This window comes from Amblyomma mixtum, chromosome 2, assembly GCF_055824585.1.
Source record: "Amblyomma mixtum isolate Tamu chromosome 2, ASM5582458v1, whole genome shotgun sequence".
NCBI lineage: Eukaryota > Metazoa > Arthropoda > Arachnida > Ixodida > Ixodidae > Amblyomma > Amblyomma mixtum.
In genome coordinates this window covers 92,865,415-93,009,593 of record NC_143013.1, presented here as the reverse complement: position 1 = coordinate 93,009,593, position 144,179 = coordinate 92,865,415, and the positions used below count along the sequence as shown (strand labels likewise).

Below are 144,179 nucleotides of genomic sequence, written 5' to 3'. Positions count from 1 at the left end.
CTAGAAGGGCAACTATAAGCGAAAACTGAACGTGTAGGCCAGTGAAATTTGTGTAGGTCAGTGAAATTTTGCGAACAGTTCGATAGCTTTAGCATAGCGTACGCATACAAGCATACCGCACGCTAATATAACCTGATGCGCAGTGCTGACGTGCTGAGCTCTAACCGAGACCGCACTCTTGCGTACGTTGTGCTAGCGTAAGCCAAAATTCGAGTTTAACGTGTCTAGCTTTTACGTATGGTAGGAGATTGTCGTTGACAAGATGGCGGCTTCCAGGTCACCCCGTTCAGAGTGAATGAATATTAACTACGGCGTTTTTTGGTGCGCTCATACCTATAAATGGCGCACGGGGCTTTCGCTTTGCCTCATCTCACCTACACCAAGGAGAATTAGTGATGCTAACAAGATGCGTGGTTTTCATGTGAATCGCCTTGCCTTCGTTTCTTACCGCCTTGTGGTCGTTAACAAAAGTTGCACCTGCCTTGCCGTCTCGGTGGTTGCTGTGTAGTCGGTGTTTTCACGCAACTTGGGACATTTCGGGGTTTGCAAGATGGCTGCATCCGTGACAACAGCGTTGAGAAAGCCCGGTACATGACGGAAGTGTTGTATTTTAAGATGATTTAGCGCTCTTTCGGTTAGCAAACGCGCAAGCTCAACTAGGCTGCATTGGCTACCGGCCCGTACGGCATGGTTCTTCCTGGCTTAGATGCGAAAAAAAAAAACGTTTTCTGATTTTTACACCAGCCCTCTTTACTGCGCTTTGCGTTCGTGTTTCCCAACGTAAAATTAATAGCGCCGGTCTTGCACACAGTGTAACGTGCCGCCAAGAGCTGGCGTATAGCGTACGTAAGCGCTTTTTTTAAACCGATATTTATTGCCTCAGGGCATAAAAGCTTATGTAATGATGGATGACGAGGATGTTTAAATAAATGAACGAAGGTTTGCTGATCACAGGGACTGCTTCGGCTTCGCGAGCTAAAAAGCAAGCGATGCAGACATTGGGCCTGATTTCGACGCATTGCTCCTGAAACATGTGTGTGTTTAGCTTGTAAGCTATACCAAAACCATCAATTCTAAGTGCCACCCTTAACAATCAATAGCTGTTGGCAATATTTTGAGTGGACTTCCGTATATTTTTGATGAATATGTCCTTCCACAATCTTGATGGCACCATCTTCGACGAAGTGCCATCTCCATACGCTAGCGGCTGGCCTCTAAGCTGAAATCACCAGATCATTCTGCACTCAAGGTTCATACGGCGAATCAGGAAAGGCTACTTTGTCAACGTCCTCGCAGATGTGTTTGTCGTGAAGGCTAATGCCGTTGCCACAGAATTTCGCAAATTGTTCGATACATTCATCTGGTATTGAGTCCTTGGAGTCTTTGGTAACCCACAAAGTCCACTCTGAAAGAAAAAAGATATCAGAGGGATGCTAAGACCCAAACTGCAATACATTTTTTTGTCGGTCCAGGTGATTAAAATTTGCACACCAGCATAAAAATGGTTCAATTCGTGCGCACTGTTACAGGAAAGATGACCGCTTGCATTGATTTTTTTTTCTCATGATCTGTACAAGGTTTCAAATGTATTATATATCTCCTTACTTATAGGTCTTTAATCTGCGCGGCATGTTAAGTGAAACAGTCAGTTTTAGGCAATCTGTATTTTCTCGATGAGAACGAATAATAAGTCTTCTTCAAGTATATTTGTTCAGCGAGATTCTTTTGACACACAAGCCTCAAAGGGCCAGTTGGGTGCGTAAGTATACAATAGAACCAATCTTTTCTGTCCAGGGACGGTTAGATGTAATGCGCTAATTCAGCGCATCTTTGGATGTTCCTTACAACATAAGACACAGAAACATTTGGCTAGTCCCCTTTTCGCGCACAAATAACGGTTTTAATAGATTGGAACATCGCTTGCCAGTATTATTAAACACACTTCAAGACACAGACATGGACATACGAACATCGTCAAGACCCGCACTCGTTAAATATTTTAGGAATTTAACTGTGTGAAGCAATAGATTAAGGACTGGCATTTCCATGTTGTAATTAGAGAAACATTTCTGCATAAATACATTTGTCTGTGTTTCAGATTTCATTTTTGAAGTATGTACATGTTGTATAAATTTTTGTGCATAGAGTTTATATATATGTGTATATATGTGTATATGTATATATGTGTATATATATGTATATATATATGTGTATATATATATATATGTATATATATGATGTGTGTGTGTTGACTCGGTATAATGCTTTCTGGTGTACGCGCGTAAAATATTATTTGATCGTATTTTGTGCTGTAGTGCAAGAATTTCTGCAGAAACTAATCTAATCATTGTGTGTAATTTTTTGTGTGATTTTAAACCCCTGTACGCTGCCATCAAAGGGGGCAAGGGCCTTAGTCAAGCTGCTTAACTAGCAGCTTTTAGTCCTTGCCCTCACATTTTTTCTGTACCAGGATAAATGTGGAATAAATGAATGTGAAAGTATTCATATTACCGGGCTGTTGACTAAAGCACACCCAAGTAGGACGGATAGTGCTCTGGAAAAGATTACGTTTCCCTAGTCTTTCTCATGTATAGAAGAATGGCCTGAGGGGCGAGTTGATGCTTGATGAAATTAACGGCCGCGCAACAAGGACACTAACAAGAGAAGGGTGCGCATGTGGGAGTGTTCGTATGTGGTGTCCTCTCTCTTGTTAGTGTCCTTGTTACGCCGCCGTTCATTTCATCTTTTTCTTATGTATAGTCTAACTAATTTTCAAGAGGATCACTTAAGGCATTACATCCGCTGAATAAACTGCTCTAACACGTTTTTTTTTCCTCAAGAAAGCTGCAATGAATGCCTAGCTGATGAATTCAATTAAGCTCCATTGTCATGTTCGTTGCGCACAAAGTGACATGCATGATTGGAAATATTTCTTGCTCGGTTTCAGCCGGAACGACTATGATAGCATTAAAACCGTCCTATAGAGTTGAGATCTCAGCGGCGCTCTTATTAGGAGGATTGAGTCTATTGCAATGAAAATTGAAAAAATATGTTCCACTTCTCTGGTCTCTGCTCGAAGGATCTGAGACTGCACAGCGCTTGTGCTTTATTTGCCCGGTGTGTGAATTTTATTGTCAAACTTTCTGAGGCAGACGGACAGACAGAAAGACAGACAGAAGGATGGATGGATGGATGGATGGATGGATGGATGGATGGATGGATGGATGGATGGATGGATGGATGGATGGATGGATGGATGGATGGATGGATGGATGGATGGATGGATGGATGGATGGATGGATGGATGGATGGATGGATGGATGGATGGATGGATGGATGGACGGACGGACGGACGGACGGACGGACGGACGGACGGACGGGCGGACGGACGGATGGAAGGATGGACGGATGGACGGATGGACGGACGGACGGACGGACGGATGGATGGATGGATGGATGGATGGATGGATGGATGGATGGATGGATGGATGGATGGATGGATGGATGGATGGATGGATGGATGGATGGATGGATGGATGGATGGATGGATGGATGGATGGATGGATGGATGGATGGATGGATGGATGGATGGATGGATGGATGGATGGATGGATGGATGGATGGATGGATGGATGGATGGATGGATGGATGGATGGATGGATGGATGGATGGATGGATGGATGGATGGATGGATGGATGGATGGATGGATGGATGGATGGATGGATGGATGGATGGATGGATGGATTGGAGGGTTGGTCGGTGAGTGGGCGAGTGAAGGGATGGGTGGAAGGATGGATAGATAGATGCATGGATGAATTGATTGATTGATTGATTGATTGATATATTGATTGATATATTGATGGATTGATGTCCTCAAGCAATACGACGCGAAAAGCCACGTCCGGCTCTGACGACTGTCCTTGAATAAAAAGTAAGAGAGCCAGTGCTATAAAGATGAATGTGCTAGGCTGTCACAACAGAGGAAGTTCGCCAACCTGAATTTTTCTTTTACACGTACAGGAGAGGATTGGATCCAATCTGCCACTGAGATTTTCGGCTGTCGTTACATCCTACAGGCCAGCCATCGGCTCTTATATTGCACGGACCAATATAGGCCAGAAAAGCGCCTTTGACACAAATTAAATGCTTATTTTTAAAATGTCCAATCTTTAAAAAAGGTTTATCGAAAAAAAAAATAACGATGTCAAGATCGGCGGATGGCCGCTACTTGATCTCTAAAGCTTTAGAATAGCGGTCATGTCAGGATAGCACATCTGGCGTACATTTAAGTACTTAAGCTATTACTCCTGCAGAGATTCCACCGAAACAGTCCCCCATTTAGCGCTCGACTGGTCAAATTTTCAGCAATAAATAATGGCGCTCTACATATAAGAAACACGAAGTTCTGCACCAGTGTCTTACTTCCTTTGCATGCCAAGGAAAAGACGTTTCTGAATGGAGTGATGTCAACATATCTTACTGCACGAAGTTAACGGCATGAAAGTTAAGATCGCAGAGGATGTGGTTTCAAACAATAATGAATACTTCTTATGTGCCCGGTTTCTTTACTTACGGTCTCCAACGAGAGGAATTTCTAGTATCGTGCAGGTCTTGTGGTCAAAAAAGTATAAGCGGCCGAGAAAAAACCGGTCACGCTCTGCAATGAAAAAAAAAGAAGTGCACCACATTTTTCTTAGTTGCGAAGCATGCGACCATGGGTTCATATATTGTCTTCTGATTCTGAAGCGTTACCAGGAAGCCGGTATAGTTTCGTTTTGGTAAGTTGGATAGAATTCGAATGTACAGTTCATTGCCGCCACATCATGTTGTCGCGGTACAGAAAAAATAGTCCGCTTGAAAGGTTTTTTACCTCTATACCCCAAAAGAAGAAATGTTAGTCAAAAGAATTTGGCCCCTTCTGAAATGAAGTTTAATATGAAATGTTGCAACTGGTTTCCGGCGGTAATTTTTGGGCGTGGCTAATTCCTAATGGCTTGAAGTGCCATTTTTTTTAAATTGCGCACAAACACTAGCAGAACCACGACACCTTTCTAGAGAATTCGCCACTGTTTAAATTTCTTCCACTATCCTCTAAGGTGAACCTGACCTGCTTTCGGAGCTGGTTCCTGCCAGAGACACTGGATCTCATTTCCTTATATTGGTGCAGTCACTGAACTGCCACTAATTGGCATTAGAAGCGCGCCATCTGGATTCCGAGTGATTTTTTAGCGATAGCTACATTCCACCCGGTTTTTGCCTCTTCGCCCTCGCCGCACTTTGAGCAGTGGCCGCACTGTGACGTCACACCACGGCCCTCGATTCTCCAGCAACTAAGCTCGTCGCCGTTGCCGTGCGACCACCACTCCTGCCGTTGGGCGCTCGCCACGCCCTCTGTGTGACGTCACACCACGGGCCTCGATTCTCCGGAAACTCGGCTGGTCGCGGTCGACGCGCGGCCGCCGATTCTGCCGTTGGGCGCTCGCTGCAGCCTCTTTATGAAGACACACCATGCGCTCCGCAGCTGTGATAAGCGGGAGTATAGAAGTGGAGAGCTCGCGTTGCGGCAGCCATAGTTGAAGCCGCAGTATGGGTGGTGAGAAGTCGGCCAGCCTGAAGAAGGCCAGGGATCACCGTAGAATTGAAGTGAAGAGGAGACAGCGGGCTGAACAAACTCAAAAGGATCCAGCAAGAGGAGCGCAGCAGGGGGTATGTATCTATCGCTACTCGACTAGGTTTAGCCAGAGCAAAACCACCGCCAATTTTTTTGTAATGGACGACAAAGTTAAAGTTGCGGTTTTACCGGACTTGTGCTCTGGCTTCACATTAGGCATTATCTATTATTATAGCAAAATGTTTCTTTCCTTGCTGAAAATCAGGCTAGTTTGCAACAATTAGGTTGTGCTTTTGAGGAACACATGCATTCAATTTTTTGCTCACAAGCAGCGAACGCAGCTGGCAGATGCCAATTTATTATGATGTGCCGTGCTATTTAAATGCCAGAACATATACATTGACCCTGTGAGTTGAAACTAGCCATATCCTGTGCCCGAAGAGTGGCATCGTAGAAGAACGGTAGATTGGGCGAGTTGGTGTTCCATGGCGAAAGTACATATAAACAAATTCGGAGGAAATTGTGAACTTTCTCTTGAAAGAGAACCCGGCTTCGTGCTCTGGTTTTAGCATAGACGTGGTTGATTTATTTTATTCTCTTCCCCATAATCAACTTTTGCAATGTGTTCAGAATTGTATCTCAGAACAGAACGATGAGTGCGTATTTCAAAATGATTGTGGCATTTCCGTTGGGTCCTTCCTGGAACTTTTATCCTTTTATCTAGAGAATACCTATGTAACGTGGGAAGGTAAAGTTTTTAAGCAAAAATCGGGAGTGTGTATTGGAGCCAAAATTGCGCCAATTCTTAGCAGCATTTTTCTCAGTTATGTTGACAGAGCAGTAGAAAGTGACTCAAATGGAAAGTGCATTAGAATTTTTCGGTATGTGGATGACTTCCTGGTTCTAGTTAGGTCTTTGGGTACTGAGTGTGTGTCTGAGGTACTTGATGTTTTTTCACAGCATGGGTCCGGACTGCGGTTTACGCATGAGATCCCTCAAAGAAACGCCTTGCAGTTCCTAGATCTGAGCTTGTCATTCTTGCCGAACCATGTATGCTGGCGATATGCTCCCAGGAGTGAAAAGCCTCTTGTTAATTACGCGTCTTTCCATTCCAAGCTTGTGAAATTCGGTATTGTGACAGGATGTATTGGTATGGCCGTCAAAAAATCTTGTATGCATCAAATGTCTGCTAGTCTTGCAGTCCAAGCCCAGAGATGTAGGGAGGCTGGGTACCCTGATTCCGTACTAGTGGCTGGTGCAGATAAGGTTCTTAGAACACTGAAATGTTCGGGTCAGCCTAAAGAAAATGCTGAGGGGAAGAAAACAGTTGTCATGCCTTATGTGCACGCGATGTCACATCGTTTTAAAAGAGTAGGGGCCAAGTATGGCGTGAGGGTGGTTTTTTCTGCTCCTAATAAACTGGGTAGGTTAGGAGCAGCAGTTCAGAGAAAGCAGGAAGGTGCCAAACGTAAGTCTGTCTGCAAAGTTAACCATGTGAACAAGTTCGTTAATTGCAAGATGGGGGTAGTTTACCAGATTCCATTATCATGTGGTCGCACTTACATAGGCCAGACAGGCCGATGCATTAATGTTAGGCTTATGGAGCATGCTAATTCGTTGCAAAAAAAAGATACTAACTTGTCAAGTCATTGCAGTGTATGCAAATGCGTGCCGTTCTTTGACGATACAGAATTGTTATTTTTACATACTGACAAAATTACAAGAGAAGTCGCCGGAGCATTTCATATCACTAGAAAATCAAAAGGTTGCGTTAGCAATACTTCTTTAGCTTTGTCAAAGAAAGTAATGACATTGCTGCACAAAGGGTAGCTTGAAGGCAGGTACAACACGTGTGACCAACGTGGCTTGTTGATTGTATCTCCACTTTGATGTAGTGACTGTGCGCACGTGTGCGCGTTTTTGTATGTATATATTGAAAATTTTTCCTTCCATTAAATTCAGTTGTAAGTTCAGCGCCGTGTTTGTCTACTCCTCTTCTAGTCCTGTCGTTTAGCGCTGTTTATATGTACTTTCGCAGTGGCATCGTATCCTTGAGATTTTTAAATTTCACCTGCCCACCTGAAGTTCTGCCACACCTGTACTGTGTTTAACTTCTCTTGGAATTTCGCTGCTGCCTTTCTTACTCTTGCTAATGCGTTTTTTATGATTGGATGCCCTGCCCTTGTCCGTTTTATGTCCTCAGATTCATTTTAGGCTTAGAGAGTTCATGTTTTCTTCGAACGCAGTAAAGTCACTTACGAGCTCTCATTGTGTAATAATTTCTTTTTATTACGACAGCACTAGTAAGGCAATGAGGACGAAAACCGTGCGGCAACCTCGACGATTTTGTGAATATTGCACCTGCACGGCAGTGTTAGGCGGTCTTGCCTCTTCCCACCTGCCACCAATAAACCATCCAGCTCTCCCCGTGGCCGTCTTTTTCTCCCTCTCAACTTGTAGGAGAGAGGAGTAACAGGAAGGACGGAGAATGACTCGCAAAAAGCTAAAATGACTAAGAAGACCATAACTGACAGAACAGCAGGCCTACCTGCAAAATACACTGCTTCCAGAAGAACGATTTTTTCTGCATGCCCAAACCATGTGGAAGGTGTCGGCCACCTCCCCACAGAATGTGCAGCGGTCGTCAACAGAAGGATTAAAGTGCTTGAGAACCGCCGGGCGCAGCAGGGTGTTTGTAAAGAACCCGAGGAGAATTCGTTCGCCAGCTTTACCCAGTCCTTTCATAGGAACTGGGTATCGCCGGTGTTCGGCACGATAGTGCTCAGTAATGTCTTTAAAAGAAAAGAGAGGGCTGTGATCTGGGTTAAGCTGACGCCTGGGGCCCGGTGAGTGAGTGCGCGGGCTGCCTCATGGGCGGCTTCGTTACCTGGCATGCCTTGGTGGCCGGGGACCCATATGACTGAGCGATGAGTTGGATCGCCGTCGCGAGTACTGTGGTGTAAAATGTGGTGAGCGAGTGGAGTGATCCAACCGAACTCAAAGTTACGACAGGCTCCACGAGAGTCTGTGAGAATGAATTTAGAGTCGGGATGGGCGGGTGCGAGGGCGATCGCCACCTCCTCCGCATGCGTTGAGTTGGGCGCTCTGAACGAGAGGCCGTCCACCTGTTTTCCCTCGTGTCTCTCTTGAAAATTTTGCGGAGTACAATCTCCAAGTGATCTTCTTCATGTTTCCGTAAGCGGAGGTAAGGAGTCCAGTGCAGTACTCGACTAGTTACGAAGGCATGCGCGAGCCGCATCGCATCCTTACTTCGCAACCCTCCTCGCTTGTTGGAAACGCGGCGAACCATTTGGCCCACCTGGTCGCCGACTTTGCGGAGTTTGGCAAGAGTTGTGTCTGCCTTACGATGTTGATTAATGAAGAGACCGACTATTCGTAGCTCCTTCGCTTCACAGATGGGGCCGCTTGCGAGAGGAAGCTTAACGGAGATTTTGCATTTCGGAGAAGATCGAATATGCAGAAATTCAGACTTGGACGGGGAGCACTGGAGGCCGCAGTACGTGGCATAGTGGTCAACTATGCTCGCCGCTGCTTGCAGGCATTCCTCCAACTCTCCTATGTTTCCCTTAGTGGCCTAGATGGTGATGACGCCTTCCACATGGTTTGGGCATGCAGAAAAAATCCTTCTCTCCCCCCCCCATTGCCGCTTCCCCTACCCGAGAGGACTGGGAGGCGGCCCTGCTCAGCTGCCAGGAACTATCGGCCCAACAGGCCCTGGTTCGGCGTACTTGTGTAGCGGTCTCGACCAACGGGATCCCGGAATGAGGGTACGTTGTTGGGCTAGTCGGTCAATCATGGTGAATGCAAGGGGGGTACTGCGCACAAAAAGACAAGGACAAGAAGATAACACAACAAGCGCAGCACAGTTGAAACATGACAGTTTGAAGGAGAAACACAAAAGAAAGGGCCCACGGTAGAAGAAACATAGTTTAAGAGCGTACGTTGTTGGGCTAGTCGGTCAATCATGGTGAATACAAGGGGGGTACTGCGCACAAAAAGACAAGGACAAGAAGATAACACAACAAGCGCAGCACAGTTGAAACATGACAGTTTGAAGGAGAAACACAAAAGAAAGGGCCCACGGTAGAAGAAACATAGTTTAAGAGCGTACGTTGTTGGGCTAGTCGGTCAATCATGGTGAATACAAGGGGGGTACTGCGCACAAAAAGACAAGGACAAGAAGATAACACAACAAGCGCAGCACAGTTGAAACATGACAGTTTGAAGGAGAAACACAAAAGAAAGGGCCCACGGTAGAAGAAACATAGTTTAAGAGCGTACGTTGTTGGGCTAGTCGGTCAATCATGGTGAATACAAGGGGGGTACTGCGCACAAAAAGACAAGGACAAGAAGATAACACAACAAGCGCAGCACAGTTGAAACATGACAGTTTGAAGGAGAAACACAAAAGAAAGGGCCCACGGTAGAAGAAACATAGTTTAAGAGCGTACGTTGTTGGGCTAGTCGGTCAATCATGGTGAATACAAGGGGGGTACTGCGCACAAAAAGACAAGGACAAGAAGATAACACAACAAGCGCAGCACAGTTGAAACATGACAGTTTGAAGGAGAAACACAAAAGAAAGGGCCCACGGTAGAAGAAACATAGTTTAAGAGCGTACGTTGTTGGGCTAGTCGGTCAATCATGGTGAATACAAGGGGGGTACTGCGCACAAAAAGACAAGGACAAGAAGATAACACAACAAGCGCAGCACAGTTGAAACATGATAGTTTGAAGGAGAAACACAAAAGAAAGGGCCCACGGTAGAAGAAACATAGTTTAAGAGCGTACGTTGACCGACTAGCCCAACAACATGATTGACCGACTAGCCCAACAACGTACGCTCTTAAACTATGTTTCTTCTACCGTGGGCCCTTTCTTTTGTGTTTCTCCTTCAAACTGTCATGTTTCAACTGTGCTGCGCTTGTTGTGTTATCTTCTTGTCCTTGTCTTTTTGTGCGCAGTACCCCACTTGTATTCACCATGATTGACCGACTAGCCCAACAACGTACTCTCTTAAACTATGTTTCTTCTACCGTGGGCCCTTTCTTTTGTGTTTCTCCTTCAAACTGTCATGTTTCAACTGTGCTGCGCTTGTTGTGTTATCTTCTTGTCCTTGTCTTTTTGTGCGCAGTACCCCCCTTGTATTCACCATGATTGACCGACTAGCCCAACAACGTACGCTCTTAAACTATGTTTCTTCTACCGTGGGCCCTTTCTTTTGTGTTTCTCCTTCAAACTGTCATGTTTCAACTGTGCTGCGCTTGTTGTGTTATCTTCTTGTCCTTGTCTTTTTGTGCGCAGTACCCCCCTTGTATTCACCATGATTGACCGACTAGCCCAACAACGTACGCTCTTAAACTATGTTTCTTCTACCGTGGGCCCTTTCTTTTGTGTTTCTCCTTCAAACTGTCATGTTTCAACTGTGCTGCGCTTGTTGTGTTATCTTCTTGTCCTTGTCTTTTTGTGCGCAGTACCCCCCTTGTATTCACCATGATTGACCGACTAGCCCAACAACGTACGCTCTTAAACTATGTTTCTTCTACCGTGGGCCCTTTCTTTTGTGTTTCTCCTTCAAACTGTCATGTTTCAACTGTGCTGCGCTTGTTGTGTTATCTTCTTGTCCTTGTCTTTTTGTGCGCAGTACCCCCCTTGTATTCACCGGAATGAGGGGCTCCGCCTAGTATTGTAAGGGGTGAGACCCATTAGGGGCCTCTCCCCGAGCACCTCTCTGTAAAATACTAAATAAATACTTTTCACCACCACCACCAGAAGAACTATATGAGCCAAAATGACGCGTGTGGAAGCTTGTCTTTCTCGCGCTGTTCGGGAAGCGCAACCTGATTCTCACAAGCCCCACCCGTGGCTGTGTTTCAAACAGCTTCCTGCCAGTGCAGTGGCACATCGCGAAACCCCTGCGCCACTCCGCCAGTAGAGGTGTGAGGACTGGCTGTGGTGCAACAGAGTGACATATTTCGCCTACTTCCATAGTCGGAATGAGAATAGACTCAGAATTTGAGTATTTTGGGGTCTGAAATGGAATGCATTAAGAATCATACTATATAAAATGAGAACTGAAATAGATTGGCGAATGAAAGAAGCATGCGGTGGCATTTTGTTCGTATCAGTGAAATTGTTTGCCCTGAAAGTTTTAGTCCGGAAACATCAAAATTGAAATTGCCTTTCAAGAAATTAAATGGCGCAGTTTCTGTCTGATATCTCGGTGCACACCTGAACCTCGCCGTAAGGAAAGGAAAAAGGAAGCACTGAGAAAATAAAGGAAGGAAGGGGTGCAGTTGGAGGGCTCCACAATATTTTCGACTACATGGAGATCATTAACGCGAACTGATATCTCATGGCACACTTGAGCCTTTTGCTTTTCGCCTCCATCGAAATGCGGCTGCCGCGGCTTAGGTGGAACCCGGGCGCTCCAAGTTACTAGCCGAGCGTCCTAACTACTGAGCCACCGCGGCCCGTGAGTACTGCTCGCTTGCTATGTCGCAAGATGCGCCAACTGAAGTGAAGGCCTCTGAGACAGTCACAAAAGGAAAGGACCGGACTGGTTCCCTGGGTCACTGGACATATCAGTCTTGCTTTGAGCAACTTAGCGTTCGCGTTAACAACGTTGTAAACTCCGTTGATTTAGAGAACAAGAAAGGCGAATGCATATGACTGGCTCCCTGGGTCAGTCGACACATCAGTCGAGCATTCAGATACTTGGCGGTGATGTCCAGCTACAAAACACTTCCGCACAATATTATGTGCTCTGCGTTGCTAGGCCACTGGTCATTCTTTTCTATATGTCACGTCGTGGATGGAAAAGTATTATATGCATTCTACTGTTGTTTTTCAGTAGGCGTGTGGCGCGGTAGTCGGAGCGCTGTCCTACACGCTTTGCGTAGCAGGGCATCCGCTTGCTGTATTTCGCTTTTGTTGAGACAATGGTAGGATAGGACGTGATTCGGCTAACTACCAGGTTTCTGACTAGTTTTAGTGTGTCCTCTTCAAGCATGTCATGTCACCTGTTGGTGATGCGGGTGATCATGCCTGCGACTTTTAGCCTTGTCGCTTTGAGCAGGGTGAAAGTGTGAGTACAGCGCTGGTTGGATTGAACCCATATGCCTAAAGTTCTTGTTGTTGTATTTTCCGGTATGGGGGTCCCTTCCAGGTAGGCGTTGAGTTTCAGGTCCTCGTTGATTGAGACGGACCGGTTTTGATTGCCTCTACAGACTCGCAGCAGTTCCGATTTCTCAGTCGCGCATGCGAGTCCTCTTTCTCCGAGGTATTGCTCTAGACAGGAGGCCTATTCCTGTAGCCTTTCTTCCTTCTCTCCAAGGCAGCCCGTGTTTGTCCAGACTGTTATGTCGTCAGCATACATGGCGTGCCTGATGCCTTCGATCTTTAGTTTTCGAGCTAGGTTTATCACAGCTATGTTGAAGAGTATGGGTTAGATAAGTGACCCTTGGTGTGTTCCCTTGTATGGAGTGCGAATTTTGTCTGATCGAAGGTCTCCTATGCCGATGGTGGCAGTTCTATCGGACAGGAGGGCTTCGACGAAGTCGTGGATTCTACGTACGCAGTCCAGGTCGTCTAGGCCCGTAAGGATCGCTTCATGGCTGGTGTTATCGAATGCCCCCTTAATGTCCAGTGCTATTATCATATTTTCACCCGTTCGGGGTACATTTCGTAGCTCATCTTCTATTTGGAGAAGAACGTCCTGCGTTGAGCGTTTTGCTCTGAAGCCCAACATAGTATGGGGTAGACAGTCGCTATCTTCCATGTAATCTTGCAGTCTTAGAGTAACCACCCGTTCGTAAAGCTTGTCAGGGCACGACGTGTGCGATATGGGCCTGAGGGTTTCAGTTTGGAGCTTTTTACCAGGTTTGGGTATTATTATTTCTTCGCCATGTTTGCAATCTTTTGGAACTGTCTGCGCGTCCCAGTGTTTGTTAAGAAAGCTTATGAGGTCTTTTATGAGGTCGTAGCTCAGTTTTCGGATCAGGCCGTTGTCGATTCTGTCCTCTCCAGCTGCCGTGTTTCTGGTAGTGTACTTCATGGCCGCGTAAACCTCTTCCACAATTATGGGGCGGTCGAGTTTCTCGTTGTCGGCTCCCCGATACGTTCCTAGGTATCGCGGGGGGTTGTGATCGCCGAAATATTTTTCTCGTGCCTTCTACAGTAGGACGATGTCTGATTCCTCGGAGGGGTGGATGAAACTATGAATGCCTTTATTGTTTTCCGACTTTTGTCTGATCGATTAGTGCTCTTAAGAGTTTCCAGGTTCCGGCCGTGCCTAGCGTTCCCCTAAGCGAGTCGCTGAGTTGTTCCCAACTTTGTTTCACGAGTTGCGTCGCGTATTCTTCAGCCTTTGCCGTAGTGTCTGCTAATTTTACTTTTAGTTTCTTGTTGTGTTTTTGCTTCCGCCATGTTTTGGTGAGACGGCGTCTGGCTTCCCATAGTCTGAGGACGTGTGCGCCTGCTTCGGGCGTTGCTGTCATTCTCCTTATACTTTTTGTGATCGTTTTAGCGTTTCTCTGAGCATGCCGCTCCATTCCTCTAGTGATTGGATACCAAATTGTGAAGCAACCTTTACTGCACACTGCTGCGGTTGGTAATACAATTTCTCGTTCGATATTCTTTACGTGTATTGGTCAGGTTGGAGGCCAGTTTCACTCGGACCTTTCTGAATTCAGCGTTTGTGGAATCAGCGTTAGTTTTTTTTTCTGGATTGTGAGTTCTGCGTTTTATTGTGCGCCGTGGGTTTTGCAGAGTATTGTTTGTTATTCGCCGTGTAACTTTCTCGACATAAAGCTGCTCAAGTTTCCGTGCTCCTGCCATAAAATACAGGCAGTTACATTTACTACTTATCGAGGAGCGCCTGAGGCGACAGAGTTGATACACCGGGAAGCAACAATAAAAAAAAATGGCGAGGCAGGGTTAGATACCTGGTGTACTACTTGGCCCAAGAGCGCAGGGAAGAATGGGTAATTTAGTTTGCGGAGGTTTGTAAGCCAGGCGGATGAAGTAAACATATTCGGAGAGGGTACGGCCGGAAAAACGGTGTATAGTTAACTTGATTCTAGGCTCGTTGTTAATCCTTTCGACAGAGTGTCCAAGCGTTTGAAAGACAATTCCTGACAATCGCTTCAACACAGGACATTTTCGACGGGGGCGTGGTTCTGCGGCCCTTCAAATGTAAGAAAGTCCATTCGAAGAGAACGTCCACGGAACAGGGTTAGCAAAGAGTCAGATGGGCGGATGATATTAAAAATATTCTGGATAAATTTTTGCCTACCGCGGGCAAATGATTAAAATAAATGTTGGACTATGGGCGAGGCTTCTGTATTACAGTTGTGACAGTTGAAATAATAAATATGATGATGAGATTTCGCTCGAACCAGCAGCCGCCACCGCGCTTCTGGGAAGTCATGAGGCAGTGAACTGAAGCATTTTAATGGAGGTGAGTGTCTCCAATTGCCGCTTACACACAACTCTTGAAGAGATTCATCTACGATGGGGAGTCGCTGGCGCTGCTACGCACGCAGTGTTATGTTGTGATATGGTGAAAGTTTTGAGCGGCACTCGTCTTTGAGGTTGTTTAGTTTGGCCAGTTTTGTTTCAAACTCCATATTTTACGGGCTCCTCGTGGGTCTACATCGCCTCTGTCTCGTGAAGTGTTTAATGATCTGGAAGCCATACATTGATCCCTCTCCCACATTCCATCAGCATCAGGCAGAGAGTATTCCCTCACCCGTTTTATCGTTTACACGGACTGTCAAGAGGCCCTTACCCGGTTAGAAAAAATACTGTGTGCAGGCACGCTGTGTCATCGAATTGAAAGCCTCTGCGCAGAACACCTCACCACCAAGCAAGTCGAGGTACGAGAAGAGTAGCTATCGGACCCGCTGGTCGCTATTACAATGAGGCTACGCACGCGTGTGCGTAAGAGCACGACGACATCCGCTCTGACCCGGACGCCTCAGTCCCTTTAGCGTCATTGGATGCCGACCACATCGAACAAAAGGCTGCAGTCCGGCAGGCGGACCGACGCCGACTGCACGACTGTACCTCATTGAACTCATCACCGCTAACAGCTGGATTTCCTCGCGAAGCGCAAGTCCGCAGCCACAGGGCGCGCGCCAGAGCGGCCCACACTGCTGACATTCTTGCTAAGTGAAGAAAGCACACTGGCCAGACAGGGCGAATGCGTGTAGCGCGTCATTATGCCTCCAATTTACAAGTGTGCTTTCCTACGTCTGCCATGGGTTGAAGCCCGACCATATATCACCTTATATGAGAGTATGTCGGACTACAACGAACCCGCACCGAACACATTACCCAGGATTATTCCACGGATTATGCTCACGGAAATTTACTGGCACCGAAGGCACGCACTCATCCTTTCGGGCCTTTATGCGTGCTGCCGACGTCGACCGCCGATTGCGACCTCTTTCCAAACTCCCTCTCCTCATAACTAAGCCGCTGAGCCATTCTACTTGCAATAAAGTATTTTAATCAATGAACGTTCAGTACTTTCTGTGTTTTAAATGTTCCCCTCATTGACTGCAGCATTACAACGGCGCTGCACAAATATTCACAGCCCGAGTGCTTAGTTCCTTACGCGCTGTCAGCTATACCGTTTAGAAATACAAGAGCTAATGGTAAAAACTAAATAGAAGTGTGTAACAGCCCGAATGGGTTAGGACAGCATGAAACAACACTTCACTTTCGCGCAGTGATACTCTTCTTAAGTAAAACCAAGCAGCCGGCAAATCTTTTTGCAACTTACTCAGTTCTGGTTAAGATGGCAATGAGGGGTAAGACATGTGCTAAATATATATTGTTTCAAAATTTACTTACTTATGCTTGTGGCAAAATTGAAAGTGTCAAGTGTGTCCGCAGGAAAAACGTAAACTCGCAAGCGAAATCTGCGAAAGTAAAAAACGAAATATTTTCCTTTTCACCTGGCTTCTCATGCACTTCAAGTGAACCGAGCATTTTAACACATCCCATCGGTTATATTCTAGACATGTTGTCGTGACTCTACCCCCCCCCTCCTCCCCCACTCTCTGTGTGTTCCCGCCAGAGCCGTCTTTATTTAAGTCATTCCCAGAGGCAGTGCGATGTTCTGCTTATGTGGCGCTTCTCCCAGTACGCACTCCCATGCGTTCACCTGAAAAGAAAGGTGGAACTCGACGCGACGGACGGAGACACGGAGTCTAACGACTCCTTTCTTCAACGCACCTCCACTGCGGCGTCACTGCCACAACGCAGCAGTAATGGCCCTGAGACCATGTATGTACCACCGCCAGGGAGACATCACTCAACACCTGCCGCCAAGCAAGGAGACGAGCGGCTGTCAATCATCCGCGCTTCGCTCTTTTGTCGACGGCGCGAGTGGCGCCGCTGCAGGTGTTCGCCTTCGGGCGTTTCCTTGAACCAAGACAGGGGACCCTCCTGGCCGGCTTCCTGTAGGGTCATCAGCTCACCCTACAGGAAGCCGGCCAGGAGGGTCATCAGGTTAACTGCGCCTCCAATTGTGGGTGAGGAGGTGGGCTGAGGAAAGGCAACTGTCGGGAGGTTTATCCCACTGACCCAGCCGAGGAAGACGTTGGAGAGGGGAGCGCCGTTTATGATTACATGACTTTGGCAAGCTATTAAAGCCAGCCAATGAGCGTCGTTGGCTTCATCCAAAGGCGGTGCCCAAGACGTTGTCCCTGTGATTGGACGAAAAAGGCGGGAATACAACGGGAGAGGCTATTTAAAGCGCCCGGCATGTTCAGCGACCAGCGATTCCCTGACTCTTCTTAGCTGTTACTTTGCTTGTCTCTCTTTGTAACTTATGTTCTAAGTATGTGAATATAGTCCTTTCCTTTTCCTGCTCTCTGTATCCGGCCCACGTTCCTTCCTCCATCGGCACAGCGGCGGTGTTCCTGGACGTGATGCCTGGTGAAACACACTACTAGCACGGCGAAATATATCAATGTCTTATGAACATATGCGCGTTTTGTGTCTCGCCGCGCTTCGATTGAGGCGAAACGCGGCCGTGCGAAGCCAGTGCACGTTAAAGATCCTAAGATGGTCAAAATTTCTCTTCTTTTTCTTTCACTCCCACCCTCCTCTTAGCAGAGGGCCCCGGGAACTATTTTTACCTTTGGGGTTCTATAGAACGCATTTACATCGAAAAGTGTAGGCGCCATATGCATTTCGCCTGCATAAAAATTGCACCACCACTGCTGGGATAGCACCCGCGTTCTCGAGTACAGGAGCTGATGGTACTTACGAGATAGTGAAAACCATAGAGAAAATGTGTAGTTCTGGAGGTTTGGCCCTAATTTTCACCCCTTAAGATCTATAACGTACACTGCACTGAAAGAAAATACGAGCGTGTTTAGCATTTCGGCTCCATCGCAGCGAAGATGCCATGGCCGCAGATTCATCCGGCATCGTTATTGGCAGCAGGCGTAAGCTCGTGTGGAGCCGTAAAGCCAGATAGCTGTCTGGAACCATGAGCACAGCTACACTTATCCGACATATTTGACACCAGTAATCAATATTTAATACTTTAAGTAAGTGTCTTCACACCGTTGAAATGAAGAGCTGAAAATTCGCCTCTGTCTTAATCTCTCAAGATATGAGACTTCATCTGTTATTGGCTATAAAGCTCTTAATTGTAGCAGTTCCATCAGCAGTAAACTTTTATACTCTCCTCTTGCTTTACATGTTCACGACAAACATAACTCGTCTTAAATAAGCTATAGCTTACCACAACCAGAAGAAAGATTCACAATAAAAAAAATCTTTTACGAGTCGGAAACTGTGATTTGGAATGTTGTCCACCTTGAAATAAATCAACGCACATATATTTCAACCCTAAGAATGGCGTGTTCATAACAAGATGTAATGACTCCTTCCACTACGGAAACTGTTTTGCTTATCTTGCTTAAATGTTAATTGTATTGAATCACCACTGCGTGGACAGGTCTTAACAAGCCTGCTAGCTAGGGACCCAGATACCTTTTACAAGTGAGGGTTAGCTTGTTTCGGGCTGTCGGTCTGTATATGCGATATTTATTGAATTAATTCGCAAAAACGTTAAATACGGCGCAAAAATTACCAAAAAGAGCCTACTGCACACCAGACAATTGGGCATAGAAGTGCCCGGGACAAGAGAACGCGCAAAAGAAAATCACTGGCGGCGATATGTTCTTTCATCGGCGCGTTAATTCATGCGAGAGCGGCAGCAGGGTGAAAATTTGCCTCGATACGGCGAAGCAACGACTCTAGAGAAAAAGAGCTTCAGGGAAAACGCAAAAATAATTGCAGCTTCTTGAGCTTTCTCACACTGACGCCATACTTGAGGGCTCCTTCTCGCAACAAGCGCAAGGGAGGCAGTGCCGTCGCTTTCAGGGGAGCCCCACTTTGCGTTCAAAATGAATGCGCCATTATTGGACGGCTAGGTAAAGCTGGTGATGCAGTGATGTATTTGGGCCAGTGGCGGCGCGTCCTGGTCACATCTGTCCCCGATTTTTATGTTCATTGTAGCATCTAGGACCGTTCCCATGATGCTATCGGTTTTATTGAGGAAACGAAGCTCTACGCATTCTATGGAAAAGCCGTCGCGGTGGCTCAGTGGTTATGGTGCTCGGCTGCTGACCCGAAAGACGCGGGTTCGATCCCGGCCGCGGTGGTTGAATTTCTTTGGAAGAGAAAGTCTAGAGGCCCGTGTACTGTGCGATGTCAGTGCACGTTAAAGAACCTCAGGTGGTCGAAATTTCCGGAGCCCTCCACTACGGTGTATCTCATAGCCTTAGTCGCTTTGGGACGTTAAACCCCATAAACCAAACCAAACCATTCTATGGCAAATGTTGATTTTGGTGTCCTCCTTCCAGCAGCTCCATATGAAGAAACTTGTATGTTTTTCCCTAAAAAATGTACCCACAGCCGTCTTCAGTTTATTACTAGCACGACAGACATTTTAGGCATTTATGTCCTGATTACATGTTTTCGTCGTAAAATGGCATTTATGACCGCACGAAATGGACGTGTAGACACCCTGACCGGCGAGAGCCAGTGCTTCTTACTTTTTGCACAATTTATTAATCTTATCCTGCTCATTATCAGATAGTTACATATTTTAAACCAATAGAGTCTAAAAAAAGCTTCACGTTTTTTCCTTTATTCCTTCTGTTAGTCAACGCATCTCATCTTCTTGAATTGGACAATTTTGTTACAGCTTCCAATAGAAGTCGTGCATGCTCTCGAGCTTGTCGCTCAATAAAAAAAGAATTTCGCGCCTGACCACTGACAGCCTTATTGGCTGAGGCTGCGCATCGCACGGGGAAAGCGCTTGGTTAAGTGCAGAACTCACCGGTTCTATTCAATAAGCCTGTTCCTGATAGCTGCTGTTTTCTCGTCGACGGCAGAAATGCTTTCAGAGTGTGTCACATAGGCGGTCATCTAATGTCCCTCAGACCAAGTAATTGCTAATTCGGACTAATTGGCGGCATTTCTGCGCTCCTAATAAGTCGTATTACTATGATTTTAAACACTCAAGCCTTGCTATAGACCTTTTGCGAAATGCACTGCCATCTAGCGGTAGCCGCGCGTGATCCGCCATGTTGAAGGATAGCCGCCGGATTCACAGCACGTACTGGCACACGCTCGTCGCGCGCGCTCTCGTCTCACCGTCCTCAATATGCCCACATATTGCTTAGTGCCTTGCTGTACGCAGAAGGGCCACAAAGACGCCCAGGAGAAAAAAAGGCAAGAGCGCTTGATTTGCGAGACCCGGCATCCTCGGCACAAATATTGCAGAACCGTCGCTACATGTAGAGACATCGCGCAACACATTTCGTTATCACCATGTAGCAAATGAAATTTGAGGTAAGTTTTGTAGGCACAAAGAAAATATCACACAAAGGCTATTTTTCTCCTACGATTGCCCGTGCAGTGCTGCGATTATCGGCCTCGCAAGACAGTAATCGTGACCAGCTGTTCAGTGGTACGGGTCGCGCTTTGTGAGAACCATCGCTCCTAGCGTTAACCGCCGCAGCGGTCACACGCGTTAGTTTTTAGTGCGAATGCTTGCTTCGACGGAAACACTAGCAAGGGTCAAGTGCCCGCGGCACTGAACGTTTGCGCTCTGCAAGTCAGTCAATCGTTTCAGTTAGACCAGGTAAAGGTGCTTATTTTGTGGAGCGACGGCTTGTATGCATGCAGCGATTTCACTTAACCGGCCGATTTCCACGAAGCCGTGTGCTGTGTAAAAAAAAAAAGACCGTAAGGGAAGCTGCTCAAGCGGTACCATAGTTCAAACTAGTAGCGGGAATACATAACGCGTGTAAAATCCTCCCAAAATCTAAGGGCACAACTGCTTGCTCGTCGTGATAAAACCATAGACACCGCTGCATTCACGGGCTACCTGTTTTTAACGGCGATAGTCCAAGAATGGTAAACACTTGTGTAGTGGGGACGTGCGGGGACCTAGGTGTCTATGTTCCCGGTAATAATAATAGTGTTTTCTCTCTCTGTCTAGGGCACTAGGGCAAACTAGGGGCTCTAGGGCACTAGAGCGCTAGGGCAAACAAACAAATGCTGTATGACCTTTTCAAGGAAAATGGAAAGCGTAGCATGTTGAGAGGGAACTTTTTTCGACACTGCCAGCATGAGCGTAAGGTTTATCGTTTGCTTTCGGCGCCGACGCAACACACAGAAAACGCTACTACAACAACAGCGATTCAAGCGGCACGCCCGTTCGCAAAAAGTATCGCACCAAATAAAAACTGACTCAAACTAGACCGAAATGCGCACATTTTTAGCCGTAAAGAAAAATTACGCTTGGTTCGTACATTTCTTGCGGTTAAGCGTCGGCAAATTGACGTAGGACTCCGTGAAAAACCTGTAGCTCCGTACCCGGTGGCATTCGGAAAGTGTTTTGGACGCGTAGCAAGTGTCTACGAAGTCACTTGGCAACTTGGGCAGCAGAAACAGGTCGACTGACCATTCAGTCGTGTTTACAGGCTCAAGTGGCGGGAAATAAGATTTTCGAGACAGCACAGCAGTAAGGAAGCTAACGCAGTTCACGCCTAAATACAGAGAGCAGAGGCGGAACGAGCTTCTGTCATCTTCCAACATGGCGGCTTTCCATTGGTTCTTCTTTTCTCCGATAGGTGGCAGCAATTTTGCATAAGGTCTATAAAGCACAATAAACCCTATACCTGGCATTTAAATGACTCCTGTAGCTAGAATTGGTTAATGAAGAGTGCGCGTGGTCCATATAAGTTGTGGACACTGCAAGCAGGCGCCGTTAGTGAATGGACATCACCTGTGCACATTCGACGAGAATACTGCACGTTGGAAGCATATTTCCATATAGCTATAGAGAGTGCTCTGGCGTGGTGTACCTCAGCTTCTAAAGGGCAGAAGACTGCCGTAGTTTTTCCACAAGACAGGAGGGCGCCACTAAATTCTTTAGGTTCTATTCTGAAAACAGAGATTAGAGGGTACACTTAAGATCAGCCATAAGGATATGGCACACTAGCGGTAATGGGTTAATGCTCCTATATCTTGAGCTGGTCTTTCTCTACTTAACATTCAGAGAATCTTGGGGCAGGCCTCTTGTGTCTTATTGGCGCACGGCGTAAGCGGTGCGTCATTGCTCTTCAATGCCACGTGCTGCCGTCGATCTGGCTTGTGCGCCTAATTTTGCTTCCCGATGAACCTGTCGCAAACAATCTTTAATTTAACTGGTGCCTACTCCTTTGCGCAGTTTGCTCACAATGCGGGCTGGCAGGCTGTGACGACGCCGGAAGGTAACGTGCCTTGTTCACTCTCCTTTCCCTTTGATTACTTCTGTAGAGATTTTTAGTGGATTTTTTGCTCAATTTCAATGACGCCGACAAAGCCGGATTTTCTTCGACACGATCTCCTTAACGCTTTCCCGTTAAACCGTTTCAAAACCAAGCATGAAGCGTTTCCATGCCCGGAGCGTAAGAGATGCAGCCATTGCTTCACCTTTCGCCGCTGCTGCCGGCCACATTCCAAAGGAAAGTAGCGCTCCGTGCCTCTGGGTCGTACTGTACCCTTCTTGCCGTCAGGCAGTCCAGGATGCTGTCATTGTCAATGTCCATTAAGGCAATCCAGTCGTCGAACAGTGCTACTGCCTGCGCGGGAAAAGGCCAGATATGATACGATAAACGATCATACTCCTCAGGTGAAATAAAAAACTGGTATGGCGCAAGAAACGGGGACACAGAAGGCACACAAAACACAGGACTGACGCCAACTTGCAACTGTGGTTTATTGCACCAAGCCTGCCTTTTATACCACAACCAAGCCATATCAACGAAAGCGTAAATGTTGTACATATAAAACGGCAATTCATGCGACCACTGGCAATAAAGTAACGCTGATCATTACAGAATCTAATCTAAACAGAGCTTGGGAAGCCAACTTATTTTCTGGCCAGCAGAAACACATCAACCAAGGCAAAAAAGAAAAAAGAAAAAGAAACAAGGCACTGGGGCATGACAAGTCCACACTAACGAATTATGAAACGGGTGATGAAGGTGGCTCCTCAGGTGGCTCCTTTGCAATCTTAGTGAACCTGCAGCTTTTCATAGACGTCAATATATCTTCTACTTTAGAATATCAGGAGGTATATAGTGCGTGTTGAAAATTACGCATTCATAATTTTCAACAATAAAAGTGGACCATACTTATATAACCGTGCGTTTGACGCCATATGTAGTAGCCCTGCAATAAAAGAGTAATTACTCATTCGCATCCACTGAAGCGCATCGTACGGCTACAAAGGAAAGCTATATAGAGCTTCTATAGGACAGTGGGCCTGTACGAATTTTTATTTAACTACGAAGTTTCTACAGAAGCTGTATAGCTTTCATTTCTAGCCGTTTTGGTGCACCTGGGAGGATGCGTATGAGTAATTACTGCCTTATTGCAAACCTACTCCTGCTCGGGTAATTACTCTAAACATTTGATCAAATGGTAGCTCTATGTTTTCTACCACCGGCTAACAAACTAACGGCCACAAAACGCTTTCGTGCAGAGCTAATCGTTCCCATTGTTCAATGTTCTTAGCGTTTAATTTCAAACACACACATTTCAAACACAAATGTTAGCATTTCGTTTATCCTTATCATTTGAGCTAGAAACTTGCATTTGCCCTGTTTGGTTTAAATTCGATATTATTGAAAACACTTATAGCATAAATTTTTATGCTTCTGTAATGTAAAATTGGTCATTGCAGAAAAAAATGCGGAACTATATAGCAAGCATTTGCTGACAACGACAGTTTTGCTTTTCGCAAGGTATACCGGGTGGCCGTTTAAAAACTATGGCTGTAGCTGTTTACAAACTGTGAGAGATATAACGATACGGTGCGTGCATGTACAGGCAAACTGTACTTACAGTTACTTACTGTTTCGTACTTACAGGGAAACTGTAAGCGCGTGACCACCGCTCTTTGCGAAGAGGTGCTGCCGACAACCGGAGATAATGGGTGGTTGAGAAAAAAAATTTCCGTGATTGAGAAAGAAAATTTTGCAAATAATTTAAATTCTTTGTTTTTGATTTTAAAGGCAATATTACACTACGAATTTGTAGGCCCTTTACACTGGCGCCGAGACCAGGTTTTAACGTTCTTTATCTTCAATGTGTTTCGAAATATCGAACTTCGAGAATACAAATTTCAAATCCCGTCGACTTAGCTTTCCCGAGCTCCGCATTAATAAAATTATGTCGTTCTTAGGTATAATGCATCACACACAGTAGCCATGCCTGTATTTTATGACGCAGGAGCGCTGAACGTCATTTCTCGCACAATGCTACGCATATTGACATAAGTTTGTTGGTTTGCAAGGCTCGAAAGCCATCTAAACGTGCACTGCAATGCGCAATTCGACGTTCGGTATGTCGATACACATTGCGAAAAAACAAAATTTTCGAACTGCGTTAAAGCAAGAATATAACGCCTTCTTCAATTTGGCAATTTTTTTGTTTAGCCATAACGTAATAAAATGTTGGTTACTTTATTTCAGTTACTATTTGTCTAATTACTCAAGTCTATCACGTGCTATATCCACCTTACTGTACAAACAATCTGTGGTGGCCGCATCGCCGCTCCTTTGAGAGCTAAAGTAAAAACCTGTAAACGTTAAATAATTATCCTGCACACTTTTGCAAACGCCGAAGAAAGCAACAAAGAATGAATTCTTGTCCGAAGAAAAGGGCCATAATTTTAAGACATTGAGCGAGGTTATTCCGGTATCTTCAAAGCAATAGTTTCTGCAGACGGACGACTTTTATTAGTGAGTTGCTGTGGAGCCATTCGAATTTTTTTTTTGTTTCACAAGGCAGCTCTTATGCACTGCCCAATCTTTGAGATTTGTAAGTTATGCTGATGTGACAATTTTTGTAGGGTACTTTAATTTACCCCGGCGGACTTGGCTGTAGATTTTACGCCTTTTAACACTCCTTGAGAAACTTCACACTACAGCTCGTCTCCACCGGCGCATAACAGATTTTACTTTCTTCCTGGCAGGAAAAAAATTGATGAGGGGGGCTGACACGCTGTTGTCGAGCAACCATCTACGTCATACAAGATATTAACGCATTAGGTTAGTCGATGCGGTCGGGCAAAGAAAGTAGCCCTTCGTTCTCGGAGCTCGTAATTTTAGTGCCTTTCTTTGCAGAGGCTCTTCGTACGTTATGAATGTGCATCTGGGACCTACTAGCGCAACTGTATATCTGTACTCAGAAGCATGTTGAGCAGGTTTGATTATGAATGGTTTTGTTCCCCAATACGACTATTCAATCTCAGACTCTTTTTATATTAAACCGCAGGTTCCTTCGCTGCAAACTTAAAAAGAACGTTACTAACCTCTTTAAAGTCAGGTATTTCAATCTGCTGCTTGTCCGATGCGCTATCCGCACTTTCAGCAGTCATAGAGAAAAAATGCATGGCAAGGGCCACACCAAGAAATACAAAGACCCGCATCATCCTAACTTTAGAACGTACCTAGCGGCAAGCAACCTCATTCCAACGTCTTTTATACCTTAGCCAGTTATGCCAACCCCATATGGACACAGCGGATATTTCATCCTTTTTATTTCACATGCTCTCTCTTTTGAGAACTTGCACAACTGGCGGTGGTATGCTAACCAGTTATCTGTATGCAAAAAAAAGATAGAGACGCATTTAAACGCTTGTCAGGGGAAAAAGCGTTGTCTACCACGCACAGTACATTTTCGGCTCTTGATGTTCTGTAATCCAGAATTGAAGAAGAGAAACAAAAAAACTAAATGAAAGTTGAAGCTCAAACCTTCATGGCTTGCAGCGTTCAAGGGAGAACATACGTCCCTTCTCGACGCAAGATTTTGAAAACAGCTTTATCAGTTGGGACTCGACAGAGGTATCACATGAAAGAGCACTGTACAAAACTACCCCTGTCAGACAACTGTGGTATGCATTCCACACGCACAGTCCTCGTAAAAAGTATACAGAACAAAGGGTTTGCTTCTAAACTTTTTAGCGCGGCTCCATAGCACAGCTAGCAGTCCAAAGCTTGGCAGGATTGAGAACTCGAGGCCATTTATGGTTCGAGAGATTACGGTCGCTTAGGATGCATAGCTAGGCACGCTGCAGGCCTCGTAAGCAAACTCCTTGGGCTGTATACTTCTGACGGAAGCTGTACCTGTAAGAAGTCTCTGAAATGATCCACTCACGGAGGGCGAGCAGGTGGCTCATGACACACAGTTTAATTCAATTTCCAATCAGGATCCTCAAAAGACGAATATGCTGCGGGGAGGTCTGTTTATATAAAAAAATGTAAAATACGAAAATCATACAGAGGGATATTACGATATGCATGTTTTAGTCTTCATACGAAGACACATGACATCTATTGAAACCTGACACACGAGGGCGCGTGCTAGCAGAGAAAAGCAGGGTAGGAAGAAAATCAATTCTTAACATTCGAATCTCTAGCATAAATGTCAAAAAGTGAGTGCACAAGAAAAAGGTTAATAAAATTAACCTACGCTAGCGCCGCGTAGGTTGCGCATCGGCTGGATACCATAACCGCTATTTCAGCGCTGCAAATGATATTGTTTCATCGCTGTCCTGTGACTTCTCACAGCGCTTTTCAGCCAGTCTCATTTTTATTGTCCAGGATAGAAATTCACGCCCTAGGTGGAGGATTGGGCGAGAAGTGTACTGAAGGGCATTGCTGACAAACGAGAGAGGCGCCACTGGCGATTTGAACGTCGTTGCGCAGTGTTACATAAAGCGAAACTCTTTGGAATACCGTAAATTTCCGACATAGGTATCCATAAATATAATACGCAAAATATACAACATAATAATTCGAAGTACCACGAAGGAACATTTTTCCGCAGAATCATCTGGCCGTAAAAAATCCTGTCTACCAAGGCGATAGAGCCGGGTTGGCCGAGAAGCGTCACACACACGCATACATACACACACACACGCACACAAACACACACACGCACACAGACACGCGCACACGCACACACACACACGCACACGCATACGTACACGCGCACACGCACACACACGCGCACACGCACACACACACGCACACGCATACACACACACGCACTCACGCACACATGCGCGCACACGCATACACACACACACGCACACGCATACGCACACGCACACGCACGCGCACGCGCACACGCGCGCGCACACACACACACACATACACGCACGCACGCACGCACACATACACACACACACACGCACGCACGCACGCACGCACACACACACACACACGCACACGCACGCACGCACACACGCACGCACGCACAAACACACACACGCACACAAACGCGTGCACACGCACACACGCGCACACACACACGCACGCACGCACACATACACACACACGCACGCACGCGCACACACGCGTACATGCACGCGTACACGCACGCTCGCACACGCACACACACACACGCACACACATATGCAGAGGGTGTGCCACTAAAAGCTCAGAAATTTTTAAAAATAAGCATTATGATTTCAAGCACTACGTTTTAGTACGGCATTGTTTTTAATACAGCATAGCAGATTAATGCAATGTGCGAGATAGCAAGGTGGTTGGCTGGCACTGCATCATAGATTTTTACTGCTGCTGCTTAGCTTCATACTAATGCGTTAGCATGGCAAGGGCCTAGGTAGGTTGAAATGTCCACCTTCGTGATACGTGGCGTAAAGCGCCGCGCCTGATGCGGTACGCACTTTTTGATGCCATCACAAGCTGCCCACTCCACTGTAGAAGAGCACACCTTGCACATTGGTGGCTGTTATATTCGTGATTGGTATCAAGAGGCTCCTCGGGACGTGTTACTTGGATCTCATAAGCCCCAATAATGGATGTATTTGAAATCCCGTTGCCGGGCCAGTCGCAAATCAGTTGACAGCTGCACCACAGCGCTAGCAATTGAAAGTGGGCCCCCAGGGTAATATGATGTTCAAGTAGGGAATGACCATTTCCGCATATATCAGCAGTAAGCCGTTAAAGCTGTTACGTGATACACTTAAGGCGGAACTACAATAGAATCTACAGCGACACCAAATGATAACGCATTCAAATGATGTCAGAATGATTGCGGCTCGTCACTGCTGAGCCACAAGCAATTTCGGCGCCGCAGTTAACTCTAACCAAAACTGCATGACTAAAAGAGCGATAGCCACGCCGGCGACCACGCGCGATGCATTGTACAAGTCGGACGACACCTTAAAGCTCTCGAAACGATCCTGACGGAGGTCTTTGGACGCCCCCACTAAATGTAAGCATTGCACTCAGGAACGTTTGAGAAGTCGGGCAAAACAAACCAGGGAAAACTTCACCACATACACAGAGGATGTAATCTACCGTTGCAAACGAAATAACCCTTCCAAAAATGAGACTAACACGGTCCAAAATATTATGGAAAGCATTGACGATGATGCCTTCCACATATTCGTAGCCAAGAACCCACTGACTATTTCGGACGTCTTCAGCTCCTGCGAAAGCTTTCTCTAGCTGAGCAATCAACGTTTCTGCGCATGGCGGCCGGATTCCAGAGAGGCTACTCTTTCAGGCTTGACTCTTGAAGGAGATGGGGCTATGTACAAACCGACTTTGCTCCCAAGCATTACCAGGAAAACGCCGTAATCGCATTTTCTTTTTTTTTTTGTCGGGGAAGGAGGGAGGGAGGGCTCTATTTGCCGTCTCGGCGAACCGAATAAGGAATGGTCCTGTTTTCCTCTTCATTAGCTCAATATGACAAAGATGAGGCGTAATTGCATTAACTGTGCTCATAACCGCCCTCCTTCAAAGATGCCTTTGTTAGGAACGCGACAGTGCGGGCAGCTGTGGGTCATTGGGCGCCTCTTCGACGTTGACTACGGCGCCAGGGGGTCTCGGTGGCGGCGCGTCAAAAGACCCTCTCCAATGCCGCTCTGAACTGTGCTTGCGGAAGCTCTTCTTTACACTGGAAAGCCGCTTCCGCGCCGCCTTAGAATTTTACTTCTCTCGCCTTCAAGCCTCCGTACTTCTCCTGATGCTAGAAGGGACCCACTACGCGACACCAGAACAAAGGCGAATATGGCAGCCTTCATGTGTAGGTCAGCAAAATTTTGCGAACGATTAGACAGCGTTACCATGGCGTGCGCGTTCACACTAAAATAAGTACCGTACAATATAATAGCATGGTGCGCAGTGCTGACGCCCTAAACTCTAACCGAGACCGCACTCTTGCGTGCGTTGGGCAAGCGTGCGCTAAAATTCGGCTTTAACGTGTCTAGCTTTTACGTATGATAGGAGATTGGCGTTGACAAGATGGCGGCGTCCAGGTCGCCCCCTTCAGGTTGAATTCATCTTAGTTACTGCGTTTTTCGCGTTCTCATACCTATAAGTGGCGGATGCGGCTTTCGCTTTGCCTTATCTCACCTACAGCTCAGAGAATGAATGATGTATCTGCCATGTTTTTCATTTTGTTCGGAGTCTGTAGCGTTGCTTACCCTAAGAAGATACGTGGTTTTCATGTGGATCACCTTGCCTTCGATTCATACGACCGTCTCGTCGTGAAGAAACGTTGTATTCGTCTCGCCGTGTCGGTGTTTGCTGTGTAGTCGGTGTTTTCACGCAACTTTAGACAGTTCGGGCTTTGCAAAATGGCAGCCTCCGTCACAATAGCGCTGAGAAAGCCTGGCACATGTGTGAAGTTTTTGCTTTTGGATTATTTAGCGCCCTTTCGGGAAGCCACTGCGCAAGCACAACTAGGCTGCACTGGCTACTAGCCCGGTTCAACTTGGTTGTTCCTGGCTTAGATGCAAAAAAAAACATATTTTCTTACTTTAACACCAGTTCTCACTACTACGCTTTGCGTTAGCGTTTGCATGCGTTAAATAAGTAGCGCCACTCTAGCACACAGTGTAACGTCCCGCCAAGTGCTTGTGTATTATGTACGTAAGCGCTTTTTCTTCTTTAAATCGATGTTTATTGCCTCGGGGCATAAAAGGGTATGTAATGATGTATGACGAGGGTACTTAAATGAATGAAATAAGGTTGGCTGATTACAGAGACTGCTTGGCTTTGTTGAGCTAAAAGGCAAGCGATTCAGTCGCTGGCTCTTAGTAGACGCATTGCATTAAGAGATCGGAAGCGGGCGGAGCGGGCGAGGCAGCAAATGCTGATTAATGACATCCTAGTCGAAATCAAGGCGAAGAAATGGGCTTGGGCAGGGCATGTAATGCGAAGGCAAGATAACCGCTGGTTCTTAAGGGTGACGGTGCGGATTCCAAGTGGAGGGAAGCGTAGCAGGGAGCGGCAGACACTCAGGTGGGCGGATGAGATTAAGAAGTTTGCGGGGATACGGTGGCCGCATCTGACAAACAACAGGGTTAACTGTTGGGACATGGGAAAGGCCTCGACCCTGCAGAGGGCGTAGTCAGGCTGATGATGATGATGGCGAGACGCCTTGCTCCTGAAACAGGAGTGTGGTTCGCTTGCACGCTATACAAAAACAATCTATTCAAGGTGCCACCCCAAAAACTCAGTAGCAGTTGGCAATGTTTTGAGTATATTTTCGTTTATTCTTGAAAAATATATGCCGACAGAATTTTGACAGCACCATTCTCGACTAAGTGCCATCTCCATTCGCTAGCGGCTCACCTCGAAGCTGAGACCGAAGGATTATACTACGCTCAAGCGTCATCTGGCGAATCAGGAAACGCTGTTTTGTCAACGTCCTTGCAGATACTTTTGTCGTGAAGGCTAATGCCGTTGCCACAGAATTTCGCAAATTGTTCGATACATTCGTCTGGTATTGAGTCCTTGGATTCTTTGGTAACCCACACAATGCACTCTGAAACAAAAGGGACGAAATAGTTATGATAAGCCTCAATCTACCAAAACATTTTTGCCTGGCCAGGTAATTAAATTTTGCACATCGACAGAAAAATTGTTCAATGCGTTCGTATCGTTAATGTGGAACAGATACGTGGCTCCATAATTGTTTTTCGCCCGTTCGGTGCGAGGTTTCAAATGTGTTCTGTTTAATCTTATTTATAGGTGTTTAAGCTGTGCGACATATTAAGCGAAACCGCGAGTTTTTTAAGTAACCTCGCTATTTTCTGGATGAGGATGAATTATAAGTCTTCTTCAACCATATTGGTTCAGGAAGAGACTTTAGATACACAAGGCTCAAAGGGCCAGTTATGTGCAAAAATATTTGGTAGAACCGAAATATTTGCTGTTCACGGCTGGATGTAAAACGCTGCTTCAGTGGAAGTTTTCAAATTGCCGAGCTGTTGACTCAAGCTTCAAGCGCACGCAAGTAGAACGGATGGTGCGTTTCAATTTCAACGCGATCGCTTACTTTACCTCCTCCAAATAAACTGCTCTAACACTGGTTATTTAACTGAGAAAGCTGAAAAGAATAATTGAGCTTACTTATACTATGGTTTCATTAAAGCTGCACTGTCATGTTTGTTGCAGACAAAGTTACTTTCTTGATTGGAAATGATTTTTGCTCAGTTTCAGCGGGAACGACTGTTATAACATTCAGATCGCCATACACTGTACAGGGGTTTCAGCGGCGCTCTTATTAGGAGCTTCGTGTCTATCTCGATAAAAGCTGGCCAATTTGTGCCCTTTTTTCTGGTCTCTGCTACAGGGATTCGTGACTGCGTGGCGCCTGTGTACTAAGTGTACTAAAATTTTATCCTCAAACTTTCTGTGTTTTTCCCAGGCACGACAGCCAATGTTCCGGTCAGGCGCTTTCGATGCAGAAAATTTTGCGCCACCAGGACTTCTACACGAGGTTTCTGAAGTTCTCCAGAATAAGACGTCGTGCATCTGCACGTAGGTTGCTAATTGCCTGTCAATACTCCTGGCTGATTATGAACTTCAGAGCTTTACCTTACGTGACCCTTAGACATGAGGCGGTCCGCTGAGGCCTGCAATCAGTTCTGTGTTGGCTAAATGGCTGTAGCGGATGGTTGGCGACTTCAAGTTGTCGAGTTTGAGTCCCGGGTGCGGTGGCCGCATTTTCGTGCAGGCAAAATGCAAAACACACCCGTGTGGAGTGCAATTTCCGTCAACGCAATGAATTCCAGCTAGTCGAAATTTACCTGGAGCCCTTAATTTCAAGCAATAATGAATACTTCGTATGTAACTGATATGTTTACTTACGGTCTCCAATGTGAGGCATTTCGAGTACCGTGCAGGTCTTGTGGTCAAAGTAGTATGTGTGGCCGAGAAAAAACTCGCCAGGCTCTGCAATGAAAAAAAAGAAATTCACCCTATTTTGTCAGTTGCGAGTGTTCTCTGCCGCTTCTCAAGCGTCACGTGAATACCGATACACCTTCATTTTAGCAGTGGTTTGATTGAGCGGAAGTGTGCAGTTCATTAGCGGCATACAATATTGTCGCACTACAAAAAAAATTGTCCGCCTTGAAGGGTTTTCAGCCGGATAATCAAAAGATGAAGCGTTAATCCCAAAAATTTGCGGCCGCCGCCATCTGGAATTAAGTGGAATATGAAATGGTAGAATGGTTTCCCAGCAATGATTTCCTAGCTTACATTACTGATGGTTTCACATGTAATTTTTTGAAATTGTAAGCAAACGGTCTAGTAGAACCATGAGTTCTTCCTACAGAATCCGCCACTGTTTAACTTTCTTCCACCATCCTCTAACGCGAGCCTTTCAGGCTGTAGGAGTTGGTTACAGCTAGAGATAGTGGAGCTGATTTTCTCAGTTTGGTACCGTCACTGAGCTGACAGTACTCGCATTAGAAGCGTGTCATGCGGCTTCGGAGTAATGTTTTTAATACCCGACAACGTTAAACTCGCGGTTTTACCACAGTCACGCTCAGGCTTCACCATAGATATTATATATTAAGATAGCAAAAAGTTTACATTAGTAAAACCAGTCTATAAACTCCGCAGGCCAGCTTTTGATTTGCCAAAGCTCAGGCGACTTCGCAAGGATTAGGGGTTGCTTTTTGAGGAACACATGCATTTAATTTTTTTCTTCAGATTCGAGGTGCGTAGATGGTTGATGCGACTTTATTATTATCAGCCGTGCTACTTGCACGTAAGGACAAAGGCATCATCCTTTTAGCTGAAACTATACATATCCTGTGCGTGGATATGTCTAGTTCCTTGTGCCCGGAAAAGGCATAGTATCCCTGAGATTTATAACTGTCACCAGCCCACCTAAATTTCCGCCACCTCCGTCCTCTAACTGCATTTTCTTAGAATTTCGCTGCTACCCTTCCGATCATTGCGTATGGGCTTTTTGGATTGCATATGTCCTGCCCTTGTTGAATTTCTGTCCTCAATTTCATTTTCGGTATCAATAACTCAGGCTTTTGCCGCACCCACTAACGCCACTTCCTAGCCCTGATTGCATAATTGTTATTTTTTATACTGCCACATTACTAAGGCCATGAAGACGAAAATCGTGCTGCGGCCTCGACGTCTGTGAGAATCTTGCACCTGCAAGGTGCTGTTTAGGTAGTTTTGCCTCTTTCCACGTGCAACGAATAAACCCTCCTTCTCTCCCCTTGCCCATCTCCCCCTCCCTCTCTCAACTTCTAGGGGAAAGGAGGTACATGCGGGACGATGATTATGTAATGTTGATGTTGGAATAAAATGATAATCATGATGATGAGTGAGTGGGCAAAGCCAAAATGACAGACGAAAAGAACTCGGGCAAGATCAGGCCTACCTGCAAAATAAACAGGTTCCCGAAGAAGTATGCATCCTAAAATGACGGTTGTGGAAGGTGGTGGTTGTGGTGGTAGACTTTTATTAGCCTATATACAGAGAGGGGTTTGGGTCAGACCTTAAGCGTCTGACCCGCAACCCTTACAAACCCATACCCAGACCATTAGAAATTCATGAGGAGGGAGAGGTACATAGACCGGGACCCCCGTGGCTTCCGCGGCAGCCCGAGCTCGAGCTACCAGGGCTTGTTGGGCATGAAGATCGAAGCAACCGAGCAGGCAGCCTCCTAGTCTTCTCGGGTAGGGTGGGGCTGGGGTGGGAAGGAAGGATTGCTGGGGCAAGCGTGATAGTGAGAATTCTCCTGAGAATGCCGGGTTGAAATGCCTTAGTACTGGCGGGTTCATTTGAGTCGTGGTGTATAGACAGAGAAGGCAGTGATCCTATATCTTTTTGAGGACTTTGCAAGGGGTGGGGCAGTGGCCGTGTGAATTTTGGTACAGGAGGGAACTCTTCAAAAAGGTATTAGGAGCTGTGAGTTTCTCGTCCTGCGCTGGTTGTAGGTGAGGCGATCCCCGGTAAATGAGCACGTGGATGGTAGAATCAGCTGCCTCATTAACCTCAATGCCTACATGTGCTGGGGCCCATACAATAGTGCGGTGGGTTGGAAAAGCCTGGTACTCGCAAATTATTAGAGTTTTGAAGGCCCTGTACATGATGCGGCCTTGTTCAATATTCCGGCAGGCCCTGCGAGAGTCGGTGATTATGACTCCAGACTCTGGATACGCGGAATGCAACGCGTTTACAATTTTTCCGCCGCGATAGTAATGTTTGGGGCATGGAAGGTGAGGCCCTGAACAGGTTAGCCTAGTTGGACGAAGCCTGCAGTGTACTAGTCCCCGTGGTGCAGGCCAGCCGCGTCCACGTAGTGCACTCCGGGCTTAGTGCCGCATTCTTGTGAGATGGATTCCGCCAGTGCGAGACGGTGGCCCTCATGAGTGTCATTTGTCGTATTGCTGGGGAGGAAGCATACGTTCAAAGCAAAGCGCAAGGCTTCGGGGGATACGCACCCGCTCTTCGGTACCTGCTGTGTATGAGATATGTAGCAGGGCCAGGGAGGCGTCTGTCCGCGTCTGTTTTGCTGAGTCACAAGAAATGATTGTTAAGATGGGCCTGTCGTAGCTCTCCAAAGGTGTTGGTCATCCCCAAGTTGAGGAGGCGCTGGTCGGACGTGGCAAAGCGGGGATCGAGGGCTCCCATAAATTTTGCGGAGAATTAGCTCCAAGGCATTCTTATGACGTTTTTGTAAAATAACAGGTGCCAGCGTGATGTCCGAGCACCACAACTAGAAAGTAAACTCTGTCGATCCGCTATATATATTCCCGTCTGGCAGGCGTCAAAGTCGGGCCACTTAATCCCGACATTCGTGCAAAAGTTTTTGGCCAATCGTCTGACGCAGAATGTCCTGGCTGGTGTCATACGTATCAGCGTTTCGTGCAGCACAAACTTACTAGTCAGAGTCTAGCTCACGGCTGGGACTCGAACCGGTGACCTAAGTTAGGTGTGTTAACGCACGATATTCCATCGTGCTTCAGCGTCAGCTCATTTTTCAAATGCAGGAATGCATTTAGCAGCTGCATTTTCGAGTGTCACCCTCCGCCATGGTGCCGCCCACCAAGACTACAAGACATCCATAGGTGCCCTGTTGAGGGTCAGAGGAGTTTCAAGAATTTTGGTGTGTTTTGTTTATATTACTTCAAATATATTGTCAAGTGAAGCAGTAGTAACTGCGACCAGCTTTTTAATTACTGCCTAGCCTACAGTAACTACATTCTGAGGGCACAAGATTGTTAGTCTGAGAGAGTTTCTGGCTTGTGCGCCCCGGCACCAAGGATTGCCGCCGCCGCGCGGTACCCAGACATTCAAACAAGAATTCGGATAAATCCGATTTCTGGGGACCAATGAGCGAGTGTGCACTGGTTGCTCAAAAGTCTGTACTCGGCTAAAACGGTGGTCGTGCTTGAGCAACCATTTTTTTTTTGGTTATCTCACTCGTCCACTGCCAACTGAGTTGCTGAGACGTTGTGACTGCACATAATGGCGCCGTCATCGGTGAAATCTACCACGACTACTGCTGCCCATCGCCGAGCACGCGATAGCCTTCAAAGAAGGGAGTGACAGAAAGGAGGAAAGAGGTGCCATAGTGGAGGTCTCCACAATAATTTCGACCACCTGGGGATCTTTACCGTGCACTCACATTGCAGAGCATACGGGCGCCTTTTGCGTTTCGCCTCCGTGTAAATGCGACCGCTGCAGTGTTGTTCGAACTCGGGTACACCGTCTAAGATGGCAATCGTCTAATGAGCCGGTGTACCCCGGTTCCAACCAGACGGCAGCGGCCGTGTTTCAAGGAGGTGAAACTCAGGAGCCCGTGGTGGTGGTGGTGAAAAAGTTTTCATGCCCAGAAAGAGAGTTTGGGGGTCAAAACGACCCGCTACATGGTCAGTATCCTTAGTGCCGGACACCACCGACGAGTTCTTGCCTCGCGCCTGGTTTACCAGAGTGCTTCGGACTCCGGTGTGGAGGAGTTCACGAGGGCAGTCTCCCATGCCTCTCGGGTTGGGGTAGAGGAAGAGAGAAGGTGAGGATTCCCAGTACACGTCCACACCACGTGAAATGTATCGCAGGTCTCTCCACAGTACGGACAACGCCCCTCTTTGTTGGGATCAAAATGTTTGGCTAGGGCAGGGCAGAGAACAGTTCCTATCAACAGGCGCCGCAGAGTTCGCTCCTTCGCCTTATTCAGCCCCTAGTCAGGGGACGGGCAGAGGTGGTGGCTGTCGCAGTAATTAATAAAGGCTTCGCGGAACCGTAGAAGCAGTTGATGAGCTTCTGAGATAGGAGAGCTTGGATGAGGAGCCTGGTGTGTAAGCGCTCGGGCGGCCGTAACAGTGGCCTCATGGCTCGCAGAACCTGGTGGCCAGGACTCCAGATTTTGTTTCCCTGTATGCTGTGCGATGTCAGTGCACGTTAACGATCCCCAGATGATCGAAATTATTCTAGAGACCTCCACTACGGCCCCTCATTCTTCCTTTCGTCTTTAACTCCTACTTTTACCCCTTCACTTACGGAGCGGTTCGGGTGTCCACCGAGATATATGATGCGGTTACTCCGTCATTTCCTTTTCTCAAAAAGAAAACAATTTTCTTCTGGAACGACATGCAAGAACGCTGACCACGGAAGAGGACAGACGGCGCGATCGCCTAAGGAAGCGCCAGGCTCGATCTTTGAGGACAGAAGAGGAGCGAGGTCAACAAGGCCTTCGAAAACAAAACTGTACTTTGATTATGCCAACACAACATAGGTTACAGCGCAAGCACTCCTGCAGCGGAATAATCTAGGCGTAGAGGGATTCGGCCTCCAATTTTTCTGTAACTCGCATGGTATTCGGAAATTTTGTTTCAAACTTTTCGAGCAGTCATCCAGCTTTTCCAGCTAGGCGACTATTTCGCTCCATTTCTGTTTCGTTTTATATTCTGACCCTCACTGTATTGTACGCGAGAAAGCTGGAGGACGCGCCACAGTATGTGCAGAGATAAGCGCCGTCCGTGTCTCCTCGTCTGTGTACGTGTGTTTCCTGCACTGCCTTTTTTATAATAATGTACCAACATGCCCAATTTGCCACTTAATGCAGGGAATCCTCCCTCTATTTACTCTAGGACACTGATTCTAAACAAAACCTTGAGACCTGAAACGAAGCATACCTGCAAATCAACTTTGTATAGCCGCAGATTATCCGCTTGAAGGTTTTTATCAAGCCATATTGCGAGGGGGAGAGCAGGACTCTGCGTTTGTTCAATTTTGCATTATCGATCCACGGAAAGATGGGCTTTCAATTGCGGGCGAGATATACACCCAAAACCTCAAGCCCCAGTTGTCCTGACCTCTCGTACTCTAGGCGTAGTGCGCACGGGATCTTTTCAATGCCGACGACAGGTGCCACATCAATTGTATACCTTTCCAGACTTTAGTTCTTCACTTAAATTGCGGACGAGGTGTCCACCGATAGGTGAGACATTTACTGCGGCATTTCTATTCCTCAAAATCCAATTTACTTATTAAAATCGTGACGCAAACTTTCATGATTCACTGTCGCGGGTGGTGATATACGATTTTATGTTCCATATACCATACGTTACTTTGACATTTCGGAGACCAGCTCCGACAAGTATTCGTACATACTATATGTCTGCTTCACTCAGACCTTTGTAGAATCAGCGTTTGTGGAATGAACGTTCGGAGGCCTGTTTCGTTTGATTTCGCGGTGCTCAACATGCGGCGAAGTTGAATGCTTCCGATGACACACTAAGGCTTACAGTCTTCGCAGCATGTAAGCAGCCTTAAGTGTCCTCTGACTTTTTTTATCTGCTTCGTTCATTTTGGAGCAAAAAGCTTATATCATACTACATCTGCCTGTTCTATTTTGTTCTCTGCATCGTGTGGCTTTTCAAAATATTGTCTGTTTGTCACTGTGTACTTTTTTTCTTATTCCACCCTGTACGCAGCCGCAAAGTCTGGGCATAAAACAGCTCGAATTTCCGTGCTCCCACTTTCAAATACACGCAGTCGCGTTTACCGCATATCGAGATGCACCTGAGGTGTTTACTCTGGAGTGTGTCGGACTACAACAAATCCGCACACAGCACATAACCCAGGATATCTGCTCCCTACAGGACTCGATTAAGGTCCGTATCCCTGCTGGCGCCAAAGCCACGCTGCTATCTTTCCATGCCTTCGGGTGCGCAACCGGTGTCGGCCCCCGAATGTGACCTTCCTCCCAACTTCCTCTCCCAATAACTAGGCCACTGAGCCACGCTACTTAAAATGAAGGGTTTCAATCAATTAGTGATTGGTACTTCCTGCCTAAGTTTTAAATGTTCCTCTCTTCGACTATACCAATAGAACGGCGCTTCATAAATTTTCGCTGCTCGAGTGCTTAGTTACTTGTGCGTTGTCAGCTATACCGTTTTGAAATGCGCAAGTAAAAAAGAACTCAGTAGACCGGTGCAACGGTGCGAAAAGGTGAGGACGTCGTGAAGAAACCCACACGACACTTAGAAGCGCTTCTAAGTGTCGTGTGTGTTCAACATGTCCTGACGTTTTAGCACAGTTACACCCTTCGTCAGCATAAACCACCTAGACCGGCAAATTTTATTTCAACTTACTATAACTCAGTGCTGGTGCCGACGGCACTGAGTGAATGAGGGGTAAGAAACCTACCGAATGCAAATTATGGTAAAATTTACTTACTTAGGCTCGTGGTAATATTAAACGTGCCAGGTGTGTCAGCGGGAAAAAGGTGAACTGGAAAATGAAATCTGAAAAAGTTAAACAGAACAAAAATGTTTACCTTTCATCCGCTTCTCAAGCAGTTGAAGTGAACCGCGGTTTCTGACACATCCCATCGGTTAAATGCTGCGCATGTCTTATGATACGCTGAAATGGACTGTCAGGGAGTTCTTCTTGCCTTCAAGGCATTTTGAACAACGTTCGTGTAAAATGTTCGGCACTGCATCTGCCATAAACAAAGGGCTGCTATTTTTGGAATTATTGTTTTCAGTGCAATTACTGTACATAGTATTCGTCTCAGAAATGCGCACAGAACCGAAAATAACAATGAAATGAGAAGCAAGAGGCTTGTAGAAGCGGAAGCTGAAGCAGAGAAATCCACCAGCAATGAACAATACTGCACGACGACCTTTACTACTTAAAATAAGAGAGTATCTGAAGGTAGAATTTAAAATTCAAAAGGAAGGTATATGTGTTTTTTAACAGTGGCACTTTATCTCCAGAACAAGATATTTAAGGTGTCACATGTCATCCAAAAATTTTTACGGTTATTTTAATCTCTTCTGGGTGGGAGCTGTAATTTCGAACGCTGTCCACCCTGAAATAAAGCAATCGGCATATTTCTCAATCTAGCTGCTGGCATATGAATAGCAAGATGCAATGATTCCTCCCCCTACGAAAAATGTGTTACTATCTTGCTTTTCAATATTTTTATTCAATTCCAATATGTGTGCAGATCCCGACTAACCTGTTAGGGACCCAGATGCTGTGTACAAATGTGGATTACTTTCGCCTGAATGAGTTACTTCGTGAATGCGTGAAATGTGGCCTGAATGATACAAGATAGAGTTCAGTGTACAACATAATATTCAGGGTTGTTGTGCTCAGGTCGAGGCAGCGGAAAAAAAAAAGTCACTGGTGGCAAGATGTTCTTTTTCTTGCCATGTCCATTAATGCTAGAGAGGCAGCAGCGCGATAATTTGCACTGAACGGCGCAGCGTACCGGCAACGCGCAGAAGCTAGATGCTGGTAAACGTACCCAGCAATTCTGGACAAAAGCATTTTTTAGCGAGAAAACAATTTATGACCGAAATGTTTTCATATAATGTAAGATTTCCCTATAACAGTCAACATATCCGCAGACCACCCGACAGTACTCTTGCGTTTTGTTTAATTAGCGTTTTTGCTATCATCAAAAGCGTTCCCACCTGGTTTTCCATGGCTGCCTAACTGTTCGATGCTATTGATGGAAACTTTATAAAATAAAGTTTTGCTACATATTATAACAATGGGCCATTGCCTTCGATATTTCCAGAACAGTATCTTACAATTTTCCAGTTTTCAAACTTTGTGTCCGAAAATGGTGGACATGATGCAAAAATAAATATAGCGTGCCGGCGCATTGTCAGAATGGCGCCATTGTCAGAATGGGAAACGCGGCGGCTTGGCGACTCATCGTGTGGGCTCCATCTCACACCAAGCACAAGGGAGATAGCGCCGTCACTTCCAGAGGAGCACCGATTGGCGCTCCAAATGAACGCGCCATTCTCGCACCACTCGGCTACGCTGGAGATGCAGCGATGCGTTTTCGCCAGCGGTGTGCGTCCTGTCCAATTCTGTCCGCGATTTTTACGCTCATTGTCGCCTCGAGAACCGTTCCTAAGATACATTCAGTTTTATTTACCAAGCAAAGGTGATAGTGTTCTCATGCAAATCTTTAACCATTAGTCTCACCCTCTAAACGACTCTACATGACTGTATGTTGCGTCCCCCCCCCCCTTCCCACCGAATGTAACCACAACTGCCTTTGGTTTATTGCAAGTGATACAGACAATATGAGAATGTTTGTCCTGAAATACGCTTCGTCTTAAAATGCCATTTTGAAATTGTGTTAGAACCTATTACCGCACCAAGAGGGCGTGTAGACGCTGTGACCGGCCAGAGCCAATGCATGTTCGTTCCTGCACGATTTATCACTCTCATTCCACACTGTATCAGGCCTTGACATATTTCAGATCAATAGAGGCTAAAAAGGCTTCACTTTACTTATTCGCTTTGTTCTATATGTTAATCAACGCATGTTCTGATTATTTAGAATTAAACAAGTTGTTTATGGTTTCCAATTGACGTTGTCTACAATCGCGGCCGCGTAGCTCAGTAAAAAAGTAAAATTCGCGCCTGATAACTCACTGCCTTATTGGCTGAGGCTGCGCATCTTACACGGAAAGCGTTGCTGGTTTAGCACCGTGCTGAAGCGCAGAACTCATCTGCTCTATTTAAGAAAGTCCTCACAATAGCTGCTGCTCTTTGTCGACGGGAGAAATGCTTTTAGAGTATGTTACCTAGGGGGTCGCAGTGAACTTGAATAAACCTTAGCCTCTGTACGTAAGGAAAACTAAGAAATCTAGTGTCCCTCGGACACAAGCATTGCTGATGCATACTAATTGACGGCATTTCTGCGCCCTTAATAAGTAACGTTACTAGGACAATAAATGCTCGGGTGTTGCTAATGTGCAGAGGAAATTCCAATAAGTGGCACATGAACTTCTGCAGCTAGGACTTGTCGATGAAGGGTGCCATTGGCCTGTAAAACTGTTAAAAAGGTGGCCACTGCAAGAAGCCACCATTAGTGAATGGACTTTTGCTGTGCACGTTGGACGAGAATATAAGCTGGGATCACACTGCCATATAGCAATATTGAGTCCTCTGGCGTGGTGTGCCCAAGCTCCAGACTTTTTTTGCAGGCAGTAGCATACCATGGTTTTTCTAGAAGACAGGAAAGTGCTACTAACTGCAAATCTTGAATTGTTTCTGAAAATAGAAATTGGTGGAGAAACTTTACATCAGCCTTAAGGATAAAGGGTATGGTATGATAGCGGCAATGGGTTAATGCCCCTATGGGCGGAATTGGCAATTCTCTACACAACATTGCTAGAACCCTAGGGCATACACCTTATCTGCGATGTCAGGCGTTGCCGTCGGTGGGGCTTGGGCAACCCCGGCTGCTCTTTCCGAGCAACCTCTCGGAACCAAGAATTATTTTAACTGCCGCCTGCCACGGTAAGCAGTTTGCTTACAAGGCGGCCGGCAGGTTTTGGCGATGCCACTAGGTTACGTGACACAGGTGGCTCACGTACCTGCCTCTTAGGTTGCACCTCTGGGGATTTTTTTGAGGAGTTTTAGCTCGAGGTGAATGCCGGCGACAACGTCGGATTGTCTCCGACACGAGCTTCCTATTTCTTTGATGTTAAGAGCATCCCAAGGCCAAGCCTAAAGCGTAACCACGTAACTAGCCTAAGTGATACAGGAATTGCTTCACCTTTCGCCGCGGCTGCCGGCCACATTCCAAAGGTAAGTGACGCTCCATTCCTCTGGGTCGTACTGTATCCTTCTTGCCGTGAGGCAGTCGAAGAGGCTGTCATTGTCGATGTCCATTAAGCCAATGCTATCCTTGAACAATGCGGCGACCTGATCGAGAAAGCGCCAGATATTGGTACGAGCTTTGCTTACGCAACTGAGGTCACAGAAAAACAACCCACAATGTAACCAACGAGGGTTACATCGCTGTCAATGTGAACCTCCAAACTCTGCTGGATATCATTATTTTTAATGTTCAAGGATATCAACAGATTTACCGCGCGTGTTCAAAATTAGGCCTTTAGGTGTTTCAACAATAAAAAGTGAATGCTTTTATGCAATCACGAGTTCGACGCCAGAAATGGTAGCGCTGCAATACGGGTCTAATTACTCACTCGCATCCACCCAAGCACATCACACTGCTACAAAAAAAAAGCTATATAAGCTGCCAGAATACATCGGGTCTAGGCGAATATTTTTTGTAGCGTGGGCTACATTGCCCACAGTCTCACCGTTTCGCGTGCTCTCTTCCACGACCATACTGCGCATGCGCGAGGAGAAAGTGGCGTCACTACACACAGCTGGCGTGCCTCGCCACGCACGCTCGCCGTGCGGGCTACCCACCCTGCCTCCCTGGCAGGTGGAAGGAAGTTGAATGGTTGTTCGCGAGAATTCGCTCACCGTTGTCAGCGCTAACGCATAAAGCCCACATATATCTCTCATCACCCCACGTACCTGTAAGCGTGATTCAAGAGTCCATTTACCCAAGGAGCCATTATGCGCACTTCCTTTCCTTAAAATGATCGGAATGTAAAACGTGGTCAACGCCAACGCCAGTGAACACAACGAACGCCGACGGCCTATGACTTCAGCGCCGCGTTTCTGGCACAACGTTGTTAATGCTAACGCATGCAGCGCACACCTGTAGCCCTCGCCTCACGCTACGTATATCCTGGCTTCTCGGGAGGCTCAGCAGCTGCTTTTTGGATTGCAAGAAACCAGTCCATGCTTTCCCGAAAATAAATTCGGGCCGGTCGTGCGTCTTTGTCACAATGGTAGCCTGCCATTCTGGAGCGCCATATACAGTGGAGGCCCAAGAGCATTATGAGATCAAAAGGTGCCCCATCCGCATTATCAGTGCTTAAATAGCGAATTCCGTGCGCGTCAAGTGGTAGCTCTTTCTTTATGGTCCTTTGTAGCACGTCCCAAAAATGAACCCCTTCCCAGCAATGCAAAAAAACATGGTCTATTATTTCAGGCTGTTTACAAATTAAGCAGTTCGATCCCCACGGTAAAAAGAAATCCTTTCCCTCTAGAAACTTTTTAACTGGTAACGTCCCGGTGTGTAACTTAAAAAAGAAAGTCTTTACTCCTGGTGGCACCTGCATTTTCTTCACCCTTTTTAAAACATCCCCTCCCGGGCCTCCACTGTACAAGGCCCTGTACATGGGCTCTGGGAAACAAGACTAGAGCCGTTGTGTATGTTGCGGGAATTTTAAGCTGACGAAGCCAGTCTCGTGCTGGCTGACCACGACAGTGTCGTATGTATATATGTTATGTGTATTTTTGTTGTCCAATGTCATGAGCCAAAGCCAGGCAATAACGAAAAAAAAACGTATATTCTGGCTTAGGAAAGCGAACCTATTGGCATTTTTTTTTTTTGAACAACAAAGTTTCAGTGATAGCCGTAAGCTTCCTTCTGTAGCCATTTGGCTGCGCTTGGATCGATGCTGGTCAGTACTTCAATTGATGCTAGTCAGTCAATAATTAGGATTGTAGACTCGTCAAGCTGCCCAAGGGCAGCTCTTTTCTACGATTCCTCCATCTGTAGTGTTAGATGGGAAATAAATTTTGACTTTGACTTACTCCCTTATTACAAACCTACTATACCTTGCTGAATAAACACTTGATCAAAAGGTACTTCTGTAAATTTTCTTCCGCCGCGTAACAAAACCTAAGCCAACAAAAGGCTTTCGTGGAGTGCCTATCGTTTCAGTTGTTGAAAGTTCATCGCGTTTACTTTCAACCAAAACGTATATGTTAAGCATTCTTTTTATGATTATCATTGAAGGTAGAAATTTGCTTTCGCGCTGGTTTGCTTTAATTCGATATTTTCGAAAGTAGTTATAGCATAAAATTCTCCTCCGTGCGTGATATAAAATTAGTCAATAGAGTGAAAAAATTGTGGAATAATATTGCAAGTATTCTCCCACAAAAATATGTTTCTTGCGTCTCGTTAGGTGTACCCGGTCACTCTTACTAGTACTTGCAATTACTGTTTTAAAAACTGTCTGTGCGGTTGCGCTGGTAAAGTGTACAACAGGGCACACATTATTTACGATGTTGAGCGAGATAATTTTTTGTCTAAATATATAATAGCTTCATTATATTTTTTTAGCGGAAATATATAGCGAAATTTTATGCTATTAACATTTTCGGCGAGTCTGCTATTTTTCATTCTTAATCTGGAATGTGGTTTGAAATATCTAGCTTGAAAAAAATGGCTGCGGTTTAGCTCAGCTAACCCTGGTTATGCAAGCGAAAGCTTTGGTATCACCTTGTTAAGCCTCGGTTCAGCTCTGGTTAGGCCTGGCTAGACATGCAGACCTATGCGTAGGCTGCCTGTCATAGGATCATTTTATTGCTCCCTATTTTGATTTACGGCTACGATCACCGATCGATGCTCGGTAAAGTAGTTCGTCACCGTGCGACTCGGCCCAACGTCTGCGAGTGTTCACTCTCGAGGACGTCGGCTCCGGCTGACTTGCTTCGTCCATAGCGGGACACTGGACAGGCAGCGCGCCCACCCTGCCACCTTGGCAGGTAGCAGTTAAATTAATTGTTCATCGCGAGAGGTTGCTCACCCAATGAACGATGCGCCCTAATGCTACATCGCCGCGTGTCTGCCACAACGTTGTCAGCGCTAACGCATGCAGCCCACATCTCCCTATCCCCAACGCCATGTACCTCAAAGCGCGATTGAGGCGTCCACTCTACCAGGAGTTATGCGCCCTTCCTAATAATCTGGGTCTAGAACATTGTAAATGGCCAAGCTAATGAACACAATGAATGCTGATGGCCGGCAGCTTCAGTACCGTGTCTCTGCCACAACGTTGTCAATGCCAACGCATGCAGCGCACATCTTTCACTACCGCCCCGCTTCGACTGAGGTGTCCACTGTCCCAGGGGTTACGGGCCTTTTCTTTATACCAAACCCCACAAGCCTATGACCTTAGACAACATCCACCCCATTTCTCTGATATACTGCCAAGGCAAGGCTTTCGAAAATATAATTCTTTCCCGGCTAACAACGTACATAGAAGACAACCACCTTTTTCTACACAGTATGCTCGGCTTTCGTGGCCATCCTTCTGCGCAGGATGGCCTACTCCAAACTACCCATGACGTGCATGATGATAAAATCCCTCACCACACTAAAGCTATCCTGGCAGTTGACCTCACCAAGCCATTTGACAAGATTCGACACGAAGCCATCTTACGAGAACTACAGGTACTACAGGTGTGATGTGCACACCACACTGGTGAGACATTTTTGGAACGCGGCGTGTCGGCAATGGTGCGTCGGACAGCGGAGCGTCGTACGTGCCAGCCTCGCGTTGCGCGTGGACGCGTGCGAGTGGTGTGCGCGAGGCAGGCACGAGGAGCGTAGAGCTACGTGTCAGCAAACCGAGGTGTTGAGGAAGACACCGTAGCACAAGTCTGTTCGTTCAAGCGTGGAAGTGGCAGCGGTCGGACGTTATTTTCGAGCTGCCAATGACTTCCTTTGGATCACCGACGCAAAACCTTTAAGCCTCATTCAAGCGTGGAGGTGGCAGCCGTCAGACTTCGGGTCTGTGCTGCCGTGGACCTCCCTTGAATCAACGACGCAGGCCTACTGCGATCGCCACTTTGCTGCCACAGCTTCCTGGAATAGGCTGCACAAGCCTACGGTGTTTGCGGAACGCCGTCGAGAGGACCTGGCTACAGTTTTCCTGCTGCAGCTGCTCATTTCTTGGAGGCGGCTGACAGGAGTTCGTCAGCATCTCCCGTATCCAGCTCCGTTCCTCATCTCTTGGCTGTCATACCATCGCCTTCCTGGACGCAACGCCAGCGACGCATCGCAACTCGCCAACCCGCGTCTGTGCTACCTGCAAGGCATTCCCGCACCACTTGGGACGCTGTGTAGCCGGTGAACTCTCTCCTTTTTATTTGTTGTGTTTTACGCGCGCCTAGTGTGTGTTTTCCTTAGTGTTTTCGTTCCTTTCATTGGCTCCTTTCCTTTAAAATATAAACACGGCTTCGTTTTGTTTTGTTTAATTTCTTTGTTCCTTTCTTCGAACCTGCAAGCGAAAGCGTTCCCCTTCACCAGTCGGGGACGCGTCACTCCGATTCGCGACAACAGGTAGGCCCCAAAACCTCCAACTACACCCGCGCGTTTCTATCCAGCCGCACTGCCTCCGGGCACATAGACCAGCTTAGCACACCCCCTTAAACACTAGGAGTGCTCGGAACCCCTCAGGGCATGGTCACTTTTCTCGTTTTTTTTAACATTGCTCTCATCCCCCTTGCTCGCAACCTGGCTCTGATCCCACACCTAAAGCATACCGCGGCTGCAGCTGCTGCTAGTCACGTGGAACGTCCCGTGATTACTTGCGCAGCTCCGCTCCTCCTCGTAAAGGTCATTCGTTCAGACACAGCGAAATCGGCGCTGCTATGCTAGCGAAGCTTTCGCTTTAATACATATTTTAACGCTTGTCGAAATGGCTTTCTGGCGCTGCACTATTAAAATTGTGTCGATTGCAGTTTTCGCTCGCAGTGCCACTCGTATCTTACAAAGTGGCCGTTTCCGAATTTTAGGACAAAACAGGAGTTGATGTGATTTCTCGGACAGTACTACACGCAGATATAAAGGTTTATAGATGTGCAACGCGCGAAAGCAAAGTAAACCTGCAGTAAATCCGCCTTTTTGTGTTCAATATATCGAAGCATATTGAGTAAAAAAGAAAATTTGAAAACTGTGCTTAACCACAATTATAAAGCCTGCTTCATTTTCGTAATTTATCAATTAATCACAACATGATAAAAGTTTTGTTACCGTCATTTAGTTAATATGCGTCTAATTACTGACGTCTATCACGTGCTATAGTCGATCTTACTGTACTATCACCAAGAAATGAAACGCGAACAGCACAATTGAACCACGGACAGCAAAATGCGCAGTTGCTAGCCAGTGGAAGCTCAATTCTAGCTACTATTATCTGAAATTAGAAGGTCGAAAGACTCTTCTTCAGAAGTGTTATTAAACTTTGCTTGTGTTTCCACTCAAAGAGCTAATAGGTTGGTGTTTTTGTGTTGCCACCTCAGTTTTCTTGTTCGCGTTTCATTCGTTGCTGATAGTACAAATCATCTGCAGGGGCTACTCCGACGTTTTTTTAGCAGTTGTTAAAATAAATAATCTGTACAAGTTATAACTCATGCTGTAGTCCCTTTCAATGATAGAAGGAAGCATCAAAGGAGGAAAAGTTAACCGGAGACAAAGACCATAAGTTTCGGGTCGTGTTCCAGGTTATTCTGGGATCTTTAAAAGGATAGTCACTGCTGACGGTGGTCTTTTATTAGTGAATTGCTCTAGAGCTGACTGGAAACTATTTTTCTGTTTCCAAGCCCCTTCTATGCTTTCCGTAAGCTTTGACACCCGTAAGGTCTGCTCATGTGACAAATTTTGAGGGGAACTATAATTTACTCCGGCGGACTTCGCTGCAGGTATGATGTCTTTCATCAACAATTGACCCACTTAACATTGTGGCTGGGCTCCGCTGACGCATACCAACTGTTAGTTTTTTACCGGCAACCAAAATATTGATGAATGGGGTGGACGCAGGTTGGAGGAGGTGACATCTACTTAGGGCTAGAGATTTACACAAGTAGTTAGACGATGGAATCGGGCGAATGAGCAGCTCGTCGATCACGGTGCTCCTATATTTAGTACTTGTCTTAGCAGAGACACTTCGTACAATATAAATTTGCATCTGTACACTACTAGCACAAAAGTACATCTATTCTTAAAACATTTGTTGCAGGGTATTAAAAGTACGTTGAGCAGGTTCGCCGAGTGTTCTGAGCAGAAACGGTCGCTTAAAAGCAGAATTCTGTTCCCCAATACGGCTATTGAATTTCGCCCTCTTTTTACATTACACAGGAGTTCTCTTTGGGGCAAAGGTAAAAAGAACGTTACTAACCTCTCCAAAGTCGGGAATTTCATGCTGCTGCTTGTCCGATTCGCTATCCGCACTTTCAGCTATCAGGAAGAAAAAATGCATGGCAACGGCCAAACCAAAAAATAGAGGGGCACGCATCATCCTTAATTTAGAATGTAACCAGCTGCAAGCAGCCTCATTTCAGCGTCTTTTATACCTTAGCCAAACATGTCAACCCCACGTGGACACGCTGGATATTTTATTTCTTTTATTTCACGCTCTCTCTGTTTTCATAACATGTACATTTGGGAGAGGTACGCTCACCAGTTGTGCGTATAGAAAAACCGAGAGAGATGTGTCAAACTCTTGTCAGGCGAAAAGGCGATGTCTCTCACTCGCAGTACATTTTATGCTATTGTTATTCAGTAATCCTGAATTGAACCAGAAGACAGACACTAAATTGAAGTTGAGAACTCAAAGCTTCATAGCTTCCAGCGTTCAAGGGCGCACATACCCCTCTTCTTGATGCAATACTCTGAAAACAAGTTTATCAGTTGGAAGTAGACAGACTGTATCAGATGAAAGAGCAATATACAAAACTACCACTGTCAGGGCACTATATGCGTTACACATGTACACTCGCCGTCACAAGTAAATGGAAGGCGACTTTGTCCAAAAAATTTAATTTCTTTACATCTAAAGCATAATGGTTCATCTTTGATGGTGCACAGTGCAATTCGCACAGTCACGATTAGGCTGCACATATGTGTTCAAGGATGCACGAATTGGGGGAGGCAATGATTAAATTTTTTCGTTAACATTGCCTCCCAGTTACTTCTGACGGCACCTGCACGTGTAATACCTTCTTGAAATTCTCGCTCGCTCGCTCATGGAGGACGAGAGAGCGGTTGAGGACACAAAGTTCAAAAGAGCAGTTTTTCATTTAGGATCCAGAAGGATGAATGAACTGTACTGTGGGGAGGTCTGTTTGTATAAAAAATGTCGTAAAATATAAGTGAGACGAAGGTCGTACATAGAATAGGGTCATGTGGTTTAGATCTCATACGAAGACAACTGACATCTGATGAAACGTGTCATATGAGGACGCGTGCTGGGAGAGAAAAGCAGGGCAGTAATAAAACGAATTCTTATCTGTGAAATACGCAGCATACGTGTCAAAAAGTGAGTTGACAAGGAAAAAGGTTAAATTTACCTTCACTGGCGTCGTGTATAACGACGGCTAAATACCATAACCGCTATTTGCCCGCTCAAACGACATTTTGGCATTATTCTGTGGCATCTCACTGCGCTTTTCAGGCGGTCTCGTTCTTATTGTGTGGAATCGACATTTACGCCCTAGGTAATGGGTTGTCCCAGGACTATACTGAATGCTCTTGCTGGCTGTCGAGAGGCGCCACTGACATCGTGAACGTTGTTGCGCGCTGTTACAAACCGCGAAACCCCTTCGATTGCCATTACTTTCCAACACAGTTATCTGTAAATATAATTCGGTAAATATCTAACATATTTATCTGAGACATAAGGGAGGGAAGGTTTCTTTGCTGAAGCATCCAAACAGCGACTTCGGGTCTTTGACGGTAGAATTCCCGTCTACGAAGGCGACAAACCGCGCTGGCTGGGAAGCGACACACACACACACACATAGGGAATGCGTATCGCCAAAGACTCAGAAATTTTTCAAAATAAGAGTTTTAAGCTTTAAAACTGAGTTTTAAATAAGAGTTTTAAGAGTTTTAATGTTGAGGGCGAAAGTGAGATCGGGGAAGCTGTCCTGTGTGACACTGTTTCCAATGCGAGTAGGCCTGTCGGGGTCTAGGAGTAGTGTCAGGCCCAGTGTTTGGGCTGTCTCCCACACTTTGGCTCCCTTACGACCGCATGCTTTGCGGGGGTAGCCCCACTCGGTATGCGGCGCGTTGAAGTCACCTAAGATGAGTAGCATCCCTGTTTGTGCAGTCGCACAGGCCTTACGAACGAGGGTTGCCACTCGTGTGCTTTTGTCGCTAGGGGGGCTGTAGACGTTGAGGATGTGGAGCGGGGCTTGTGAGCGAATGTTCGGTAGGACCTGTACGAAAGTGTGCGGAACCTCGGGGTAACTAAGGTCTATATGATTAGCTGCGAAATTTCGGTGGACCAGGATGGCGGTGTTGGGCCGGTGGTCTGGTGTCGTTTGTTGGTTATATGCGGCGTAGCTGGTAAGTTTCGTGTCCATGTAGGTTTCCTGAAGTGCGATGATGTGGGGCGTATGCGGCTGCGCGTGCAGGGTGTGCTCCAAGGCTCGCCGCTTCGCCTTGAAGCCCCTGCAGTTCCATTGCCAAACTGTGAAGGGGGAGCTAGCCATCGCGTTTCCCGTAGGGTTCGGGGCGCTGTGATAGCGCGACGGGTGATTTAAGAATGCCGCCTGCACGTGAGCGCGCGGTTGCACTCTCCGATGTGGCGACAATAATGGGTGCTGGGTAGTTAGGAGGGGTTGTCGACTTCAAGGGGGTTGCGGATGTCGGAGGATTCGTGAGGGTATCGAGCCTGGCATGAAGGGTTTGGATGTTGGCTGCCATTGTGGCGCAGCTTTCTACTAGACGGTCAATGGTGGGGGCGAGTCGAAGGAGGGCGCCCTCGAATTGGTCGATTCGCGCATCAACTGCCTCGAATTTGGCATCTATGTCTGCTTGTCAGGAGGGGGGAGGTGCTTTACGCTTCGTGCGCTTAGAGTGCTCAGTGTCCATGCGTGGATCACCTACAGGGTCGGATGTGGGAGCGTGAGCCACCTGCTGCGGTTGCAATTTGGGGTTTGCCTGTGCTAATTCTAGGCTATGAATTTTAGCGTTCGCTTTGGCCAATTGTAGCTGTAGTTCTTTGACTATGTCTGCCAGCTCCCTTACCTGTGAATCTGGTGGAGAAGCGGTGACTTGTTCAGGAGTCTTCCATCCAACTTGTTTGGCTGCTTTGATCTCCGGCCGGCCTTGAGAGCTGGCCCGAGAGCTGCGTGAGGCGGATGTGGAACGGCTGCGAGTGCGGCTGGAAGGACTGTCGCTGCCGTCGCTGCCAAGCGGGAAGAAGGAGCCGTCCCGCAGTAGGTTGTGGTCGCCGCGTTTGCGGTCTCGGGACCGGGACTGGCGTCCGGGGTTTGCCGAGTTGGAGCCGGTATCGGTGTCAGTGACCAATGGGGAAGACTTGGGCCGAGTGGAGGACGTGAACCGGTATTTGCAGCTTCTGCTGTCTGTAGGGTGGGCACCTTTGCAGACGATACATGAGGTTTGGCACGTGGGCGGTTGGCCAGCTGGAGGAGGGTCATGGGCTGCGCCACAGCGTCGGCAGGTTGGTTGTCGTGGGTGGGGGTACACATCCGCCCTGTGGCCTAGCTTCCGGCAGTTGAAGCATGCCTCCGGACGGCTTTTGTAAGGGAACACCTCCAAAGTGAAGCCGAGATACCTCACGCAGCGGGGTAGCTTGGCATTAGTGATAGTCACCACGAAATGCCGTGTGCGGCCCATGCGGCGTGCGGCGACTACGGGGAGATCGGGGTTTCGAGCTTGGAGCTCAACGAGGATCTCAGCGTCGGTCTCGTGACTGTAGGCTCTGTATATGATTCCTCGCACGGAGTCATCGGGTGCTGGGGTGTACGTGGCTACCAGGATGGCGTTGGAGTCAATGGAGTAAAGTTTGTATTTTAGCATACAGGAACGCCCGTTCGTTGTCCGGTGTTCTGATGGTGACAGTGTTGTTTGTGGGGTGAATGCGGACTTGGTCGGCGGTGATTGCAAGGCGGCCGTCGATCTTGGCGGCGTTGTAGATGGCCATCGCCAATTTGGCCGGGCCGACTGCGTTGAGGTCGACGGTACCTTGCGGTCGGAAGACGATTCTGTAGTCCTCTGTAGGCAGGCGAGGAAGTGGTCGTCTTTTAGTCGGCGGTGGTGGACAGCCGCGGGGTCGTTGGTCTGACAGGACAGTGGTGGCTGCGGGCGTTTGGGTGGTGGCCGGCGGCGTTGCCTGTGGTTGCGGGCGTCTGTAGTGGCGTTGCATTTCGACCACCGTCCAAGTGCCATCGGCCAGCTCCGCGGCGGTAACATCCGTACCGGTGACTGTGTATTTCATCTTTAAATGCAGGGAAGCGCCGTCGAGGCGAAGCGGGCGTCGCCGCCGCAGGTGGGAGCAGAGCACGCACTAGGCGTGCTGAGCCGTTAGGCCTAGCTCCCGCGGTCGGGCGTGGCCGTAAATCGGCCGTAAAGTTGAAGACACTCGCCTGAAAGTGGTTAAAAGTCCCACAGGTGACGCCGGATGGGTGGCGGGCCGTCCTGTGAAAAATTGGTGGCTGTAAAGAGCCGGAAACTGGTGAAATCGCCGGAAAATCGCAGACCGCATATAAGATGCGTCCGCTCGCTCCGAGCGCAATCGGCGTTCACCTTTTCTTTGGAGCCCTCACGTTTCGTAACATTTTTATTCTTTATTGCGGTTTGTATACTTTCTGCTCAGTGCCCACCATCATATCGTTTGGTCATGTATTGTGCAGGATATATTGAAATTTTTTGCCCTCCTTAGATGTCCTTTGTGGTCCTTTGTTATGCTTTGCTGTTTTCTACGATCCAGCTTTTTCTTCGCCCTGCGCTCCCTCCCCCCACCTCTGCTTTAATGCTCTGCCTGGCCCTTAAGGGAGTGTAAATTTACTAAAATTAATAAATTGCATTCCGTACAGTTACTATTAAGGGTACAGAAACGCCCTATCTAGCTTTTTGTAGCAACGTACCTTCAGTGTGCTCTTTTCTCCGGCAATTAACTAAATTTCGATAAATATGAAAAAAAAACACAGCAGGCTCAAGCCCAACCACGCAACAAGCTTGCAACCGTGTTTGGAATGGTTTGGATCCAGCCGCGGGGCCATCGTTTCGATGGAGGCGGAACGCAAAAGGCACCCGTGTGCTGTGCGATGTCAGTGCACGTTAAAGATCCCCAGGCTGTCGAAATTATATCGGAGTCCTCGACTATTTCACCACTTTCTTTCTTTCAACTTTCTCTCCCACCTTTCTTCCTTCCCTTACGGCGTGGTTCCGGTGTCCACGATGATGTTAGACAATTACTGCGGGCACTTACTTTCTTCAAAAACAATTTTAAATTTTATGCGAAGCATATTACTATAGCTACACTACAGCCCGTCGAGCGCGGCGGTGGAGCTACCATTGACCTTTAGCGTGACCACGTGACAACATGACGTCACAGCAGAGGAGAGATGGGCTGCCGGCTCGCGCGGTCGGCCGCGGCGGTGGAGGCTCCACATCAGAGGCGCTGCAGCTGACCACGTGACGCTACAGCAGCGGTATAAAGCTGAGCTTGCCTCGCTCTCCGGGCACTTACGAGGCGGCCAGGTGTCGGGATGCCGCCTAGAAGCAGGGCTGATTTGAACGAGAAGCGAAAGCTTCAGCGTGCCACAGAGACTGATGAAGAGCGGGATGAACTTCAAGCAAGGAAAGCCATGTATTACCAAGCCTAGCCATCAATATGCTTCGCATCTGACTAGGCTTATCCTTAGCTAAGCATCAGCCATTTTTTCTTTCCACTTCAACCACCATGGTCTAAACTGTGCATTGGTATAGACTGGAAGCTAGAATTTACTTTGTGCATGCGGGCCGTGTCCGTATTGAGAAGGGATATTTGAAAGGGGCAGTTCACGAAAAGAACAACGCTATAAATTATGCGTGCGTCTCGTCGTGCACAGTGATTTTTAATATGGTTAATTTGAATCGATGGCTTTTAATGACGAGAAAATGTAGTGTGCAGTAAGGAATTCATGTGGCGGTGTGACGAAGGTAGATGTTATGCTAGAAAGCTATCTCGAAATTCTGATCTCTTCACCGCGCAAAAATTAAGAGATATGCGGTCACTCAGTCTACGTGTACTTCAGGTTGCCAGTCGATGTTTTACACATGTTAAAGAGGAATGGACAACCGCAGGTGGATCAAACTGTACCGGCCGCGCCGGAACCTTCGCACAGACGTGGATAAGCTCAGTAATAATAAATTTCGTAGAATAAAAAGCACATTTAGCACTCTTTGTTCATGGCGAACAAGTTTTGCAGAATTTACAAACTCAAATTTTCGCCCCAATTTTTATGTGGTGCGGAGACCAGCTGCATCACTGATAAACGTGAGCAGCACGCACATCGAGGATGATCACAGCGCACTGTAGAGTAGTTAAGTGTTGTAACAGGAAAGGTATGATAACCACGCCTGTGGGATGTTCCGCACAGCTGCCTTTCAGACTTCGCGAGCTGGAGCGTGGGAACAAAAAAAAAAAAACGCTCAAAAGACTTTACGAGCGCCAATAATTGTATTGCCTGTGACGTTTAAACTATTTCTGTAGGTCGATGGCCTGGCGTTTACGTCCGCAGCTAAAGAATTCGACTTGTTTGACACGACAGGCAACTCCTCTGTGACAGCCATGATATCAAGAGACGGGAAAACTATCAGACATTGCACGTGGGGTACAGGTAGTGAGATTCGTTAGGAGTTAAATATGTATGAAAGGTTTCGTCAATAAAAGAATGCGGTATAGTTGAATATACTAAAATTTATTTTTATTATAAACTTTCCTAATTGGGTAAAAAACTAAACAATAGGCAATTCGTCGCTTTGGTGACAAACTCTGTGACACAAAAATATCCTTAGCAATTTTTCTCTTTCCTTTTTGTTATTACTGATTTCCTGCCACCCGGGCCAAGTGAAATGTGGGGAGAATAGTTCGAAGCAGTCGATGACAAAACAGCACAGCCAACGCATAACAATGTCGGATAGCGTGCCCAGTTCGTTCGATCGAAAAGCCGTCGGTGTAGTCGTTGTAGGCATCGCGTATCGAAAATACTCGGAGGTACGTAAAAAATTATATCATGGCAATTTATGATTCGAGCGATCGAAGGTTGATTGGTGTGTGATAGTGGAGGACGGCCTAATCAAATCATTGTAATAACTGAAAAATTAAAGAAACTAGAACATGAGAAAGGGGGTTCTAAGGGGTCAGAATGCTCAGGAAGAAAAACCTATGCTTGGTGATTCTAATTAAGAAAATTTAGAGATTGTAAATAATAAATTATTCGTTTAATCAGTTAAAAGAAATTAAAACTCCGTTCAAAAGTGTCAAACTGCCCAGAATAGAAAGCCTAACCCACTGTGTTATCGCGTCCTACCTCTTCACACGAACTTAAGTGTCCTGTCCAATGTTTACTATGTCATTGCATAGATGATGCCATTTTCATTTTCTTTTGTAAGCAAATAGCAATGTGACCGCGTGCTTTGTGCTAGGGTTAAGTTCGTCCAACAAGCTCAAACAAAAATTTGTTTAGGCATTCTATTCATTGCGCAGACTTTTCTCAGTATAGTTTATAAAGCGCTTATAGACAAATTAATAAACGTTGCATACATTTACGGCCAAACACTTTAAATAGATTTTTGTTAAATGGTAGCCTGTGTGCAATTCTACTACAGAATATCTGTCCACGCGGTGTACAGGCGCCCAAATCTTTAACTGGCGTGCGCGAGCGGCGACTTTTCTGTGCGTCAGCGCCATATGACGGAGCGAAGTTGGAAACAGGATGAGCCTAAGCGCATGCTCACAAAGCACGCTCGGCTGGGCGCGTCGTCTGCCAGGCTGTTCCTTCTTAAGGACGTCACCCCTCCTTATCGCGTTTCGACGAGCAGGCAGCGTGAGTAGGCGAATGGTTTTGCTCGTATTTTACGTTCCGAAGAACAGCGTCGCAGCAGCCAAGAGAGGAAAGAAAATTTAAAGATAGGCCGAACACGCCCAATCATGCGATAAGCCCGAGAACATGGATCGGTCATTTGTTACTTGCTTACGCGAACACTTTTTTTTTCATCTGTATGAAGGGCGCTTATCAACCCTGCAGGCTTTATGCTTCAGCGTGGCGACGAAACTAAAAGGCCGCTGTGAAACTCAAGCGAAGCTGCTCCACAGCCGTGCTCGCGGAATTTCGCAAGTTATCAAAATGCCACCACGTATACCTGAGGCAACAAGACTCCGAATTATAGGAATGTCATTGGGCGGCTCATCGCAGAAGGAGATTGCTAAAGCAACTGGAGTGGCTGCGGCTTCAGTGGGCAGAATCACGCGTGCCTACCGGGACGAAAAAAGGATCGGAGATGCTCCTCGCTACCTCATCAGGAAAACAACAGAAGAAGAAGACTTGCAGATTGTTGCCTGCGCTAGTGATAACCCTTTCATAACAGCGGGTGAAATGAGGGCTACCGTCGGCCTTAATGGGTCAGACGAAATAATTAGGCAACGGCTAAAGGAAGCAGCGATCAGAAACAGGACGGCTGCACAGAAGCCCCTACTTTCCGACAGTGCCAGAGCAAAAAGGCTTGCCTTCGCTCAAGAGCATCTGCAGTGGACCGGCGAAACGTCGCGTTTACAGATGAAAGCACTATCTGCGCTCAGTGGGACCAGAAACAAAAGGTATACCGTCCAGTCTCTAAAAGGTAAATAATTAGACTTGTCTTTTGTCGCGTGGCTTGCTTTATTATATACCATATCATTATTTTGCTACCGACTGTCATTAATTCGTATTAAATACTCCTTTTTTTAGGTATGATCCCCGCTACGTCCAGAACGTCAAAGCAAGTGGCCGAACATCTGTGAATGTGTGGGGGGTGGTTACGAAGGATGGTCTCGGGCCTCTTCACCGCATTAATGGTCGGCTGTGCTCCGAAGCCTACATTGGAATCATTGATCACGAGCTCCTGCCTCACGTGCTTGATGGACCATACAAAGATGGATATTTCCTACTGCAGCATGATCTCTCTCCGATCCACACGGCTTACGCAGTGACCGCGCACCTTGAGAACCTTGGAGTGATGACGCTAGACTGGCCGCCCAAGGGCGCGGGCATGAATGTCATTGAAAACGTTTGGGGCATTTTAAAAGTCAATATGTCAAGAATGGGCTTCCATACCGCATCTTCTGATGAATTGTGGGAGGCTATTAAAAGTAAGTGGGAAGAACTGAAGGCCGACAGCGACCTTGTACCGGCGCTCTACGACTCTTTGCCACGCCGCATGTCTGCTGTCGTCGGGCTTGGCGGTGACTTCACCCACTACTGATCGGCCCGTGAGCGCCCATTATTGGTCCACACCATTTTTTTTTGTTTTATAGCGTTCCAGCAAGCATGCAGCGCGTAATAAAATGGTTTACGGCACCAGCTTGTGTTGTTTCACTTAGTTGCTGGCAAAGGGCTTTAATACGTTTGACAGTAACAAAAAATAGTTCTTACGATCCTGAAAAATAACGCGTGACACAAGCCGAGTATTTATGAGCGTCCCTTTGCGATGACATCCATTATGTTTGTCATGTCGCTTGAGATACACGGGGTGGAATTCTGATAACTGTCGCGAAATGCCGCGAATACGGCTGTAGAGCAGCTTCACTTGAGTTTCACAGCGGCCTTTTAGTTTCGTCGCCACGCTGAAGCATAAAGCCTGCAGAGTTGATAAGCGCCCTTCATACAGATGAAAAAAAAGTGTTCGCGTAAGCAAGTGACAAATGACCGATCCATGTTCTCGGGCTTATCGCATGATTGGGCGTGTTCGGCCTATCTTTAAATTTTCTTTCCTCTCTTGGCTGCTGCGACGCTGTTCTTCGGAACGTAAAATACGAGCAGAACCATTCGCCTACTCACGCTGCCTGCTCGTCGAAACGTGATAAGGAGGGGTGACGTCCTTAAGAAGGAACAGCCTGGCAGACGACGCATCCAGCCGAGCGTGCTTTGTGAGCATGCGCTTAGCCTCATCCTGTTTCCAACTTCGCTCCGTCATATGGCGCTGACGCACAGAAAAGTCGCCCCTCGCGCACGCCAGTTGAAGATTTGGGCGCCTGTACATGTGTATTTATTGTAAGCATAAAATTACCCGTTGTCTCGCCGCTTTCCATTCACACCGTCTTTAACCGCTGAAAAATATGTCAACACAAAGCTTTCGCGAATGACAAAAGTCATGATAATAACACATTTTGAATGTTTCGCACCTATCCAGGGTGGATCTAAATAGGCGATGAAAGATTAAATGTGCCCCACTTTATAATGTTCGCATTTGAGAGTATTGTTACTTTCCTCAAAAACATCCTTGAGGCATGCTGCATACTTGCGACCGTCGTGGACGCATTGAAAATCTGTAGAGCGGGAAAAAAATTAGTATTAGTGAAACATAAAAAAAAAATTCCGCATCTCCTTTAGGCGTGTGCTGTTTTATGCAAGGCGTTTCTTGGCTAATCCATTCTAGAAATGCGATCCTGATTGTTTGATTAAACACGTATCGCTCTTTCGACATAATAATTTTATCTCGAAATTTCTACAGTTTACAAAGAACAGACTTTTTCAGTTAAAAGGAGTTATTTTAGGCAGAGCATTGCAAGCGTTGCAGAGCATCAAAATGAAGCTAAGACATGCTGGCTAGTAGGATTCTTGAATAGTATTCGATCCTCGGCTTTTTATTTATTATTTTTGGGCTGCTTATTTATTGATAGATCTGTAGACCTTCGCGGTTAATCACCAGCATGACTACTGGTTAATCACCAGCATGTTCACTGCCGGAGATAGGATTTTCTGATATCTCCAACTAACCCTGTCTTGTAACCTTAAGCTTCTGAACTGTCGTACTTACCGCCGTATTGTAACTGGCGTACATCCCACCCAGTCTTCCCGTAATACCCCTAAATGGGCAATTGAGAAATTAATAAATGAACAAATAAACTCTGATCCGCCCACCTAATTTTCTGCCACCCCCTACTGCGCTTGCCTTCTCTTGGAATCCATTTTGTTACATTTAAGGTCCATCTCTTGTCTCGCCTTCGCATTACATGCTCTGCCCAAGCCCATTTCTCTCTCTTGATTTCGACTAAGATGTCATTAATCCGCGTTTGTCCCCTCACCCACTATTCCCGTTTGCGGTCTCTTAACGTTACATTTATCATTTTTCTTTCCAACAGCTCGCTCTGCTGCCCCTTCATTTAGTTGAACCCATTTCGTTAGCCTCGATGTTTCTTCCCCATAGGTGAGTACCAGTAATATACAGCTGTTTTATACTGTTCTCTTGAGAGATATTGGGAACTCGCAATTCATGATCCGACACAACCTGCCAAATGTGCTCTGCCCAATGCTTATTACTGTAGTTAATTCACTCTTGTGATCCAAAGCTGCACTATCTACCTGCCCTCAGTTGCCGTATTCCCTTACCGCTTCCAGTAGCTCACTACCATTTCTAAAATGCTGTTCTTTTCTGACACCGTTGAACATTAGTTTTCTGCACATTGATTTTTAGACCCGCGTTACTGCTCTGCCTGTATAATGCATAGATCATATTTTGCAGGGACACCGTTAACTATGGTCCCCAACTGTTCTCAATCCAGGCCTCTGAATACCTCCTGCAAGCAGGTGGTGAATAGCAGCGGCGAGAGGGTGTCTCCCTGCCTCAGACCTTTTCTAATTGGAATTTAAGTGCTGACTTTGTGGAGCACTATGGTAGCTGCTACAGATATATTCTAGCATTTTTATGCAAGGCTTTTCTACACCCTAATTCCGGGTTGACTGCATGACTGCTCAAGTTTCTTCTAGTAATCTGTAAAAGCAAGTAAACTGAAAAGCTATATCTAGTAATCTGTTCTGCTAATCTGTAAATATAGCAACTGTTTATAATCGGCCGACTTCTCTATCATCTGACTGATTTTGTACTTATGGTCTATTGTCGAGGATTCTTTGCGAACACCTGTCTGATCACTTGGTTTATTGAACTCTAATATCACCCTGACTCTATTTGTGATTACCTTAGTAAATACCTTGTAGGCAACAGATAGTACTTATGGATTACTCACTTATGGATTAAGATGGTAATAGCGTTCTTCCAAGTTCCAGGTACGCTAGAGGTCATAAGGCATTGCGTAGACAAGGTGGATAGTTTTTGTGACGCAATCTCCCCTTTGCCTTCAACAGATCTGCTGTTCCTCGACCCTCACAAGCAGCTTTCTGCTTTTGCATTTCATCTAAATCTTTCTTCACTTCTTGTTTCGTTACCGGTGGCACTTGCCAGTGCTGTTTGCTGCTGCTTCTCTGAAGAAAGTTTTAATTACACTGCCTATTGTATATATTTGTGTAGAACCCTTCGGCTACTTTATTTATGTTTTCCATATTGATAATGATATTGTCCTCTCTTTGTCCGAAGGAATACATCTCGTTTTTGCGTATACTTAGTTTCCTCTTCACCGCTTTTAGACTACCAAGGTTTTTTAATTCATGCTCGATTCTTTAAATATTAAACTTCTCTGTGTCGGCTACCTTGCTCTTACTGAATAACTTTGATAGATCTCCCATTTATATTCTGTCCATAGGGTTAGACGCCTTCATGCTTTGGCGTTTCTTGATCAGATCTTTCGTCTCCTCAGATACCTTACTACTGTCCTGTCGAACCAACCTAGCGCCTACTTCTACTGCGCATTCCGTAATGATAGCTGTCAGATTACCGTACATTGCTTAAACATTAAGGTCGTCGTCCCTAGTTAAAGCCGAATATGTGCACTAGTGAAGAGGGAACTAGTGATTCGGAAAAAGTTTTCCTCAGAAAAGGAAATGGCGTAGTAACTGTCTCACATTTCAGTGGACACACAAACCCCACCTTAAGGGAAGGCAAGAAGGTGTAAGGGGAAGAACGAAGAGAGAAAGAGGTGCCGTAGTGGAGCGCTTCAGAATAATTTTGACCGCCTGGGGATCATCAACGTGCACTGACATCGAATAGCGCACGGGCGCCTTTGCCTTTCGCCTTCATCGAAACGTGGCCGCCGCGGCCGGGATCAAGCCGCAGTTGGACCTCTTATTAAGCCTAATTAGCTTAACTGCCACTCGTTCGTTAATACTAGAAAACTGCTCTATGTTGCCAGCTATATCCTTATTGATAAGGAATCTCACACCCAGTTCTTGCCTCTCCGCTAATCCAAGATAGCACAGTACATGGCCGCCCCTCCGTACTGTGTATGCCTCATCTTTCCTCCTAACATCACGCTAGCCCACGCAAACTGGGCAACCTTTTGTAACGATCTCAAGGGTACATTAAGCACAAAATGCACGTGGTCCCTCCTACGAGCTCTCTTAGATCCAACAACCACTAAATCTCATACACAAGTAAGCACACAACGTCTAATACAGCTAGAGCTCCAAAAGGGCCCCGACGTAATTGGCCAACTACGGGACACTTATATACCCACACCCGTTGAGTCAGCAGATCCACCCAATCTACCTCTACCTAACCCAGAACTTGATGCCGACATCACCTTAAACGAAGTCCGCCGAGCACTCTTCAGTATTCGCCGCTCTACGGCGCCGGGGCCGGATGGCATAACTTACAAGGCACTACTCAATCTGGACGAAGTCTGCCTCCAGGAACTCACGGAGCTCTTTAATAACTACTGGCAAGCTGGGACGCTCCCATCAGCCTGGACCCATGCCAGCATGCGATTTATAGCCAAACCGGGCAAACCCCTCACCCTTCAAAAATTTGCGCCCCATCTCCTTAACGAGCTGTGTCGGCAAGCTCTTCGAGCATGTCATTCTCAATCGCCTGCAACCGTTCCTAGAAACAACAGGCTTTCTCTCAAACGTTCAATTCGGCTTCCGCCCAAACACCTCGGCGCAAGACGTACTTCTTGCCCTTAAAGAGTTCCTCTTTTGTACCAAGCGCCGTACAGCCAGTACGCGAGCTATACTGACCCTGGATATTCATAAGGCTTTAAACACAATAAGCCATGACCATATCCTCACGACATTAGCCACCACGGGATGCGGCACCCGCATATGGCAATATATTCGGGCCTTCCTTCAGGGACACACGGCAGAACCCCACCTTGGGGATATTACCTCCCAGCCTTCACCCCTGCCTAACCGGGGTACCCCACAAGAGGCGGTTCTGTCACCTTTACTTTTTAACATTGCCCTAGCGCCACTGGCAAAGGCCCTTTCTGCTATCCCAGGGCTCCACACAGCCATATACGCACATGATATAACCCTCTGTACAACGGGAGGATCCCTTGGAACAGCCCAGGATATCCTGCAATGTGCCATAGACATCACCACCACTCATTTCGCAAACACAGGCCTCTCTTGCTCTCAATATAAATCGGAACTCCTACAGCTGAAGCCCCTCCCCACTGACCCCCAGATTGAACTGCACATGTACGGGAATCCAGTGCCTTTTGTGCCTCAGGTGAAGATTCTCGGCCTTCTCATTAGCAACAAACTCGATGCAACCGCCACCCTTCAGCTTTTGAAAGACAGACCAAACAGATCGCTGCACTTATCAGGCGGGTGACAGCACGCAATCATGGGCTGTCTGAACGCGAGACCCTCAATATGACAAATGCACTAATCATTAGCCGCATTATATACTACCTCCCATACCACATACTCACTAAGCGACAAACACAACAGGCAGACATCCTAATACGCACGGCTGTCACCTCCGCCCTACGTCTTCCACGGACGCTTAGCACGAAACGTCTCCTGCCCACTGGTACCCACAATACAGTGATCGAATTAATAGAGACTCAGCGCACCAACCAATTAGTCCGCCTGAGTCGCACAGAAACAGGACAACGCCTGCTGCGACAGCTACGTCTTAATCCACCCACTCCCACCCCAACAAGTCCTACACCTTACATGATTTATCTGCGCACTCAGGATCACATACATCAGAAGCCCCTACCGCGCAATATGAGCACTGGTCTCCATCAGTGTAGGCGGCAGGCATGAGCGAGCTATTACAGGAAAACATACAGCAACCGCTCCGAAATCCTTTATGTCGACGCGGCAGAAAATTCGAAACAAGGATATTTATTTTTTATTTTATTTATTTATTTACAATACTGCCAGTCTCAGTAAGTGACCGTAGCAGGTGGGCAATCAGTACAATATAGGGTTCAATACAATGCAGATAAATTACAAGCAGACCAACAAAAATGAGAACTCTTACATTGTTACATAACTACTAGTAAGCAGTTTAGCAAAGAATACCTTGAAGATTCAGAATTGAAACAAAAAGAAATCAAGTACAGCAGGAGTCGTTCATTCTAGCAAACATGCTAGTATCAGAAGTATTTTACAATAAAACTAGACCAAAGCGAAAAAGAAGGTAACGGGCGGCAATAGGCATGCAATCATCCTTAAATATAACATGTCAAGAGATGTCAATAAGTAGCTGTTGGGCAGTCATCTGGTAAAATGTAGGATTATTGGTACTTTACTGATTCTTGTTGCATTCTACTAATCTTGAGGTGAGGGAAGATAGTGAGTCCGACATGGTAATCGATGGATCGAGCTGATTCCATTCGCTGATGGCTAAAGGAAAGAAAGAATGCTTGAGTGTGTTCGTTCGGCATGAGTCAGCGTGTGCGCATGCTTGTGCCGGAATTGCCGTGACTGTGAGAAGGATGCATATTTAGACACATCTATACTGTAGGTGTTGTGTAATAACTGATATAAAAACTTCAAGCGGGATTCTTTTGCCCTAGATAATAGTGATGGAAGGCCAGATGATGCGGCAAGATCAGTAGGGGAGCGCTCAGCGGACCGCTCAGCCCGCCGGCCAGAAATGGCTGGTGGATCGGGCTTTACGTGAAGCACAAGACCGTGGACTCATGGACCAATAGGGGACCACCCTGGAAGATTTTTTTTGTGTGTTTGTGTGTGTGTGTAATAAAGCTGTTTCCATCCATCCACTTAGCTCTTCAACTTTCCATTTCGCATCCGCTAGTTCCTCTAACAGCACTGCTAAACTAGCCTGACTAGATTAGGTACTACCGTTAAACGTTGCCAGGCTCAGTTTCCAAAAATCACCTATCCGAATACAGAGATCCTTAGCGCCCACCGCTGCGTCACAGGTCTGACCGCCGCCTTCGTCAGTTGCTCGCGCTCTCTATTTCATTCGTCTTGAACTGGCGTTAAGCCTGGGCAAGCGCTGGTGGTACGCGTGTCAAAAACAGTTATTTTAAAGCATTCGCGCTTACGACGCTAATGTTTAAACCACTAAACCATTTCTGCAGTCTGTTGTCTATAGTGTCCTAGCGACACATGCGAACTCATGGCAGACCTTGAGGCAAAGAGGGTGGACAGTCATAAATGATGGCAGTAGCAATAGCAGAGTACTATTGCATAAAATAAAAACGCTTTCTTTTAAGTGGAATCGTTCCAGCAATTCAATTCCATCTTTCGTCGTTTTGAACCACGCGATCAATTAAGATGCGTTTGAACAGCGGTTCCACATCTCTCCTTGAAAAGGGGGAAATGAAGGGTTATCAGCCAACAAGGACGAGCTCACCTCTTAGAACACCTCGAATATTTCGCAAACAGCTAATTGTTTTGCGCCATAAATGTCTACATTTTATGTACTTCTGGTTTGCATACATATGTCGAAGTGCTGCGACACATCAGCCACGCAGCCGGAACTTTTTCTCACAAAGACGAAAGGGAAACAAAACTTCCTTTGCGTCATTAAAATTAAAGAATCATACTCCTCTAGAGCGAACTTCAATTTTAAAGTCACCTTTATAGATCAGCATCCCGGAATAACATTGTTATTGGTCAGTGGGTGGGCACATTTTACCACCAAAGTATGTAGAGATAAATCTGCCACGGACACTTTGCCTACCTCTATCCAGAAATGGATCAGGCAGGCGAGGATTGGATTGGAAAGTGTTTATTGCCAGCACTGAGCCCAGTGGGCATTATACTAGGTGGCTGCGAGCCCATGGCTCTCGGCGACCTTGTGAGCTCACTCAGGTTCCCGGATTTGCGTCAACGGGTCTTAGCTGGCCAGTCTAGCCTCCCACCGCTCTAGAGAAGGGACTGGTAGTTGGTCCGCCGGTGGCGGCGCCTTTTTGCGTCGGATTCTATTGTGTTGGATATATGTGTGCTGCTCTCGACGGGCTAAAAAAAGACGCGTCTGGAGCTTACGCCACGTTACGTCCTGGCTTTTGTCGAGCTTTTTGTCTGGTGGCGGTGTCACCCAGACTTCGCGCACTTTTAGTGGGAAGCTCCCAGACACCCTTAGAGCGTGTGGGGGTAGCGGTCTCGGACTCGAAGGAGATGCCCTCGACTCAGCGTGGCAAGCTCAGCGGAGACCAGCCACCAAGTGACAAGAGGTTTTTGGGCGTTCGGTGCCCAGCTTTCGCTGGTCGCAAGCCAGAGAATGGGTCGGAGCCAAATGTTCAGAAAACAAAACAAAGTTTATACAGCAATTGAGACGATACAGAGGGTTTCACAAACACTAGTACAAAGACAAACTGAATAGCAACACAATGCAACTCGTGCAAAGTTAAACTCGAGAGAGAATACAATCCAATGGCAATATTGCACCTAAAGTGCACTAACACAAGAGAGAGAGATAAACAAACAAAACACAATTTGTTCACCGGGCACTGCGGCAGTCCGACGACCAGAGTTCCACGACGATGCCGTCCCGCAGACTGGCGAACGTTGCCTCGTTGGTCCGTGGCTGGCCGAGTGGTGTTTTCCCCGGGAGTCGAACGGGCGCGCTTCTCCGAAGCTTAAACGGCGGTCCGGACTGACTGATAGCGGTCAACGTCCTCTTTTATAGGCTCGCTTCCACGTCTGTTTGTTCAACGCGCCAGAGTAGGCGCGCACATACACGCAGCGTTTGCAGTGCTGTCTCCCTTCCCTCTTCTCACTGGCCGCGCGTCCCCATTGGTCAGAGTCAGGAGTCGTTTCGCGAAGGTTCCAGCGTGTTCTAGCGTGGCGCCGTCGTGGCGGCGTCGCCGACGTCCGAGTGCAGAGGAGGGGGACGTGACTTAGTGCACGCAAGGCTACGCCCTTTTCCTCCGGTCAGCAGAAGAACCGACTCGCATGTTCGAGAATCTTCGGCGTGGATGACTCATTCCTTCGGCGCACGCCGTGGCGATGGAGAGAGAGGCACGCGCTCGGCGGGGGCTTTCCCTCTCTCCCGTTGGGCTCGCGCCGGCGAGACGCCGTGCGCGCGGCGTCTCGCCGGCGCGAGCCCAACGGGAGAGAGGGAAAGCCCCCGCGGCGGTTTTTGTTTGTTTGTTTTTAAAATGCGCCGAATTTTGTGACAGGCGGATAGATCCTCCTTTCCAGTTTAAACTGATTGGTGTAGTCGTGAAAGTATATAATGCATTTCACGTGAAATTTGAGGACTCAACCCGGCCCACTGCCCGGCTGACATAACTCGAGCTATACTGTGAGCCAACTCGTCTCCCCGGTTCCCCGAGTGGGCCGGAACCCATATTAGTTCAACCTCTCTTTGGTCCCAGTCTTGATGTCTTAGGATTCGGTCTGCCTCCTGGGAGATCATACCCCGCGCGCGAAATTTTATATAGCCCCTTTGGAGTCGCTAATTATGGTGACTGCTTTGGTGCTGGCCATTGTCATGGCAATAACCGCCTCCTCCGCTGTCCCTGAGTTCTTTGTTTTGACCGAACCCGCCGTTAATGCTTAACCCGAGTAGTTCACGCCCACCACCACAAAGGAGTCGCCTCCTTCATATTTCGCCGTGCCCACACAGGCTGTGTATTCTGAGCTTTCTAGCTTGGCTGCATGGGCGTTTGCTCTTGCTCTGCACCTGCCTTCGTGAAAAGCAGGGTGCATGTTTTTTGGAATTGGTTTTATAGTGAGTAATTTTGTCACATCGGACGGTAATTTTGCCTGCGCGTTTCTTTAAGGAATTCCATTATGTAGTCCTAACTTGCTCAGGATCTTCCTCCCCGGGGGTGAGGTTGCAAGGCTCTTTATTTGCGAGAATTTATGTGTCTCGCATAGTTTCGTGGTGGTGTTATAGATCGCTAGTTTAAGAAGACTTTCTGTAGGAGTGCAGTACGGCAGCCCAAAGGCTGCTTTATGTGCCTGCCTTCTAATCCCGTCTAATTACTAATTACTAATTACTAATTACTAATACCACTGCAAACACGCTGGACTTAATACTGACTACCCATCCCGATATGGCCTCAGAAATCACTTACTTACCTGGTCTCAGCGACCATCTATCGCTCTCATTTGACATTTGCATCGTTACTCCCCCAGCTGAGAAGATTTCTAAACACATCCGCGACTATAAAAAAGCTGATTTTCAGGCCATTAACAGGGAACTCGCCGAATTTCTCGATTATTATTGCAACGGGTTTGATGACCGCTCTGTCGATACTAACTGGAATCTATTCGTTACCAAAGTTAAAGAACTAACAGATACATACATACCATTACGGACAATCTGTTCCCACTCGAGAGCCCCGTGGTACAACTCCTATCTTAAACGACTGTCCAATCGAAAAAAACGTTTTTACAGAGTTGCGAAAAGGTCTGGTAGTAACGCAAAATGGGAGGCGTACCGCGAAGCTAATGACGTTTACGTAACTGCACTTAAAAGCTCAAAAAATAATTTTCTTCACAATACACTTCCTAGCATTCTTTCCACTGATCCTAAAAAGTTCTGGCGCATTGTCAACCCCAGCCACAGCGATACCATTAACTTATTAGACGAGAACGGCCTTGCCATCCCAGATACAGAATGCCCAGCGGTACTGAACTCCACATTCTGTAATAACTTTGTTCATTGTACTAACACCATTTTTCCACAAGCGCAGACTTACAACTACATAACTATGGATCCCATTTGCATCGAAGCTTGCGGTAGTGAAAAGATTATTGAATTCCTTAAACCATGCTCCAGTCCAGGTACTGACTTAATCAACGCGAAATTTCTTAAGGGTTCTCAAACTTACTGTTCATTGCTGCTTTGCAAGATATTTCAACAGTCCCTCGACACCGGTGCTCTGCCTGCTGACTGGACGGTCGGGAAGGTGGTCCCAATCCATAAATCAGGTAACAAGAATTCACCCCTTAACTACCGTCCCATATCTTTGACAAGTATTCCATGTAAAGTATTGGAGCACATAATATACACAGGTATCGCGAACTTCCTGGAGTCAAATTCATTTTTTACAGACATGCAGCACGGTTTTCGTAAGCGACTGTCTTGCGAAACTCAGTTAGCATCATTTACGCATAAACTTAATCTCATCCTTGATCGCCGCTCAACAGCTGACTGCGTCTTCCTCGACTTCGCAAAAGCCTTCGAAAAGGTATGCCACAAATTACTACTTTTTAAGCTAAGCAAACTAAACCTTCATCCGAGGCTTTTTTCCTGGCTCGAAAATTTCCTTTGCAACCGCACTCAGTTCGTAACTGCTAACAATGCCACCTCTCCATCAACCCCCGTCCATTCTGGAGTGCCACAGGGATCCGTCTTAGGCCCTCTTTTATTTCTTATTTACATTAATGACCTACCTTCTTGCGTAACCTCTAACCATACACTTATTCGCTGATGACTGCGTAATTTTTCGCGAAATTAACCACACTAACGACGTATGCGCTCTACAGAATGATCTATCTGCTATATCTGCATGGTGCAACTTATGGTTAATGCAACTTAATTCTTCTAAATGCAAAGTTTTACGTGTCTCCCGTACATCATCTACTACAGGTGCATATTGTCTAAATAATACCATACTGGAGGCCGTCACGTCATATCGCTACCTCGGAGTTCATATATCTTCCACTCTAAACTGGTCGCTCCATATTAACGTCATAATTAACAACGCTAACAGCATGCTAGGCTACCTACGCCGGAATTTCTCCAATTCCCCTACCTCCCTAAAACTCATGTTATATAAAACCCTTGTCCGTAGTAAACTAGAATATGCATCTGCAATTTGGGACCCCAGTTACGCAAATTCAATTAATGCACTCGAGCTTGTACAAAATAACGCCTCCCGTTTCATCCTACTTAACTTCAATCGTACTGCAAGTGTCACCTCCATGAAAAATACGCTCAACCTCCCACCCTTAGCCTCCCGTCGAAAATTTTCACGGTTATGTTTATTTCATAAAATTTTTTACAACTGTCCCAATCTACGCGATGAATTGATATCTCCTCCGTCTTTCATCTCTCCACGGCTTGATCACGTTCACAAGGTCGGTATAACGTCGCACGAAACAAAAGCTTGTTCTCAGTCGTTCATTCCCCGTACATCAGCAGATTGGAACCACCTTCCCGGATCGACAGCCTGCATTCAAGACATCCTGCGCTTCCGTAACAATTTAGCTAACATTGTATACTAAGGCTCACAACAAATGTACTTATCATTCTCCATTTCCTTTGTTTACTTTAGTTTCCTTTGTTTGTTCTATTACCTTGCACTTACATATTATGCTTACTTCTTTTACTGAATTGTATAACCAGGAACATGACGCTTGTATGTTGAATTTTTGTTTTTGTTCACTTTCTGTAATTTGTAACCACTCCCCTCTGAAATGCCTTTGGCCCTGAGGGTATCAATAATAAATAAATAATAAATAATTTGTTCTGTTCCCCCAGCCCTAGCTTGAGGTAGGGGATGGCGTATACTACTCTGCTTATCAGAAAAGCCTGAACCATTCGGCAGTGATCTTTCTCTTTGAGTTCCCGTCTTTTCATAGCTATTCGCCTTATGAGCCTGGTTTTCATGTTAATTGTTGACCTGGGTCTGTTTAGTGTCTCTATGTTCTTTCTATTGTCCCGTATTATAAGTCCTAGGGCCCTGATTTTGTCAACTCTGGCTACCGGAGTCTCATTTACCTGTACGAGAATGTCTCCTGCGTTGGTACCGCGTTTCCTAGCCCTCCGAATCACCGGAAGCTCAGATTTGCATGGCGAGCATTTGACCCTCCCCATTCCGCGTATTCCTGGACAATATCGACCGCCTATTTGATATTTTGTTCTATTTCCCCATCGTTTCCTGTATGCGTCCATATTGTTATGTCGTCCGCATATAGCGTATGGATTATCCATTCGACGGTCTTCAATAGTGGCGGTAGGTTCTTCAACGCCAGCTTGAACAAGAAAGCAGAGAGCACTGAGCCTTGCGGGGTGCTCTTGTATCCCAGCTTAAAAGATTCAGACTTGATGTTTCCTAGATTTATTTCTGCTGCTCTGTCGGTTAGGAAGTCCCTAACCTAATTGTAGCTCGGCTTTCCTGGGGCAATCTCCGCCGGATTAGTTAGTATGGCCTCATGTTTGACGTTATCAAAAGCTTTATTTAGGTCGAGGCCCAGTATAGTTTTGGGGCCCCTTTGTTGGGCTGGTCTATGATGTCCGCTTTGAGCTGGAGCATGACGTCCTGCGTGGACAACTTGCTCCTACAGCCTAGCCGTGTTTCAGAAAATGCCTCCCTTTCCTCTGCGTATTTCTGGAGTCTGTTTAATATTACCTGTTCCATGAGCTTCCCCAGGCACGACGTTAGTGATATCGGCCTGAGGTTGCGCACTTCAAGTTCCTTCCCGGGTTTTTGAATAAAGATCACTTTGGCATGTTCCCATTCTGAAGCTAGGCTACCTCGTTTCCATATTTCATTTACGTAGTCTGTGACTGGCGTGACCGAGGCTAGATCTTGGTACCTTAGCATTTTGTTGGTTAGCATCTGCCCTCGCCGCCGACGTGGTTCTTAGTTGACTGATTGCTCTCCATACATCCGCTATCGAGATGTCCTCATCTAGCTCTGTGTTCTCTGCTCCTCGGTAAACTGGAGATGATCCCGCTTTGTCTGTGTCAAGGTATCTGCTCTTCAGTTCCTCTATTAGGTCTGCGGCCGTTCCCTGGTATTTTTGAACCTATCGTTTCAGCTGAACTTGTGCCGCAGACTTAGTTTGTCCTAAGTTAAGCAAGTGGCGAAGAAGATGCCACGTATTCTTGCATCCCAGCTTCCAATTCACTTCATCGCATATCTGTCCCCAGTGCTGACGCTAAAGGTCATTTGTATAGTCTTCTATCTGTTTTTCGAGTGTCTATATTTTCTTCATTAGTCTTCTAACGTGCTTCTATTTTTTCCACCTCTTCATGAGGCTCTAGTGGGTTTCCCACAGTGGGCCAGCCTCGAGTCTGTGACGTCACGCCCGGTGTTTGGGGTCTCTGTAGTGTGTCTGTATACGTCTCTTTTGAGTGTCTCGACCCATTGATTTTGATCCGATATCTCGCTCGGAGCGGTTCTTTCCCCGACTCTTCGGAGAGTTTCCCAGTCTCAGTTTCATTTCACGCAGCTTCCCCTTCATCGGCCCGGTTGGTGTTTCAATCTGTATGATATAGTGATCGCTACCCAAGGTGTTTCCTGTGTTTGACCATTTCTCACCCTCTAGGTCTTTGCCTAGCGTCAAGTCTGGGGACGTGTCTACACTGACGCTATTACCTATCCTCGTGAGGTCTTGCGGTTGTTTAGTAGCGTGGGCCTTAAGTTTTGGATTTCTGTTTATAGTTTATTTCCCTTGGGGGAGGCCGTCCGATATCCCCATGCCGGATGCGGTGCGTTGAGGTCCCCCGAGGTTACTACTCGCTTCTTATAAGGTAGTCTAATGGCTTTTCGTAATAAGCGGCCAGCCCTGTGCGCCGGTTTCTCGGCGAGTTGCACATATCCAGAATAAATAACTGTTGCCCCCTTTTGTGTTTGCGATTATTTGGAACATAGCGTAGTCCTCGCTTGAGTTTCCGAGTGCGTGTTGCGTTGCCTTCAGATTTCGTTGCACCAGCGTGGCTGTGAACGACTTGGGTTTGTGCTCCTTTTGTACTTCTAGCGGCCATTTAATTTGCCTGTGCCACTTGCCTTTTGTTGCGTGATTAAATCCGGTGCGTTTATGCTTTTTTGAATGTATGCCTCGAGGTTCCATCTTTTTAACTGGAAGAATCTGCAGTTCCAATGGCAGATTCTAATTTTTTGGCGAGGGGCCATGACGTCCTATAGAGGCCGTTGCTGCGGTTGTAGCGAGGGGCGGGTGTGTCCGGCAAGAGGGGGAATCCTGGCTTCTATGTTTGCTAGTTGTTCCAGAATTTGCTGGAAGCAAGCCAAGGTTCGTTACCTGAACATGACGAATTCCACAGCGAGATTATCAGCACGTTCGGCCTTCTACCTTAGCGGTAAGGGCATCAATTCAAGGGTCTTGAGCGTCAACCCGCTTCAAAAGCGTGTCCATGTACGACCTATTCTTGCTGTGGGTTTTACTTGATGCGTCCTCCTTTGTATTTTCTCCCGCCTTTTTGGGAGTACTGTCTTCCGTGTTTCCCAGTCTGGGTAGAGGTTTTTTGACGGGGACTCTGGTGTCCGTATCCATTGCGTTTTTAATATCTCTGCCTTCGTTTGGGTCACGTGGCGGTGCCTGACTTTCATTGTGTGATTGTTGCAAAGGTGGTTTTTCGACCACCTTCGGCTGTTTTGTGTTACTGCTAATGAGTTTCCTCATCTCCGCCATTTCCTCCTTTATGGTGTCTAGCTCTATGTCTCTCTTAGCGAGCTGCTCTACCACTTCCTTTTCCCGAATGGTTTCCCGAGTGGTTTCTGGCCAGCTCCTCTTTTTGCCCACGTCTCTGTTCTTGCTTGAGCCTGTTCATTTGCTCGAGCTGCTGTCTGTCAGGACCCGAGCTGGCGCCTCCGGTCACCGGTAATGGTGGGAAAGAGCTCGATCTGCTTCTACCCCGGTGGCCTTGGCGAGTGCCGGTGTAGTCACTGGTTTTCGATATTTGTGGGTGTCCGGAGTCATGTTACCCCTTGTCATTCTTGGCTTTATAATGTTCTTTCTTGGCCGGCCGATACTTGCAGTTCCGGCAGCCGGTGTTGTGTGCACCCCCCCCCCCCCCCCCCCCCATACGATGGATTCGGGCATCAGACAGGCAGGCCTAGAGATATCGTCAGGAGGTTCGCTGCACACACATATAATACGCACGGTATATGGCAGTACAGGTATACAGTTTGTGTACGCTTAGCACCTAACATGCGCACACATGTGCGCACAGCCGGAGCTACAATAATGTCAACAATGCTCCTCAGGCGTTCGGTTAAGATATTTCGAGGCAGAAAGTATGATTTTCATATCTCTTGCGGCGATTAAAACGTTTCGTTGTGTGGTGCGTATGCATTTTTGAATATGCAAGTGTCCATGAAATTTACCAGCGGTGCAGGAATATTACAGTTATTTTACGGTAAAATGGCCATTTAAGTGTGGTTTGAACTTAACTGAGGAAATAGGTAAACAAAAGTTTCTTTTTTTTTAAATCGTTGAAACGCTGTTAATCTGCCTATATTTCTCGGCCGCCATCCTATAACACGTCGACACTGACCGCTGCTTTTAAGAGAATTTTATTGGACCCCATGGTTACACGATAAGGGACCACAGTCCCTCAAAAAATACAAGAGTACAGTTCGCGACTAGTGTCGCTCGATTTCGGAAAAGCGATCACAAGACACGACGGCGACTCCTGTCGCCCTGGAAACAAAAGTCATTCACTGCACGTAATAATGTCCACAGTTTCCATTCCTTGAATGCGTAGCCGTGAAGTTCGCTGAGAATTTTAGTATCGCACCCAGGTAAGCTATTGTGGTACAGCGGAATCAGTAAGTCTTCAATGAAGAAAATGCTATCAGTCAGAATATTTACGTTTCCTTAAGCGGCGCTGGTGTTTTCGACTTGCTTCGTGCTTTCTGTCTTCCTGCTGGTGCAATCTGTAAATCATTCAAAAGTAGCTGTGAATTGGTAAATTGTAAATTGGTTTTTTGAAGAAAGGAAATGGTGCAGTATCTGTCTAACATGTATCGGCTGACACCAGAACCGCGCCGTAAGGGAAGGGAGGAAAGTACTCTTAGTGATGTCGAACAATTTGTGGACCACATGGCATTTTAGCGTTCATTCTCTGACCAATGATTTACAGCAGGTGGCAGTGAAACAGGTCGCCCTTCGTTCCTCAACATGTGTAGGCTTCCTGGAGATATCCATGGTCGGCTAAATACCAAACTGCCAGTAAAGTCTTTTATTTTAAAGCGAAAGCCTTTAATGCCTCATGCTGGTCGACATATGTGTCCGCGTTTGGACGGGTGTCCACTGAGACACGTGAGACAGTTCCTGCGTAATTTCGTTTCCTCAAATACAATTTTCAGTTTCTTCATTACGGCCCCTCTTTCTTCTTTCACTGCCACTTCCTTCCTTCCTGTACGGTGCGGTTAAGGTGTCCACTGAGATGACTGAGAATTAAAGCGCCATTCCCTTTCCGCAAAAAGCGTTGCGTACAAAGGGCAAGGCATCGCGCCGAACGGATGGTGGCGCTCCGTGGACTCCCTGGTAGCACTACAACACGCTGTCGCGTTCCACTCCTAAAGGCGAAGCTTAAGCACCATTAATTAGCAGTCAACTAGTGCTGAGTGAGTAATCAGTAATTAGTCATTAATTAGTAATATGTCATTACTTCCTCAATTGCTGTGACGTCATTCAGTGGTGTCGTCACCAGTGTCACATAGGCAAAGTGATGCGGAAAACGCTTTCGCCTCTACGCACTTTAGACAGTCAAAGTGGCCCCTGAATTTTTTACTGCTGGGAGGGCATATCGTAGTGTAATAAATGTGGGATTCATTGCGGTCATTTTGCGTCTCTCATCATGCGAGCCTCTTTTCATGCATTTTAAAAGCTTTGATGGAGGTTTTTTTCACCCTTTTCAGATGTACTCTGTTTACTTTACGCGCTTCTCCGCTTCCCACCTTTGGAGCGCTTCCATTGGCTGATCATAGTGATTCAAAGAAGCCGCAACGTCACCGCTTACCGGATGGATACGAACAGCTGCTGCATGAAAGGCACGGAGCATTCAAAATTGGCGAAGACAACCTCCGTCTTAATGGTATGACGCGATGGTGTAATGGGTTTCGCTTTGCAGTTGGACTTTGAGCAGTTTGATCAAAGTTTTCCCAATTTTCCCAATGTTTTCATTTTTTCGTTTCTTTGATTAATCAGTTAACTACAATGATTTCATTAGCTCGTCATCGCATATCATATACCAGTCATTTATAAATTACTAGAATTAGAAATTGCGTGATACAATTTTTTTACACAGCCCTCGATTGTTTCCGACACGCTGTGCCGACTACTACTACGTCGACGGTTTTTCGACCGAACGAACTGTCTACGCTATCGAGCAAAGCTGGTCCCTAAAACAGCAGAATGTGCACCCTAAATCCCGATAGGCGTATTGAGCTCGTGTGGGTGCCGGCTCACTCTGGCAATCCCGGAAATGAGGCCGCCGATAACATAGCCCGAGGACTTATTTGCCGGGCAAATGGCGACCCCAGCCGGGATTTCTCGAGGGAGCGGGCACACACGTTCTCAGAACTAACTCAACAAGCACGCCTTGCCCGTCGACTCTATCCCCCTCCCCACCCCCGCCTATCCCACTCCCAACAAATCCTCTGGAGGCGACTCCAGACCCGAACTCTTCATACCCCTCAGCTTCTATCCCACTTCCGCCATGTTTCCCCCGAGTGCACTCTCTGCGGAGAACCGCACGCCACCCTAGACCACATCCTCTTCGGCTGCCCTGCCGATCCTCCCCCGCAGGGAAGCCCGCCATCGGTACATGGGAGGAATGGGAGGCCCTCCTTGCGTCGCAGGACCCGGACGCGCAACTTCGCTGTGCGAACCGGGGTGCCAGTGCCATGGCCCTACGTGGCCTGGACACATGCGCGTAATGTGAGGGCTGTGCGGTGGCCCTGAGATCTTGTACGGTCCAAACTCACTTGCTTAATAAAGTTTTCCATCGATGTTGTGACGCCGTCTTCGTCGCGCACATTAAATCCATAATACTGAGAGCTTTATTACAGTTGCGTGTTATTGAAGAATGAGCAACGTATTAAAAAAATGCTCAGAATTTCGCTTCGCGCGGAGCGCACATTTGCGCGGTTTTCTGTAAAAGAAAAAGCTGACGTCGCAGTTTGTTTTAGCGAGCGCATTAGATCTTGACGCTTTACTTTCTAAGGCTTTATTCACATGCACTCATTACTATTACATAGCTGCATAATCACTGCTTTGAAATAATACATTAAAGGAAAGTAACAGTAGAAGATTAGTTAAAAAAATCAAGGGATACATTGGCTCTCTAAAGTGCTGCAAGGTGAAAGCGTTTCCTGACACTTTATTTTTATTTATTTTTATTTTTCATATATTGTTTTTTAATTTTGTATTTTTGCTCCTTTTCTTATTATTTATTGTTTTTTATTTTTATTTTCATATCTTCTATTTTGTTTTTATTTTCGATTATTTTCTTATTTTTATTTTTTATTTTTCCTTGTCTTCACTTTATTCCTTTTATTTTATTTATGAAACCCATGCATTCACTAGATGAGTCTTTATTCACGCTCGAACCTTGAGCCTTCGTGGCGGAGTGGTAGCGTCTCCGCTTCAAATGCCAAAGGCCCTGGTTCGATTCCCACCGTCGGCGCAGTTTCTTTTTAAGCAGTAACGCCAAAGGGCGGCCAAATCTGTCGACACGGCTGCCGACAGCGTCTGTCGACACCGCTGCAGACAGCGTCTGTCGACACGGCTGCCGACGCGTCTGCTAACGACAGTATGAGGCATTAAAGGCTTTCGCCTTAAAAAACGAGCAGGATATTTTTTTTTTACTGAAGAAGATGTCAATTGCTTTAAAATGCTTTTCCAGTCGCACACAGTTGTACCACAGCAGCGCGGCGGAGTTTTCCAGTTTCTGTCTTCGGCAGGGAATCCAAGAAAAAGACGCCGCCATGAAGATTTGCACTCGCAGCCATATTATCTGCAAAGAGTAAAAAAAAAAACTGCATGAAGACACAGATTTTGAACAAGGCGCACCACTTCGTGCTCTGAAGGGGCAGGGTAGGTGTATTAAAGTGAAAGGACGTGAAGACAGGTTGGCTAACAGTGCACTTAGCATGACTGATATCATTTTTGCATATACACTGGCGTGCTAAGGCTGTAATTCCTGTATATTAGCACCTGGTGATATTTGCTTAAAGTCTTCTTCGGAGGGAAATAAAATCGGCATTCATTTAGGGAGCAGTTTTCAGACCTGGAGTTCATCACCATCATCGTCACCATCAGCCTGACTGCATCACTGCAGTGCGAAGGCCTCTCCCACGCCTTTCCAATTAACCCTGTCTTTTGCCAGTGGCGGCCACCCTATCTGCCCAAACTTCTTAATCTCATCCGCCCACCTGACTTTCTGCCGCCTCCGCTACGTTTGCCTTCTCATGGAATCCACTCCGTTACCCTGAAGGACCAGCGGTTATCGCGCTTTCCCTTTACATACCCTGACCAAGCCCATTTCTTCATCTTGATTTCAACTAGGAGATAATTAACCCGCGTTTGCTCCCTCACCCACTCCGCCCGCTTCTGCTCTCTTGAAGTTGCACCTATCATTTTTCTTTCCATAGCTCGCTGTGTTGTCCTTACCTTAAAGTGGACCCTCTCTGTAAGCCCCCACGTTTCTGCCCCACAGGTGAGCACATGTAACATATAGCTGTTGTATACTTTTCTCTAGAGGAATATTGGTAAACTGCCATTCATGATCTGAGAGAACCTGCCAGAGAACCTCTCATGATCCGGATCAGCGGTCACTACCTGCCCTAAGTAGACATATTCTCTTACTACTTCCAGCACCTCGCTACCAATTGCGACCTGTTGTTCTCTTGCTAGGCTGTGAAGCATTACTTTGGTTTTCTGCATGTTAATTTTTAGCCCCACTATTCAGCTCTGCCTGTCTAACTCATTGATCATGCTTTGCATTTCATGTCCGGAGTGGCTTAGAAAGGCAATGTCTTCAGCGAATCGCAAATTACACAGGAATTCTTCATTAACTCTTATATCCAACCCTTCCCATTCCAGTCCCCGGAATACCTCCTGTAAGCAGGCAGTGAAGAGCATTGGCGAGATCGTGTCTCCCTGCCTGTCACCTTTCCTTATTAGAATTTTACTGCTGAATTTATGGAGGAATGGGGTAGCTGTGCAGTCCTTATAAATATCTTCCGACATCTTCACACAACACTTCTCCACACCCTGATTCCGCAGTGCCTGCATAACAGCTGAGGTTAGCACTGAGTCAAATGCTTTCTCGTAATCAATGAAGACTATATAGAATGGTTGGTTATATTCTGCGCATTTCTCTATCACCTGATTGATAGTGTGAATATGGTCTATTGTCGGGTACCCTTTAAGAAAGCCTGCCTGATCATTTGATTTATCGAAGTCTAAGGCTGTCCTGACTCTATTAGCCATTAACTAAGGCTTTCTTTACTTCCTCCCTCGTTACTGGCGGGATGCCCCAGTGCTGTGCTCGACCGCATCTCTCAGTAACTTGATGATTATATTCGCTACTGTATAGATTTGTGTACAACTTCTGGCTATTTTAACTATCTTATCTACATTGCTAAGGACGTTGCCCTCTTCGCCTCTTAGCGCATACATCTGGTTTTTACCTATGTACAGTTTTCTCTTCACTGCTTTTAGGCTGCCTCCGTTCTGTAGAGCATGCCCGATTTTCTCCATGTTAAACTTTCGTAGGCAGGCTACCTTGCTCTTATTTATTAACTTCGATAGCTCTGCTAGTTCTATCCTGTCTGCCGAGTTAGACGTCCTCATGCTTTAGCGTTCCTTAATCAGATCTTTATTCTCCTGAGACAGCTTGCCGGTATCGTGTCGAACCGTCCTACCACCTACTTTTGAGGCGCACTCTGTAACGATAGCTGTGAGATTATCATTCATTGTGTCAACACTACGGTCGTCTTCTTCAGCTAAAGCGAAAAATCAGTTCTGCAGCGAGAGCCTGATTTCCTCTACCTTCCCTCTTAACTCTAACTCATTAATCGCCTTCCGATTCACTAGTTTCTTCCGTTCCCTCTTCAAATCTAAGCTAATACGAGACCTTACCATCCTGTGTCTGTCTGGTCTCCAGCCTGCTTTTTACCTATCTTCACATTAAAGTCTCCCATCAGCGGGGTTGGCTTACGATTATGAGAAAAACACTCTGGCAAGCCATCGCCTCGCACTTGTAGTACGTTGCATTCTGAAAACAACATACCAGAATAAGATAGGGTTTCTTTGTTTTTCTCTTGGTCATCTTTCTTGCCAACAAAATGATTTCAGCACACATTCTTTATCTTTAGCGTCTAAAGTCTTAGTACAGACAGGGACGAAAGTCTCCGGACCCCGTGTTTCTCTAACGAAGCCGATAGCTTTGCTATTATTTGGCGGCTGGAGACCACACTTGTGGAGGTGGAAGTTAAATTTTTGTTCTTTGATCTCCACAAGTGCGATCTCCAGCCGCTCTCTGATGGTAGAGCTATAAGCTTCGTTTGAGGAACACTTGGTCCGGAGACTTTTGTGCCTGACTGTACTTCAGACGCCTATATTTCAGTTTCTTATAGCAGCTGCTGCCAAAAGTTGTTGCTTTTGTGGAGTTAAATATATTTTGCGCCTTCATCATGACCTCTCTTAGCCCCCAAGAAATTCTTCATCCAGCCGTCTACATTACTAGAAGAGTGAAGAATATAAAAGCGAAGGAAAAATTAAAATGAGTGGAATTCACTCCACGTTTTTCTGGCGGAGGGCCGAAAACTTTCATCTGCAACGTCTCTTCAATCATCGAGTTTGTTGAAGTATGGCAACAATTAGCGCGAACAGTTCCACACGTACATGAATAATTTGCAACATCTAGCGGAATAAATGTTTGATCACCCGCAACACAGAACACATCCAGGTAAAAAGCGTTTAGAATACAGCATAGATGTTGTCTGATCATACACTTCACTAAAATTAGCTATCATTTGGCTGATATGGATTATTGATAAAACTGATCCATAGTGCTGATTGATCACACGAGTTTTCTTATTGGCCCTGGAGTGTATAAGAATGAATATGAGTAATAGCTAGTCAACATATTGCAGAGCAATTATTCTCTTCTCTTATAAGTCAGCTAGATCGCTTCAGCAATATTCACAGTACGATATCTCAAAGCAACCCAGAGTCTGTGCGTTAGATAAACCAATGCTCATTTGTTCCTGCAATGCGGCAAATCTAGAACAGGACTGAGGTCCCAGAGGACAGAAATCTGGCACAAATTTCCCCAGAGGAGTCAATTTACCGACAACACAAAACTGCTTTTTTCCTTTAAACAAGTTTTAACGAGGAAACTGGCAAACTCCTTACATCATGGAGCTTGAATGCTTTGAGTTGGGAGTAAACCGCCACTCAAAATGTGGTGATCATGGAAGACTGCAGGTGCCGTCGACGAGATCGACTTCATGGCGCCGCAACAGTAAGTTTGGACAACGGAAAAATAGACTCCTCGTTATTAAAACTGTATGGTTACGGTCGGAAGTCGTGGCTCATAACATTACTGGTTCTACCTTCAGCGGCGTGCAATCATTGTGGCGGAAGCTTGTGTTTCCAGCATTCAGATACATGGGGAAAAGCACATCTTTTGATCGAAACAGTCTCCTTGAAAACTACTACAGTGTTTCGAATGAAAACGCCCCGAAATCAAGTGCCTCGAATATAATTTTTACGTGATGCCAAAAAAATCAGGCACTTAGTGTTAAGTAGTCTGTCCCTGTTTTTTTTTCTTTGCGTGCGATGTATGTACATTTTTGGTTCCAAAAATTATTGGGAAATAAGCTTTCTGTGTCACGAGGACGCATTTAACATTTTGTGCAGTGCGGAGGAGCAGCCCTGTAAAAAGAGTGCGAAAACACGCAGGAGAACAAAATACTGGAAAGTTGGATGAAAAGCAAAGTTTTTAGTCCAATGTGTTTAAGAGTATCCCCTAAGTGGCACAATAAAGAGACTTCTTTAGCTACGAAGTTTCTGTGCAAGCTTTTATAGCTTTCCATTGTAATCGTCTGTCTGCGCTTCGGTGGATGCTTATGAGAAAGTGTTGTTTTTTGTAAGCGTTCGCGGAAGTTTTACGTGCCCGTGTCCGCATGTTGCATTTACTTGTCGCAACGGCAAAAAGACACGACGTGAAATGCTCACTCCGGCATACAGGACCGCCGCGCATGGCGGGGGTAAATACGTATGGTTCTACTTTCAAATGAAGGGGGAATCAACGGCATGATTTTTATGTAGAACGCCGGTGGTGGCAATATTGGACGGAGTTTCTGCGGCACCAGACGGAAGAAATGATTTCTGAATGATTAGACTCTATGTCACTGGTAGAGGCAAAGAGAATTCCGCTGTTCTGATTGATTTCTCCAAGGATCCCGTAGGGAGGCTCACTGAGAGCTTTAAATGTGACAGTTGCCGGCTGTTTGATTATACAAAACAATGCGTGTTGTAGCCATAATGGATGACCTGCGTACTATAAAATGCCTTTGACATCGGCACAAGCTTCAGCTATCTCGGCCAAGGGACGGGAGAGCAATGTGCATCAAACGGACTTCTAAGAGCCTCTTATACGTATGCGGTCCGAAAGCGAGTAAAACCTTAAGACCTACAACGCACGGCACTGTACGAATGCATTATTGTAATAATGTACTGCAGACGCAACATAAATAAACCTGTAATGTTTTATTTCTTGATTTCCTTGCGCTCAGTTTTTCGTTCACGTTTGCCAATGCTTTTGAGCACTAGCTTTTGTGATTATTTACTTGTTCACATTTGCTACCGTGACCCTGGTCCTGTTTCTGCCATTAAATCGTCCTCGCATCTTTTCATTTCTCAACATGTTTTAAAAAAATATTGGGTATTTAGTTACAGCCATGGTTTTTTCCGTTAAATTTAATTTTCCTGAGACCCGTTTTGGACTGCACTGCAATAAATTTTCTTATCAAAATTGTAACGAAACCATTAGTCGTACGATGTTCCCGGTGGTCTCATACGCGCACATGTGTGTGTGTGGGTATTGTGCGTAAGGGTGGTTTTCAATGCACCTAGGGACAGTAATGTTTTCACATTCTTGCACATAAGCAGTCATAAGTGTCTGTGCGGAATTTTTTATCCGCAGTTTGAGTATTTTCTTCTGATGGTTCTTTCAACGACAATATCAGTAACAAAGAAATAGAGCAGTGCTCCAGAAGGGACCAACCTGAAATGGTGGCCTTGATCTTGCTAGATAGATGTTCAAGGCCACAATTGTTAGTGCTATGCTCATTGAGCACCACAGCAACCACAGCGACCTCGCCGTATTCCTCATGTGGTACGCCCACAACTGCTACTTCGGATATGTGATCTGAGTGCGCTTGGAGAATCCATTCTTCAACCTTTGCAGGAATAACCGGCACGTCCATGCACTTAAACATTTCCTTCAGCCGATGCACAATGTGTAGGCGGCCATCTTCGTCGTAGTATCCTGCGTCTCCTGCGTTCATTTAAAGCATAGCTTAAGAAACGAACGTTACCGTCGAAGACTTGCATCCTAGTGACATTGTTCTCAGTAGCCGAGAAGCTGAAAGCAAATTGTCGCCTATTCGCGAAGGAACGCGACAGAAATACCTTGTCTTCTATTTCCGCCGCGAGCTTGAGTTCACTACTACCTGGAATGTTGTTTAGTGCACCTGAAGGTGAAGCATGCAAAAATTGAGCGCCAGATAAAAAGGCGGTATTGAGCGCCGTCCTCGCCGGCGTCCTCTTTTTGAAAATCGTCGAGTTTGTGTTTCCAAATAAAGTTTACCCACGTTAATTAGATCTCGTAATAATTACTCCAAAAGAAATCAGAACTGTGGCAATCTTGCAGCACTTTCGCTCATTGAGTAAAATATTGCCAAGATATTACTCTTACAAAGCAATGACAGCTGGAATTGGCAATAAGTTGTTCAGAGAAAACCAAAACCACATTGGGTACCCTGAAAAGGCATCAGTGATATACACGCAAAACTGGAGCTTTTTAATATAAGGATGATGGAATAATGGCTAAATCTTTCACCAGAATACGACTTCCTCGTTCGTAGTGCCCTACCGGCATCCCCCACCACTTCGCCCCCTACCCAATATAGTGGTGCACATGACGTTGCGGCTACAGGTGGCGAACACAGCGACCGGCCTTCTTGCTTCATCTTAATTATAGAGGTGAATACTGCCAGCAAGAAAACCTAGAGCCCCATGGCTTCCAACTTTCAAGAGGAGTTTTTAACCCAGAGCCTTATTGGCTCTAAAAGAGTGAATATATCTCTTTGAAGGCAATCTCGCTGCTGTGATGGGGCTTTTTTCCCGAGAAAGAGCTTACTTTGGTTCTCAATAGAGCATTCTTGAGAGAGGGGTATACGTTGTAGACGGCTGCATGTCTGGTGCCGAGCTGGTCACTTTCCCAAATGAACAGCCAAGTCCGGTATGGCACCACTATTCCCTATTCCACTAGAAGTTGTTTCTTTGCCACATGAGGTTTTCAAGAAGCTTTTGAAAAACAAAAACGATATGGTTCACCTCCTGTTTGCAGGAGGTGGGAAGAATTGAATGTAAAAGTTAACGGCGAATAGCTAAAAAATCTCCGAAACCAGTCCAGCTTTCTTGGATAAAAATTTTGAATATTAGAATATAGTAAGTAACGATTACGGTAATATACAAAATAATGGTCTATTCTTCTGACGTGGAGCGAAATCTTTATTTTAAAAATGTTTCCGACCGTCGTATCGAACAGTTAACTTTGCCATAGAAAACCAAAGGGGAACACTTCTTCAATAGCGAATCAGTTAATCGAAACAAATATTGAAGACTGCCGTCGGGTGGCCTGAGGATATAGTGATTTTAAAATGAAGTCTTCCAATATAAGAAAAAATTGAGTTCATAAATGGCTTCGCGATTAAAAATGCTTTTGCCCAGAATTGCTGGGCATGGATTATACTGCCTTGCTGAGCCACACAGGAGATGATCTGCAAAGCATGATCGATGAGTTAGACAGGCACAGCAGAAGAGTTGGTCGAAAAATTAACGTGCAGAAGAGCAAAGTAATGCTCAAGAGTCCAGCAAGGAGCCAGCAATTGACAATTGGTAGCGAGGTGTTCGAAAAGGTAAGGTAATACGTCTACTTAGGGCAGGTAGTGAACTCTGATCCGGATCATGAGATGGATATAGCTAGAAGAATAAGAATGGGATGGAGCATATATGGCAGGTTCTTGAAGGTCATGAATGTTAATTTAACAATATTCCTCAACAGACTAGTATACACTTGGATCTTACCAGTACTCACCTATGAAGCAGTAACGTGGAGGCTAGCGATAAGGGTTCAGCGCACATTAAGGACAACCCAGCGAGCTATGCAAAGAAAAATTGTAGCTGTAAAGTTAAATGACCGAAAGCGAGGGGAGGGGGGAGCGATCAAATGCGATTTGATTACATCCTAGTCGAAATCAGGAGGAAGAAGTGGGCTTGGACAGGGCACGTATGAGAAAGCAGGATGACCGCTGGTCGTTAAGGGTAACGGAGTGAATTTCAAGAGAAGGCAGCCGTAGCAGGAGGCGGGAGAAAGTTAGGTGGGCGGTTGAGATTAAGAAGTTCGGAGGGATAAGGTGAGCGCAGCCGACAAAGGACAGGGTTAATAGGGGGAACATGGGAGAGACCTTTGTTCTGCCGTGGGCACCATCAGGATAATAATTATGATGATAACGAATGCCAAGATAATGACTTAGGGTAAATGTGTCATCACTTGCATTTCACTTGGGTGCATTTCACATAAACACTTGTGTACACTCCTTCTTTTCTGACTGCTTCGTTTCCAGTGGTAAATATGTTTCTCTCAGCGGGCGTAGACTGCACGTTCACATGAAACACAATCTGTTAAAAATCCCTGGTGATCTCAAGGCAACAAATGTCGAAATATTAGCCGCATCTGTTGAGATCGATTGTAAACAAATGAACGGGTCCTCCACCGCTGTGGCAGAGCCCAATAGAGGGCCTGAGTCGGTGCAGAAGTGCGAGCAAACTGCAGGTGGAGCGCTGGTTTCTACGGCAGTAGATCTGCAAGCATAGTGGCTTTTGCAACATAGATCAACTACGTTTTCTCAGAATGTGCTGTATACCTTATATCGCACTTTGCGGATTGCTGCTGTGCCCCGCATATATCACGCTGCAAAAGTCTTCCTGTCAACAGTACCTTGTACAAAAAATAGCTACACCGAAATATATTTTCGATAAGGACTATGAATGGAGCATCGGGAGTGGCGCGGCACAGATTAAGAAGATAGCGCTTGCTTCATTGATAATGGCCACTCAGTTCTTAAAGAGAGGTTGGACGTTGGTCGGAGCAGAAACAATGCGGGAACGCGGTGCAAGTCGACTGAGTCAATACTTAATTTTCCGTCGGATATCTGCAAAGCACAAAGTACAGCGTCCAACATAGCCTTCTTTGGGGATCATCCCCTTGATCGCTGCGACGCAGACACAAAACTGTTGCCTTACAACGATGCATACCGCACCTGACTTGAACCAGCCGTCGTGGTCAATCAACTCGGCAGTTTCCTTCGGTCTCTTGTAGTATTCCTTGATCATGATGGGTGTGCGAAAGCATATCTCGCCGGTTTCGTTGGGCCCCAGTTTTTTCCTTGTCACTATATCAACAACCTGAAACAAAATTTCCTCTTAGCAGCGATGCAATATAACCCCTTCATTACTGCTCAGGTGGATACACTCTTTAGCATACAGTGAAGTAGTTGCACTTCAATGTGCCAAAAATTTGCAGTTTCAGGCTCTAATTCATTATGAAATGATTCTTACGTTTTCTCGTCTCTGTACTCCCTTGCATTCTTAAGCAACATTTACTGTGAGAAAACCATGACCAAAAAGACAGGGGAAAAAGCGTCTGGGAACCAATACGCAATACAGTATGCTAGAAGGCACAGAATATAGTTACAGCGATAATGGAGAAAGGAGCCAGCACCTTGTAATGTTTGCACGGGTCTGCTCGGTATATCTCTTCTAAATGAAAAAAAAAAAAACAGTCACAGCAGACGAGGGACAAGGGGAGAGTACACACCACAACGACTGGACTATCAACTGAAGTCTATTAGAAAATACATAGTTCCAGCAAGGCCAGCAGAGCATGAGCAACAGCAGCATCACAAAACACAGGTTAAAAGAGACAAGAAATTTCATCTATTGTGATCGACTTAAAAAAGCAAATTCTTTTTCGAGCAAGCGCACCGAGGTTGTATTAATACAATCATGCCCTGACAAACCGATATGATACGCTTCCACAATTTATCGCACTTGTTTTCCCTTGCCTCTACCAAGAATCGTGACATTGCTGAACAAAGGATAACAGCCACATTCATTGCAATGGCGAGGCAAGTTTGCACCGCCATCGGACCCCAGGGAGGAGTGGTGCTCACGCAGCCGGTCATTAATACACCGGCCAGTTAAGCCGATGTATGCTCTCTCGCATGTGAGGGGGAACTTACCCACCACCTGTGCGACACACGCCGTGAAACGGTTCTCATGCTGCGTTGTGCAAACGTGGTTCCTCTCCCTGCCTCGAGAAATGCGGGAGCACAGTCCCGACAGCTTGCGAGGAGCAGAAAACACCACACTCACTCCCTGATTGGCCGCAACTTTTTTGATGTTATGGCTCACTTTATGCGCCTACGGCATGACCTCGAATTTCTTGCGTTCAGTTGCCCCAATGTTAGACCGCTTCGTGCGTCCTTTCTTAAGTTTCTGAAGGACCGATTCAGCCACTGTTCTCTTTTCTGATGTAGCAAAATTACAACACTGAGTCTGATGATGACAAAACAAGCTGTTCTCAGGTACATTGCCACCGTGAGACAACGATGGCCGTATTCATATATTGTGTCCTTGATGCTGGTTGAAGAAAGGTATTGCGGGCGAAGTAACTTCGTTGTAGTTTCTTTAGTTGCTTAACTACGAAGTCTTCGAGCTAGAACTATGTAGTTTTGCAGATATTCTTTTTATAGCAGCATATTTTCTCCAGTCCTGCTAATGAGCCATAAACGGAAATATTTATGCACAAGGAATAATGATTTCACGTGGAATTAGTTGTAGTATTGTTTTCGTAAAATTTATTGTTGAGCTCCATTTCATTATCTGCTCACCTACATATTTTAAATTACCAATAGCTTCTTTGTATATGATATGAGGTTGTCAGTCGAGTGCATCGCAATGACATGCACAATCAATCGCCTACGTTTTAAATGAGAAGCATTACAGGCGTTTAAATTGAGCCATGGGTATCCCTCGCTTTAACTTAATTAACTGGCCCATGGCAGTGCCGAGCACTACTGCAGCAGTCATACAGCAGTCATGCAGGCATTGCAGAATCACTTGTATAGAACAGCTTTATATATTTTGGCTCTGCTCAAAAGTTACTTATCAAAAAGATTTCAATATATCGACAATAATGGGTTCACTTCTCACAGGAAACAAATAATTTTAAGGAGTGTCACTATGTAGCATTTTAGGCCCAGGCCAAGTTAATTTGTACGTTAAGGATATTGTACACATTTGCTCCGATACCAAGTTCCTTATATATGCCGACGACACAAGTGCTTTGATGTCATCACGTTCTGAATCTGAAGGAATTACCAAAGCAGATATTTTTCCGCGAAAATCAGACTTTCGGGCTTCAAGCAATCAAACGTTAACGCAAACAAAACAAATATACTAGTTTTTCGACCAAAAGGAAACCAAAAACAGCTGGCGTCAAAGCATTAAGGGTATATTTCACTCAACTTTCGAATGGAATAATCACGTAAAGAGTCTAATAAGCAAACTGAGTTGCATAACAGGAACATGTAATATGAGTCTTCTATTTTGTTTTCACCACCATACTAATTTGATGTCCGTTATATTGAATTTGCTATTTTTTGCCTGTGTGTATGTCTGCGCGGTTCCGCTGCCTGTCGGGCTCTGCCACTCAAGGCCTATGAGGCTCTGGGAGGCCAGATTTCTGTACATTTTTTTAATATTTGGCGCAATAAACTATTATTATTATTATAAATTGCGACGGCTATGCTCTTCCAAAAAAGTTACACTAATTGTCCACAACGCTCCCTTTGTCTCCCACCGAAACTACTCTCAATTAGTCTGGGGAACAAAATAAAAACAGATCTGTTGATGATTGAAAGGCTACAGAAAAAAATAGTACCAAGTATTGAAATCGTTCAATACAGAGCGCCGTCTTCACATCTCATTGCTTCGATTAATTTATTGAAAGCAAGAAATATATACGAATACAAATCATGAAGGCAGTGCCGTATAGGTCTCCAACGCGGGAGTTCAGTTTTACGGAAATGGCAAAATTGATACCTAAGTGTCCCATCTACAGCGCCGGAACATCAGAACGGTGGGAAGTTCCAAAATTCTGCACTGCCTTTGATTAACAAATACTCCTGTATAATCTTCCGCGATTATTCAATGCTGCAAAAAAAGACAGTACAGATGTTTTCATTGGTCAAATGTTTAGGGGAATCCCCCAAGTGGAATCCCCCAAGGAAGAAGATCTCGCCCTACCATAAGCTTGCCGTTCCGGTTAGCGCAATTGGTAGAGCGACTGCTCCGGTGAAGCAGTGGTTCCGGGTTCGAACCCCGGACCAGGACGAATTTTTCTTTAACTACGAAGTTTCTGAGAAAGCTGTATAGCTTTCCTCTGTAGCCGCATGGCTGCGCTCGGGTGGATGTCAATGAGTAATTACTCCCTTATTACAAATCTTCTCCACCTTGGGGGATTCCCCTAAACATTTGACCAACACTGCTCCCACTTCGAGTTATTGATCAATTCGCTCTCGCCCTACCATAAGCTTGCCGTCCCGGTTAGCTCAATTGGTAGAGCGACTGCTCCGGTGAAGCAGTGGTTCCGGGTTCGAACCCCGGACGAGGACGAATTTTTCTTTAAGTACGAAGTTTCTGAGAAAGCTGTATAGCTTTCTTTTGTAGCCGTATGGCTGCGCTCGGGTGGATGTCAATGAGTAATTACTCCCTTATTACAGATGTTTTCATTATGTCTCTTCCAAATGTGAACAAATATTTGGCTGCTTTGTGAATAAAGAGAAAGCCACATTTTCATGCTCAATTACAATACAATTTTTTATATTTTGGAAGAAAAGAAGTTTTCCAAGTGTCCAAGAACAGTGCTCTATTGAAAATCTCATTAATGCTTATTCTATTTTCTGGGGCCATATCGTGCTTTTTTTTTTGTTTTTTCTGCGCAAAAAAATGCGACATTGTGTCTTTATTGCCCTACTCTGTGGCTGTGCACGCCGTTAGGGGGCTGATTTCTCAAGCCACAAATGCACGGCGTTTCCTTACGCCTGCTTCTACTTTTGTCAAAAATAAACAATGTATGTACGTGTGCGTGTGTGAGCGCGCGTGCCCCTCATCGAGCCCCTCATTCCCCTCCCCTTGTTTCTTAATTGCTTAGCGAGGGCCTCGGTTCTGGCAGCCTTGACGCCATAGGAAGCATAAGAGGGTTCTCACACAGCTTCCACCCTCGCCGTTCGATGACGTTTCAGGTGACACCAGAGGTAACTCAGGACGTGCTACATCCGCCGCTTACGAACGTGGGTAGCGCTGATGAACACTCTCAAAGTTAGGTTATTTGTAAACATAAATACCCTCGAAAGCAGAACATTTGACAGCCGTCGCCGTAGCGCAGAGGTAGAGCACCGGAAGCGTAATTTGGCGGTCGTGGGTTCGAATTCCACCGGCGGCATGTGGCCGTTTTTTTTCTGCTTTTCTGATCAATTTGCTAAACAAGCGATGACATATTCATTAATATTCTAAATTGCTCAACACCGCAAAATAAATAAATAAATTAAAAATCCCCTGTGTCCCTTGGTTTCTGTGGCTGTTGGCATCTCTCATATTCATAACGAGCCCCTCATTCCACTCCCCTTGTTTGCTTATATATATATATATATATATATATATATATATATATATATATATATAAGAAGGGGTCACAACCCTGCAATTATCTTAATTTAATACCGACAGTTTCGGACGGAGGACCGTCCTTCCTCAGGGTATACACAACCTTGATTGCACCCTCAGGGTATATATATATATATATACCCTATATATATATATATACCCTATATATATATATATATATATATATATATATATATATATATATATATATATATATATATATATATATATATGCAAACGTGTCGCACCCTGCCGCGTAGCGGAGCGCTGATTTTCAATAATGTTCAGGCCTGAGAGGCCGCAGCTCTAGTTTAAGCTGCGCCAACAATGCTGAGATGGTGGGGGAAGGATCAACCACAAGGAGTAGTTTTAGTTTGCTTGAAGAGGAGTTGGCGGGCGCCTAAAAATGTACTCCCTGCCTGAAATGTACGCAAAATGGTTAGTGGGCAATGTTTACACCAACCTTACTAAAACGAAAGATGGAAAGCAATCTGCTGAATAGTGTTTACTTGAGGTCAGGGTGCGTGGCCAAGGGAAAACGATTGGGGGTCTGCAGCGCCATCCGCTCCTTCCACAACACAGCAGAGAGCACACCCTAAACAGCAAACAAAAATATTCGCTGTGGCTTAGCTTGGTTAAGCCCGGTAATTGCGAAAGCAATATCAGTATCTACGCCATGGTACAGCTGGTAGTGTAGCTGGTGGTGGTGCTTGTGGTTAGACTTGTGGTGATGCATCGGTTATATAATCCATGCAATCCAATCCTATCTATTCCAATCCATTCCAATCCATTCCAATCCACTCCACTCCACTCTAATCTAATCTAATCTAATGCAATCCAATTCAATCCATTCCAATCCAATCCAATCCACTCCACTCTAATCTAATGTAATCTAATGTAGTCTAATGTAATGTAATCTTATCTAATCTAATCCAATCCACTCCAATTCAGTCCAATCCAATCCAATCTAATCTAATCCAATCTAATCCAATGTAATCCAATCTAATGCAATCAAGGTCAAATGAAGGTCAATCGTGGTCACCGCCGCGGCACGATGGTGGTCACCGGCCGCGGCACGGCAACGGCGTGAAAGTGCAAGTAGTATTGCTTTCGCCATAAAAATATGCAAAATGTTGTCACTTTCTTCACGCATATGTACCTTGATCTCGGACCACGGAGCTGGGAAGCCAACGTCCGTCCCTCGAGCACCATGAATGGAGGGTGAGCAGAGGAGGCCCATGCACTCGGTCATACCGTACACATTCGCCATGGTCTGCAAGTCAATAAATACGGTCTGTACTGCTCTGCGGTTTGACTCTGTGAAGCGGTCGCCGCCGTAGGTGATGCGACGAATGCCTGCGAGACGACTGCCCGTCTTCAGCATTTCAGCTGAAAGCGATCGCAATTTCCCAGAAAGAAGGATCAGAGCAGACACCTGCAATAAAAGCAGTTTTTGTTTACGTTACAAAGGAGCCAAATTGCAAGGCAGTCAAAACTTGACCAGGCGCATGAAATGTACGCAAAATTTAGAAGTTTCTGAACATTTTTCATCAATATATGAAACGGACAGCTTGGGGAAACGAAAAGAACAATAAAACACTCAAATGATGTACGACAATTAGGCACGATTTGTTATAGGTTTCGTTTTTGCATTAGTCGAGGCAGAACATTCACACATTAAATTAAGGCACACACCGACGTGCAGCAGCGGGTAAGCAATGCGAAAAAGGGACGGGGGAATTCCTTCACTTTTTACCGCAGTTGTCGAAACTTAAGCGCTGTTTAAGTCATCCTATAACTTCTTTATTATTTGGGAAGGTTTGAGTTCCTGAAATCAAATGGGCCACCTCCATGTGAGTCATATTTTAAAGGCTACGAATCTCACCTAGGAATTGCCTTAATACCTTTCAAGAGATGGCAGTGTTTCTTTGGGTTGACGCAGCATGAGCAGACGCGGTGCCGGAGTAAGGGCGTTTTGATTTCTTCGGTCACTAACAAATGTGAGAAGGTATGATAGATGTGAATCATGTCCAAAGGAGACTTATGGGCACTGTGGGGTCCTGCACTTAAAGCTTCGAATAGGAACTACGATAGTTCACCATCCTGGAGAGCGCATCTGGCAGACATTCTCATTTAATGAATGGAAGTTTACCAGTGCCCTTCAAGATTAAAATACATAATAGCTGTATCTCAACAGTCCTCACCTGTGGAGCAGAAACGTCTTGGCTTAGGAAAACGGCTCAACTTAAATATAGGCCAACGTACCGAGCTCCAATAAGGAAAATGACAGGTATGACGTTAAGATCCAAGAAGAGAGCAGAGTAGGTCAGGGAACAAGCCCAGGGGAAAGACATCCAAGTGGAAATAAACAAGAACTCGGTTTGGGCAGGGTATGTAATGCCAATGCAAGATAACTGATGGTCTCTATAGGTAACGAACCGGATTTCAGGGAAAGGAAAGCGTAGCTGGCGGCGGTAAAAAGTTACGTGGGCGGACGAGATTTCGAAGTTTGCTTGGATAGGGTAACTGCGGCGGGCACAGGTTCGAGTTGATAGGAGAGATATGGGGGAGGTCTTTGTCCTACAGTCGGCAGAGTAAGGAACATGATGATGGGATTCATCAAAATCACTGCGAACATGCACTACACGGCTGCTTTGCATTTCATCTGAATTGCAACGCAGCTTCCACGGCCGGGATAGCAAATGCGTTCTCGGGCTCACCAGCTCAGCGCTCCTACCAATCTGCCAGCAGAGCAGGCAGTTGTAATAAGGTGTTAATGATGCTACTTGAAATAAACGCGCAATGTGAATACCTGGGTTAACGTATCACGTGTGGTCCAACGCGGCGCTGTGAAACAAGTTTCTCAGCTATCGTTACCCTGTTTGCCGAGCTCCAATGAGCGCGGATAACTTGCGTCCTTTTTGAAACCTGTGAACAGAAATACACATTTTATTACCACCGTTCTCTAATACCGGCGTCGTTTTAGAGCGCAGCTCTTTGGCTCCCGTTCCAGCAGTTCGCTCCGTCGCCGTTTTCCGTTGTAACCAGCTCCGCAGCCGGGGCAGCGCGCTGCTCAAGTTGCGCGCGCTCCTGGCGCCATCTCCCGCGAGCTCCCGAAACTTAATTGTTGTCTCCGCTCCTCCTCTAATGCCACCCCTGTGCGGCGGCAGTCAGAGCGCCGGATCAGTGGCGGCGGATCTCGATATCTGCACTGCCCGAGCCGAATCGCATAGCCGCCACCGTTCGCCACTGCGAACCGGCTGCCTGTATAAATAGTTTATTCTGTTCCACTTCTTTCTGAGCCATCAGCGAGGGAACCGATGGAAGTGCTTCGTCTGCCGCTGCTGCTAAACGGGCTCAGAGGCCAGCGGTGTCGCCGCCAGAATCAAAGCCCAGAAGCAGAAGCTTACCGCCCCCACCGTCGAATTCTTTGCCTCAAACTATGGAAAAGTAGGAACAGTTGATGAGCTGCGCTGAAATTTCGCTTTAGGAAGTGACTCAATCGTCGGCATTTTTTTAAAGAAAAATATTAAAAAGCCATCACGGGTCAGTTTACAGCGAAAGCCGCAGTTCTCCGACTAAACGAACGCTCTGCTTCGTTCATACCGATCACGTGTCACGATCACGTGTCGCCGTTTGTGGGTGTGGCGTGCGCTCACGCTTGACCTCGCGATCATCTTATACTGCCTTCACAACTCCTCTCGAAAGCTCTGCATCGCCGGGATGAGAGAGGCCGCAAGCCTTCTGCGGATTACATGCAGGGACTACGAGCAAGGGACTCTGTCCGCAAAGGGACTGCCCGAAAACATCTGCAGTTTAATGTTCCGAAATTTCATTTGAGAAATTTTTCACGTTTACGCCGTGCTTCCCAACTGATAGAGGTTGAGAAGGCTTCACTGCCATGCTAACCTCACGAAGAGTGCGCACGTGCGTAAGGTTTATAAAATGTTACTAGCAAAGACTGACCGCAATCTTGTAGTGTTTGGTCACCTGAACTGTAGCCTGAGAAAAGGAGGAAAGAAGAGAAAGAAGCCAATTAAAAAAAAATCGTCTCCTCTTTACGCTCTGCTGTGTAAATCACATAGCTCACCAGCAGCGGCCTGCTTCCCGGCTTTTATTTACAAAGTTATCACTTCTTTGCCGCCGGCCGCGAAAATGAAATTCCCCCACACCAGCTGGTGGCTGTCTTTTTAAGAGCAGCTTGAATACGCATCGCGACGACTCCGCTCCGCGCTCCAGCGTTACAATCACTCAGGTATCCTGGAATGAAGGTTTCCCCGCTGAGCGGCTGCCGTCTTCGCGTGTGCCCCTGTCGGATGCTTGCCCAGAAGAAACTGTGGGCTCAAATAATACTGCCACCTTTTACGCGAACTCTTGTTAAATCTCTCTACTGACGCAACAAGCTTAAACGTTATATTTTTATTGCGAAAGCAACACTACTAGCCCTTTCACGCCTTGGCCGTGCCGCGGCGGTGACCACCATTGACCTTCATTTGTGAAAGCAATACTACTTGCAATTTCACGCCTTTGCCGTGCCGCGGCGGTGACCACCATTGACCTTCATTTCACCTTGATTGCATTAGATTGCATTATATTATATTAGATTAGATGGGATAGGATATGATTAGATTGGATTAGATTAGATTAGATTGGATTAGATTAGATTGGATTAGATGGGATTGGATTAGATTAGATTAGATTAGATTAGATTGGATTGGATTGGATTTGATTGGATTGGATTGGATTGGGTTGGATTAGATTAGATTAGATTAGATTAGATTGGGCTGGGTTGGGTTGGGTTGGATAGGAGTGGATTGGATTGGATTGGAGTGGATTGGATTGGATTGGTTTGGATTGGATTGTATAACCGATGCATCACCACAAGTCTAACCACAAGCACCACCACCAGCTACACTACCAGCTGTACCATGGCGTAGGTACGGATATTGCTTTCGCAATTACCGGGCTTAAACCAGCTAGGCCACAGCGAATTTTTTGTTTCAGAGACGCGCACAAAATATCTGTAGAGAGATTATGTAAGGCAAGCAAACGAATTCGCTATTACCAGTTTCAAATATAATTTTTTTGCAGTGTTTTGCGTATAACCGGTAATGATTCTTTCCCAGAGCAAAAGTACTGGACAGAAAATTACTGCAACAGCCACAATAAAAAAATATGAATGGTTTTACTGACTTTCTTCACTGGTTTCCACTCTAAGCAATATAAAACCTATAAGGTCTTTGAGAGTAGGGACTATAATTTAAAGCTTTATGAAATTCTTTTTAAAGGTGACGTACTCCGTTATTGGTTTTTTCTGCGAACAGTTCGCGAATAGAAAGCTTTGCCGCCACATATTGTTAATGTTCTTCCTAATGAAGCTTTTTTTCACATATTAAGTGTATGATTTCTTGTCTGTGAATGTGAAACTGCCCCCTGCTGTAATGCCGAAAGGCGATGCAGGTACCAAATAAAAAAATAAACAAATATCCGGAACTGCTTTAAAGCACACGAAATGTGTGTTGGTAAACTCGTAATAGTCCATAAAATGCGCCTTCCATCGTCAAGTAAGAGCTGCCATTTTAGTTCCATCAATAGTATTGCCGATAATTTATTCAAGCACGCGATTTACTCACACTACATGAAATTCTTAGTCTACTGAACCTTGTCGAGTTGGTAGCATGGATTTTAAATGAATAGTTACACGCACTTAGCCCTTATCAGCTTTAAGCTTAATACCCTACATGACTGACAAAATTATGCGCAACGCACAACGCGTTTGATGACGGTGGATGAAGAAGGCAATGATTATAAGGTTGGTGCTGCCTTGACACAAAAATCTGCGCTACTTCTCAACCTAGTGCCTCTGTGTCCGCATTTTCTGGTCCATGTTCCCAACCTGTTCACTGCCTGTACGGCCTAGAGCATTGTTTTGGGGCTCTGGTCTCTTGCTCACTGGTGGCTGCCGCCCGATCATGACCTTCACTTCGACGCCGCTCCACACCTATGTTGGCTGCGTCTATGTCCACTCGATGACGCCAGATGTTTTACAGCTGTATGCAAAGTCTAGCGCTCAACAACCACTATGGGCGCCAGAGAAAAAAGCAGTTTTCCACGCATGACGCAATCTCCGGCGGGTCGAACACATTCCCCCTCGCTATGCGGTCGACCCCCCCTCCCCTCCCCCCCCCCCCCCCCCCCCGCCCCCCGAGGCACAAGTTGGCTGCCACTTTCCACGCACTGTAACATGTTGGCGACTCGGAGACAATGAAATGAAGAACTTCGGCGTCCCTATCCAGGAAGGTGCCATATATTGTCACACACTGGGTCTTCTGAAGGCGAAGAAATGAACAGGTACACGACGGTTACGGGACACCCACGTCTACTACGATACGATACCATTGGAGCAAAGCTCTTGCCGCTCGGGCTGTAAATCTTCTTTAACAAACAACATTAATCTTCTAAAATTTTCAAATCGAGGCAATCAGACAAACCTGCTACTTCGAACACAACTACCCCGAGCAAGCAAACAGCCGAGAGCATGGAGTTCATATTGCATGGCGGCTTCAGACCACATATGCCACAGCGCTAGCTCAGTGGTTACAGTTCTCTGGTGCCCACTCGACAGACGCGGATTTCATCCTGGTCATTGTGGTCGCATTTGGATGGAGGCGGAATATTAGACGCCCGTGTAATATTAGATGTCAGTGCTCAAGGGTCAATGTCAAGCAGGTGGTCGAAGTTTCTGAAGCCCTGCACTAAGGCGTCCCTCATTGCCTCGGTCGCTCGAGACGGCAACCTCCACAAGACAATAATCAGGCCACACTCGTCAGTAATGAAGTATATGGCTTTGGCCCCATCACTGGAGAACACTTTTATGCTTGACCAAGAAGTAAATTAAACTAACATTTGTGGAGATTCTATGCTGAGTAAGTCACGGCTCCGTTGGCACACCTGCCATCAGGATAAGGGGACTGCGTTTACCATATGTGAAAATTTTTCATGCAGTCATCGCGACAAGAGAAAATAATCAAAGAAAATAAGGGAATGCAAGAGAAGATTCATCCGATAAAGTTTCGTTGGTTTATTATGAAATAACAATAAACTTGGAGCTATAGTTCTGGGACACTCATCGAAATGGCGTGTCTCCAGGTAAATGTGCTTAAAACGAAACAAAAAACCTGGAGACGCATACATGGGCCCTCCGCCTGTGCTGTAAGCAACGTCCCAAATACTTTTTTATAAAAATTAACCACGTACTGCCGTTAGTAAGCTGAAACCATACACTATCTTAGTAATTTTCAAGCTGGACTTTTTAGTCTCAACAGAAGCTTCGCTAACTCAAGATACCAAAGACTTTAAAATACCTCCTCCGAACTGCGCCATTGTTCACAAGGACCAGCCGACGATGGGTGGAGGCGTGGCCCAATTGATAAAAAGAAACCTTTCGTTCTGCTGCCAGAAGTTAAGATGGTAGAAGCGATTTTCTACAAACTGAGATGTTCCGATAACAGCATCGCCATGGGTTGCCTCTATCGCAGATATTGTTCCAATCTTGGCACAATACAAATATTCCATGCTTACGAGCAATGTCACTAGGCTAGGCTAAAACTGTTAGATGAGACAAAACAGGAACACAGTACACCATCATTCCCCTTGCGCGGTGATGTTTTCGACGTAATGCTTTTCGGTCCCCTCGCTGAAATTATAATAGAACCCAAATTCGTACTAGCACCAAGCCATAATATTATAGATTTAGTGCCACTCAGTAGCGATTTCGCTCGATTAAGTAATTTGTTCTAGCATAAGAGGCGGTGGAATTTCGATCAATTAGTGAACAATCGGGCAAAAGCGCGACAGAAATATAAAAATCGTCGCCATTATATGTTGATCATGAACACCAAAAAACAAACGGTGCCAGATTATTTCCTATGGTGCTAGCATCAGACTCAATAAATATGAAAAAGCCAGTTAAAAAACATAGAATAATTTAAAGAATTGCGAAACTGCAATCTATTGCCTTATACAATTTTGCAATGAGACAGTCCACGAGATAAGAACAGTCACGCTTGCGAAAAGTCTTGTTGCTCATCTGTGCAATTGCTGCACATAGAACTAACTTCATCGACAGCGCGACAATTTCTGCAAGCCTGTTCATATGATCGTTACTGTGCTCAGACCGAGCCCGGCACTTTGCTCCATGGAGCACTTTACTACTCAGTAGTAACTAAGGGCTCTGCGTGTAGACCGGCTACGCGGTGCTTTAATGCGAAAGGAATACTAGTCCCATTGCGAGAAAAACCTGCAGTGTGGGTGTGTGTCTACTCGCAGATGTTTCAGCAAATCCCAACGAAAGCAGGCAAAAAGGGTCCTTATGACGCACACACCAAGCCGAGCACATATAGGTCAGGCAATCCTATAAATGTCGTTCCTCTATATATTCGCGCCACTGCCCTACCTTCATGTGGCGCCTTTATGCCGTCACATTCGTACCGAAATTGTGATGGAATTGTTTGTCGTACAGCGTTCTGTGTAGTGTCATACGATTTCGCGTTATATATATACCTTACGTGTGCTAGTCAAGTTGCAGGAGACTGCGGCACGGATCCGAACAGGTGACATAAGCACATTTGACTGAATGTTTTCCCAGACTTTCACATCGAAATTGTGGTGCAACGGTGGGGTGGAGTGGAGGAATCAACAGAGAAGTTACTGCGCCATATCTTTTGCACAAAATTCACTAGATCGTTCGTCGTGCAACGTTTTCGTAGTGTAATACGTGCGCGCGCGTGTGTGTGTGGGTGATGATTGGAGTGGTGGGTGAGGGATTAGATAAAAAAAAAATACTGGCCGCCTGAAAAAACCTAAGTTCGCTACCCGCTACCAAACGTCGACGTCCTGTATTGATGACATGCGTTCGAATTCCCACACGAAAGACTGTTAAGTGTCTCTGCCGAAGTTTTTCGGATTTACGGGCTTCATCGCAAATTTTTTGTCTTTTACCTCAAAGTTGTTGCTCTTCCATTCAGGCGTGTTAAAGGACATACGATTTGGTTCGATTCGTAGATGGTAAACATTAGATATTTAACCTGACTACAGGCATCACTGAACAGACCCTGCTCCATTGTCAAAATGTGCAGTACAAGTACTAGTTTGGTTCGTTTTATGGGGTTCAATGTCCCAAAGCGACTCAGGCTACGACGAATGCAGTAGAGGAGGGCTGCAGGTAATTTAAAACACGAAGGGTTCTTTACCGTTTACTGACATTGCACTACACACGGGCCTCAGCACTTTGCCTCAACCGAAATGCGACCGCCGCGGCCCTTTTCACCTGAATAACAAAGTACGATGCAGATATTTGTAAAATATTCTATACCGTTTCTCTCTTTACTTTTCAATCACTTTATTTGCGGTTCGCGGTGGGCCGTTCTAGGATCCCCCAAACGCTTGATGTCGTTAGTGCTTTTTTCGGTCTGTCAAGAGTGCCTTCTTTTCTTCGGTACGCTAGTCCGCAGTCACGTTTTTTAAGTCCAGACTATTTTAGCGGGAAACCATGCGTAGAGATTTAGGCCAAGCACTCAAAGTATTGTTTACTTCAATCCCTCTAGAACATCATAATGTCTCGTTCGCACCACCTGTAGCCTTATGGTAAAGTAATTTTACCTCAGATTGGTAAACTCGTAATAGTCCATAAAATGCGCCTTCCATCGTTAAGTAAGAGCTGCCATTTTAGTTCCATCAATAGTATTGCCGATAATTTATTCAAGCACGCGATTTACTCACACTACATGAAATTCTTAGTCTACTGAACCTTGTCGAGTTGGTAGCATGGATTTTAAATGAATAGTTACACGCACTTAGCCCTTATCAGCTTTAAGCCTAATACCCTACATGACTGACAAAATTATGCGCAACGCACAACGCGTTTGATGACAGTGGATGAAGAAGGCAATGATTATAAGGTTGGTGCTGCCTTGACACAAAAATCTGCGCTACTTCTCAACCTAGTGCCTCTGTGTCCGCATTTTCTGGTCCATGTCCCCAACCTGTTCACTGCCTGTACGGCCTAGAGCATTGTTTTGGGGCTCTGGTCTCTTGCTCACTGGTGGCTGCCGCCCGATCATGACCTTCACTTCGACGCCGCTCCACCCCTATGTTGGCTGCGTCTATGTCCACTCGATGACGCCAGATGTTTTACAGCTGTATGCAAAGTCTAGCGCTCAACAACCACTATGGGCGCCAGAGAAAAAAGCAGTTTTCCACGCATGACGCAATCTCCGGCGGGTCGAACACATTCCCCCTCGCTATGCGGTCGACCCCCCCCTCCCCTCCCCCCCCCCCCCCCCGCCCCCCGAGGCACAAGTTGGCTGCCACTTTCCACGCACTGTAACATGTTGGCGACTCGGAGACAATGAAATGAAGAACTTCGGCGTCCCTATCCAGGAAGGTGCCATATATTGTCACACACTGGGTCTTCTGAAGGCGAAGAAATGAACAGGTACACGACGGTTACGGGACACCCACGTCTACTACGATACGATACCATTGGAGCAAAGCTCTTGCCGCTCGGGCTGTAAATCTTCTTTAACAAACAACATTAATCTTCTAAAATCTTCAAATCGAGGCAATCAGACAAACCTGCTACTTCGAACACAACTCTCCCGAGCAAGCAAACAGCCGAGAGCATGGAGTTCATATTGATTGGCGGCTTCAGACCACATATGCCACAGCGCTAGCTCAGTGGTTACAGTTCTCTGGTGCCCACTCGACAGACGCGGGTTTCATCCTGGTCATTGTGGTCGCATTTGGATGGAGGCGGAATATTAGACGCCCGTGTAATATTAGATGTCAGTGCTCAAGGGTCAATGTCAAGCAGGTGGTCGAAGTTTCTGAAGCCCTGCACTAAGGCGTCCCTCATTGCCTCGGTCGCTCGAGACGGCAACCTCCACAAGACAATAATCAGGCCACACTCGTCAGTAATGAAGTATATGGCTTTGGCCCCATCACTGGAGAACACTTTTATGCTTGACCAAGAAGTAAATTAAACTAACATTTGTGGAGATTCTATGCTGAGTAAGTCACGGCTCCGTTGGCACACCTGCCATCAGGATAAGGGGACTGCGTTTACCATATGTGAAAATTTTTCATGCAGTCATCGCGACAAGAGAAAATAATCAAAGAAAATAAGGGAATGCAAGAGAAGATTCATCCGATAAAGTTTCGTTGGTTTATTATGAAATAACAATAAACTTGGAGCTATAGTTCTGGGACACTCATCGAAATGGCGTGTCTCCAGGTAAATGTGCTTAAAACGAAACAAAAAACCTGGAGACGCATACATGGGCCCTCCGCCTGTGCTGTAAGCAACGTCCCAAATACTTTTTTATAAAAATTAACCACGTACTGCCGTTAGTAAGCTGAAACCATACACTATCTTAGTAATTTTCAAGCTGGACTTTTTAGTCTCAACAGAAGCTTCGCTAACTCAAGATACCAAAGACTTTAAAATACCTCCTCCGAACTGCGCCATTGTTCACAAGGACCAGCCGACGATGGGTGGAGGCGTGGCCCAATTGATAAAAAGAAACCTTTCGTTCTGCTGCCAGAAGTTAAGATGGTAGAAGCGATTTTCTACAAACTGAGATGTTCCGATAACAGCATCGCCATGGGTTGCCTCTATCGCAGATATTGTTCCAATCTTGGCACAATACAAATATTCCATGCTTACGAGCAATGTCACTAGGCTAGGCTAAAACTGTTAGATGAGACAAAACAGGAACACAGTACACCATCATTCCCCTTGCGCGGTGATGTTTTCGACGTAATGCTTTTCGGTCCCCTCGCTGAAATTATAATAGAACCCAAATTCGTACTAGCACCAAGCCATAATATTATAGATTTAGTGCCACTCAGTAGCGATTTCGCTCGATTAAGTAATTTGTTCTAGCATAAGAGGCGGTGGAATTTCGATCAATTAGTGAACAATCGGGCAAAAGCGCGACAGAAATATAAAAATCGTCGCCATTATATGTTGATCATGAACACCAAAAAACAAACGGTGCCAGATTATTTCCTATGGTGCTAGCATCAGACTCAATAAATATGAAAAAGCCAGTTAAAAAACATAGAATAATTTAAAGAATTGCGAAACTGCAATCTATTGCCTTATACAATTTTGCAATGAGACAGTCCACGAGATAAGAACAGTCACGCTTCCGAAAAGTCTTGTTGCTCATCTGTGCAATTGCTGCACATAGAGCTAACTTCATCGACAGCGCGACAATTTCTACAAGCCTGTTCATATGATCGTTACTGTGCTCAGACCGAGCCCGGCACTTTGCTCCATGGAGCACTTTACTACTCAGTAGTAACTAAGGGCTCTGCGTGTAGACCGGCTACGCGGTGCTTTAATGCGAAAGGAATACTAGTCCCATTGCGAGAAAAACCTGCAGTGTGGGTGTGTGTCTACTCGCAGATGTTTCAGCAAATCCCAACGAAAGCAGGCAAAAAGGGTCCTTATGACGCACACACCAAGCCGAGCACATATAGGTCAGGCAATCCTATAAATGTCGTTCCTCTATATATTCGCGCCACTGCCCTACCTTCATGTGGCGCCTTTATGCCGTCACATTCGTACCGAAATTGTGATGGAATTGTTTGTCGTACAGCGTTCTGTGTAGTGTCATACGATTTCGCGTTATATATATACCTTACGTGTGCTAGTCAAGTTGCAGGAGACTGCGGCACGGATCCGAACAGGTGACATAAGCACATTTGACTGAATGTTTTCCCAGACTTTCACATCGAAATTGTGGTGCAACGGTGGGGTGGAGTGGAGGAATCAACAGAGAAGTTACTGCGCCATATCTTTTGCACAAAATTCACTAGATCGTTCGTCGTACAACGTTTTCGTAGTGTAATATGTGCGCGCGCGAGTGTGTGTGGGTGATGATTGGAGTGGTGGGTGAGGGATTAGATAAAAAAAAAATACTGGCCGCCTGAAAAAAACTAAGTTCGCTACCCGCTACCAAACGTCGACGTCCTGTATTGATGACATGCGTTCGAATTCCCACACGAAAGACTGTTAAGTGTCTCTGCCGAAGTTTTTCGGATTTACGGGCTTCATCGCAAATTTTTTTTCTTTTACCTCACAGTTGTTGCTCTTCCATTCAGGCGTGTTAAAGGACATACGATTTGGTTCGATTCGTAGATGGTAAACATTAGATATTTAACCTGACTACAGGCATCACTGAACAGACCCTGCTCCATTGTCAAAATGTGCAGTACAAGTACTAGTTTGGTTCGTTTTATGGGGTTCAATGTCCCAAAGCGACTCAGGCTACGACGAATGCAGTAGAGGAGGGCTGCAGGTAATTTAAAACACGAAGGGTTCTTTACCGTTTACTGACATTGCACTACACACGGGCCTCAGCACTTTGCCTCAACCGAAATGCGACCGCCGCGGCCCTTTTCACCTGAATAACAAAGTACGATGCAGATATTTGTAAAATATTCTATACCGTTTCTCTCTTTACTTTTCAATCACTTTATTTGCGGTTCGCGGTGGGCCGTTCTGGGATCCCCCAAACGCTTGATGTCGTTAGTGCTTTTTTCGGTCTGTCAAGAGTGCCTTCTTTTCTTCGGTACGCTAGTCCGCAGTCACGTTTTTTAAGTCCAGACTATTTTAGCGGGAAACCATGCGTAGAGATTTAGGCCAAGCACTCAAAGTATTGTTTACTTCAATCCCTCTAGAACATCATGATGTCTCGTTCGCACCACCTGTAGCCTTATGGTAAAGTAATTTTACCTCAGATTGGTAAACCCGTAATAGTCCATAAAATGCGCCTTCCATCGTCAAGTAAGAGCTGCCATTTTAGTTCCATCAATAGTATTGCCGATAATTTATTCAAGCACGCGATTTACTCACACTACATGAAATTCTTAGTCTACTGAACCTTGTCGAGTTGGTAGCATGGATTTTAAATGAATAGTTACACGCACTTAGCCCTTATCAGCTTTAAGCTTAATACCCTACATGACTGACAAAATTATGCGCAACGCACAACGCGTTTGATGACAGTGGATGAAGAAGGCAATGATTATAAGGTTGGTGCTGCCTTGACACAAAAATCTGCGCTACTTCTCAACCTAGTGCCTCTGTGTCCGCATTTTCTGGTCCATGTTCCCAACCTGTTCACTGCCTGTACGGCCTAGAGCATTGTTTTGGGGCTCTGGTCTCTTGCTCATTGGTGGCTGCCGCCCGATCATGACCTTCACTTCGACGCCGCTCCACCCCTATGTTGGCTGCGTCTATGTCCACTCGATGACGCCAGATGTTTTACAGCTGTATGCAAAGTCTAGCGCTCAACAACCACTATGGGCGCCAGAGAAAAAAGCAGTTTTCCACGCATGACGCAATCTCCGGCGGGTCGAACACATTCCCCCTCGCTATGCGGTCGACCCCCCCCTCCCCTCCCCCCCCCCCCGCCCCCCGAGGCACAAGTTGGCTGCCACTTTCCACGCACTGTAACATGTTGGCGACTCGGAGACAATGAAATGAAGAACTTCGGCGTCCCTATCCAGGAAGGTGCCATACATTGTCACACACTGGGTCTTCTGAAGGCGAAGAAATGAACAGGTACACGACGGTTACGGGACACCCACGTCTACTACGATACGATACCATTGGAGCAAAGCTCTTGCCGCTCGGGCTGTAAATCTTCTTTAACAAACAACATTAATCTTCTAAAATTTTCAAATCGAGGCAATCAGACAAACCTGCTACTTCGAGCACAACTCTCCCGAGCGAACAAACAGCCGAGAGCATGGAGTTCATATTGATTGGCGGCTTCAGACCACATATGCCACAGCGCTAGCTCAGTGGTTACAGTTCTCTGGTGCCCACTCGACAGACGCGGGTTTCATCCTGGTCATTGTGGTCGCATTTGGATGGAGGCGGAATATTAGACGCCCGTGTAATATTAGATGTCAGTGCTCAAGGGTCAATGTCAAGCAGGTGGTCGAAGTTTCTGAAGCCCTGCACTAAGGCGTCCCTCATTGCCTCGGTCGCTCGAGACGGCAACCTCCACAAGACAATAATCAGGCCACACTCGTCAGTAATGAAGTATATGGCTTTGGCCCCATCACTGGAGAACACTTTTATGCTTGACCAAGAAGTAAATTAAACTAACATTTGTGGAGATTCTATGCCGAGTAAGTCACGGCTCCGTTGGCACACCTGCCATCAGGATAAGGGGACTGCGTTTACCATATGTGAAAATTTTTCATGCAGTCATCGCGACAAGAGAAAATAATCAAAGAAAATAAGGGAATGCAAGAGAAGATTCATCCGATAAAGTTTCATTGGTTTATTTTGAAATAACAATAAACTTGGAGCTATAGTTCTGGGACACTCATCGAAATGGCGTGTCTCCAGGAATATGTGCTTAAAACGAAACAAAAAACCTGGAGACGCATACATGGGCCCTCCGCCTGTGCTGTAAGCAACGTCCCAAATACTTTTTTATAAAAATTAACCACGTACTGCCGTTAGTAAGCTGAAACCATACACTATATTAGTAATTTTCAAGCTGGACTTTTTAGTCTCAACAGAAGCTTCGCTAACTCAAGATACCAAAGACTTTAAAATACCTCCTCCGAACTGCGCCATTGTTCACAAGGACCAGCCGACGATGGGTGGAGGCGTGGCCCAATTGATAAAAAGAAACCTTTCGTTCTGCTGCCAGAAGTTAAGATGGTAGAAGCGATTTTCTACAAACTGAGATGTTCCGATAACAGCATCGCCATGGGTTGCCTCTATCGCAGATATTGTTCCAATCTTGGCACAATACAAATATTCCATGCTTACGAGCAATGTCACTAGGCTAGGCTAAAACTGTTAGATGAGACAAAACAGGAACACAGTACACCATCATTCCCCTTGCGCGGTGATGTTTTCGACGTAATGCTTTTCGGTCCCCTCGCTGAAATTATAATAGAACCCAAATTCGTACTAGCACCAAGCCATAATATTATAGATTTAGTGCCACTCAGTAGCGATTTCGCTCGATTAAGTAATTTGTTCTAGCATAAGAGGCGGTGGAATTTCGATCAATTAGTGAACAATCAGGCAAAAGCGCGACAGAAATATAAAAATCGTCGCCATTATATGTTGATCATGAACACCAAAAAACAAACGGTGCCAGATTATTTCCTATGGTGCTAGCATCAGACTCAATAAATATGAAAAAGCCAGTTAAAAAACATAGAATAATTTAAAGAATTGCGAAACTGCAATCTATTGCCTTATACAATTTTGCAATGAGACAGTCCACGAGATAAGAACAGTCACGCTTCCGAAAAGTCTTGTTGCTCATCTGTGCAATTGCTGCACATAGAGCTAACTTCATCGACAGCGCGACAATTTCTGCAAGCCTGTTCATATGATCGTTACTGTGCTCAGACCGAGCCCGGCACTTTGCTCCATGGAGCACTTTACTACTCAGTAGTAACTAAGGGCTCTGCGTGTAGACCGGCTACGCGGTGCTTTAATGCGAAAGGAATACTAGTCCCATTGCGAGAAAAACCTGCAGTGTGGGTGTGTGTCTACTCGCAGATGTTTCAGCAAATCCCAACGAAAGCAGGCAAAAAGGGTCCTTATGACGCACACACCAAGCCGAGCACATATAGGTCAGGCAATCCTATAAATGTCGTTCCTCTATATATTCGCGCCACTGCCCTACCTTCATGTGGCGCCTTTATGCCGTCACATTCGTACCGAAATTGTGATGGAATTGTTTGTCGTTCAGCGTTCTGTGTAGTGTCATACGATTTCGCGTTATATATATACCTTACGTGTGCTAGTCAAGTTGCAGGAGACTGCGGCACGGATCCGAACAGGTGACATAAGCACATTTGACTGAATGTTTTCCCAGACTTTCACATCGAAATTGTGGTGCAACGGTGGGGTGGAGTGGAGGAATCAACAGAGAAGTTACTGCGCCATATCTTTTGCACAAAATTCACTAGATCGTTCGTCGTACAACGTTTTCGTAGTGTAATACGTGCGCGCGCGTGTGTGTGCGGGTGATGATTGGAGTGGTGGGTGAGGGATTAGATAAAAAAAAAATACTGGCCGCCTGAAAAAAACTAAGTTCGCTACCCGCTACCAAACGTCGACGTCCTGTATTGATGACATGCGTTCGAATTCCCACACGAAAGACTGTTAAGTGTCTCTGCCGAAGTTTCTCGGATTTACGGGCTTCATCGCAAATTTTTTGTCTTTTACCTCACAGTTGTTGCTCTTCCATTCAGGCGTGTTAAAGGACATACGATTTGGTTCGATTCGTAGATGGTAAACATTAGATATTTAACCTGACTACAGGCATCACTGAACAGACCCTGCTCCATTGTCAAAATGTGCAGTACAAGTACTAGTTTGGTTCGTTTTATGGGGTTCAATGTCCCAAAGCGACTCAGGCTACGACGAATGCAGTAGAGGAGGGCTGCAGGTAATTTAAAACACGAAGGGTTCTTTACCGTTTACTGACATTGCACTACACACGGGCCTCAGCACTTTGCCTCAACCGAAATGCGACCGCCGCGGCCCTTTTCACCTGAATAACAAAGTACGATGCAGATATTTGTAAAATATTCTATACCGTTTCTCTCTTTACTTTTCAATCACTTTATTTGCGGTTCGCGGTGGGCCGTTCTGGGATCCCCCAAACGCTTGATGTCGTTAGTGCTTTTTTCGGTCTGTCAAGAGTGCCTTCTTTTCTTCGGTACGCTAGTCCGCAGTCACGTTTTTTAAGTCCAGACTATTTTAGCGGGAAACCATGCGTAGAGATTTAGGCCAAGCACTCAAAGTATTGTTTACTTCAATCCCTCTAGAACATCATAATGTCTCGTTCGCACCACCTGTAGCCTTATGGTAAAGTAATTTTACCTCAGAACCCCTGCCGTAAAATTTCTTAAACTTTGCTCCTAAAATCCATCAAATACCCTGATCTAATAATTGGAAAATTGCGTTATCTAGGACACCAGTCTCTATGGGCCTGCATACATTTGAAAAATGTATGGCGGAGATTTACATGCGTTTTTAACCACTTTCTACCTCATCGAGGCTCAATTCGCAGTTTTTTCCTGGCTAATTAGAAGAGGCCAATCTGGTCCTCCTAAAGTTCAATTGTAGGTGCCATTTGGCCGGTCGTAATGATTAAACATTACGTTGTTATGTTTAATAGTTTAAACACTAGTGGGCGGCAAAGTAACAACTTGTTGAGTTGTCCCTACTATTCTATATGTTGCACTCCTCGACCGTGGCTTTAACGAGATCAGGCAAGAAGACGCGCCTTCTCCGACTGAGCAGTTCACGGCGAACGGCCGGATTTAAATAAAGGTTTCTTCGATAGACGGCAAGACTACATCTGTAGGCTAAATATTTACCGCGGGGGCAGGCAATCATAGGCCTGTGAGAATTCGTACTTTTTGTGTGCACTAATAGTAACTACAGTAGGTAAATTACTTCTTAGTTTTTAATCACGTAAAAAAGGCATTGGGAGAAAACATGATCCCACTACTTGGTTCAATTGCAGACTACGTACGTTGGATGTTGCGTTTGCATCGAGCAAGAACTGCAAGCAAAAATTCACACCTAAAACATAGGCAACAGATCAGGCTTTAAATTATACACACCTCCTACACCCCCTACTGCAGGCTGATGGTGAAAAACGTGCAGCTCTGCGCCCTCTCGTGATGTTTCGGTGCATATAATATTCCGCAGCTTGCACTCTTGGCGGACGTCAACCTTAGAGTTTTTTATTGTGCGCGACTTTCACTTAACACCTCCCTTGCTCTTGAACCTAATGCTGAAAGCATAACTGCTGTCCTCTTCGCATTGTCTTCAATACTGTTGCCTCGAAACGAAGATGCAATGAGAACGATATGCGGAACCTACTTATTGATTTGGGATTCTAACTGGAGCACCTCGGAAGACATTGAAGTGGGCTGCAAGTGCACCCGACGTTTTCTATGCATCGGTAGAAGACTCGCCGCCTTTAGTCTACAGCCTACTAGCAGGGAGCTCAGGCGGTCGGCACTAAGTAGATGGTAGGATGGCTACCAGAACACTGAGCAGTTCATTCTCTAGGGCGTGCTGAATAACAGCAGCACGCACGATCGATCAAGCGGCGTGATATCACATTGACACTTCGGGCTTATACAAGAAAGTGTGTCCTCAGGGTGGCATGCTTCCTACAATACATCGACTTAAAAAGTATTGAAATAAATTAAACAGGCTCCTACTCAGAAGAAACTTCACAAGAAAGCAGCATTGCAAGCACAAATCAACTTTTGCTGCAGGTGGTGTAAATCCTAAACAGAATACGCTGCGCATATCAAGCAGATAACCACATAGTAAAAAAGAAATTTAAGCTAGAAAAAGGTACGAAAAAGTAGCTACGTAGCACCTTGTACTTGCTTACGAGGTCGCTGACCCGTTGAAAACTGGCACTTCCAGACATCATGACTACAGTAGAGCCGAGAAGTACGCCAAAAGTTATCCAGCCAATGCCTGAAGGCTGCACGATTGAAGAAGCTGCGAGCACGACGTCACTTTCGTACCATGAGCAGCACGGCCTGCGACACCAAGGGACACATGAAAGAGGAATGGAGACGTGTTAGGCGGGCGCAGGGATAGTATCAAGACCGAACACTGGCCAGGTGCGACACAGACCAGATTTTCAAAGTAAGCTTTACGACAATAGGCAGTAATCGCATGCTTGATGGCTTCCTGCAAACTAGTTTGCCGACGAATATATCACAAGCTTCATGATGTTTTTTTTTGTAGATGACCAGCGGCAGTCGCCGATTGTCAACATACTTTCAAGGCCCGTATTAGCGATCTTGAAACTAGTGATGTCCGAAATGGAGAATGTGGAATCGAAGACAAGAAGCATACCGAAGCCACATTTGGTGGCTACTTTGATGAAGTGGTCATTTATTTGTATGCCGTGTGGCCTTTCGCACAATTATTTTGATAGTTAAAGTGGAAAAACTGCCCGTGTCTGTGTAGCCAAGAGAAACCGTGGACCTGGCTCTTCAATGCGATCGTGTCATACACTTAATGGCGAAGATTGTGAATACACCAATTGTTTTATAGAAATTCTCAAGGTACGCTGTTTTTTTTTAGAGATGAGCGTACTTTTGGACAACATTCTTACACCGCCATCGACACTGATGGTGAAACTCGGTGTCTGAGTATAAATGCGGAATACTCTCTGCACATGCCGGAAGAAAGCTCTTCATAAGGACATCTCTGATTAGCTTCCGTCACAACAGCGCGTTTAGTGTTCCATTAATAACTGATTGTTTATGTGGGGTGAATCTTTCAGAAAGTATAAATGTGGTACAGAGATTGGGAATCTACAGATGTGGTGCCGATTAAACTATTCGATTCGCAAGCTTGTCGTGCAGGACGAGATGCGGAATGAGATTAAGCTCGGCACCATAACATACAATAAACAATTTCTAACAGCTTCGAGCCCGCGATTATTGTGCAGTGACCTGCAATGCTCGTCAGACAGTGAAGGCTACCCCGGTTGCATGATATTGTTCACAGCGCAACAAGAACGGGAAAAACGAAAGACGACAGAGTAACACAAACAAGCGCTGACTATCAACTAGTTTTTATTGCAGAAAGGAAGGGGTACATATACGTTTTTCCCGTTCTTGTTGCGCTGTGAACAATATCATGAATACTTACCAACTCGCCCAGATTTCTGCTTTGCTACCCCGGTTTCACTGCGTCCGTGTAGTTTTTGGGGTGGAGGCGCTGCCTCTAGTATAAATGTTTTGGTGTGTTCGGTGCTTTTTAAGGTACAAACTGTGTGTTTCAGAACCACGTTTTGAAATTTAAATGTATTAGAAAGAGTGAGGGAAACAGAAAACATAAATGATAAGAAGGACTCTGAGCTGCAGCTGTTTAAAGTAGCTTTTGATGTCACATTAATTAGCATGATATTGACCTAATGATAATTAATAGCGCTTGCTTGCGGCATCTGGTGCATATGGTCAAAGGCGTGAGAGCAGCCATTGGTCGGACGATGTCATTTCAGTATTTAATAGTAAGAAAAACTCTTCTTCGAATACTTTTGGAAGGGCTAAATGTGGTGCTTTCTTCCATGATAAGAGAGGTAAAACTGATCTGTTGCGTACAAAGGTCTCTGCAAACGTGGCATCCGCTGATAACGTGCTACAATTCTTACCGCACCTAATTCTAAGCGTTACTTCTATTTTACTGCGGCGAAGAGCTCCACTTGTTTCGCCCATCGATGCCAGCCGAATGCTAATAACACCAACTGCTCGCTTGTAAAAACCTGTAGATGTTAGCACTCAATGTCAATCCTTGGGTCTTTGCCCATTTATACCTCCAGGTGCGCTTAGCTCTTGCAAAGCAAGTTGGTTTTGCCGCGAATTGGCGAAATTTTTTTCCTGCAGGAAAGCCGATTAGCCCAAATTCTGGTTCAAAGAAATCTTAGCTGTGTACTTTCGTTTCAGGATTATCTTACAATGGCACTTATTTTCATGACAGGAGTTTTCTTGCAACACCCAAACACACCCGAAGCGTCCACATACTTACCCAAAAGTGGCCATTTGAGCCACGAAGCTGTAGTGGGTGCTGACGGCACCCTTGGGGAAGCCTGTTGTTCCTGACGTTCGGCAGATGGTAAGCACGCAAGATCGAGGGTCCTGAATGGGAACCTCACGGAAAGAAGACTCGTCCAGGTCCCGAAACGCAGCAGTTGACACAAAGCCTTCCGCTGGACCCATGGAGAAGAGCCCCTGTGCATGATATTAAAGAAAATTGGTTTGTCTGAAAACCCGAGGCCGCGAACACTTGACTATGCTAACGTTGTGTTTTTTTTCTTCCTGATATTTAATCAGCTCTGCTGTTGAGTACGTGAAGGTAACATGAAGGAATAAAGATTTTTTTTTTATTTCTTCCCAGAGTCGTACGTTGCGCTTTCCAGGCCGTATAGCTAAAAATACATATATTTTAATGGGAGTGTATGGTTCCATATATTTTCAAGATGCCTTTAAACGTGGTTTATATGAAAAAAATTCTATGTACCTGTAACGGCTCTTAGGCTCTTATAAGTACAGGTTCCGCGGTTGACTTTTGCAACCCCTTTCGACATAATATTCTTTTAGCTTTTTCTATTCATTCGTTATAAAAAAAAGGTCGTTTCAATTAATTTCTGAGCTCTCAACTTTTAATATTTCAAACTCGAACATTCCTTAAATTTTACGGCTCTGAGGGGGCCTACGACTGCTTGGTTCATTCTGATTAAGGCAGGTTATCTCATGCTGTATAAGGTATTTGTTTACTTTTCACATTCACTCTAGGTAGCGCACACTACTTAAAAACTGCCTTCAGATTCTCGTATTGGGCTGCACCTCTGTCAAGTTGAAGAACGCGGGCACCTCCACACAGTGTAACCTGTTGTTCTGTGCCTTAACCTGCTTACGCTAAGTTCCCCCGGTCAGTTCAATTGCCAAAACTGCGGTGTTTTGCCTGCACATGCCATGAGATACTTGCTCGTCCAGCAAACCCTCCTCAACCCTATGGCTGTAGCTCGCGTCCTTCACCAAGAAGCAAGCTGAATTCACAATTAGATGCACAACGAGCCGCTAAGAGTGGTTCGAGGACTTAATTTCTACCTTAATAACTACGATGAAATGTTTTTAATGTGATTGTATTGGGAGGGCCATGATGGCGAAAACTGTCCGGTGGCGTCTTCGACAGTTGTGTCGGCGCCTGTGTGAAGCTTCCACCTGTTGGGTGGTGTTCAGAGGAATTTGCCTCTCTCCACCTGCAACCTGCCAACTTTCCCGTGTCCTACTCAACACTCTCTCCACTTGCAAAGGAGGAGAAGGAGATGCCGGATCGGGAATGGCTCAGCAAAAATGAAAACAATGAAGAACATTACTCGAACAACACCAGATTTGCGTGCAAAATATACAGCCTCCAGAAGAACAGTCTGGGGAAAAAGCACACTTGCAGGAGCTATTCCTTCTAACAGTGCTCGGGAAAAACATTCTTGCTCTCACAAGCCCCACCAGTGGCTGTATTTGTAAAAGCCATTTTCCAGTGCAGTGGTGCATCGGCTGTCACTATGCTGGAAGTAGTATGAGGACTCGCCGCGATGTATAAATGTGACACATTTTGCGTACTTGTATAGCCGAAAGCGGAATAGAATGAGAAGATTGGTGAGTGAAAGACAATTAACTCAGAAAGTATTGCAGTAAGCACAGGCACGAATTTACGAATTAAAGAAGCATGCTATCGCATTTCAACCGCCTTAATTCGATTGGTCACCCCTAATTCTTCTTCGAACCTCTTTATGAAACAGGAGATTTTACTAGCCACACTTCTGTTCTCAAATGGTGCGTACAAATGAAATAAAGGAAGAAACTGAAGCTACACAATACATACTTTTACGGGATATTTTATAGAGCTGACTCATTGCAAGCATATGTACAAAGTAAAAGGTATAAAGGGAAAAAAAAGTGCAGAAACGAGCTCGATATATTCAGGCACTTGACGCAGATCGCCACCATTCAGCGTTTTGATACAGAACGGCTCTTAAAAATTCGCATCCTTTCTGCATTCGATAATACCCTTCGCATCGGCGAAAGAAGAGAAATGCCTATTAAGAAAAGGAGATAAAAAAAATCTAAGAATTTAAGTGACACTGAAGCCCATGCCTATATCCATACAAGCTGCCACAGCAGGCGTTGTTCTTCATCCCTTAGTGGAAGCAAGAATTGTGGTGCCAGCAGATGCCAGCCTCAAAGAGAAGCCAGACACGCACAACTAAAGTCACAGCGCAAGTGCATACTCTGCACCCTTCTCTCAGGTGGCATCGATGGGAACCACCCCGAGATTCGGACGCCTCAAAGACGATTTCTTCCCCGATCAAGGTGAGACAGGCAAACTGAGGCGCACATGCGAGGCTTCAGAGAGGCAGATAAGGCTTGTTGGGTGATGAGTGGGTCTGAGTTCTCTATTTGTTATACTTAATTGCGTTATGTGTATCATCCGACCCTAACCAAAATCTGTTACAAGCGAGCTATGCTCGACACTCAATTCCAATTGTACAAAATTGTGCCCATGTTCGCAATCCGTTCAGAGCTATAAGATATATTGAGCGTGCTTTGTTGAACACAGTCGTCTGCACAGAGGAAGAGAATATAGTGTCACGTAAGGAGAACACCTCTCCAGCAACGCTAACGTATCACGGGGTAAAGGGAGATAGAATATAGTGGGAGGTTGAAAGAACGAACCTCTCCCGAAACAGACGGATAGACAAAATTTCGCGGACATGATGTGGCGAAGATGAAGGGCATTAAGCGTTCCCGCAACGCAACACTTAACGAAAGAATAGTAGGCGCGCCCGTTAGGAAAGGCGGTTTAGTCTCACAGAAAGTTCTAAAACCAGTGCTGTTTTCGAGTTGGTGCTACTTCAGTTCGCAATGTTTTGCGCCTCGGCCGCAGTTTTCATAATGCGGGCGTCGGTACCAGTGAGCTCTAGAATGGAGGTAAAGAAAACCGAACGTGCTCATGCGGATTACAACGTCATTTAGTACACATTTTGACACTCGTAAGAGAGCCACCAACAAACTCAACATATATTTGAGTGAAGGTGGCTATAACGCTTGCTTGTGGATCACAAACTTCTACATTGTCTTGTTAATAAAATATCGCCCGTAGGACAGCCAAAGGGGAAAAAATAATTTAACGAGCTTTTAAGCCCAAGTAATCAGAATGTAATCGCTGGAAATATTGCTTACACAAATTATATAATGTGTATAAAATAGTGTAACACATGATAATGCAACGCTCTGGCTAACCTATGCACGAAGTGTTCTTAAAGAAGGAATTCAATGATGTGACTGCTGCAAATGCGGAAATGTGCTCTGCAGCGTACGATGATTCTTTGCAACCGTTTTCACGCTGACACGATTTTTATTTTGTGCCGGAGCAATAGGGTTAAGCACGAGCAACTTATCTCCCCGGTGGCCTACGCATGCGGCTCTACTCAGCCACAGCAGTTTCGCTAAATGTGCTTCCACGAAGCGTTTAACCGACTCCTAAACTGGGTAGTTAGCAAAGAGAAGAGTGCGATGTTAGAACACCTTTTTTTTAGATGGCGCTGATAGAAATGTTCCCTAGTGCGACGAGGGACTCCAGCAGAATTTTATGGAAGCAATTTTGCTACGAGCTTTATAGGGTACTTTAGAAAGCTATTCTGAGGGCTTCGAGGTGCCCCAGAGAATTTTGAAGTCCTCAGATCAGACAGAGAATACTACGGCGATTTTCCCGGAATTACGACACTTTTACAGGCGTTAAATACCAATTATAGGGTAAGGCTATAAAACAAGTTTTTCAGAACAAGCTTGACCATGAATTGTGCAGTATGCGATGCTCAAATGTAAAGAGCTGCTATTCACAAAATTCCATTCCTTTCGGAGAAAAGGTACGCGCTGTTTAAAGTTTTCTATGGCGCTTTGCTGAAATGCTCGTTTTTTTTTTTCGAAGGATACTTGCCTGCCTGCATTAGCTGCAATACTAATTTGCTGCGTCCATAGGTTGCAAAATGGACGCAAGCGCTTTCCATTATGTCCGTGCGCTGGACTAAATACTTGATAAAAAAACAAATGGCAAAACGCAGACGCGGACGGCGTGCTCTCGTACAGTTTCGTTTCTGAGCTCAGCCAGAGCCCGCAACTCTCGCCGTTCAAAGAGTTGTTTTCGCATGTTTAAAACGCAAGAGATGTGCTCATAGTGTTTAGCTCGAACTTTTCGAGATGGGCCCTGCCAGCGCAATTAGCTGGCAATCTCGCTTATGATAGGACGAATGCACTGTCGTAAAACGAAGATGCTATTTCATGTTTGCACGTCACACTTGTAAGTGCGCAGAATACGTGCCACACAGCTAAAGATCTTAGTGTCAAAAGCACAGATACTGAAGTTTTGTAAACGTAACTCTCGGGTGTTATGAAAGATTACCATGCCATATCGGATTTAACTTCTCCTTTTGCGTTCGTCACCCATCAGGAACACGCTTGGATTGGGAGGAAAATTTGATGCATGGCAGAAAACTGTTTTGAAACGATGTAGCAAGAAAGCAAAATATTTATGAGTTGCAAGAGAAGGCAGTTCTCGATCTCCGAGAGTAGTTTCTAAATGGAAAGCATGGCGTAGCAGAAATAACGAGGGTCGGAATTACAGTTTGTTACCTTTATTTGTAGAGCTTCCACCGCCTTAGCTGTCTTCTCTGCGAAAGCAGGCTCCGTCAGAACGTGGGTGCAGTCGCCGTCACAGATCATGTTGCGTAAATCCCCTGGACGCACACGAAAATAAACGCAATTATCGCTCGCTGTTGACAATTTGTTCGGTAAGCATCGTTGTACCATTACGGTTCCTCTGGTTCGAAAGCACAAGTGAACCTCAATGTAAAAGTTTAAAATTGTTTTTGCAGTATAAAGTTTTGAACTAATCACTTTTCTGCATTCTCTGCTTATTCATGAGGCAAAAGATCATCAGCACATTATACAAGAAATTTGTCAATACTGGCAAAAAAGCAAAGCCCACGCTTCAAATATGGTGCTTTTTTTATAGTCAACGCTCAGCACGAAATATCAGCACTAATTAATTACCATTAAATATGATCCTGACCACTCTGTGTTGATCCAGTCTGCTCGCAGTAAGAGTCCTGTATATTTTTTACTGACAGTACACAGCACAAGATAGCCTGGGGACAGGCGTCGGAGAGCGAGGACGGATGAAGGAGCAGGATGTGGTTGGATAGGTTTCTATTTACTAGAATCGCGAAAAGAAAAGAAAATTCCGGATGGGAGCACAACGACACATATTGCAATGAATCATGGAAATGCGTGATTTCGTTCAACATTTTGTTTCGTGTTTGGGAGCAGTTTCTTGTTAGTGGGAGCGACAGCAAAACATTCATTCCATCTCTTTCTGTGAGTCGTTATAAGCGTCAAATGCCTGCCTTAGCGGCGTGGCATTTCCTAGGACGACTCGCAAATGCTGCTGTCTGTAGATGAAAATTGGGTTCGACCAAGCGATATATGTGTTTAGAGCAGCGTTCATTCGCTTCTTTACTTGGGCCTTGAAGACGACTTATGCCGCCTTTTTTCCATCGCACCTGCGCGCACAATCAGCTTTTTTCACAAGGACGCTCTGCGAATGCCAGCCTCTTCTGCTCCAGCTCCACTGGTTGAAAAGAAAACCGCCAGCTCCTACTGCGCGGGTGCAGTGCATGTTAGTGAGAGGCGCATGCGACAGATGGCGGCAGCAGCCAAGCTCACACTTGCCGCGTCGCATACGCAGCTGGCTTCTCTCTCAACAAAAATTGCGAGGACACTTTGGCAACTAAAGTATTCAAAGGCGGAAGCTGACGACCCCATGCCGTGAAGACTTCTGGTCGATGTGACGTCACATTGTTGCCGTGGCTATATCGATACCCAAATTATACATCTTTCGGGGATGATAAGTGTTAACTGCGCTTAATTACACATTTTTCCATTTAATTTGACAAAAATCAGACGTTTTTCAAGACCATTCTGTGAAAATTTTAACTATACCATGACGACTTCCGGTGGATGTGACGTCACACCGTTCCTGTGACAATATCGATAACCGCGATATTTCGGCACAATTTCGAAATTTTTGGCGATAATTAATTAACTATTTAATCTACGGTCATTAAACATCGCTTCCACTTTGATTTTCTTCCTACTCTATCTGACCATTCTTTTTTCCTCTCATTTTAAGTTTCCCAGTTAACACGAGTGCTGCCAAAGATGTGACACCCTGTGCTAACGAACCACAGTATGAGTCATTAAACGCTTTCACCTAAAAATATCGCGTCTGCGTCTCCCACGTGCGTTGTCTTCAACCCGTTGACAAATTGTTGTAACTCTCCAAAGGGCGCCACTTCTTATGAAAAAGACGCATTCAACTTTGTCACAGAATCTTGTTCTTCCTTCTTGGGAGCTCAACCTCAAAGTGCGTTTCATATCATGAACGCGTTAGGGTTTAGGAGATTTTAACGTCCCAAAGCCACTCGGATCATTAGAGACGCCGCAGTGAATTTCTCCGGAAATTTTGACCACCGAGGATTAGTGTGCACTTACATCGCACAGTACCGGACAACTAGAATTTCATCTCTTGGGCTTTGACCCTACCTTGAGCAAACGAAAATACATTGTGCCATGGCGATGATGATGATGATGAAAATTTTATTTATAACAAGGGAGTTTTGGACACGTCGGTCCTGGGGCCCCCGCACGGCCCCACTGCACTCAAACGTTCATGTCCCGGAGGCTCATGACGCTGGCAGCCCGGCCGGTGGCGATGGCTTGCTTGGCCGGGTCCTCGGAGCGCAGTAGGGTCTCCCAAGCCTCCCATGAGGTAAGGTGCTCCAGGCCCCTTGTCACAACAACCCCTTGTCGCCTTGCCATGGCGGACTTTGGCCGCAGATGCCATTGAGCCATAAAAATCTACTTCATCATTGGAATTGCAACTCCATGGAATGGGTTCCACACGCTAGGAGTAGAACGGTGATGTAAACCACAATATTTCAACTTTCTGTGGTGGACTAGAAATATGAAAGGTCCACAAAACAACACAACGGTCTTTTATATTTTCTAGGCTGCTAACTTACTCTCTTTAAGTAGCGGGCTCAACAAGGCGATGCTCGCGCCAGAGAACACACATGCCCACATGGCAGCGAAGTTATGTACGCTGTTCCCAAGGTGCACGCACACCCTGTGGCCTGGTTGCAAGCCGTGCTTCTGGAATCCCGCTGCGTAGCGTTGCATGAGCAGGAAGAGCTCCCGGCGTGTGACGATGTCGACTCCATCCGCCTGCGTTTGTATTTTCAAACTTCAGTTCGCTACAGCATATTTGACCGTAATGAGTTCCCAATTTGCTCATTTTGGAAGGTGCAGCACTTTATAGCCCTTCTCATTCGACTCGGTTATATCTTTGTTTATATCAATTCTCGCCTCCAATACAACACCCAGCATCTAAAAATACTCGTTAAATATAGGTTCTAACATTAGTGCATGTAATAACGAATGACTATGGTGCAGAAAAGGCAATTTCTAAAAAAACAGTTGCAAAATACTACCCCAACCTTCTTTTTGTGTCGTTGTTATACAATGCACATTAGGAAGAGTAGGTGCCAAAACGGAGGGGAGCTTCGGCGCACACGTACGGGCTTTGGACGTTCAGTAGAAGAAAACTAAGAAATAATAGTTCACAGCAGTAACAGCAGCTTGTTTCATTTCGTTTGAGCGCGTAAGAATGTTAAAGTAAGGAACAACCACAATCAGAGGTATAGAACATATACATCGAGTTACATGACGAAAGGTGTAGCTTTGATCGTAGTCAAACGAGGGGATTGTGGGAAATGTGCGTAGTCATTCCACCTGAGAGTTGAGATTCATAGAATTTTCCCAGTCGGGAAACAGCTTAGCGCAAGTTCTTCAGAGACTCACCTCGGAGAAACACAGGGTTTCTTTTAGAAAGCGAATACTATGGATGTGCCATATTTATTCAATCGTTCATAAAAAGGAATTACAGCAAAGTCCTTTCTGGGGCTTTACTGAGAGAAACCGTTTTGCTCCAAGAATCAGGTTACTAAATTTCTCTAGAGGCGGCCCGCCTAGTAACATGGTAGCAAAATAAGAAAGGCCCCCCGGAAACTGTAAGGACAGAATTTCGACCAAGCCGTTGCGACAGCCCTCATACCGTTTACCTAAAAAAACGCAACTATTCTGTTGACACAACAAATTTTGACTTGGTATGCTTTTGACCCTGTCTGTAGTAAATTTTCTCCTTGAAATTAGAACAAAACTAGTTCTGTCTTTACAACAAGTTATTTCAAAATACTGCAGAAAATATTACTAAGTCATCAAAGGAAAAATTTGTGAATATTTTGCGAGTGACACTGCTTTGCTTTTCTACTGGCTATCATTGGTTTGCAATGACTGAGTAAATATGCATCATGCGTAGATGTGCCTTCAAAACTGTAAATAATAGTTATCTTTCGAGCTAGAAGGGTTCAATAAGTAGATATCCCTTTCATAAACACAAGTTGCACTGTCTGGATTGATTCATTCCTTGCTGCGAACGTCAATGTAATGCCCCGAAAGTTCAATATATTGTTGCCTCTAGGCAATATTGATAGAAAACCAAAATAAAGACCTCCTTGTAATTAGACAAGTTACAGTCTCCACCTGTGTCGAAAACTGCTATTTTACTGATTTTAACATTTTCAGGAAGATTTCATGCAATACGATAGGGTTGAAAATGCGTCGGATTAAAAAAAGATGTGCAAGGCAAGCTTTAACAAACGCATTTCAACACTTTTGGCGTTAGAAAATATTATCTTCAGCAGGATTGCAAACAGCTTAACACTTCATGACAGTGACTTTATGACAGGGCTTCATGAAGAAGCCCGTCATAGTTAGTGGTGCGGGCTGGGAGAAGTTTTTCTTGTTTCTTTTTTTTTGGTCCGAATGTAATCTATGTCCACATACCCAAAATTTTATTTAGTTTAAACAATATTGTTTTGAAGGAAACGGGAACATCATCAACTGATTAAGGTCTATTGATAGTTTGTTCTGTAACAAGGGGGTTTATCTCGAGGACCTGGCGAAGGTGGTCACTGAGAGCAGTCGTCCAAACGCTGCTCCCCTGGCTCTGCTTCGACCTCCTCGTCTTCGACTAGTCGCAGAGGTCTACTGCGGGTCATCATCTTCATCACAATCACCCATCGAGCAGAGAGGGAGCCATCCTGGCGACTTAAGGGGCAGACGAGCAGCCGGGTAGGAGTACGGCTTCAGTCGCTTCGCGTGAACAGTCTCACGCCGACGGCAGCGCAGATCAGTAGGAGGTGTGACAGGCTCGACGAAATAGTTCAGTGTAGATGTCGGTTGAATTACACGGTAAGGGCCTTGGTACTTTGCGGGCAGCTTTTGGGGCAGGTGCGGAGCGGCAGGAGAAACCCTTAGCCAAACAAGAGAGCCAGGTGGGAAGGTGTTGACCGGCTGGAGACTTTCGCTGCGAGATCGTTGACGGAACTGGTGTTCCGACGTAAGCGATCGCGCAAGGCGCCTGCAGTCTTCAGCATGCTTCGCGGCTTACGACACCGGAGTAAATTCGGAGGGATCAGGGCTGTACGGGAGGATAGTGTCAATCATTGAACAGGGCTCACGTCCACGGAGAAGAAAGAACGGCGAGAATCCGGTTGTGGTCTGCGTGGCCTATTGCAGGCCAAAGTAACGAAAGGGAGGGCGTCGTCCCAGTTAGAGTGGTCTGAAGCACTATGCATTCATATCCTGTCTCCAAGCGTGCGGATGAAGCGTTCAGTTAGACCGTTAGTTTGCGGGTGGTAGGCACTGGTGGTACGGTGGGCGGTCCGATATTGTCCTAGGAGCGCATCGACAACTTCGGACAAGAAACTCGGCCCCGGTCGCTCAAAAGTTCGCGGGGCGCGACGTGATGTAAGACCAGGTGACGCAGAATAAAAGTTGCTACATCACCGGCGCTAGCGTTTGGCAACGCTGCTCTTTTTGAAAAAGGGGTCACGTGGTCAACGGCCACAATTATCCAGCGATTGCCGGTGGCGGTATAAGGAAGTGGTCCGTACAAATCGATGCCCACGCTGTCAAAAGGTCGGGTTGGACATGGTATAGGATGCAGCGGAGAAGATGAACGGCGTGGAGGAGTTTTGCGGCATTGACATTCGTTACAGGAGCGGATATATTTATGAACGTAAGAATACATGCCTCGACAGTAGAAACGGAGGCGAAGTCGTTCGTATGTCTTAAATACACCGGCATGAGCGCAGTGAGGGCCGGAATGATAAAATGCACAGACTTCAGATCGCAGATTTCGTGAAACCGTAAACAACCATTTTCGCCCGTCGGGGAGGTAATTTCGGCGATATAGCAGTTGATCGGCAAAGTGGGCGCTTGGCGACGTTGAGCTCTAGGTGCTGATTGCGGCGATGGTTGAGGCAAATAAGCCTTAAGGGAGGTGATCTTTTGTTGCTCAGAGACCATGTCTTTGAAGCATAGAGAAGACAACAGAGCCTGGGATGATGAAGGCGTCGAAGAGAAGTTGGGTAGCGGGATAGAAGAGTGGGACAAAGCATCCGTGTCAGCATGTTTCGGGCCAGACCGGTAGCGAACTCGGAAGTCAAATTCTAGGAGTCGAAGAGCGCATGGAGCAAGGCGTCCTGTGGGATCCTTGAGTGATGATAACCAATACAGCGCATGGTGGTCCGTGACGACGTCGAACGGGCGGCCACACAAGTAAGGGCGAAATCGGTGATGTGCCCTGACAACGGTTAGACACTCTTTTTCCGTGTCTGAGTAGCTGGTTTCCGCCTTCGTTAAAGTCCGGCTGGCATACCCGACGACGTATTCATCGAATTCGTCTTTTCGTTGAGCGAGCACAGCACCGAGACCGGCACCGCTGGCATCAGTGTGCACCTCAGTGGGTGCGGCGGGGTCAAAATGTCGCAGTATGGGCGGAGAGGTGAGAAGAGCCCGCAGTGTGTTGAAGGCTTGGTCGCAGTCCGGTGACGAGTGAGACAGCTCAGACTTAGTGGTCAAAAGACGGGTTAAGGGCGCGGTGACTGAAGCGAAGTTCCGTATAAACCGACGAAAATAAGGACAGAGGCCAATGAAATTGCGGAGTTGATTCGCAGTCGTCGGCCTCGGGAAAACCGTAACAGCACGCAGTTTCGCGGGTCAGGAAGCACGCCATCTCTGCTGACTAAGTGACCGAAAATAGTGAATTGGCGGGCGGCAAAGCAGCACTTCTTCAAGTTAAGTTGAAGTCCAGTGTCAGAGCGGCACTTCAAAACTGTTTCGAGGAGGGAAAGATGCGTTTCGAAATCAGGCGAGAAAACATCAATGTCATCCAGGTAACAGAGGCAGGTTTTCCATTTCAAGTCGCGCAAAATGGCGTCAATCATGTGTTCAATTGTCGCCTGGGCGTTGCACAACCCCAACGGCGTAAAACTGAATTCATATAATCTGTCGGGAGTCACAAAGAATGTCTTCGGGCGGTCACATGCCACCACGGGAACCTCCCAGTATCCTGAACGTAAATCTAAAGAAGAAAACTATGCGGCGCCATGTAGACTGTCGAGGACATCGTGAATCCTAGAGAGAGAGTAAACATCCTTACGGGTGATCTTGTTTAACCTTCGGTAATGGAGACAGAAACGAACAGAGCCGTCTTTTTTTTAACGAGGACGACTGGTGAAGCCCAAGGGCTGGTGGACGGCTGAATGACGTGGCACTGCAGCATGCCATTGAGTTGTTCTTGTACCACTCGGCGCTCGGTGGGAGAGACGCTGTAAGGGCGTTGCCGCAACGGTGCGTTAGCACCAGTGTAGATTTCATGGGCAACAGTATCGGCGCGGCCTAAGGACGCTTGCTGGACGTCGGAGGAGCGACGAAAACGGTTCAGCTGCGCGAGAAGTTGGTAACGTTGAGCAGGCTGCAGGCTAGCATCTATAGCAGTGACGAAGACGGATGAAGGGATAGAATTTGGGGCCGGGCAAGGAGGGCTGAGGGCTTTTAGCTCTACTTCATTTGACGGAGACGGGAATGGAGTTATAGTCGAGTGGTTGAGCGCGTCCTAGGCAGGTACCAGCAAGCAAAGTGAAATTGAAGGGAAGCGGATTTGAAACAGGCAGGCCGGTGACGCAGTGTTCCACGGTGAGCACAGCAAAGGGCAGTAGAAGGGAATGGTTGAAAGCAAAAACTTCGGATGGGGTGAACAGTATGGTGGAATCAGGCACCGGGCCACAAAGCCGGGTGGCGACGACGGAAGAATGCGCGGGCACGTCGATCGCTTCAAGAACACAGAGTTTTTCAAAGAAAGGTGCTGCAGTGGCCAGCGGTAGCTCAGAAAAAGCAGATAAGTCAATTTCAACGCGAGCGCAGCCGATAACGGCGTTGTGCTGAGACAAGAAATCGCAGCCTAATATGATGTCATATCAGCATGAGCGCAACACAACAAATTCTACAATATATATTGCGCCCTGTATGTAGATCCGAGCAGCACGCACAGTTAACGGCTCGATAGGGTGCGCTGTTGCAGTTCGAAGTGAAACACTAGATAGCGGAGTGGTTACTTTTCGCAGTGAACGGCAAAGATGAGCAGCGATAGCGGAAACGCGGCTCCAGTGTCACGAAGGGCGTGTGTAGCCACACTTTAAACACTAAGATCAAAAACATTAGCTGGCGACGTACGAGGACTTTAAAATGTAGACACAAATGCAGTTCTTGCCTCGGGAAGTGCAGCTAATGGTTTTTGGAGGTGGAGGGCTGGTTCGACGGCGCCTTGGAGAAAGTGAGTGTCGACGAGGTGCAGGGGAACGGCGTGTGGCGTAGGGCGGACGGGTTGTCCTGAACGGAGGTGGCGACGGGTCGGAAGGTTTGTAAGACCGGCAAGCACCATACCGGGGAGCATAGGTGTCTAGTAGCAGTGGATCGCAAGGCGGGAGCGTGCGGCGTCGGCAGTGCCGCGCGACATGGCCGGGGATGCCGCAGTCGAAACACACACGACGGTTGTCTGGAGTGCGCCAGCGGGTAACGGCTGGCGGCGCAACGGGGAGAGGAGCAGACGTCCGGGACTGCGGTGACCCGGGAGATTATAGAAGCAGAGAGAATAGCACCCCTGGGAAGTACCTCAATTAGTTGAGCTATTTAATTTGCAAAAAAGAACTAGCATTTCTGAGTATATCAATTTAATACCGAACATGGGTACTGGTAACTGGTAGCGCGCAGTTATCGCGCAGGTTGACTTTCATTGTCATGAGAATGTTGGGGACATCTATGAAGCACTTGCTGTTTCAGAAAATAAAGCAGTTTGAAATACCACTCGTCCCTGTGTTTTCTTCTCCCGTGTTGCTTTAGCGGTTTGAAAAATATCATACTTGTATAACTGGGTCCACCCGCCACGTTTCTTATACCTTTTAGGCAACGGGCAGTAAGCTGAGCGTTCCGTAATTGTTCAAGCTCTTGCCGTCTCGTTTCGTATGAATCAGGATCATGTCAGCGTTCTTTCAAGTTTCTGGTACGCTCGACAACGCAAGGCAGTGCGTATACAGGGTGGCTGATTTTCATTGCACAATCTGCTTTCCGCCTGCAAGAGACCTGCTGTTACTTGATCCTCGCCGGCTGCTTTCCCCCGCTGCATTGCTCTTCTTTGTACATCTTTCGTGACTGGAGCGTTGTCCCGTTGCTGTGCTCTAATGCCTCTGTCATTGACGTTCTGATTACACTGGCTACTCTACCAAAGTTTTCTGCTTCTTTAACTGCCTTATCCTATTGTTAAACAATTTGCCCTCGTTTTCTCTCAACGCATACACCTTGTTTTCTACAGTTCTATTCTGTGTGTAGGGTTGAACGCCTTCTTGCTTTGTTGTTTCTTAATCCGATCTTTCGTCTCCTCAGATAGTTTGCCGGTCACCTCCAAATATTTGTTTTGTAGTGATATCCTGATTACCCTTACTTTCCCGCTTACCACTAACTCGTTAATGGACAATAAAGCTTCCGATTTTCTTTTTAGTTCACTTTAGATTTTTTGTCGTCTTACGCGCACAGCATTGACACTTTCTACTCCAGCGCGCAGGCTGGGGTATGCTATCCTCTGGAGAGACATTCGGACATCGCGACAATTTCATTCATAGACGATGACCAGCAAGCGCGCATTACCCTGTCAAAATCAGGAGTGCGTGCGATCACGGAAGCAAACTATCTGCAAAGCTGTGCGTCTTGCAAGAACGAAGTCTGCAGGAAAAGGACGGAAACGTTGTCATCTCCGAAAGGAGCTGAAACAACATACGGTGTGCAATGCTGTTTTCCCTTGGCACTGATTAGTTGTATGACGGTCGTTCGCTTCCAGTCCGTCTGTGATAAGTCCATCCTGGTTGCTCTGGCGCCATGTTTCAGCGAACATTGGCTACAGTGCACTGACTACAAACCACATAAAAAGCTTTTGAAAAACGAATACGCAAAACACGCGCGCCATTAAAAAAGTGCCATGTCTAAGTGATTATCCAAGTTACATATGCAGTTAGAATCGTCAATGTTGACATCAAGCAAACTACACAATGCTATCACAATGCTTCACTGTCATGAAGGGCTTTCTCTCCCTTCTGTGTCTAGGTATTCATGCCTTATTTTATAAGGGAACGAAGGAGATACTCACCAGCGCCGGCTTTTCGGGATCTTTCCTCAACGCGTCCTTGACAGCGTCGTAGAAGGAGCAGCAAGGTATTTCCACCGTGGGAAAGGGCGAATAGACAATCCGGTCCTCGATCCTCGCCCGCATCACCACCAAGTAATTTCTGCCTGTGGTGTGCACCGTACTTCGTTCGCGCACCTCTCGTCGTGTTATCGGTTTGCCTAAAAATAAATCGTGAAATAATCGGAAATTATTAATGCGAAAGCATTAGATGGCTATGCTAATGCTGGAAGTGTCCACAAAATGTTTCGCCTGAAGTTGGTACCCTCTTACGTCACTAGGCACGTGACGTCGTCATTAGAATAAAAATGAGAACACTGGGGCCTAGGTTGAAATCGAACCTGGTGAAGAGATAGATGGCACAAAATTTAGAGTGTGAAGACGTCACACCCGTACTGAACCACAATCGCTGCCACACACAGAGGATTATGAAAAGCGACGCGAAGCGCAACCTCCCCCCACCCTGTGGTTGTGGTTTGACCAATGGCCATCCCGAGTGGAATGGCGGAAGCAACGACGCGGCAATCACAGCGGCGGCGGCATCTCAGGGGGCACTTTGACTCTCTAAAGTTCGTAGAGGCGAAAGCGTTTTCCGTACCGCTTTGACTGCCTGTGTGGCACTGGTGACGTCACCAGTGGATAACGTCCCACATAATTAAGTACTAATTACTAAAAAACGAAAAGATCATTTTTCGTAGGTATAACAAATGTGATTGTTATTGCTTTGTTAAAAAGAGAGGATGCGTTAATTTGTTTGAAGCAGTAATATTTGTATTTCTAGCAGTCTTTATAGTATTAGGAAGGGACGCTAACCCTTGCTTGGACCTTCTCTCGAGTATCCGGCAGATCGACCATAAAGAACTTCTTGGACTGAATATCCCCCCAACATGCGTCACCCGTGTCCTTTCACCTCTATCTCTCGCAAAGGGCCGCCTCAACACTGCCTCCAATTCCCGGGCTTCCCGCCGTTAATAGCACCCGCGTCGCCACTTTCAACGATTGCCCCCCGATCGCATTTCGATCGCCTTCTCTCGTCACTGCGTTCCTATCCATGCTGCGACCATCGCCAGCGAGCTCCACGCTTCTCAGCTGGCTGATCACTGCGAGAAGGCATACGCTAATTCTACGTCTCCTGACATTTTATAACCCTTTCAGGACCAACGTTTTCTTCGCCCCGTTCTAGTTTGCTAGCGGTGGGGAGTCCTGGGATATATTTCAAGATACTGTCGCATTCACCCACCGGGACGGTACGGATGGCCCATGGATCCTGCCGTACCTGGCGATCGACACTTCGACACCCCTTGGCTCTGGCTACCCCCTTCGCGCAACCATTTCCAGTCCGACGGCCTCTGACATCTGTTCTCGACGTATGACCGAAGTCTTATCCCACCGTGTATCACTCATGCACGCCGTTCGCTGCCACCATGGCGCCACTCCGTATCGCCACAGCCGGAAAACTGGCCGCCGCGGCTGATGCAAGGGAGTTCGCTGGACATCACTCACTGCTTCAAGATATTCCTTCTTATTTTGATATGTGGCAAAACAGAATTGATGTGTTTTTTAGACTGTGTTTCAACTGCGGCGCTTGTGAACACAGATGCAGCAATGTCCGCTATGAATTTATCTCGTAAAACGTGTTAGGCCGCACGTGATGTTTATGTGGGACCGAAGCGCGACTCTTTAGAGAATAAAAGGCTAATTGTTTTGTCCTGTACGAGTGTGTAGTGCCAAGATGTGTCAGGATGGAACAGTGTCCTGGGTGGAATTCGCAGTGCTACCTCATTAAACGCATGTTGTTATTTTAGGCATCGACATTCTGTGCATATGCGGCGCCCCTGTCGACAGCCGCATGGGCGAAATACACGTTAATGTTGCTTTCCACGGAGCTCCTTTCAGGAATCCCTGATTCGGCCAATGTGCTTTGTGCGCCTGGAGATACCGTCGTGTTCTCTATGCTTATGCTGTGTGTCTCGGTTCGTTCTTCCGCAATGTGAATGAGTCTTTTGACGTTATCGTCACTCATAAGTATTAAAAAAGCGCTAAGAAATCTGTTTTGATTCAGCATTAGTTGTAGCCGGCGATCGAGAGCTGTGCATAATTGTGGACTAACTTCTCTCTGCAGCCGATGCCTTTGCCACCTGGGTGATGCTTGACGCATTTAGTGGAGACGCCCCACTACCATTGGCTTTGGTAATGGATGCAGAGGACGAACACACTGCGGCATCCTCGTTTGGCTCGCATCTTGGAATGATGATTAGCAAGCCGATCTAGCACGATGGCGCGTGTTGCTTTGGTGGACTTGGTGTCAAAGACTTCATCCGCATTTGACTTCTCGCACAGTGACAGTCCGCGTCCCATTCCCGTGTCCCGCACCAGTCATCACATTAACACTCGATATGCACACCAAGTTAGACTGAAGCCGTTCAGAATGGCCCCATCCGAGCAAAAAAAATGGGTTAATGGAGCGCACCAACAGAACACTCACCAATGTGCTTTCTATGACAGTATCATCCTTAAGCTGACTACGCCCACTGGAGATCAAAAGCCTCTCTCAAGTCCTCCTAATTAACCTGCCCTCTGCCAGCTGCGGCCACCGTATCCCTGCAAACTTCTTATTCTTATCCACCCACCTAACTTCCTGTCGCCTCCTCCTACGCTTGCCTTCTCTTGGAATTTACTCCGTTATCCTTAACGAAGAACGGTTATTTTGTTTTTGATTATATGCCCTGCCCAAGCCAATTTCTTCATCTTTAGTTCGAGTAGGACGTCATTAACGCTCGTTTGTTCCCTAACCAAGTCTGCCCGCTTCCGGTCCCGGAATGTTCGCCTGTTATTTTCCTGTTCATAGCTGGCTGCGTTGACCTTGCCTTAAGCTGAGCCCTTTATGATAGCTTCCGCGTTTCTGCCCCATAGGTGAGTACCGCTATGATAAACCTGTTGCATACTTTTCACTTGAGGGACACTGATAAACGGCAATTCATGACCTCAGAGAACCTCTCATCTGCACTACACCTCATTTTCATTCTTCTAGTTATTTCCCTCTCACGATAGGAATCAACGCCCACTACCTTCCCTTTACCACTTCCAGTCCCTCACTACCTAATGTGAACAGCTGTTACCTTGCGAGACTAGAACATTACATTACCTTTCCGAATACGTTTATTTATAGACGCAGTGTTCGGTTCTGCCTAACTTATAGGGGATACTTTGCAGTTGGTCGCTTGAGTGACTCAGCAAGGCAATGTCATCACCGAATCTCAGATCACTTATGTATTCTTCATTGTTTTTATCCTCACTTGTTCCCAGTCCATACCTCGGAAGACATTCTGTAAATAGGCGGTGAATAGCATGGCGAGATCGTGTCTCTCTGCCTGGCGCCCTTCAATATTAGAATTTTATTGCTGACTTTATGGAGGAGTATGGTAGCTTTGCATATGTTATACATGTCTTCCACTGTTTTCACATTAAACTCTTCTACGCTCTGATTCCGCAATGCATGCATGGCTGCTCAGATTGCCAGAGAGTGAAATTCATTGTCGTAATCAGTGAAGGCTAAAAATATATAGGGGTTGTTTATATCCTACGCATTTCTCTGCCACCTGATTGACAGTGTGAATATGGTCAATTGGTGGGCCCCCTTTACTAAAGCCTGCCTAATCATTTGGTTGTTTGAAGCCTAATTTCTGCTCTTCTTCAGGTCTGTGAAATCTCTTTTATTGTGAATTAAGATATTTCTAGCTTTCTGTGTACGTCGCTTTGAATTACAAGAATTGTGGCTCTCTGATGCTGTGTATCACTTACCGCATCAATACTGCAAGGTATGAAATAACAGGCTACACTCTATTCTTCATCTTGTATGAGCATTCTCCACGCCGGGTACTCGACACCATCCTCCCTTTCTTCAATGATGGCGGTTTATGCTTAGCGGAGACCCTGTGCCAGGCAGAAAGGTATTGGCGGCTTGCCGGCCTGAAGACTCTCCCACCCCAAGACCACTCAAAAACTCGCCATAACGTCCCCCATTGTCAGAACACTTACCTACCTGGCGAATTCTTCTGGCTTTGGCGACAAATCAGAAAGCGCAAGTTACACCAGAAAATGCTGACTCACTACACAGGTCCTTATGTCATTGTGGAACAACTCACTTACCTGAGCTACCGCACTGCACGCCTTACCGCCACTGGCCCACGTTCTGCACAAACTGAATCCACGCATGCAGACCGGTTGGAGCCCTGCCATTCTCGTGATATCTCTTGACTTGTTGCAGAGGGCTTTTCCTACGCAGGGCGGAAATAGCGGCTCCGGAAGCTGTAATGAAGACACGGCATTAGTAGCGTGTACTGTTTTTCCGTGGGCTAGCGTCTTAGAGCAAGCGGCTGCTTGTTTCTGTGTGCCTGTCTCTAAGGGTAATGTTTTGGGCGTTGCAGTTTGTAGCTAACTGTTACAATCCTGTGACACGCAAGCCCGCTGAGCGTACGAACAGTGCCTGTATGAAACACGCTTCAAGCAGAAATCATATTACATGCGGGAAGGCAGCGGTGGCGGTTTAGAGTTGCTGCTTTGTCTTGGTGTTGCTTTCTTGCAAGTTTTTGAGAGCAACGCGGCTTTCTGTGTCAACATTATCGCGTTTCGTTGCACTGGCGGTGGTTCAGCTCGTAGTGGCAGCAAGGCGAATGCGGTGAGCGGAGGCTGAGAACTCCGCTTTCTCAGATGGTCCGACGATCCTGCGTCAGCGCTTGTAAGCTTAGCCTCCCGTGGACGCCACGGCAAGTGGCGGCGTATTATGTAGATGCACAAATGCACGACTGGCGTCTCAATACTTCGTTTTTGCAATTAAGCCGGAGGGTGAGGATTTATTGCTGTTTACTCAGTTTACTCAGAGGATTTATTGCTGTTTACGCTGCACTCAAAACATTTACGATCTCCAGGGTCCACGTTTCAAGATTCCAAAGTACCTCAATGGAGAGTGGTCACGTTGCAACTGTTCAAGGTTTCATTTATTTTTATTTCCCGACGTGTCTAAGTGTGCAGTCTTAAGTAAATAAGACGTGGCTTTCCATTCATTTGCAGCACTCATTTGTTACCTGAGTGAAATCACTCAAGCGCAGTCATTTATTTTTTGGGGGTGTGACATTCGCTTTAGGGTACTTCCACTGGAGCACTCATTTGTGCATTCCAGCAGTCTTCGTGCAGTATTTCGGCTGCGAATCTGTTGCGCCACAAGAACTGGATGCGGCGGGTCCAGTACTCGCAGTGTGCTGTGTGCTGCTGGCATGCGAAAGCTAGAAAGCAAAATACAGAAGACATTCATAAAGAAAGTAAGTGTGTGTGTGAAATAGTCAGGCATTATTTGTTTAACTACCGCCCGTTAAGTTTAGAGGGGGCAGTCTTTCGAGGTAGATTCGTGAGGGCCACGGCAGTTGGCACAATTTAATACAGTCGCGCGCCAAATGTGGTTCATAGCATCTCGGGCACACGATGGAGTTCTTGAAGGGACCGCTCACGTGATAGATTCTCGTGCTGCTCGTGCACTCTAGCGGCTTTGGTATGAAAGCTGGATCTGAGTGTCTAAAGTGCCCAACATTCACTTATGATGGTACACAGTCGCCCACGAATGTCACGTTGAGGCATTTATGAGCAGAACCTGGACCATATTTACACTGTAAATCAGGCGATTTACAAATGCGCAATATACAACCACCCCTTATATACGCCTTCATAGATTTCAAGAAAGCATCTCACTGAGTCGGAACGTCAGCAGTCGTGTAGTAAATAAGGAATAAGTATGTACGTAAGCCGTACGCAAAATTACTGCAAGATACTTACGACAGCGGCAAAGTCAGCATGGTTCTTCATATAGTAAGCAAAAAAAAAATCGAATTAGGAAGGGTGTCAGGCAAACAGACACCATCCCGCCAATGCTGTTCATCGCCTGTTTAGAGGAGGTATTCAGAGGTTTGTAATGGGAACAGTGTAGGATAAGAGTTAATGAAGAATACTTAGTATGCCGCTTTTCGTTCATTAACTTGGTTTGCTGAGTCACTCATGGGATAGATTGCAAAGCATGATCAATGACTGAGACCGGCAGAGCGGAACTGTGAGTCTAAAATTTAATATTGTGAAAACCAAAGCAATGCTGAACCGTCTCGGAAGGAAACAAGAGTTTACAGCTGGTAGCGAGGCGCTGGAAGTGGCAAAGCAATACGTCTACTTAAGGCTCGTTGTGACCGCAGATCCGGATCACGAGAGGGAAATGACTAGTGTAAGGTGGGGTTTATTCGGAGAAGCTTCTTAACGGGAGCAGGGCCAACAGCAGTCCGAGGTCAGCTAGGCCACCAGGAGCGTGCACCAGGCGATGGCTGTGCGGCTCGCGCGTATGCTCATCCTCTTCATTACACTAGAAGAATAAAAAAGGAGAGGTGTGCGTTTGGCAGGATCTCCACCCTCCTAACCTTATGCCGCCGCCTGCTACGCATCCTTTCTCTTGGAGTCCACTCTGTTACCCTTAACAAGCATTTTTGTCTTGCCCTCGCATTACATTCTCTGTCAGGTCCATTTCTTTATTTTTGATTTTCATTTGGATGTCATCGAATAGCATTTGTTCCCGAACCCGCTCTGCCCTTTTCCTGTATCTTAGCGTTGTAGCTATCATTTTCGTGTCCATAGCTCTTTGCGTTGTCCTCAGTCTAAGTCAAACTCTTTTCATGATCCCTCACGTATCTGACAAATACGTGAGTACCTGTAAAATACAGCTTTTATGCACTTTTCCCTTAAGGCATATTGGTAACTGCCTTCATTATCATAAATGGTGGTGGTGGTGAAAACATTTATTCAGAACCTCCTGTCCGTTCTGAATAGAACCAGATTAGAGCCACGATGTTTTTGAGCGCAGTGTGCCGGGTGGGAGACGCATATTGACGTGATTTAAACCACCGGTGCATTGACAGCACAGGAACGCTTGTTTCAAGGTAGAAAAATCACTGAATAGAAAACAAAGTTCACGGAGCGTACTTTGGCAGCATCCAACGTCGCCCGAGAGAGTGCGGGCAAAAGTTGAGGAAGTTTGAAGCGTCACTTGTTGTGACATCATCTCCAAGACTCTAAGCTCTTGGCCAGCGCTGCAAGGATGAAACTGAGATTTACTCGTCGATTACGGTAGCATTTAAAAAAAAATAGCGCTAAAAATCTTGCCGTGCTTTACATATGGCATTTGTAGATTTGAATCTCATAATGGCATGAAACTCTGAAATCATTGTACACTTCCTCTTTAAGAAGAAACTCCGATGTGACCAGCGCTTTTAAAAACACTTCACTATCCTTCTTTTAGGCGCCCTGTCTCCTATTTGAATGGTTACTAGACAGTTCTCTTTTTTTGTGCTAGCTCGAATTTGTCACGTAGAAGCCACGTTTTTTAAAACATGTCGAATTAATATTCCTATAAGCCTGGCTTTATGTTCTTCATGCAAAGTAGATGTTCTCCTTTAAACGAGGACGGCTAGTTTAGTGTTCAAGCGATGAATGACAGTCTCACAGCTATCGTTATAGAGTGCGGGATAGAAGCGGGGGCTACGGTATCTAAACAGGATACCAGTAAGGCCTCTCTGGAAAAAAAAAAACTGATTAATAGCCGCCAAAGCATAGCAGCTTCAAACCACAAAGGTAGAAAAGAACTGGCTACGCTGAAAAAGTTGATCACTAGGCTTAAGGAAACGGACACAAGGAAGCACAATATCTCGGGAACCGAGCATGCTCTAAAGATTGGGGTAGCCTAAAAGTTACGAGTAGGGAACTCGGCATTCGTAAAAATCAGATTTTCGTGCTAGGAGACAATAGCGGGAATGTAAGTACCGGCCTGGTTTTAGGTACTTACAGAAGCCGAGATCAGCAAAGTCTATTCAGTTAGTAATCAATATAATAGAGGCCGAAGCACCGCTCCAGGGTAATTCATCACGCCGTCTCTAATGAACAATAAATTAACGAATGTAATTGAAACACAGGAGTTAAAGCAGCTGGTGAAGATCAGGAAATTGCAAGTCTGTTGACGGAAGGTTGGGAGATTGTGTTAAAAAAACTGGCCAGTCTGTTTGCGTAATGCCTCATCATCCGAGATCTGAATATTTAAAGAACCTAATTTTATTTTAATAGATAAGACCGTAGACGCAAGAATTGAAATTATTGTTATGAGTTTATTACTTGTTTGACACAAGTAATTTGCTGAGCGGCTCACAAATAAAACGAGTAAAATCTTACGCTTCAGCCAATTAAACAGTGAAGCAGCCTTTCGTAAATGTTATTCGATTAAGCATCATATTCACACTATTATTCAAGTTCTAGAGGAAAGCAGAAAATATAACGAACTCCTATATATAGCGTTCAGGATTCGTGTGATAAAGGCCCTGCTCAACTTTTTGTGCGAAACAGGCCTGGATACTCGTCTGTGACTGCCTGTGCACAACCTACATGGTTAATGACATGTGTCGGTGTTTGTGTTGCAGACACCAGTTTTATGAGTTTTATGTGCGTCTACTAACCGCATTGCGAGTGCCAGCCAGTGTGGTGTGTGTGTGTGTGTGTGTAGACATCACCTGTGAAACTCATTGTATTATGCCATCATCAGCCTTCATTCGCACTTTCCTTTTCCTCCTCTTCCCTTTCCCCTGTGTGGAGTAGCAGGCCAGGGCCATGTTACCACCAACCGACCTCTCCACCTTTCCCTCATTAAAATTCCTTTCTCTCTCTCTCAACTGACTAGAAACCTGAGCAGTCAAGCAGGCATTACGAAACGAGTGTGTCAGACAGGCCTATGTAACAGTACAGCTAAACCTGGATGTAACGAATTGACTTGACTTGACTTGATTACTTTGGGATATCCTTGGGAGGGGATACTGGTCCCGAAGTATGTTGGCCATGTTCTCGGCATCACTCTTGGGGACCAGGGGGAAGGGAAGTGGTAGATGGGAGGGGTAAGGGGAGGGGGATTTGCAGTCGCTGCCGTCTCCAAGCTGGCCGAAGTCCAGGGCATCTCGTATCCAAGTTGTCCGAAGTAGGCAGGCCCACCGCAGCGACAGGATCGCACCAGGGAAGGGGAGATAAACGGCAGCACGCTGGGAGTGGCGCGCGCACGTTGGGGGCTTGCTGGAGCAAGCAGCATGGCCTCCGACCAGCTGGAAGGCTAGCCAGGGGTCAGGAAGGACTGCATGGCAGCCGGGGCTGTCAGCAGGACGCTGTCACAATGGTTGGTCCTCGCGACAGCAGGTGATGACCGCAGGTAACCGCTCCGAGGTAGCAGCGCGGCGGGGGACGCTATAGACCGGCGTTTCTTCCGGCGCGTGGAGGGCTGGGTGCACAGCAGTGGCACTAGGATGCTAGCACCACGAAGGCCAGCGGGCTTTAGCAGGAGCACTTCACAGTATCCTGGGTAGTCCGCTGGAAGCCGCACCAGAGGGGCAGCTGGCTGGTGTCGCTGGAAACCGCCATGGTGAGCGGCGCGATGAGAGGCCCCGCGCGCACAGGTGCACGTGGGGAGGGCAGAGGGCAGCAGGTAGGCTGCTCTCACATCCAAGTTTGGCGCAGCAGTCCTTGATGAGGTGGGCAGGCCGCCGTTATCGGTGTCCGCTGTGCCAGCTGCTGGGAGTATCCAGGGAGGAAGGGGCCGCCGCCGCTACAGCTCACGACGGCGGCCCGGTGAGGGTGTCCCGTTAGGGGTAGACTACGCGGCCGCCGGAGCGGCTGACGAGTAGGGAGGCCTACTTGAAGTAGGAGCGCGGCCGCCTAAGAGACCGACGGCTGGTGGAGAAGCCCTAGTAGGGGCGGGAGAGCGCCGGACGGCGCTGGACGCCCGCGGGGTTCCTCGAGCTCGTCCAAAGGGAAGGCACGAGGTGGGGCCGGGAGCGGCGAGGGCTAAAGCACGACGGTAACGTCGGCAGGCGCGAATACTTCTCGAGAGGAGTCGCAGGGAACATCCGCACTCCTCGAAGGTCCAGACGGCAATGAACGAATTCCTCGATATAACGAAGTTTTTCAATTGCCCAAAGCTGCCCCCATTGAAGCGCGTGTATTTGAGAGCTCCATGTAACGAACGCCTAGTGGCGGTTGACCTTGATGTAACGAACATCCTAGGCCGACTGTCTGTGAGCTTGAGCAGAGTTAAGAAATTTGGATGAAAAGTAAAGGACAAACTGGCATGAGGGGAGCGTCAACGATCGAACGAGCGACCGCAGTTGAGACAACGTGTCCGTCAGCGCATCTCTGTTGCATGAAATTTCGCCGCCCCGCGGTTGCTCGCGTAGCCCGGGATACATGCGACGTTTTTTGCGGCGATATTCGCGCGGCCGAAAACGTTGTGGAGGCACGACGCCCGGGTTTAGATGCAAGGAGTGAAGAAGCGGCGACGCGCCACGTGTATCCCTCGACGCGAAAGCAATTGTGATCAACAAGTGCCAAATACCACTGAGCAGTTAGGTCTTCGAGAGCAGCGACGCCGACTCTTCTCTTAAAATCATGAAAGTGTTCACTTCAACACCAATGTACTTGCTTTAGCAAACGTGCATAAGTATCTGTAAGAATTTGCGTGCTCGAATGCTAGGCGTCGCGTACCTCTGAGTGCCCGCTCAGCCTCGGACACCACCAACCGCGGGTTTCTTCGACACATTCGCTTCAGGAAGCAAATGCGGGCATTTAGATACGAGATTCGGCAGTGTTCTCTAAAAAAAAGCGACGTTTCCTGTCTGATGTAGCGTTTATTTTAGCGACAATAACGATTCCGAGCCTAAATCACTGCGTAGATCGTCGGCCATGGCGGCCATGCTGGTTACGCCAGGCAGAGGCAGCCAAACTGGAAGCACGGGCTTTTCTGCGCTGCTGTTGGCTTGCTTCAGCTGCCGCTTCCGGTCTCACCGTATCCCGTGCTGCGCCAATGTCTGGCGGAAGCAGATCGGCGGTGGCGGGCGTTTTCCTCGACGCCGGGTGTCGAATGCACGCCGTCGGGCGGAGATCTTCGACTTGCAGCCGTAAAAACGCGCCATGTATTCTGGCCTCACGGAAGCCGCGCGGGGGTGGCTTCGGCTGCCGCGGCAGTCGCGCTATCTGACTTCGAATAATTGGGTTTCCTGTGAACAGTTTCACGGTTATTTCACCCACATTTATTTATTATTTGGTTCCATTCTGCTTAGCCCTTCGGATCTTCTCGCGAGAATTGCATGTAACGAAAACCTGGATGTAACAAAAAATTCCGCACTTTTTTCAACTTCGTTATATCCAGGTGTCACACTACAAGGAATTATCTATAGTGGCTGCACAGCCAGCGTATTTTTCCACATGACATATAATTATTAAATAAGTTTTTTATACACAGAACATATATATTTTATCCACCTCGCATACGCGTGCGGTCGCTTGTGTGCGAATCCTAGCAGTTCATCAATGATTTAGTCTGGTAAAGAAAAACGATGGGTCTAAAAATATTGTTCACAAAAATTTTGTTCAAAAGTGCCCAAAAGGAAGGGCAGGTAACGATAGTCAGCGGACTGTTGGAGGCCTCAAAAGAATACAGACACTTAACTTTTGTGTCCACGTTATCTTCTTTGCAATGAGGCGTTAGGCATTATTATACACGGATCACCACATGGTATCTTTGTACGACAGCTAAATAATTCGCAATTGAATTTATTTTTTGTTTTTACAATAAAACGATGAGTGGGACGTCGAGAGAGGCTGTAGGTCTCGTAAGGCATGAAAAACTGCAATATAATCGATGCTTCTATATTCGTTGTCATTCGGGCTTTTCAGGAAGGAAGCCTTTTGCACTGTAGTGAATGAAAAGCAGAAAAAGTTGAAGCAGCGATTATATACCCCCTTTTCCATGCCTCACGTGACCTATAACCTCTCTTTTACGTGACAGCCATCGTTAGGCTCTTGAAACCGAAACCGAATTAGGAAGAGAAAGGAATCCAATTATATATTATTTTGAGTTCATAGGCGACTACCACATGGTGCTTCATCCTTAGTAGTGCCTTCTGCATCTTTATAGAGAAGAAAACTTGCCACCAAAATTAGGTACCTGTAATCTTTTAAGACAATATGCTTAGCAGGTAAGCCAATCACCGCTGATGAGGACCACGGATTTTAGTAACGAGGAGAATAAGAAAGGGGCGACGTGCATGAGGGTAATACTCGAAGATGACAGCTTAGCAGTATCCATGAGTCAAAAAGATATATCAGCTTTATTTTTTCTGGTACTAGCCTGTAGTACAGAACTGTGGAGGATCACGCAAAGAATTCAACATAAGTCCAGGCCTGCACACCGATCTACGGAACGGGCGCTTATAGTAGTAACGCCAAAAGATGGGAAGAGAGCACTGTGGTCAGGGAACAAATGGGAATTGGCGACATCCCTCTTTAGAAATCCAAAAGACCAAGTGAGCATAGGCAATGCATTGAATTTGAAGACTGAATAACCGATGGGCGTTTGGAATAAAATACTGAATCTAAAAAGTCAAGCTTAGAAAGGGGGGGGGGGGGGGAGGGGCGATACCTAGGGGATGGAGGAGGTTCGAGAGTTTCCGGGGATTGGGTGGGAGTAGCGTGCGCAGGACAAGGCTATTTGGGGAGACATGGCAGTTGATTTTGCCCGCCGAAAATGTTGTTAAGGTGATGAAGATGATGATAAAGTCAGCCATTATGTGTATGGCCAAAAAGGAACTTGTAATTGTGAAAGCGACAGTGCCATGTCTTCAGGCAGCTGTCACCAGAATAAACCAAACTGTAGCTGTGAGGAATTCTCAGGGACAAGTTTTATTCAACAGGGGCGTGTACGCTGGCCCACAAGATTTTCCTAGAGCTCCCACCAGAAGTGTAACAGCACACTCCTGCTATTAGAAAAGTGTGTACAATAGTTGTGCAGCAACACGACGCCTGTTCCTAAAATTCCAGGCCGTTTTCTGCGAAGCCTTATGCAATATCCTCGGAGTGTGACAGTAGGAGACAGCATTCACTGGAGCTGGAATTATGAGAAAATAAAAGAAAAGCACGCCAGTGTTCTTAAAAAGTACCGTCGCGAAGTGTTCGTGCATGCGGCTCTTCTGAATTTCTTGGAACATTTAAGCAGGACACGGGTAGTATGGATATTCGAGCTGCAAAGAATATCAAGACGCATCTATGATGTAATTGTGGCACTTCAGGCCGATTTATTCCTAGCGGCAGCGATGCTTTCATGTGCCGGTTCGAAAGGAAATATTCGCGCGAATAAGATAGTTAGGTTGAAAAATTACGCGTATCTGTAACAAAGTCCGTCCAGTGAGTTTATCTGCCGCGATGTTTTTCCACGCAAGCTCTTGTTACCTTACTATTTAAACTGTCTTCGTGCTCTTGCTACCTTGGTTTTAAGCATGAAATGCTTTTAGCTCCCGTTGTCGGCAATGTGGTGACGTCACGCCGAGACCGAACATCCGGGCACTGAATCCCACTCATCCGGGCACTGAAACGAGAACATCCGGGCACCGTATGAGACTTCAGGAGATTAAAAGAGACTCTCTAAGCCCTCCTAAGGGACCGGCATACAAGCGCCGGTTGCTCTCCAAACGAGTCACAAAAAAATAACTGCTGCAAGTGTCTTCTCAATGTTCATCAAGATATCACTCGAGCTGTGCACTTGATAATGCACGGAATTATAATTTCCAATTTTTAATAACGCGTGGAAAAACCACATACATGCCACGATACACTTCGTTGTCATACGTGATCTGTTAGGGGCTTTGAGAGAATGCCGCTTAGAGAAAGAGGGGAGCTTCAGGGCGAGAAGTGCTTTCGGCAGAAAACTGCTTTTGCGCCCTCTCCAAGGATGGTGCTACGGTCCTACACTCACGCATGTAGAAGACCGGCCGCTGGGCCTTCAGGTCATGCCGTTTCCCCCTCTGGCAGGCAGATGTATACACGCTCGCGGAGTATTCGAACGCGCTGCATATACATTCTTGTCAGGCCTGCGTCTCGTCGTGTCCGCGTTTTTTAAATTAGATAAAAAGGATAAGAAGTTCGTGTTTTTACTGCGCAGTCAGTTTTTTTTTTATTTACACCTCCGCTTATTTAAGGAGAATGGATAAACCGAGTTTACAATTACTTACTTAAAGAGAACAATCAATAGCAGGCATGCGCGAGCAACTTCCGTCCACGCTAAACAGAGAAACCTCCGCTGAAGCCGTGACTTGTCCACCATCCGCTCTGAACGTAAATGAAGGAGGAATTTCGCGCTAGCATATGTAATAAAGTGCGAGATCTATCCGCACGAAGTTTCTTAAATCCGAAAAGTTTCTGAAAAGGTCTGTCTCGCTCTCTCTTCATCTCTTTTGAAATTTCTGGCCCTTGTGGCCGTCGTGTAAGCCGCATATCCTCTGCGTGTTTCGCAAACTTCGTCAGTCAGTCGCGTTATCTTGGGGGCTGTCGCCCACTTCATGGCGCCAGTCACACAGACACTTGGGCGTCGTGTTTCGTCATGTATTAGCGATGTCGGTGCTTCGACAGCTACAATGGTGTTTGGTTATTTTGCTCGTAACTTCGAAATTGCGAAAAGTGCCGTGAGAACCGCACGGATACGACGCGAACCTCTACCTCCGCTTGAATTCTCGGGAGCGAACCCTAATTGAGGATACGTGGATCATGAACTATGATTTAGTCACTGTTATTGACAGAGGACTCATGGTGTTTGTTCAGCAGAAGAGTCGGCACTTCATGTTAACTGATTATGCAACTGTATGCTGACTGATTTCTGTTTACCTCGCGTTTATTAGCATGGAGCCTGAAGGCCGTTGCATGATAGTGGTTTCCTTTCACGTATTCACATAAACATTAATTTTTTTGCAACTATCTACAATTGTAAAGCAGACCCAGAATGCATTAAATTGCATGCACTCACTGTGCACAGAATGATTCTGCATTGCGTTAACAGTATACACGGAATCATCCACCACGGGCCGTCGCGATGGCTCAGTGGTTATCGCACTCGGCTACCGACCGAAAGACGCGAGGTCGACCCCGGCGGCGGAGTCGTATTTCGATGGAGGCGAAATTCTAGAGGCATGTGCACTCATCGTTGCCCGTGCACGTTGTCAGTGCATGCGTCACGTTGAAGGTTCAAAACTTTTAAAGAATTTTCAATTTGTTCATGATTTTTTGGTGTTTATTGGCTGCGATTAGAAGTCCCTTCAACAGGAGGCAGGAAATTTCGGAGCCTTCCATAAAAATTCGCGGTGGCTTGGCTTGGTTAAGTCCGGTAATTGCGAAAGCAATATCCGTACCTTCGCCATGGTACAGCTGGTAGTGTAGCTGGTGGTGGTGCTTGTGGTTAGACTTGTGGTGATGCATCGGTTATACAATCCAATCCAATCCCATCTAGTTCAATCCCATCCAATCCAATTCATTCCAATCGAATTTAATTCAATCCACTCCAATCCAATCTAATCCACTCCTACCCAATCCACTGTAATCTACTCTAATCTAATCTAATCTAATCTAATCCAATTCAGTGCAGTCCAGTCCCCAGTCCAATCCAATCTAATCTAATCTAATCCAATCTAATGCAGTCAAGGTGAAATGAAGGTCAATGGTGGTCACCGCCGCGGCACGGCAAAGGCGTGAAAGTGCAAGTAGTATTGCTTTGGAGGTCACCGCCTCGGCACGATGGTGGTCACCGCCGAGGCACGGCAAAGGCGTGAAAGTGCAAGTAGTATTGCTTTGGTGGTCACCGCCGCGGCACGGCAAAGGCGTGAAAGTGCAAGTAGTATTGCTTTCGCAATAACAATCAGAGCCTACTAAAACTGAGCCATTAACTATAACCTGACGGGGAAATCCACTTGATAACTTTTCACTCATCGACTACCCCTTTGACGGAGCTGTTCCCTTGCTCAAGCTGGTGTCTCTGTCAGGACTCGAGCTGCCGCCTCCGGTCCCCGGTAATGGTGGGAAGCAGCTCGATCTGCTTCTTCCCCGGTGGCCTTGGCGGGTGTCGCTGTGGTTCCTGGTCTTCGATATTGGTTGATGTTCAGAGTCATGTTTCCGCTAGTCGTTCTTGACTTTATAAGGTTCTTTCTTGGCCAGCCGATACTTGCTGTTCCGGCTGCCAGTGTTGTATGCCCCCCTCCCGCATACGATGCATTTGGGCATCAGGCATTCCGGCCTAGAAATAGCCTCAGGAGGTTTGCTGCTCACAGTAAATAATGCCCACGGTACATGGAAGTACAGGCATAGAGCCTGTGTAAACTTAGCACCTTTTCGTAATAGCTAGATTTCCTGGCATAAAACATGCGCACACAGGTGCGCACAGCGGAGCTACAATAATGTCAGCGATGCTCCTCAGGCGTTAAGATAAGATATTCCGAGACGGAAAGTAAGATTGTCATAATTCTTACGGCGTTTCAAACGTTTGGTTGTGGGCTGTGTATGCATTTTTGAATAGGGAAGTGTTCATGAAATTTACGAGGCGCGCAGAAATATTACAGTTATTTTACAATGAAAATGATCATTTAAGTGTGGTTCGCCGTTAACTGAAGGAAGAAATAAACAAAATTTATTAAAATCATTGAAACGCTCTTAATCTGCCTATATTTCTCGGCCGCCATCGTATAACACGCCTACACTGACCACTGATTTTTATTTATTTCCTTGAATGCGTAGCGAAGAAGTGCGCCGTGAATTTTACTATTGCACCCAGCTAAGCTCTTGTGGTACAGCGGAACCAGTAAGTCTTCAATCAAGAAAAGGGTATACAAAGTAGACATTTACGTTTTTCAGAGCGGCGCTGGTGTTTTCGACTTGCTTCGTGCTTTCTCTCTTCATGCTAGTGCCATCTGTCAATCATTCAAAAGCAGCTGACAACCCCCACTTGTGTACTCTCAGTGATGTCGAACAGCTTGTGGACACCACGGCATTTTAGCTTTCATTCTCAGAGCAATTATTCGCCGCAGGTGGCACTGAAACAGGTCGCCCTTCCTTCCTCAGCATGTGCGGGCTCCGTGGAATTTTCTATGGTCGACTAAATATCAAACTGCCATATATTCCCAAGCTAGCGTGCCCCTGAAGACAGACACGGAAAGGCTTATATTTTACTGCTGACAGGGCATATGGTAGTGTAAAATATCTGGGATTCATGGCGCATATTGTGCGTGTCTCATCATGCGAGTCTGTTTTCATGCATTTTATAAGCTTTGATGTAGGTTTTGTTCCCCCTTTTTAGATGTGCTTTAACTGTTCACTTTATGCGCTTCTTCG

The 144,179-nt window shown here is 46.2% G+C and overlaps 3 protein-coding genes across 8 annotated transcripts; all 3 read right to left on the bottom strand.

Moving 5' to 3' along the window:
- Window positions 1–1,244: 1,244 nt before the first annotated feature.
- Window positions 1,245–25,656, bottom strand: LOC149360186 (uncharacterized). Its single transcript, XM_089567798.1, has 5 exons — window positions 25,533–25,656; window positions 22,650–22,794; window positions 16,494–16,561; window positions 4,575–4,658; window positions 1,245–1,405 (listed from the first exon to the last, which is right to left on the bottom strand). Exons 1-5 carry the CDS (start codon window positions 25,654–25,656, stop codon window positions 1,245–1,247), a joined length of 582 nt encoding a protein of 193 aa, XP_089423924.1.
- Window positions 25,657–30,735: 5,079 nt separating this feature from the next.
- LOC149360185 (uncharacterized) lies at window positions 30,736–48,966 on the bottom strand. The gene is made up of 5 exons (XM_089569207.1): window positions 48,841–48,966; window positions 42,564–42,712; window positions 39,206–39,273; window positions 32,360–32,443; window positions 30,736–31,031 (listed from the first exon to the last, which is right to left on the bottom strand). Exons 1-5 carry the CDS (start codon window positions 48,958–48,960, stop codon window positions 30,871–30,873), a joined length of 582 nt encoding a protein of 193 aa, XP_089425333.1. The 5' UTR covers window positions 48,961–48,966; the 3' UTR covers window positions 30,736–30,870.
- A 28,366-nt stretch (window positions 48,967–77,332) lies between these two features.
- On the bottom strand, window positions 77,333–131,165 carry LOC149360184 (uncharacterized). 6 transcript variants are annotated; one of them, XM_089572199.1, is made up of 10 exons: window positions 131,073–131,165; window positions 126,888–127,084; window positions 119,308–119,509; window positions 116,858–116,961; window positions 112,194–112,396; window positions 110,023–110,191; window positions 91,716–91,991; window positions 86,089–86,233; window positions 82,767–83,039; window positions 77,333–77,483 (listed from the first exon to the last, which is right to left on the bottom strand). In XM_089572199.1, the coding sequence occupies exons 2-10, from the start codon at window positions 127,008–127,010 to the stop codon at window positions 77,356–77,358; spliced, it is 1,623 nt and encodes a 540-aa protein (XP_089428325.1). In that variant the 5' UTR covers window positions 127,011–127,084; window positions 131,073–131,165; the 3' UTR covers window positions 77,333–77,355. The 6 variants fall into 6 exon arrangements, with proteins under 6 accessions (XP_089428325.1, XP_089428326.1, XP_089428328.1 ...); XM_089572200.1 differs by having other exon boundaries at window positions 110,038–110,191; XM_089572201.1 differs by lacking the exon at window positions 77,333–77,483 and adding an exon at window positions 80,814–80,981.
- Window positions 131,166–144,179: the final 13,014 nt, after the last annotated feature.

Coding starts and splice junctions, on each gene's coding strand:
- LOC149360186 (XM_089567798.1), bottom strand. CDS start 25,656: ATGATGCGGGTCTTTGTATTTCTTGGTGTGGCCCTTGCCATGCATTTT. Junction 22,795..25,532: donor ACCTGACTTTAAAGAGGTTA/GTAACGTTCTTT, acceptor CCGCGCAGGCAG/TAGCACTGTTCGACGACTGG. Junction 4,659..16,493: donor CAATTTTGCCACAAGCATAA/GTAAGTAAATTT, acceptor TTTTCATTGCAG/AGCGTGACCGGTTTTTTCTC.
- LOC149360185 (XM_089569207.1), bottom strand. CDS start 48,960: ATGATGCGTGCCCCTCTATTTTTTGGTTTGGCCGTTGCCATGCATTTT. Junction 42,713..48,840: donor AAATTCCCGACTTTGGAGAG/GTTAGTAACGTT, acceptor TTTCTCGATCAG/GTCGCCGCATTGTTCAAGGA. Junction 39,274..42,563: donor GCCGGCAGCCGCGGCGAAAG/GTGAAGCAATTC, acceptor TAACTTTTTCAG/ATTTCATTTTCCAGTTCACC.
- LOC149360184 (XM_089572199.1), bottom strand. CDS start 127,010: ATGCGGGCGAGGATCGAGGACCGGATTGTCTATTCGCCCTTTCCCACG. Junction 119,510..126,887: donor ATCCCGAAAAGCCGGCGCTG/GTGAGTATCTCC, acceptor ATACAAACGCAG/GCGGATGGAGTCGACATCGT. Junction 112,397..116,857: donor TGGAAGCTCTACAAATAAAG/GTAACAAACTGT, acceptor TATCATGCACAG/GGGCTCTTCTCCATGGGTCC.